General features: G+C 35.2%; 2 protein-coding genes and 1 long non-coding RNA gene across 4 annotated transcripts; 2 read left to right on the plus strand and 1 right to left on the minus strand.

Annotated features, from left to right (window-relative positions):
* Positions 1–4,572: 4,572 nt before the first annotated feature.
* Positions 4,573–86,031, minus strand: RUS4 (root UVB sensitive protein (Protein of unknown function, DUF647)). Of its 2 annotated transcripts, none has more exons than XM_089787754.1 (10): positions 85,107–85,920; positions 83,877–84,023; positions 83,648–83,794; positions 46,316–46,378; positions 46,121–46,197; positions 32,395–32,500; positions 32,126–32,228; positions 31,784–31,932; positions 31,613–31,678; positions 4,573–4,804 (listed from the first exon to the last, which is right to left on the minus strand). In XM_089787754.1, exons 1-10 carry the CDS (start codon positions 85,575–85,577, stop codon positions 4,751–4,753), a joined length of 1,383 nt encoding a protein of 460 aa, XP_089643880.1. In that variant the 5' UTR covers positions 85,578–85,920; the 3' UTR covers positions 4,573–4,750. The 2 variants fall into 2 exon arrangements, with proteins under 2 accessions (XP_089643880.1, XP_089643878.1); XM_089787752.1 differs by lacking the exon at positions 4,573–4,804 and adding an exon at positions 9,836–10,942 and having other exon boundaries at positions 85,107–86,031.
* LOC149552232 (uncharacterized) lies at positions 36,560–37,000 on the plus strand. The gene is made up of 2 exons (XR_016353354.1): positions 36,560–36,736; positions 36,909–37,000. It is a non-coding gene; the product is annotated as an uncharacterized LOC149552232 (long non-coding RNA).
* On the plus strand, positions 37,792–39,205 carry LOC149552233 (uncharacterized). Its single transcript, XM_089789536.1, has 3 exons — positions 37,792–38,062; positions 38,188–38,375; positions 38,482–39,205. The coding sequence occupies exons 1-3, from the start codon at positions 37,893–37,895 to the stop codon at positions 39,096–39,098; spliced, it is 975 nt and encodes a 324-aa protein (XP_089645662.1). The 5' UTR covers positions 37,792–37,892; the 3' UTR covers positions 39,099–39,205.
* Positions 86,032–144,179: the final 58,148 nt, after the last annotated feature.

A 144,179-nucleotide genomic window follows, 5' to 3' on the forward strand; every position in this document is an offset into this window, starting at 1 on the left:
GAGATTACATGGATTCATGAGAAATATGATTTCACCATCTCTTCAGACATAGCCTTTCTTGGATCTGGAGTAGAGGCAAAGATGGAACCTAGATCTAATGAATATTCTTTAGTATCTGAAACATTTTGAATCCACCACAGTTATCAAAGTTGAGACAAGAGGTCTCTCCCGGTGAGAGGAAGCAAACTGTAAGTGGATTTTATAATTTCTCTGTTTGATTTAGGACTTAATCTTATGAGAGTAGGTCCAAAGTTGTCTTGAATCTAGCACTTTCAATCATATGTGGATATGTCAGATGATAAGAATCTCTTGGAGCAAGAGATGCTTCTACGAGAGAGGAGTATCTATAGGAACTACTTTAATTGACTATCGAGGATTACATTTGTTCAAAGAGAGAAGATCATGTCGAGATGACCTCTCTAATGACAAGGAAATTGTTGCAATCAAGAAGGACCATAAAGTAGATATACAATACATGGTTGTGAAATTCTTGGTGCTTTGCTTGTAACTAGCAAGATAGCAAGAAAAGAATCACACTATAGTCTTCTAGCCCAACTCTTGACTAGCTCTATGATGTGCCAACATAAGAGGATGGATCAAAAGACATAAGAAATTGCATTCAAGGGAAAGAATACTTGAGATACTTCAAGTTATGGAGTTGAATTGAAGATAGACATTAGATTCAGAAGGAGTTTGATGATCTATTAGAAGGTTGATGTCACATTCAAAAAAGGTCTAAGGCAACCATGGACAAGAAAGTCAAGAGGTTGATGCATCTACCGGGAGCTTCAGATAGAAGCCACATTATCATGAATGTTTGGTGTCACCAAGCTTGAGGATAAATCCAAAGCTTATTACATTCACTCATGTTACTAAGAATCAAACGAGTACATTTGCGTACGAGAAACTACTCCTACGAATAATGTTGTGATCAAAACAAAGAGTTGCTAGAAAATCGGCCAAGGGGATCTTTGATCATAGTGATTCAAAGGGAGTAGACCATGGAAATGGTTTCTATACAAGGTACATTATCACAATAGTATAAACAGTTGATAGTCTCACCAAGTCTCATACCATGTGAAGTTTGTGCATTTGGAGACTATCTTGGAGTTGGAGTAATGAAGAATGAAGCCCTTGCTAAGGAGTCTTAGCATCGATGATTTCATGTAAACTTTGGATGTGTGTGTGGGTGATGACACAACAACACCACGTGAAAGAATCTGTGGTAACTCTATGTAAAATATTTTATTGTCATGTGTGTGACTCCATGACTTTATGGTCCTCCTATGTACATTACTGAAAGGTGACAATCTTTTTGATAATGTACACTTTTATTCAACATTTTAAGGTAACGATTTTACAATGTCTACTATCACAACGAGTATCATGTTGGCTTGATATTGATGGAAATGTCTTGATAGTTAATATCCCATGGACTTATTGATAGATATCATGCTGACTTGATATAGTTTGTATCAATATGTTCTTTATGAGATAATCACGGTGGATATTATGTGACATAATATCTATGGATATGCCATGATGAGTTATGGTAGACATGATGCAACATGATGTCAGTGCACATACCATAACCAGGATATATGAATATCATGCTAACTTGATGTTCAATATACTCTTTGATATCATGAGTTGGGTGATATCTAAATATGTCATACTTAGTATCTCTTGAGCATTTTGATGGATATCATGAGGCGTGATACCTATTGCAGATCATTATGTTCTTTATGAGATAATCATGGTGAGATGCCATTATCTGTTATGATAGACATCATGAGACTTGATGTCAATGCACTTACCATAACTTAGTGTTAATGTTTTATAGTTTCGTCAGATAAATCTTAAAGGTTAAATTTAAATATCATAGACATTAAAGATTATATATTCTTATAATTTAAATTGATAAATTTCATATATATATATATATATATAACTAACTTGATTTATATCCTTATTATAATGTGTAAGCAATAATTTATTGCTATAGACATATTTCCTTTTGGTTAATGGTTAATCCAATTGGGAGTCACAAGCCCGATTGGACATATCTCTATATAGAGTCACGTCCCATAGGGTCGTGACTCTCCTTTTAATAGCTCTTTTTCATACTTATAAACAGTGCGATTATTTGTCATTAAAAAAAACACAGCAAGAAAAAAAATGTGAATACAATTACGACAGAGAAGACTTATATTTGTGCACGCGGTAGGTACTAATATTTTGTAGACATCATTACACTCGGTCTACATTAAAGTGCATGATATCAAGTACAGATCAATGTATGTAGCGAATTAGAGATACGATAGAATTCATTACATGCACTTTGTAAACACTAGTCATTCCAGTGTTGTCAACTCCACCTTATTTCATTTTATTAAAGTGTCCACCACCTATTGTGTGATATCATTCAGAAGCATTATTCATATGCAAGTATTAGTATATGCTAAGAAATTAGAATATACAAAGAGAATATTATAAGTAAATTAAATATATAATTCATTATAAAATTACTTATATCAAATACATCTGAAACAATCCTCATTCATCAACACTTAGATATACATATAAGAATAATATCACGTGACTTGATGTTCTTAATTATATTATATTTTTGATGTCACAAGATAGGTAATATCACTCTTCCAAATAAGGTGAACTTATTGAAATATATATTTCGTCTTCCCTAGCTAAGAGGGGGTATTGATACATAGTAGCTTTGATAGGATATAATAATGTCATGTGACTTGATGTTCTCTATATTCCTTAATACCATGATACATAGTAGCTTTGGTAGGATATAATAATGTCATGTGACTTGATGTTCTCTATATTCCTTAATACCATGAGTTAGTTGATATTTAAATTGAGTAATACTTAGTTATCTTCCCTAGCTAAGAGGGAGTGTTGATACATAGTAGCTTCGGTCAAATATAAGGATGATTGCTTGTATTGATTATATATGTGTATGTATGTCAGTTCATTATACATAGTTCTTGTGCTCAATAAGAATGATCATTTCATATACCCTAGAGAAAAAGAAATAATTCTTGTATTAAATCAAAACTCTATATATCATAGTAAGTATACTAAAATTTAAATTTGTAGATTATATTATTCTCCTTGTACAGATCGAGTAATGATATGATATACATGCGTAGAATTGACCAAGCTATGATCGAGCATTCTAATATTGGATCATAATTTGGATCGAGCAAATGATCCATTCATTTTCTATATATATCATCGATTTGCAATAGTAAAATTGGTTAAGTACTAGCTAATTTGGGTTATGTCTAAGTTTGTTTGTTTAAATGAAGAGCCATGCCATGAACAAACATGGCTCTTAGAGAATAATTATACCAATATCAAATGGCCAAGAGAGAGAGATATAGAAATCAATTAATATTCTCTACTTGGAAGTTCAGAAATTCTGTTACATAATGACAAATCTATCTAAATTTAACATTTCCCAACAAGGTAACATGGAGAGATCTTCTATGTGATAACCAGAATAAATACTTAGGTAGTAAAAATTAATAAAAGATAAGATTATTTTTCCCAATTCTCTTTATTTTCCTAATCTCAAATTTCTAACTGTCTCTTCTAATAAATAAATAAATTTATTTATTTATTTTTTGCTCACGTGTAATTAAATACATTTTTTTTAATTGATTCCCCTCTTCCAAGTTTAACTAACACTATCCCTCAATCTGACTACCTACACAAATCAATTAACCGATCAATCATCTTTTCTGACTATTCATTCTATTTTCCTGTCAACTATTCAATTGTCTTCTATTCAATTAATCCACTTTATTGGTTAATCTAATTAGTCATCTACCTAATCTAATCAATCAACTATCAAGTCAATTCCAATTTATTTCTTATTAATTTAGTTAACAAAGAAATCTATTCAGTCACAGTACATTGTCCAAACTATTTACTTGTCTAATCAATCACATGAATAACTCACCAATCAATCTAAGTATATCAATCAAATGCAGTCCATCTCATCAATCATGCATTCATATTGAAGTCTTGATTTCTATAAATGAGATGCATTTTTCATCATTCTACAACCACAATTTTTGAATTCTTATGCTATCAAAATTGAGTGAGCACGATTGCTAAGAGCCCAAAAATCTACAATATTTAGGAGAAGAACAAGGGAGGAGTAATGATGGTTTGAATGTTTGTTTGATTTGACTCATTATTGTATCCACATATTTCCATTATTTCTATATTCTCTTTGAATATTTTGGATTATTTATTTGCCATAAATTGGAAATAAATATATTGCACACACCAAGATGCTTATAGATTATTAGTTTGTATTACATATGTCAAAATTATGAAGTTAGAATTATCAAAAACTTTAAATCATTATGATGGAAAGTATGATGGCCATCTATATTTAGTCTATGTTTTTCTAACACCACCTTCAAACTTTGTTGGTTTGTCTTGCTAACTTGGCCACAAAAAAAATGTAAAAAATGAAGTCAAATGCTATTCATAGAGTCTTATGTTTGGTTGTGTTAGGATTAGAGGGTGTAATGGCTACAAACACAATTATAAATGGTTATTTTACAAAGAGGGGCATTTCTCTTTTATTTTTCATTGTTCTAGTGCTAGAAAAGAATAATGGTTGGTGTTATTTTAAACATCCTAATGCACCCCAAAGATGACTGAAAGTTCCCACTTCATCCTTGAATTAAGCCCTTATTTTGAAAATTTATCCAAAGCTTTGGTAAATTTTGGAGACCTTTAGAAACATCTTTAGTGATTTCTGGAAAAAAAATTCAATATAATTTATTATTAATGAGATTACTTAAATTTATGAAAAAAATAAAAAATTATAATTAGTCATGATGGTTAAAGTACTTGGTGATGACATAAAATCACTTCATTGGACGACAATGCAAAACATAACCTACAAACACTCAATTTAACCAACAATGGATTAATGAATTGGTCTCCCTCCACCACATTTTTTAGGCTCTTAATATATTAAACTTTGCACAATTATCTAATATTCTACCATTAACTAGTGAGTTGAGAACTTACGCAATCAAACAAGAAAAAGCTTACAAACATATTTTTTGAAACATAAAAGTTGATTTATGATTACAACTTCTTAATGGTTTGATAATGCAAGGTAACTTTATGAGAAAGATTCTAAGGTACACATTCTCCCATTGGTCAATGATGCCAAGCTTTTCATTATTCAAGAGATTGAGATGTGTATCAAGAAGTTAGGTGTTCGAAAAGGAAAAGACATGGTCAATCTTTAGGTGAAGTATCTAACAGGGAGTATGAAAACTCTTGCACTTTGCATTACAAAAAGATTTAGCATCATTCAACAACAATTGGTTTCCTTTAGATTGTACAACTAGTATTATGATTCCTCTTATCAAGAGTGGAGATGTCAATAATCCCTCCAATTATAGGATCATTGAGCCAATGGCTACGAGGCAACATATATGCACCCCAATCCCATGTTTTTACTCTTGATTGCATTATATTCCTTCTATGAAAAGGTGCATTTACATGGCATCGTAGACAGTGCCAATCATTGAGATAATCCTTTGTTTGCAAAGTTCCTTGGAAGTATGCTAGACAATAGAATTAGCAAGTGGGTATAAGAAAGAGATAAACATGCTAAAAGAAAATTAGGTTTTAGACCTAAGCATTCCATGGTTATTCACAACATTCCATGGTTATTCACAATATAACTTTGAGACAAATCACTAAAAAATGTTGGAAGAAAAAGGAGGAAGCATTTTTTGTTTTGTAGATTTCAAAAAGCTTCCATCATAATCCCTGTAGAAAATCTTTGGAATAGGTTGAAGGAGCTTGAGGTCCCTATACATCTTAGAGTAGTTATTCTTAGGTTGTATGAGGAGGTTAAAGTCAAAATCAGAACTTCAAATTACATCATTGAAGATTTTAAGAATGGTTTTGGGGATCAAACAAGGGTACCATTGTTCCTTACCCTTTTAAGTTTTTATATAGACAAGCTTAAAGAGTGGTTAAACTTACAAAATGATGATGGTCCATTTAGGTGAGTTTTTCATAAGTCTTCCTTTATACGTGGATGAGCTTACTATGATCTCGATATTTGCTCTTGGCTTAAAAGAACACTTTCTTTTCCTTGAGCATTTTTATAAGAATGGCGGGGAGACAAGTCAATATTAGCAAGATGAAAGGGATTCTCTAATATAAGATAACATGACCAACATTGATTTTACTTTGAAGGGAGTACACTTGAAGAGGCAATAAATTACAATTACCAAATACCTTGGACTTGATTTCAATATTAAAAATAAAAATAAAAATTGATGGAGGGTTTAGACTTGCGAGGCAACCGAGCGAGGCACGAAGCCTATACTTCTATAGTTTGAGTTGAAAGGGGTGATAAAGAAGGCAAAACTTTGAGAGGTTGGAAAGCATTTTATGTCTTCTAGGATAAATGTAGAGAGATGGATCTATGGGATAGAAAAACTATCCACTCTTTTTGGTCTCTTAATATTTTTGGTTGTTCTCCATGGTTATGAATTGTGGGCCGATAGTACTTTTAATTTACAATAGATAGTACTTTTAATTTACAGTAGAACAAAATTGAGAAAAATAAAAAACACTTACATACAAACAAGTTCAAAATTAAAAGTTTAGTCCCTCTTGAACTCATGTTGAGTGAGGTCTGGTTTGCTCCTATTGAAGCAATTACAATGGCACAATTGATAAGATATCTAAAAATAACTTAGCAAATAGAAGCAAACATATGGCCTAAGGTTATCTTCAAAGACATTTTGTGCAAAAGAAAGAAGACTTGGATGCAAGCAACAAATGGTATAGTAAATGAGGTATTTGTTAAAATGTAATCTACAAATGGTTAAAAAGTGTAATGGTTTTATTATAAATGAGTTCCATAAACAATCTTTAAAAAGTATAAAGGAGAAATATAAAATATTATATTGAAGAGTTCAATCCCACTCCTAATCATTACCCAAAAAAATGTAAATAAGAACCAATATATCTTACAAAACCAAAAAGATTATTGCTAAAGACTATTTCTAATCAACTTCATTGTGATATTAGATGTTGAAAAATACTAAAGGAAATCATTTTAGAGTTGATGTCTTTGAAGAACAATTAAACAAATAGCTCTTGAATTGATTTATTCATTAAATACCTAAGGATACTAATCAACACATCTCACAAGAAAAAATTAGAAATACAGACATTGTGATTTAGATAGTCTGTCTCATAGACCACCTTTAACCTATGTACATTAAAAATAATTTATTTTCCCCAAGGTTGTTGGGAGATGGGGAGACTTGGAGGTCTCCATTTCTAATACTGGTACCCATACGCCAATTTTTCAAAAATAGGAGACGGGGGTACTTGGAGACCACAATTTTGTTTTAATAGTTTAAAGAGTCTAATACTAAATTTAAAATACTAATACTGAAAAACTAAAAAAGTAAAGTAAATAATAATAGTAATGTCACATTAAAATAGAGTCAAATATTTCAAAACTCACATAATCACATTATTGTTTTCCAAATATTGCATATGATCATCATCATATCAGATTGACAATCATTGAGATTATCATTACATATTCAAATTCAAATTCGAAAAAGTATAATTTGATGCTAAATTGCCAATATGTAAACAAAAATGAACAAACTTAGTACAATAAACAAAAACCGGAATCTTTTTAGTACTAATATGTTGATGGTACTATCATCTACTTCACAAGGTTGTGATCATCTGTCTCAAGGTCTTCAGCTATCATGCTCTCCAAAAAATTATTTAAATTGTCATTGGTCTTAATTTTTGCATTAAAAGCATTAGAATAAAGGCTAAAATACATAAATAATTCAATATTATATTTAACATTTATTGTTTATAAGGAGACTCGGGTAGACTTCACTTTTTAGATTAGCAGATGGGAGACTTCACGAAACTTCGTCATAAAGTTGCAACCTTTTTTAAGGTCTCCCGAGACGCGAGAAGTCTATGAGCGTCTCCATCTCCGACACATCTTTTAGGAGGGAGACGTAACCATGATTTTCCCCATTGCTGATGTTAAGTACCGACAAATATGATCATCGGACCTCCATAAGCTTGATCCTATTTGAAAACGGATCACAGCCAACGAGGTTGAGCCTTCGTATTGCGAAAATGATTAGATTTCTAGACTGAGGTTATGGACGACTATAATGGTGCTCTTGTCGAGCAAATAGTTATATGCAAGGGCATCGACCCCTGCTTATCGCTAGTTATGGCCGTCTTAGAGGCTCTTTCAATTTCATATTCTCCTATTTGGTATTAACTTTTCAATATGACAATATGTACTGCAAGACTGGAAAATTGATAAGGCGAACTTTAGAGTGACCAACATTTGAATCTAAATTGCTCTTTTTATCCCTATAGGTATGTTGATATTTTTAATTTGCCATGTTGTACCCATTTTAAACCTGGGTAATTTACCTTCGTTTGTACTTCCTTTTTGCCACGCTGTTGCACTGTAAGTATGATGCGACTGTGATTTATGAAATGACAATATTTGCACGCGATTTTATTCTCTCGTGTAGTTGGTAGTCCCCTATCATTCGCAGACGAGAGCCATTGCTTTGCTCTTTGGGCTTCAAACCCCTGAATACCTTGTGACCGTACTAACAGGGGCATTTATAGGAATTAAAGAATAAAGTTATCATTATGAAATCCGGTCGTAATTGTCTGATCGGGTCCGAATATTTGAATTCTTCTAGAAATATCACCCTTCCTTTTTAAAATTCCAGATTTCCAAAAAAAAATTCTTCCAATGAAATCAAATACTTCAAACCGAATAACTATGCATTCATGCTGACGAGGATTGTCTTCGTATCTTTAAAATACAGCATATACAGATTTTTCTCTTCCTATTTCTGTTGTTTTCTATCACTAGCAAACGCAGATTTGTCTTAATCCTTCAAGTTGCAGCACCCATCCAAGCATACTGGAAACAGCGGATTCCCAAGTCTCGCAAATAGTACGATCAGCAGAATCGATCATGTTGTGAAATAAGATCTCTGATAATCTTGCTTGCAATCTATGAAAGAAGTTGGTTAAGGAGCTAGAAGATGGCTAGCATTTTCACAAATCGGCAAAAACTATCGCAGTAGAAAATAATCGGTTGCTAAGCATTTAGAACACTTTGGGATTCAAATGCCATTCCTTACTCGTCTAACATATATACAGTGCTTCCACCTTGATCTCTTGTATAATTATAATTCAATCTTCCTATATAAATATATGCCTCAGTGGTGGCTTCCTATAACTCGATCTGATATTTTAAATGGTGAGAGAGGTTGTGCTATTTCATTTAACTATTTAAAAAAAATTATCTTTTTATATTTATTTGTCTGGACGCAAAATATAACAGTTTGCATGCCAGGGATTGAAACAATTTTTCGTGTATTCTTTCCAAAACAACAAAATAAGAGAGCAGTGTCATTTGCCTCAAATAAATTTGAGCATTTCCCTAACACATTAGGCTTCACTTTTCTTAGAAAATGCTGCCGACTCTTATATAGCAAGCTTCACCACAATATTGTAAGCAAGGATATTAACTAGCAGTCTCTATTTTAAATACCATAACATAATCAAAAGCTTCTTTTGTGTCTGAATTGGCACATGTTAGTTCCTTGCAGTTGACACTTGAAAGCAAGATATGCACGAGATAAAGATAATGCGTAAGAAATTCAAATTGACCACTTTAAGGAGATCAATATATTTAGAATAAATTGATAAAGATATCAACAATGAATTCTCCCAAGATTAGTTATAATGATATTTCGTATTTGTCTCCAGAGTTGTATAATGAAGAGGTTACAATCGTTTAATATTCTTGATTGGTAAATTGAATATGGGAAACAAAACTGACAAAAGAATACTAATAGGCATTTTTTTGCCTTTTCATTTGAAGTTTATATTCTAGAATGATATTGAGAAAGTTAATTAGCTTTCTCTATTGGAAAATAATAATTGACAATGAAGCTGATTCTGGAACAAAACCACAATAAATGTCTTCAACAGTGATTGAACCAAGTTCATGTTGATGCCACTGCTTAAAAACCAAGTATTGGGTAATTGTGTTAACCAATATTTTCCTGCAAAAGCTCATTATAGCTTTGATGCATTGAAAGAAAATAATAGCTGACAAAGAACACGATCCTGTCAAAACAGTGAAATAAACCCAGCAAATTGGGTCTTTGACAGTGATTGAACCAATTTTTTGTTGATGCCACAGCTGGAAAACCAAGTTTCTGGTAGTAGTCTTGCCCACTATCTTTGCTACAAAGTTTAGCCCAACTTATGTTCAATTTTCAAGAGAATACTTGTGCACACCAGTAAATCTCCAGAGATAAATATTTCTGTTACACGTGGTTCTTAAAAGCAGTACATGTCATGTTATGCTGATAATAGACTCAGATGATGAGTTTTGCAGTTTTACTTCAACAAAAGCTGACTTCTGATTGACACAAATTCAGAGTTCGTAATGTTCTAGGACTGCTTTGCAAAGATGAAAGATGTGTATAAATTCAGCAAGCCTCCAAATCCAAAAACGTGATGTTTGCATAATGGCATCTGCAGAAAACCTACAATACTTTTGTCATTTATGGAAGTTCTCTCCTGGAATGCTGTAAGTGACCTGTTCACTTGGGGACAAAAATACATGCTTAACAACCCATCCGGTCTTAGCCATCTTGTCCAATAAAGGAGATATTTCAACTGTTGCAAATCTTCTACTCTCCTCAAGCAAATTTTGCCAATTTCTATATAGGCTAGTCTCTGGTTTTAAAGTGGCATGGCCATTACAGTACACTGACAAGCTGTTCAATTTTGAGGTCAGTGCGGCCCGCATGTAGCATACCTACAAATCAAACATTGTGATAAGTCATATCAAACGTATGCTTCAGTTTTGGTGTTCAAGATTAAAATATTAAAAAAGAGAGCTGTATAAGAAAAACCCGAAATCCATTAAGGGAGAGCAAAAACTTAAATAGAAAGGAATCAGTTCGTTAAACAGTTTCTAACACTTGAGAGCCGTGACCACACCAAATGATAGCAAAGATAAGCTATTAATGAAATATGATTAATTTAAGGAGAAATGACATTATATCTTGCAAAACCTTGTAGACAATAATATTCATGATGGCAGAAGTATGTTAATGGGAATTCTCAGACCAATCTACACTAGAAAATGAAGAGCACCAAAAGAGCTTAGGCAACTAAACTATAAGGCAAGGATAATCGGAATGGGTAAATCTTAGAAATGCTAACAAATACAAAACCATAAAATACAAAAGAATCCAATCTTAAGAATGGAAAGTCTCATGCTACGTGGAACCAGAATTTCCAATCACCATGAAGTAGCCAATACAGTCTGATGATTTTTTTTCAATAGAACGACCAGGGCTAAGAGGTACTATCTAAGAAAATCCAGGAGGAAGCAAGGTACCCTCCCAAGGCCTCTCCAAAATGACCATAACTGGTAATCCTTCACTCAGAGCGATTAGTGTATCTGCCCATGAAGTGTGGAATGTAAATAGTAAAATATACCATTAATAATACCCTGGAGTGAGAACAAAAGGTTTAAAGGTAGCCTATGGGTTGCTTGTAAAGGATGTCTCACAAATATAGCACTATCTTCCCTATGACAATGAGAGATAGCAACCTCTTAATACTTCACAATGCTGAAACAAACTAAAATAAAAGTAAAAATCCAGTGGCCAAAGGAGTTACCTGAAGAACCTGACATTTGAAAGTAACAATTACTTGAATATAGAGGTCCAAACACCTAGAACTGGGGTAAAACAAATGGCACCTTCAGAATCCTCCCAAGTCTCTGTACAAGCAACTCTATCTCCTCCGATTAATAAACTAGAAATCTGAAGACAAAATACTTCTCCAAATCCACCTCTCAGATCATGAGACCCTGTCACCTCATGAAGTATGGTTATTTGCTTCAACCATTAATTTAACATACTCTGACCATGGGGATTAGACCATGCAACCCAAGATGTTTAAGGTTGCCAAAAAGAAATGCTGGCATCAAATCCATCTCTTCAGAAGTTGTGAACAAGAGGCACAAATAATGTGAGCTCACTTTCCCTACATCCTCTTTGAACATTGAAATTCCCCTTTATGAAAAGGAAAAAGGGGGCACATCCAAAAGTAGCTGAAAGGACATAGCTGCTTGAACAAAATACAAAAAGTAATGCAGGAGCATCCTAGGGATAGTGCAATCTTGTATTAATCAAAAAGAACTAGGTCCTTTCAAGCATTGGTGAGCAGAACAAAGTGAGTCCTTACCTGGAAATGGAGTCATTCAATGGAAGGTGAAGAGTCAACATATGGAAGTGAAGAGTTGTCAAATAAGGAGAGACTGTCGTATCAAAGTGAAGAGTTATCAGATAGAAATGACTAATCATCATCTAAAAGTAAAGACACAAGAATGCAAAGTCTCGGGAATGTTAGAAAACCAAACCTTAAGTTGTATTATTTTTATTTTTCAATATGGAGAAAAGAAGGCTTCTTTGTTCTTTGAGAAGGGAAATCTTGGAGAAAGAGAGATGGTAGGGGTGAGGGGGGAGGGGCGGCGGTGAGGGGAGGAGAGGCAGGGAAAGTAAACAGCTTGTAGCCAGCGTCACCGTTGTCAGGTGATAAGTTGCTTCTTGTAGCAATTTTGTTATTCAAAAATAATATATCAGCTGGGAGGTTTTCAATTCGCAGAAGCAACGCTTTCCTATCACATATGTAGCTTTGCTGTAGATGAAAAAGAAACCCGGATCTATTGAACACATTATCTTTTGATTAGGGTCCACCAAGGGAACCTAGTGCATGGCTGCAAAGACATACTGTCATCAATTTCACCCCCTATTCTTGTCTGCATCAGATGGTATTAGAACTAGAATATATTTTTGTTAGAATTGAGCCAGCCTATATATAATTATTATTAGAGAGGATTGCAGCTGTAGGTTTTGAAAAAAATTCTAGCTTTCCTTCTTTATTATAGGGTCCAGTTTGCAATTTCTTCAAAGCCAGTCAATCATATCAATAAATAGGATGAAGATGGAGCAAGCCTTATTATTGAGCAAAAAAACTATTGTTAAAAAAGGGCAAATCTTCCCAATCCAATAAAGAAAGTGAATTCTTTCTCCTTTGAACCTAAAATACCTTTTTAGATTTTCCTCTTGCTCTTCCCTCACCACTACAAATTGTAATAGGAGAGAAGAGCCTTTCTCCCAGGGTGCCTGCTAGCCTTTGATGAAGAAAGGTATTAGTAGGGGGCTTCACTAATGTGCATCTCATCGCTTCACTTGTTTGCTTGTAGGAGTGAGGTTTATCCTGCCTTCACTTGTGGCTGGAATGGTAAGGCATTGTTTCTGGGCTCACTTGTTTGTAAGATGGATTGGGGAGCTAAGTGGATAAGAGTCTTAAGACATCTATAATAAATGGATTTGTTTATGATTGTTATTACACAACTCCTCAGCAGTTGGGCTAGGGAACATCCAACAAGTATGAAAAGTAGTTAGTTTGAACTTGTTTACACAGCCAACCAGATGGTTTGTAGAAGCTCAGCCTTGTGTACAAATAAAAGAAAGCAACAGATCCTAAACACTTCAAAGAGAAGGTACCCAGAGACAATGGTAGCTCGTGAAATAAATTCCTTGACTCACTGAATGCATTCTTCCCATTGCTTGACTATCCTTACCCTGGGTTGGGCAACTTCAGTAGTCACTACTTTGGAATAGTGATTCAAAAACAGATTAAAACATAATCAAAGGTTGGTCTGTTAATATTATGGTCAAAGAGTTGGTTTGAGTTACCTACACATGGAGACAATTTTTTTATCAATTTCAGTGGTCAAGGAGATTGTATTCGGGTCAGTTGAAGATTTAGGGATGATTTGAAACATCCTGAGAAAGAAGACGAACAGTAGCAGATCTCAAGGGAACAGAGTAACATTGACTGGCACTGCACATGGGCCATGTACTAGGCAATTACTATCCATCTAGCGTGCTTTTATGTAAAATTCAAAAGTTTTTTGTTATTCTTATTTTTATCCTCTGATAGTGAAGCTTTATAAAGTCTTTCTCCAGTTATGGCAATTGTGAACTTTAATTACATCACAGATTTACCTAGAATCATGGATGAAGAGGGAATTGGATTCTGGTTTTGTTTCTTGTTGTAGAAGATGAGAGGAAAACACCATAGAGCTGCAGTCTTCAGTATCACAACAGGAGACAACCAACCACAGGAGGATGAAAGAATGAGATACAAGAGAAATTATTGCCTACTTAATTCATTATTTTACATAGTGTACAACAGCTTGTTTATGAAGGTAACAATGTGAGAGCAAGTAGGTAGCTTTCCAAACAAAAAAACTGAAAACTGCCTTGTTTATCAAATATTAATTATGATGGCCTAAGTAAACTTAAGCAAGTATATATGTAAAAGCTTATTTACTCGACCATCCCCCTTAAGCGCAATAAGGGAGAAGAATTATTATGCAAGATGAGAAAAATACATTATGGGTTCCGAGTGCACAAAAAAAATTTGTGCCCATGTACACCACAAAAAAATTTTGTGCCCATGTACAATGTAAATGCAAAGAAATTTCTCACAAGCAGAGAAAAGGAGAAAGGAGAAAACTCTCCAGAAGAGAAATAAACAAGATGCATAAATAGAGGACTCAATCGCACCCCCAAGGACAACAGCTTGTTTATGAAGGTAACAATGTGAGAGCAAGTAAGTAGCTTTCCAGAGAAAAATACTGAAAACTGCCTTGATTATCAAATATTAATTATGATGGCCTAAGTAAACTTAAGCGAGTAAATATGTAAAAGCTTATTTACTCGACCATCCCCCTTAAGTGCAGCTAAGGGAGAAGAATTATATTGAAAGATGAGCAAAATACATTATGGGTTCCGAGCACACAAACATTTTAGGTGCCCATGTACAATGTAAATGCAAAGAAATCTCTCACAAGAAGAGAAAAGGAGAAAGGAGAAAACTCTCCAAAAGAGAAATTAAAAATATGCATAAGTAGAGGACTCAATCGCACCCCCAAGGACTACATATATCAAGTGTATACAATCAAATATTCCCTCAGTAGGAAGAAAGAAAGGAGACAACAAAGTGCCCCCAAAAATGCGAGAGCAAGTAGCTTTCGGGACAGAAAACTAAAAACTACCTTGATTATCAAATATTAATTATGATGGCCTACGTAAACTTAAGCAAGTAAATATGTAAAAGTTTATTACTCTACCATCCCCCTTAAGTGCAACTTAGGGAGAAGAATTATTATGCAAGATGAGCAAGATACAATATGAGTCCAGAGTACACAAACATTTTAGGTACCCATGTACAATGTAAATGCAAAGAATCTCTCACAAGGAGAGAACAGAAAAAAACCAAGTGGGAGAAAACTCTCTAGTAGAGAGAAATAAACAAGATGCATATATAGAGGACTCAATCGCACCCCCAACAACTACAATCAAATATTCCCTCGGTAGGAAGAAAGAAAGGAGTCAACATAGCACCCCACCAATAATGAATAATGTTCTCCAAAAATCGTAAGTGTTTGAAGATGATGTCTAATTGTTAATGTTGACATTATTATTTTTTAATTAAAACTTTGATTTAGTGGTGTAATTTGGCATTTTGTTATGCCATGTACTAAACATTAATATATATGGTGGTCTATTTTGCTATGTTGCTTTAATATTAGCAAAACGTCTGGACACAACTGTGTTTTCTTCGCCCGTGGCTTGCTTCTTCCCACGCTCCTTCCACTTGAGGCTCCTACCTTGCTCTTTCTTACTCATCCTTGTGCTCGAGGCTCTTGTCTTACTCTTCCTACACTTACACCTCGGCTTCTCCTATTGTTACAGGTTTGTGATTTTTTGTTAGTATTCCTGATTTTTATTTGGTTTGGCTTGTAGCTTGTTTACGAGTGGCGTGAGTTTATCTTGGTTGTTTCTGTTGGTATCTTTGATGGCTATCATTGCTACCTTTGCCTGAGATTGCCTTTTGGGGACGTTTTTGTGATTTTCTAGCTTTGTTTCTACATTGTGTCTATTTTGACTCTGCAATCTTTCTTCAAGCTCTTTGGGGTCCCTGCCATATCGTGGTTGTTGTTTGCAGGGCCTCTTTCGCTTTTGTATCTGGTATTTTTCTTGCATGTCTTTGTTGTCAGACTGGTACTGCACGCAATTTTCTCTAATGTCTGATGTGATGCCTGAATGTGAGGGTGACACCCGACCAAGCTTTGTTGGCTTAGACATTTCTGGTATTTCCAAGCGACCACCACTTGCTCTCCAAATATACCAACGAAAGCCTTTGTCGAAAAATTCATTGTTGCAGGACTTGCTCAACAGATGAGAATGTTATTCAATCTCAAAGAACAAAATGCATGATATTCAAGTTGAGAATGCTAAGCTTAAAATGAGAATTACACAGATTTCAGCTTCTATTTCTTTTGCTATCACAAAGTTCTCAAGACACAAATAGCAACTGGACTTGCATGTCGAACAAGTTTTTGAAATAAAACAATTGAAAGAAATGCAATAGGAATTAAACCAATAAACTTCTTTGAAGTTTGAGACCGAATCCCAACCGAAATCCTAGGCAACTATTTGCAATGGGAAGGGCCCTTCTACTTCTCCTCTGGTCTACGTAGAGGCCATTGTCCAGTCTAAGCTTATGGAAGAAAGGACAAGGAGAGCTCGGGAACTCAAGGTTCGCAGTCTCTCACTGGCTGCCACTTCAAACCCACTTGATATGACATATACTTTCCTTAAGGACCAGCTTGAGTTCCTCAATATCTCTCTTGATAGGGTATGGATTGGTTTTCTTCACCCTATTCTCAGGCTTCTGTTGTCTCTTTTGTAGACTTTGTGTGCTCAAAGCTAGGAGAAAGCTCTTTCCTCTCCCCTTGAAGATATACCTTAACAAAGACCTCGCAAAATCACAGGTTGTTGAGTTAAGAAAAGCAATGGGGTCTTTTGACAAATGATAGATGGGACAGGAAATGGGTCATTATCAAGAACCTTTGTTATTCAAGATTCTCTTCCTCTTGGTTGGGAAGCGAGATCAACCGCTAAGACCAAATGACGGTTTCAGCAATAGTGGGCAGTATAGAGCCCCATAACTGTTCTTTTCTTATCCACTACTAGAATGGCAATGATTCATTATGGTCCTTGCCTAGTCTTCTTGAGGATGCTCTTGGCTCAATCAACATTCTTGTCACAGAGACTAATGAAAGCCCCTCCCATCCTCGTCTAGGTGTTTTCGGTTTTCAGGTTGTTTTCTTTTAGAGATGAGGTTGGGAGTTTTAATGAGGTTGCTTGTTTGGTCAAAGACCGTCTATTTAGCACAACCTCCTTAGTTTACTCTAATTTCTCTACCAAATTCATGTAGATCCACGCCATTTGGACAACGTCTCACAATTGGGACATCTTCATTAGGTTTGCTACTTTTCGTCGGCCTCCTTGATCGATAGTTCACAACTTAGAGAGTGGGGACCCTTTGAAGATCTTTATGAGCACATCACCAAGTTTTTCACCATGGGTGACATCATCATTCTAGAGGATTTTAATGCATAGACTAGAGAGTACTAGACTCCCCTCCATGATTGTGGGTTTGATTTTGTTTATTTTATGGAGATGGATCCGGAGATTGCTGGTTTGCAATGGCTCTCTACAGATTGTCAAAGTCCGTTCACCGTATATGGCTACCATCTTCTTCAGTAATGTGTCTTTTGATTTGGTGATCCTAAACAGGCTTCCTTATTTCCCTGGCTCTCACCATTTCACGTTCTGGCCCCACTAATGTGGCGCAAGTGTTGTTGACTATGTCCTCTCATGTGCCTCTTTCATCCCCTCCATCAGCCACTTCATCGTCTCTCGTCTCCCCATGGCCGACCACGCCCTCCTCAGCCTCACCCTTAAGGTCTCCACTCCCTCCTGCCCTCACACACTCCACTCCTTCCACCTCTTTGTTCTTCACCCCTTCCCCCACCCCGTGGTGGGCCATATGACCACCCCCTCCACCCACACCTCCTTTTTCCTTGTTGATAGTGACCGTGACCTCTTCCTCCTCTATCTTAGATGATTCCTTCCCCTGACTCTTTTACTGGGTTCAAGGATGTTGCCTCCATGTTTAGCTTGCTTGCTTCTTCGATGTGGGAGTTCACCCTCCTCTCCATCCCCTACCACACCTCTCCCCTATCTCGTAACTCTAAGCACAGTAGTACACATCCCTTGAATCAGTGGTTCGATGAGGGGTGCAATCCTTTCACTGCTTGATTCACTCGGCCTTCTCCACTTCTTCCCCCATGCTTACTCAGCTGAAGCTGAACTATCACTGCCTTCATTTCCATAAGAAGAGTTTAATAACTTTGCAGTGTAGTCCTCTTTATGCCTATCTTTTGAAGCTCTTCTTGCGTACCCCCTTCTCCACACTGGATCACAACACTCTGATCTCCCACACCTCCACCCTCTACTAGAGCCCCGACTAGTCCTCGCTTCACCACACAACTCCACCCAGTTGCCACCTATTCACCTTCTCCAACCTTAATGGGGCTATCAAATACATGAGTAGTAGCCGGACTGCGGATAAGGAAGGGTTTCGGGCAGAGCTCCTCAAGCTTGGTTTCACTATTTTGGGCTTGTTTCCCACAGTGTTCTTTAAGAGAGTTGTTTGTACTAGGTTCCCCGACTCTTCATCACAACACATTATCTATCTGATTCATAATATCAGGACAGTTTCAAACCCTAGCAACTACAAGACTATCATGATTGGGCATATTTTTGCCAAACTTTGTGCCACAATGTTAAATACTATTGTTTCCAAGGAGCTTGATCACCGACATTGTCGGGCAAGGCGACAGGCTGGTCTCCATACATATTTCAAAACCACGTACCATATTTTGACTTTACAGGCTATCATTGAGGAGGCCCGACACCGCTTGGTGAAGGTTTGTTGACTTTCGCAAAGCTTTTGATTTTGTTTCTTCAAACAACTCTCTTCCAAAGGCTTAGAGACATTGGGCTTTTGGAGACTCTACTAACTACTATCATGAGGCTTTATGAGAGTATGGTTAATAGGTTTAGGACTCAACAGGGGTTCTCAAAACCAACACAGATTACCATTAGGTTGCCCTCTCTCCCCCACTCTTTTCAGCATTTAGATTGATGAGCTCGAATCCTTTCTTCAAGACATTTCTCTTCTTGAAGATGGTTGCTAATTAAACCAAGTCCTAATATCCATTTTGCTTTTTGCAGATGATGTGGTTCTTTCAGTCTCTTCTAGGAAGGGGCTCCGACAGATTATTGACGGTTTGGCCTCCAATGATGCTAGACAGTTATCTGAGAACCTAGACCTAGGTGATGGTCTTCAATTGTTTGAAGACCTCTGATCTCCACTTTTATTTTTAGGGTTGTAAGGTTGAGATTACTTCATTCTATACTTATTTGGGGGTCAAGTTCTCTGGGTCCCATTTCGCCTTGAGACCTTCCATTCAACCCCTAGTCAATAAGGGACTTGGATCCCTTGCTATGCTTGGGCGACAATGTTTCAGACAACACTATGACCAAGATGTCCCTTTAGGACTCCTTGGTCAGACTGACTGTCCTCTATGATTTTACTACTTGGGGGCCCTTTCTCTTGGAATCCGATTAGGCTTCGGTTGAGTCTAGATCTATCTTCTTTGGCATATCCTCAAATGTCATCAATCCACTCCCCATAGTATCATTTTGGTCGAGTCCAACGCTCATCCCTTAAGCCTTGGGACCATCTTTGATTTGGTTTTTTTTGTTCATCGATTAGAGGGCTTCGCTAACTCCTACGAGGGCTGCCACAAATATTCTTACTTGGCTATTGCTCTTCCGAGGCAGTTGTTGGGTTCAATCTTGCTAGCAAAGCCTGTAGTCAATTTGCTCACGCTTTTTCTCTTCTTGGTTTGATTGGGATCTCGATTGACCACCTTCCCCCTTTTTAGTTCTCCTTGGATGCCCCAACTCACCTCCTTCCTTCTCAAGAGGATTTGAACGAGCTCATCAAGGATGATATCTATAGACAAAACATTATCACAACCTAGACTAACCCTCTTGTGGGTCTTCGACCGAGGATGGCATTTTACACTGAGCACAACATGGATTTTGAGGACGAGATCATTGTTTGCCTTGGTACCTCACTCACCATTAGAATTGTGCCCTTCGCATCTCTTTGGGACCTTTTAGGGTAGGCTCGCGCCGACTTTGTATTTAAACAAACCATCATATTATCAGGGATAAACCATGCCTGTTCAAAGGGTGCACGAGCATATCCTCTTTCTTTAAATACATTAAACAACGGCCTTGCACTCTATCTGCAGAAAGAAATGTGGCTTCACATTCACATTCTCGAGTCTCATTGCCCTTTGAGACAGAATTTTGACTAGCTCATCATCTCCTTCACTCCTGTGTCTCCCCCCCGAGGGACCAAGAGGTTGCTTGTTCTTCCCTCTACTTCTTCAAGCCACATCAAATCAGTGAGACCTTGCAGTGAGCACACTTGTCAACTCCATCCTACCTATAGTGGTTCCTCGAGACAGCACATGACCATTACTCGCCCTTACCTCAAGCCTTATCCTTCGATTTGGGGGTACTTCTTGCATGTGAGAAGTACTTAGGTTCTTCTTGTCTCTTTCTTTTTCTTTTTGCTCTTTGCTTCTTTCTATTTTCTTTCTTGTTTCCACGAACACCATTTGGTACTCTCGCTACTAACTACTGCCCTGTTATACTCTCTTCAATCCCATAGATCCATTTTTTGTCTCCTATTGGACATTAATAAATTTATCTCATCTTATCTACTATAACAGCTACTATATTCCTACATGGTGGGGAGCATGGGTCTGTTTTGAATCAGGAGTTCCTAGTGCTAGAAACACTAGAGACAAAGCCACAAACCAAAATGAGAAAAAAGAAAAAAAAACTAGAGAGCTCATTTCTTTTATTTATAAAAAATGCAAAGAGAAATTTAAAAAACAAAGCAAATCTACAATACCCTACCTCTTTTGTTCAAATCCTCCTCTTCAATGTCTTTGAGTAGTTCTCCACACTTGCAACCACATAGGAATAGCTCACGAAAAAGCTTAGAGCATGCAACTATCACCTTTCAACACTCCTTGTGCAATGCCAACAAAACAAGAAAGTTTAGCAATGAAGGCAAGAAGTTTTCTTTTTCATTCACATATGCACAAATAACATTAAAAACATCCTTTCTAGCCTATTAGTGGTCTCTTTAAGGGTTGGAGGGTCTAATAGACCAAATTAGGCCAAAAGCACACTTTTCAGAACTCAAAAAAAATGTTTTGAGCCCAAAGTCAGCCCGAGTTTTGTCGCTAGGCAACAAATTTGTTACAAAATCAACAAAATTTTGCTTGGGTCTATTCGACATGGATTGGAGCAAATTTGGGGATCTGTAGCTGAATTTGAGGACAGAATTAGGAGTGAAAAGAACCCAAATTCCAAGGTTGCAGAAACAAAATTGGATACATAGATTAAAAGATTTATCAAGCAATTATTTTTAAAAATAAAAATAGAAAGGGGATTGGATGACGATCTAAGGCGAATTGACCCTTGGGAAAATATATGACCACCTATGAAGAATGGTTAAAAGATAGTCACCTAGATAACCATATGACCCTTGAGGCTAAATTGAGGCATAAAAGCCATAGAGCCAACATCAAGGGCATTGAAGATGCAATAAACCCCGATTGCAATTTATGTAGGTTGTATAAACAAACTGTATTGGTGCGAAAATGTGTGGGGCCTTTTTAGGGTGATAGTGGAAAATATGGTACAAAAACATGCACCAAATCACCAACAAGCAAAAAATGCAATCATTTAACCAAGTACGTGTTGCCAAGTGAAGTCAACACAAGTTGTCCTGAACCAAACACTAATGAAGCCTATATGTGAGTGAACCAACTTCATGTGCAGAGAAAGACCAGACAAGTCATGAATCGAAGCTTACTATATAATAAGAGTGTTGCACAAAGCCTCAAATTAACTGTGAACAGTCAAATGTGGGCCAAAAGTTTGCAAACTACCTCCACCGAAAGAGAGATGCTGCCATGAACTAAGGAATATAATGTCCACAGCAAACACAAAATGCGGTTTCGCCCTCTGATAGCCACCCAAAAAGTGAACCTGATCACTGCCAGGATGTATGAGTATATATTGTTGCCCATCTGCAAGAACCATTAATCATTGCCAAAAATGGAAAACACGGATTTGGAATAGAGGGCCGAAAAGAATGGTTGATAATGTTAGACGCGATTAGAATAAGTATGCTTGCCATACATGGGAAATTGCAGTTTGCAAAAGGAATAGTAATCAAAACTTATCACTTGCAACAAAATCTTAGCATTGAGTCTGCTGCCAAAATAGGGTGCCACACCAAGGATATCTCTCCTTTGATGCAGACCTCCCTATTACTGGCAAAGAAATACAAAGTCTAGATGGCACTATATATTACAATTTGCCACAACCTTAGAACAAACTCCAAGCCTGATCAAACAAGGATAGTACTATGCCCTATGACCAATAAGTGGGCCAAACTAGGGTCAAGGACTAAGTCGACCCTGCCCTAGGTCAGGGTCGAGATTGTCCTTGACCCACCAGGTCGTCCTTGACCCAAAAATCAAAGCTCTCAGTTTCATAGAGCAAGTTCTTAGAAATAGGCTGGAAATAGAGAGAGAGAAGCAGAATAGAGGGAAAACTACCAGATCCATGCAAAGACCTATTCAAGGTGCTTGACATGACCCCAAACCAATTACTCAGAGTGCTAAACACTCTTAACATGGAAGTGCTTCCATTTTAAGACGATACATTTAGCCCCCACTTTAGCAAGAGTATGGACTCGATGCAAACTCTTGGTAAAGGAAGAGAAGAAAGAAGAGATCCAAGTGGATTCATAACAAGATAAAATAACAATTAGCTAAGGACATAAGCCCCTAAGCTAAGGATTCTAACTCAAGATACACGCACGAGGGTGTGAAAACCAAGAAAAAAAAAAAAACAAAACAACTTAAAAGAAAGGGTTAGTATTAAACAAACCCCAATCAACTAGCACAAGAAACCTTGCTAAGAAATATTTCTCATACTAATATCATATTTGGAAAGCTATCATAAAAACATAAGTGATTACATAAGAAAGACAAGAGCAACAATATAAATAACATAGCTTCATGATTCAGTCCTACTAGCATGAAAGCGAAAAAGAAAGAAAAAGAAGTGATTACCTTGCCCAATAAGATGCCCACCTTACCATGAATCACTAAAACAGAGAGAGAGCCAAACAGGTGGCCAAGCCTGATAATTCACCCATAAACTGTGCTTGCAATTGTAAATGTGTCTTCTGACGGCTTCTGGAATATCCATAGATCCACCTTCTTGTATCACTATGAATATGAAATGCATGTCTTCTCAGGATTTAGCAACTTATGTGCGTTACCTTCGAAAGATTTAGCATATTGAAAAATTGAAAAATGTGTATCTCTTCAGGATTTAGCAACTTATGTATGTTACCTTCAAAGGATTTAGCAACTTTTGTGCATTACCTCCAGAGGATTTAGCATATATATAAAAAAAATGAAAAATGTCTCTTCAGGATTTAGCAACTTTTGTGCGTTACCTTCCAAGATTTATCATATCAAATAAAAACTATAGTACAAGGGAGACCCTATCTATGCCCCCCTCCTTATCGTGGGTGTCTACCAGACATGATAAGGAAGAAGAACAGGATACCTACTTCACAATGTAAGGAGATATCCTGTTAACAACAATGTACACCATATTCTTAGCAAGGGATATTGACCCCTGCATTCAAGAGCATAGATAATCATGAAAAGGACATGTCACTTATGGAAAAAGGATCCTCAAATAAAGAGATCTTATCAACAAGACCCCCACCATAGAGGGGTGTTTTTAGATAAAATATCAGCTTTCAAATCAAATGGGAACAAAGATTCAATCATCAAGCCCCCTCCAAGGAAGAGGAAAAGGAATCTTTGGAATGACGAAAACAACTCTAACACCAAAGCAAGGGTAAGAGTTTATAAAGAATAGAATTTGCAATATAAAGAAGAGGTGATGACCTAGGACAACAACCTCTTATAAAAAGATTATCCATAGTCAAAACATCAGTCTGTACGAAGAAATAATATTGCAATATAAATAAGTAACACTAAGCTAAGGAAAGCCAAAACATCAGTTTATACGAAGAAATAATATTGCAATATGAATAAGTACCACTAAGCTAAGGAAAGCAGTTCCCTAGGCAAAGAGAAAGAAGGAAGAACCTTGCCCCTCGTAGAGGAAGACAAGGGATACCTTTGCAAAAACAAATGTCTTAGAAAAGATATCTTGAATAGAGCATAATATAAAATCATAGAAAAAACTAGTTGGAAAGAATACCAATTAAGCCCAATAAAAGACCTGATGGATCCTAGGAAACTAGATGAAAATACACCTCTTGCCCCCCAGTCTAGAAACAAGAGGAGAAGAGATCTATATTATATCAACAGGAGGAGAATCCCCTATATAAAAATTATGAAGGAATTGTAAAACTGCACGAGAGTGAGATATAATTCCTAAAGCAACTCGTTCACGAAAATACAATTGAAAATGTCTACAATCAGCAAGTAAGTGCATATTATGATATTGAAAAGGACATTTGTGCTTGGATAAGGCATCTTTCGGTATAAGTTTAAAGATTTCATTTTTGGAATTCATTAATTCAACATATACCTGTTTAGCCACCTCTTGACGAATATCAGAGTTATTGATGAATATCAGAGTTATCCAAGGTAGGTGTAGGGAGAAGTTTATGAAGAGGAGGGCAATGATTAACATCACCTTCCTTAACTTGAGATTTTGAACAACCAACACAATGCAAATCCGGTTTAGAGGGTATATGAACAGGATACTTAATACCATGCTCATTAACTCCAAGACCTAAACCTTTTATAACCTTGTTTAGTGATCATCATATATCTTGTAGTGTACATATCATGTAAATCTTCTACAAGAGATAATTTTTTATCATGCTCATGAGAAAAGGTTGTATAAGATGGAATAATAGATTTGGAAGAAGTCTCTTTACCCTTTAATATTATCATGAATCAAAGGAGAAGATAAATCAAAGAAGGCTTGCACATCTGTATCCTGAACTATAGCTTGAATACCATCATAAGAAGAACGAGGATTAACAGATGGAGAATTGGGCATTAGATTAGGAATAATAGAATTCAAATTAGGAAGATTAGGAGATGATGTATCATCTACCAAATCTTTGACATAATCCAAAAGAACAATAAGTCTACCACATGAATCTTTAATGAAAGTTTTAAATGTAGAAAGACTAGTATCAATTAAATTCACAAAAGCAAAAGCAAGAAGAAAATGAAAGATCATGAACATAATAAAATGAATGATACTCTCATAAGCATCATAATTATGGTAAAGAGATGCTAAGAGTTAGGTAATAAGGAACATAACAACACACCAAAGCATCTTCATAATCTTCATAGTAAACGAAATGGAAGAAATGTTTTTGTATTTAATGGAATATATAGTTTTCTTGTATTTTTGAATTTAAAATGCAATAGCATAAACTAAATCTGATCTTAATGCAAGAAAAGACCTAACAAATATGAAATGAAATATAACACCGTGAAACACAATAGGGCATCTAATTCCACAAAAGATAGGGGTAAGCGTGTTGGGTTCACCAAAATGAATAGAAAGAAAATAAGGTTTCCTTTCTTAAACCTAATTTCCAAAAGGAATGATCCAAATTGATTAAACACAAGAAAGTGACCAATGCAGAAATGGATCATGTGATGGAGAATAGGGAGAAAGGAGGTTTAATGGTCTTTCTATTATGAGGAGTATGTGCTTAAATCTTGAAATAGATAAAAGACAAATACTAACCTTGAATCTAGAAAGTGTTGTTTTTTTATGTTTGTATACAATTTCGGGGAATTCTACAACTGTTTTAGAATTGAAATGTCGAGAGGGAGAAAACCTAGAAATCTTGTGTCTTTTTGAAGGGAGGTCAACCTTGACCCTAATAGCAGGGCACAATTGTATCCTGAAAAGTCAACCTTGACCTGCATAGCTCTGACAAAAAATTTGTTCGCGGATCTCACAAATTCGACGAAAAGGGTATCTGAATCTGCTCTTCACTTCATTATTCCACACTTATATCTGCAAGAAAAATGGTTTTGTTTTTTCGATGATGAGTTTGCCTTGGTCAAACCAATGAATTGAAATAGAGAATGCTAGCAAGTAGTAGAAGTAAATCTAACAATGAAGCTATAATAATAGATATGCAATTGTATTTGAAATGTAAACAAGTATATGATATGAAAGCTTGAACATAACATTAACAAATGTAAATCAAAACCTCCATGAGTATATGCTTAGAATCCACCTTGATAAAAGAATGAATAGAACTTGAAGATGAACAGAGGATCTTGAAGGAAGATCACACCATCATGATGGCTAGATCTAGGGTTTAAATGATGAATATTGAATGCTTCAATCCTTGATCTTCAATGGAGAACTTAAATGCTTAATGATAGAATGTTTGAATGCTTGATAATGGATCGTAGATGCTCTTCATTAAAAGTAGATACTGGCTTTGCTCCTAGATCGTGGACGTCAAAATGAGGGAAGCAAGCTTCCTTATATAGAGATCTAGGGCACTAACTCATAGAGAAGGCTGACATGGGAGCATTAAATTCCATTTAAACTTAACCCCTAAGAATAGACCTAAATTAGATGTAATTTAAAGGTCTACCATTCTGAAACCTGAAATAGCCAACCTAGAAGCAAGAAAAGAAACTTTTTGAAGCCCAAGATCCCAAAACTCCCAAAAATTGAAAATGAGACCTGGGGTTAGGGACAAGGTTGACCTTGCCCTAGCTCAGGGTCGAGGTCGACCTTGACCCAAAAGTCAAAGTCCTCAATTTCACAGAGCAGGTTTTCAGAAATAAGCTGGAGAGAGAGAGAGAGAGAGAGAGAGAGAGGTCGACCTTGACCCAAAAGTCAAAGTCCTCAATTTCACAGAGCAGGTTTTCAGAAATAAGCTGGAGAGAGAGAGAGAGAGAGAGAGAGAGAGAGAGAGAAGCAAAACAGGGGGAAAACTACCAAATCCATGCAAAGACCCATTCAAGGTGCTTGACATGACCCCAAACCACTTACTCGAAGGGATAAACACTCTTAACATGGAAGTGCTTTCATTTAAGACGATACAATAGCTAGAATCATGGATGAAGAGTGAATTGGATTGTTGTTTTTCTCTTGTCATAGAAGATGAGCGGAAAACACCATGAAGCTGCAGTCTTCAACATCACAATAGGAGACAACCAACCATAAGAGGTTAAAGATGAGATGCAAGAGAAATGATTGATTGCTTATTTAATAATTTTCATAGTGTATAATAGCATATTATGAAGGCAAGAATGCCGGAGGGGGTAGGTAACTTCCCAATCAGAAAACCAAAAACTATCCAGATTATCAAAGGTTGATTATGATGGCCTAAGTAAACTAAGGCAAGTAAATAGATAAAAGCTTATTTACTCTAACACTTGTTCAAACATTATTTATATTGGCATTGACTTTTGGGAGGTTGTCCGGCAAAGTGTTGCAAGGCTACCATTATTTATTAACAAACATTTTGTTTGTCTTAGAAAACCTCAAAATACTCGATTATCTTATTGGGAAGGGGATTTGAAGTTGTGTTTGCCTGGTATTCAGTAACAATCCTTGTTACTCAGTTTGCAATCAAGAGGGATGCCAAGTCTTGGGGATTAGAACGTACTATGCAAGTGCTGACTAGTAAGGTCTAACCCTTTTAGTTAAAATGGTAAGACAAATTATAAATGTACAATAAATCATTAGCGTAGCTTGAGAATAAGCCTAGAATGACTATGTCAATTGGGCTTTGTTTAGAGAGAACTAGTAATGATTTTACAGTCTAAATATTAGCCTTTCAGTCGAGGGATTTAATTGACTACTCAGATGCCTTTTACTTTCATGAGTTGAAATTTATTGTCATTCAATTGTGTTGGTCAACAAAAATTTGGATATGTTGGTTGCATTATTGTTCAAAGTTTCAAACTACATTATGATATCGTGTGGTTGACTCTACTATTATTGCCTAGTAGGTTGTGTTTAGTCAAATTATAATAGTATTGGTTGATTAAAAAGGAGGAAACTGACTGTGTAGTAGTCATAAAAATACTTATCTTGCAAACTAGGTCTTTTTGTCCAAGATATATGCGCAAATTTAGACCGTTTAGCTCCCTGTCCCAAAGCTCGGTGGTGTTGATTCCCAAAACTGCAAATTGGAAATCCAAGAGCTTGCCACTTCTCCAATAGGACTTCTCAATCAATTCCACACTTCAGGCTCCGCTACACCTAGGCAGGTAAACCTTCACCTTAAACGCTGTGTGTCTAGTTCAAGGCTTTTCTATAGCGAATTTAAGCTTTGGAGTTCTTCGACTAGCAAGGTCCTCGAACTCGATTAAAATGAAAACTGGATGTTGAGTACTTGATAATTGAATGTTTTGTATAAAGTTTGTTGATAATGAATTTGATGTTTATAGAAGGAATATATAAATTTTCTTACTTCAATAATATAAAGACCAGTGCCTCTGCTCATCCGGGCAAAAGAGTCAACTTCAGTGAATTTCCACTATACAACTTTATAATGTTTTACACACTTTACTACTAACAATTAAATAATCAAGATGCGACAAATCAAATATATATGCAATCTTAAATTAGTCCAAATTGAACTTTAACTCATCTAATAGGGAGACAAACTAGACACAGATGCGGAAATGATTTAATATTTCACAATATCTGCGATGATCAAATTTAAAATGCTAAATGACCATGTCTACTTATCCGATATTTAAATTGTATACAAAATTCCAAAAGATAATTACAAAAGACGATTCGCCTGCAGTTTAAATCTCCACGCCTTTAATAATAAACATAGAACATTTTATTTTATTATAAAAATAAAATAATTGAATTTACATTATAAAGTCATATCAAGCTCCTTATCCCTCCATACAAAATAATATAAATACTTCTTCAAAATATAAAATGTTCGGATATATGAATCTTTTTGAATAAAAGAACTCCTAATTATATCCTACTCATTTGAGGATATGACTTTTCAAAGTCAAAGAGTCATAATATTAGAATTACATAATCGCACCTTTTGAAGAGAAATTTTTAGTGCCTTTGATAGTTTGAATGATTTTAATTATCATAATCCTTCCCTTAATAAATTAATAATAATCCCGCGAGTTTTAAATCACAAAACGTTGGATGCAAATGGCTTCAATTGTATTTTCTCTTCCACCGCATAAAATTTCCCAATGGTCCAGTGCAAAATATTTTCATTACTTTGTATATGTGGTGAGTATCATTGCCTATGTATTTCAACTTTCACAGCTTTGGATGTGGTGGCTTCATTTTGGACTTCGACTTCCATCCTACGTATAATTTGAAATATTCACAGGCGGCCAATAACCATTAACGGCAATGAAAATCTCAAACTTTATAACTCGCAATGGAAGTATTTGGGTTGCCACTGTGATCTGTATTTTCGACGTGAACATCTTCATCGTACTGGAAATCTTCTCGCAATATGTATCTATTTTAAGAGGTGTAACTTCATGAATATACAAAGCAATGCAAATCCGGCCCTAAATAACGCTCCAATGATAATTTCAAAACATAATGCTTCATTTCAATTAATGGACTTCACCCAATATGTGCATTGGTTTTGATCCTGAAAACCCTTATACGGCATATCTCTTGTTATTCTGGTGTTAATTGCTGAAGGCTCACAGTGGTATGGGCTCGTTTCATTTCTAGCAGATGTACATAACCTTCCAGGTCTACTCCCTTTACTGGTGCCTCATCCATGCTTAATGTCTGGTTTTTGTTATAATTTGAATCAAGAGGGTGCTCAGACCTAAAGCCACCACCCATCATATTTTGTTCTTCACAGACTACATCCTGTATGCTGCTACCAAGGCATGATACTGCATGTTTATGTCATGACCTTTTCTGATTATTGGGCTTCTTGTTGGAAATCAGAAGTAATATTCTGTGAGACTTAAGCAGAGAGAATGATTATGTTTCAGAACATTTATAGGTACGAATAGCTATATATCTCAAATCTGCCAAAAAATGAAGAGCTGAGACATTTCTTCTAAAGAACATACAGCTGTAATTCAAGAGTTTGCTAATCTGGAATCTGGATATGAACCTTTTGCAAGCCCAGCATGTATTTGTGATAAAGAACAATATAGACATCTAGGTTGGAACAGAACAGATTTGTGAAAAAGGAATTTCATCAGTCCAATTCATTATGGCTGGAAATTTTATCTCATCCTTATATACTAATAAGTGCCGCTTCATTCCTTGAAACTCACTCTAGGATTCTTCACACTCATTACAAGAAGAAACTCCATCAATCTTATTGACAACAATGAAAACTTCATCAAGACTCTAAAAAAAAATTAACAAATGGAGGCCAAATTTTAGAGCTCCATCAGGTGGAACAATGACTATTTTATATCATTCTTGTTTCATCAGGTGGCGGGCATGACAGAAAACAATATTTCCTACATTGTTAGAGCTAATTTGCAATGCTAAGCACAAGAAAATTGAAGAATGGTAGCCTAATAAATCAAATGATGAAAAATAAGAGTCTATTGTCATATATTCCCTTCATTAAACTAAATATTTAGTTTTTATATGGTGAAATCGCATGTAGTTTTCAAACAATTTCTCAAACTTTGGCTGTCCTGTATTTTCAAAATAATGTTACCATGCCATTCATAGTTGGTGTTTCAACTCGGGATGGGCTAATGGAAAAAAAAGTCAGTAGTAATAAGGATTATGTTAGGTGACTATATTAACAGCTCTAATTATAAAATTTAGAGCCTGCAGAGTGAGAGAAAAATCATAACCCTATATTTTCAAAATAATGCTACCGCGCCTTTCATAGTTGGCATTTAAGCTCAGAATGGGTTAATGGAAAAATTTATTAATAACTAATCGGAACAATTATGTTAGGAGATTATAATACAGTATTTTTAAGCATGTCCCTTATGTTGGCTGTTACATATGCAGGCTGTTTTGTATAAGATGGACATGGAAAATTTGATGCCGGTGAATATCACTGTTCTACAATAGTTGAATACATGCAACTCTAAGGCACATCAGCACCATTCCAATTCCAATTAAGCTACAATGGACAAAGCGCACATAACCTTCAATTTCAGGAGGCACTAACCCTAACTACTGTGTATTATTCTAATTAGCTATTAGTGACAACTATTCCTAAACACCACTACATGAAACTAAGATATATGGTCAATTGCTAAATGCACTTAGTCTTCTTTCCATGAAATTTAGAAGCATTCGGACAGAAGCTGATTCCTATTCCATACCTGGAGCACACCCATAACAATATCCACTGCAGCTGCCTTTTTATGCAGACAAAGCAGCAACCGCAACTGCAATATGCGTAAACCAAAATTGGAAAAATCTCACATGTGAAATAAAAACAGAATATACCATCATTTACATGAAAATAACAGCAAGGTTCTGTAAACAATAACCTGTGGCCTCCCTGGGAAACCATGTCTAGGCTCCATGGAGATAAAGTAGCTTTCTTCATTCTTCATGGATAGCAGAGCAGATCTCATAATCTCAGCCCTTTGTTCTTTATCACTTATGAATCCAATTCTAAGTGGCAAAATCCTGCTGCCTGAATCCAATCTTAGAAGTCATCTGTAAGCTCAATAACCACATATACTCATTCCTACTTCAGTATAAAACAACTTCAAGCCAATATCTGATATAAAATGTAAAAAATAAGGATGTCTTTGCATTTCAACATTATACCATCTAGGCAGAAAATAAATGATGGATAATATATGTTAAATAGAGTCTAGACTAACCCGGGGGATGAAAAAATCGTATCCCTTCAACATTGCTTACTTCTCCAGTAGATGGTACTGTCCTCGAGTGAATCCAATTATCCACAATTATCTCAATCCTGGCCTGCATTGAAGTCCAATTTTTATAACAGTTAACAATGCTAGGTGCACTTATATGTACCATCCCTAAAAAAATTAATGACATAAGATACTTCCTAAAGTCAATACTGCACAAGCACGATAAATGTAAATTAAAGATACCATTTCCAAAGCATAGTTAATAACCTTACTTTATTTAATGTTGGAAGATGGACATATTTGAGCCCTTGGTAGATTGCAAATAGATCTATTGCAGTAAAAAATGGATATATAATGAAGGGAAGGGCAGCTTCTATTCTGCAAGTACACAGAAAGTCACAGGGAATGAAACATCAGTCAAGTATAATAAAATACCTAGCTTATGCCTTCTCAGTAAAATTAAATAGCATTCAGCAACCTGTGCCTTTACAAGTGCACAGCAGAATACAAAAACATGGAGACAAGGATGAATACCAGATGTTAGAAAATCTTTAAATACATTTCAAATAGAGAGAGCAAAATTCCAAGCAACAAAGAATGAAACAATAATACCAATTCTCCTTTTTTTAGATGACCACACAATAATACATTCTGATTCTTTTCAAACATAAGGTTAGAAGAAATAATAACAAGACTCAAACTTGTGAAGAAAACAGTCAAAATTTATGCATATTTATTTATTTCAAAGGCAGAGATTAATATTATGACAATAAACGAGAACTCCTGAATGAAATGGCAAATGTCCATGACTTGATCAACTTGTGCTCAAGACAAAACTTCTTAACAGAAGAAAAAAATTATTGCTGCAACTACGTTGTAATGTCCCCTAGTTGGGGTTAGTCTTGGTTATTACCAAATTAACATAGATTTGATATTTATGTCCCAAGCTAAGGGATAAGCCATTTGAAGTTAAAAGAACTTTTCATTTATTTGATCAGATTAAGGTTATCTGTATATTCGTCATATCCAACCTTATTACTGTTCCAGCTTAAGACGGTAGGAGTAGGTGTTATTGAAGTTGCCTAGATACCAAATGCAATGGATTCCCTCAAAGTTTACAGGTCCACGTCCGTATCCAATCTTGGGTCTTGCCCTCAAGGCTTTCTAGAATGCTGACCCCTACCCTATCTTGGGAAAGATATCCATTGCTTGGACTTATGCAATCCCCTCCTTGGTAACATCACAAACTTCACTTCTTAGCCAAATAGTAACAGGTCTTGAGTATATATGTATTTATATATACGAGCATATATATATATTCCATATTACAATATTATGTAAATCATTATTTAGCTGTTAGATACATAATAGTATAAAAGTAAAATTATGTAGCCCATCGATAGGTAATTATATAATTTCCTGTCACACAATGCTTACCAGCATTGTAAATATTTACTGCCTTATTGGCCCTCTGATGTAAACAGTATAAATGTAATATTTTGATCTCTACTCTGGCATGAATGAATACGACTACGTATTTATCCTGCTCTGCTTCTACTCTTCTTAGAAGAATATCAACATGCCTTATCTGCAACATAGTGTAGATTTAAGATGCATATATAAATCATATGCCCATTGTCTATGTATTTCCATTCCCAGTCTGGTTGTCTACGGTTCAATCCTTCTTACTCTATTATAACCTTCCATACCAGTGGCTTTTCCCATGTAAGTGCTGAATGGGATGGAGTTATTCTTACATTCCTAGGCACGTAAATGTTGCTGATATATATGTTGACTGCTGTGTGTTTTTAAAACTCATTTCAATGTCATTGAAAACTTCGCTATTTTCATTGTCTGAGTTTCTTGTTTTCTCGCTGATGATCTGCATATCCTTTCCTGCCGTAGGTATGCTTCCGTGTTTGTTGTGATCATTGGTTGCATCTTGTGTCTTTCGGCAATGATCCAATACTCCCCCGACTCGCTAATCATTGTCCTCACTTATATATGCCACGCCATTCTATTTCTGAGAAGACTTGTCCATTCATAGCTGGGGTTAATATGTGAGGCAATTGGTTAATAGTAGTCGTGTGTTAGTTACTTAGTCAAAAACTTAGTTGTTCTATATGGTATTTATTCTTTGACTCTCTCAACTATTTCACTTAGTCAAACTTGATCCTTCATTTTTATTTGTATTTTATTTATATTTATTATTAATGAGTTAATAAAAATAGTGATCATCCGTTATATATATTTACTTTATTCATAGTATCAAATTTTACTAACATTTTATATATTATATATTGGATTATTCATAGTTTGTTAACTCTGCGAGTACTCTCAGAGTTGTCGAGTACTCTCAATTTTTTGGCTGGGCGATTACTCTCAAGTTTAACTATCGCATTTTTTTAGATGTAAAAAATGTAGATAGAAATGTCAGTGCAAGTAAAAAGGTTGTTAAGATGCATTTTTCACATGATGTTAGTGCATTAAAAATATGCATTTCCTCTATTGAGATGTAAATTCTAATTTAATACATTTTATAATTGAATTTTATAAAAAATATATGTTTCTTCAAGATATTTTAATTTTTAGTACTTTCTACGTTGTTGAGTTTTTGTCGAGCAGAAAATTTTGGACTTGCCGAGTACTCTCCCAGTCTAAGTCTATGAACTAAGGGTTAATTTATAAAATTATTTTTCTTATTATTATTATTTCATTATATTATATATATTATTAAATTATATTGTTAAGGGGGACGTCACATATGTCAAGAATAAGTATGGATTCATTTATTAAAGTTCAAGGAGAAAACTGTGTTAATTTTCATAACATTTTGGATCGCACTATGTGACCCTTCATCAAGATAGTGGTTTTGTCTCTTTTTCTTGATGAAGGATCATGGAAGGCAACGTAGAATACTCTGAAATCTAAATGTATCAAAGCATTCTCTAAGAGGTCTTGTAAGTTTATCTCATGTAACATGGAAAGCTATTGTTCATTAATTAAGAAAATATTAATCAGAATGATGCACACAAGGATGATGGCATTCAAAGGGACATATTGAATAGAAACAAGATCATATGCCATGATATTGTTGGAATGTGAGGTTGATGGTTATCATTTTGGTTGTCATTGATGTCCACATGGTTGTCATTAGTGTCAACCATAGATGTGAGTATCGCCGATTAATCGGCGATACGAGATAAAATCGCGATTTTTTGGGGCCGGCGATTTAGTCGCCCCAAAAATCGCGATTTTTTTTTGCAGATTTTTTCCAAAAAATCACAGATTAATCGCCTAAAAAATCGCCTAAAAATCGCGATTTTTTGCAAAAAAATCGCCCGCGCCCGGCAGTCACATAAAGTGACGAAAAAACACGTTTTTTTCATTATGTTTTTACATTGCTTAGGGTGTTTTGGAGAGGAGAGGATAGAGAAGGAGTTCTTGGCAAGAAATAGGCAGAATCAAGTGCATTTGGAGGCCTTTTGATTCGATTTCTTCGTTACTAGGTAAGTGATTTGAATCTTTGTTTTTTGTTTTTGCAAAAGATTGTATTTTTTTCTTGCATGTAAATGGATAAAAATGCATTCCTAACTAGTTAAGAATGCATTTGATGAATGTAAGCAAGATTAAATGTATTCATTTGCATTTTTTTCCATTCTAGATCGAATTTATGCTAAAAATTTGCCCTTTTAAAAAAAATTTGAAACCCTAGCAGCTAGTTTGTTTGAATGTTATTTGGATTTCAATTTATTGGTGCTGTTATTGGAATGTTGCTTGAATTCTTTGTTTAACTGTTAACTTTGATCTTGTTATAATTTATTTATAGTTTTTTTTTTAAATTTATATGTGTAGGCAGCCCGCAGCAGTTTTAAATGGCAGACAAATGGCCATTGACTCCATGCCCCTCAGGCTACATTGGCACCAAGCCAAAGAATGCGAGAGATCAAGCATGGAAATATGCCTATGAAGCACCCGATGAACCAACCAAAGTGATTTGCATTCGATGTGAAAAAGTAATATCTGGGGGCATTTACCGGTTCAAATATCACATCGCAGGGATCTCAAAACATGATACGAATCCTTGTGAGAATACAACAGAAGAAATAAAAAGGTTTGCAAATGCCTTGCTCGTAGCTGGAGAGCAAAAAAAATTGCAAAGAGAGCGGAATAAATTGCATGTCAGGGCAGCCATAGCAGAGACCTAGGGCAGTTTCGTTGATGTTCAGGAGGAGGAGGCAGCCATTGAGAGCATGGCTGGCTCTTATCGTGGACCGCGTGTCCACAAACAGGGTGTTTTTTCTTTCACGAGTTCCACTCCCACTCCCACTCCTACACCTCCTAGCACTTCCGCACCATCAGGATCAGCAGGTGCTTCTGGGATAGGGAGCTATTTTGTGCCGAGGCACACACCTGGTGCACAACCTTCATTAGAGGCCACTAGATGGATAAGGAGGTCCATGACCAGTTGGACAATGCACTAGCAGATTTCTGGGTTTTCAACAACCTTCCTATTAGTGTTGTTGACAGTCCCTATTGGGAGGCTTTGGCCACAGGGTTGACAGTTGCAGGAAAGGGGTACAAGTCCCCTTCTCGTTTTGTGTTGGGTGGCAGGTAAGTGAATAATTTTATTACACTCGATTTCCTTTTAATTTTTAATTTTTAACTTTTTACTTAGTTCTAAATTTTAATTAATTTATCTAGAAATTAGAATGTTGATTACTAAAGTCTAAATCAATTTTAAATTACTAAGAATCTAAGACATAACTAAATTTTGTTTTTGTAGGCTTATTGGAAATGCTGTTGAGAGGGCCAAAGCATTTGTTGAGGAATAGAAACAAGAATGGACAAAATTTGGTTGCACCATTCTTTCTGACGAGTGGACGGATGGGAAGAGCAGGACCATAATTAATTTTATGGCCTGCTGTAATGATAATGTGGTGTTCCTGAAATCAATCGATGCCTCCAACAAGGTAAAAAATGCTCAGACATTAGCATTGATGTTGGAGAACATGGTCTTAGAGATTGGCATTGAAAATGTGGTGCAAATCATCACAGACAATGCTGCTGCATATGTATCAGCAGGTAAACCGTAATTTTATGTTGCATGTGCATTGTGAATTTCACAACAAGAATTTTTAATAGTTTGATATATTTGAAAAGTTGGAAACTAATTAGTATTTGCTTTTACAATTGGCAGGAAAACTCCTACAGAAGAGGCACCCCACTCTCTCTTGGACCCCGTGTGCAGCACATGTCCTTGACCTTCTTTTGGAGGACATGGGCAAACTTGAGTGGGTCACTCCAATTGTGGAGGATGCAAGGCGGGTGACAAAATACATATACAATCACCCATGGGTCCTTAGCCTGATGAGAGAGCACACTGATGGCAAAGAAATTGTCAGGCCTGTCGTCACAAGGTTAGCAACGATTTTTTTGACATTGCAAAGCATTCTCAATAATTTGGCTTCTTTGAAGCAAATGTTTGTTTCCAAAAAATGGCTTGCTTCCACATTTTCAAAGAAGAGTGAAGGAGAGAATGTTGTGCGGATTGTGTTTGATAAATATTTTGAAGATAAGGCTGATGAAATAGTAAAGGTAACTACAAAACTTTAAGTTTTAGTTTACACATTACAACTTTATAACATACTAAGTTTGTAACTCAAGTAAATAATAATTTTGTAACTTGTCAACTAATTTCAAATTTATATTGCAGGTGTCTGAGCCTTTAGTTGGAGTTTTGCGTTTGGTTGATGGAGACCAAACGCCAATGGGTGAACTATATGAGGCCATGGACAAGGCCAAAGAATCTGTCAAAAATTATTACAAGGGGGAAAGCATCAAATATGAACCCATTTGGCAGATCATTGATAGAAGGTGGAATAATCAGCTTCACCAACCCATTCATGCAGCAGGATATTTCCTCAACCCACGTTTTAGGTATACTGTAAGCTCATTCTTACTCAAATTTAAGTTAACGAAGACTTGAGTTCATTTTGCTTTCGTAGGGTGTTGGGTGTGTACTAAAATTGGAAGACTTATTTGTTTTTGGTTTTTGGTTTTAGGGCTGATGGTACATATGCAGATCCTGATGGAGAGGTCATCAGAGGCCTAAGTGAGTGCGTCGAAAAGATGGTAACCAGCGAGGAAACAAGAGATAAAATTATCGCTGAGCAGGAGATCTTCACTTCAACAGGAGGCAAGGTGTTCTCCACTTCTCTCTGCAAGAGAGCAAGGCTTACACAAACCCCAGGTAATACATTTGCAAACTTCTGAATCTCAAATGCTAAATTAATATTTATGTTTCATTTTTTGTTGTCTATTAGTATTTTCTAACTTGTACAATTTTTGTGATGCAGTGGCTTGGTGGACCACTTGGGGTGCAAGCACTCCAAATCTTGCAAAATTTGCTCTCAGAATCCTATCACAGCCTTGTAGCGCATCACATTGTGAGCGCAACTGGAGTTTGTTTGAGGCCATCCACACAAAAAAGAGAAACAGGTTGTCCCAAAAGAGGATGAATGACATGGTCTATGTGCAATATAATCTTAAATTGCGCATGAAAAAGGCGCAACAAGATCCTCTTGGGCCAATCGATTTGGATGAAATAGATCCTTATTATGATTGGACGGCACAGGAGCAGGCTCCCTTATTTACACAGGAGGACATCTCCAATTTGGAGAGGGAGGCCGCGGAGGAGGCTGCAGAGGAGGAAGGGGGTGGAATTGGATATGACATCGATTTGGATGACATCGAGGAGGGCAATGATGAGGATGATGACATTGAGCTTACTGCAGAGGACCTTGACATCTTGCGCGCAGCGAATGTGGAGATACCGACATCTAGTTCTATAGCTACACCATCTCCTGCATTAGCACAGACACAGACATGGGCACAAACCCTGCGGGGTTCTAGTTCTAGAGCTTTACCCTCTCCCGCACTCGCTAGTAAAGTGACTGGGAAGAGGAAGATGTAGTCCTGTATTTGACATTTGTACTTATTTGTAGTCATGTTGATGTGCTTATTTGAACTCTTTACATTTGACACTTTATTTATGAGAATACTTCTCATGTGTTGTGAACTTGTTAGTTGTTAGTAATTTACAACTTGTCACTACTTACTTGTTAGTAATTTACCGATTAATAACTCTTTTTGCATTGATATATATCTAAACATGATTGTTTCTTATGTATTGTTAGTAATTAAGTCATTAGATGCAAAAAAACATTGAATTCTGTAAAAAAATCGCATTTTTTTATTAAAATTTAGTGGTTTTTTAGTTCCCGATTTTTTCCCGATTTTTCCCGATTAAACTTTTTCAGGCCTAGGCAATTAATCTCCTCAGGCGATTTTTACATCAATGGTGTCAACATCCTTATCTCGACCTCCTAGTGTTTCGGTGGTGCATCGGTGGTTGTAAATCGACCGGTTTTTAGCCATTTTCGTGTATCAATTGGTTATGCATTAATTATCTTTCCCATTGATAGTTTGTGCTTCATGTGTTGTTCATGATCGTTGGGTAAGCATTAATGGTGATCCTATTTCATGTCTTGATGGTTGCTTGGATTGTCTTGGTGGTTGCATGGGGCTTATAATTTAGGTGGATCCTTTGTAAAGCGTGTTGATGATTTCGGTCCCAGCAGTTTTGCCTAACGTGTCCATCATATCCATTGGCACCAAATATTGTGGTAGTGTATTAGTTTTCTTGAGGATTGTTGTATTGCTCGAGGTGGTGTGTCCCATTTTAAATATGTTTTGGTCAATAACTTTATGGCGGGAGTTTAAATATATTCATTTCAAGTCAGAGTGCAATTCAAGTGCGTATTTGTGATCCTTTTGTGTAATGAAATTGCAAACAACTGATCGGGGAGGTGCAATCAGTTCTTAATTGAAACCGCAGAGACCTAACACTATATTTCAGTTTCACTATTCATTCTATTAGCAATGAGCCTTTGAATTGGCAGTGAGCCTTTCTATATTCAGGGTGCACCTACTCATGCTATTAGCCTATCGGCAATACCCCTTGTTTTGGCAGTTAGCCTTATACTAAATCACCTAATTAGTGCCACCTTAGTTGGTGTTGTTATCATTTCATGAGAATTATCTTTTGCATAATTTTTCCCGAGTTGGATTTTCCATGTAAAAATATAATATTCATTGTGTCGGTGTACTTATGCTTCACTACTCATCTTTTGATGGTGTATTATGGTTCTTTAACCGAAAGATCTTAAGTAGCAATAGATGTATGTTAACCATTTACCGACAATGTGAAAAGTTTTTATGAGTGTCGAATAACTTATTCATCCTCCCCTTCTTAGTTGTTCGGTCTGTTCAACAATTAGTATCAAAGCTTGGTTTCTTGGTGTGGTGCTTAACTGCTTGAGGTAGATCAAATGGCTCTCAAATTTTAATATCCATATGTTTGACGGATCATATTAATATTCATGGAAAGATAAATGAAAAGTTACCTAGTATCAATTGAAATTTACAAGACTTGGAAGCATGTTGAGACAAAGTATATGTTCTCTACAAATGGCTTACAAATAGCAGATGAGATCGAAGCATGCATGAAATGAGAAGGCAAGGTATGTTATTACTAGTGCTTTATCTAAATCAGAACTTTCTAAGGTTATTTCTTTGAAGACTTCTTATGAAGTTTGGGAAAAGTTGAAAGAGATCTGTGAAGGAAATGGAAAAGTAAAACTATCTAGAAAGTTGACTGCTAAGAGACACTATGGGAATCTTGGGATGGAAGAAGGTGAAGGTATCATAAGTTACTTTCAAAGAATTGAGAATGCAGTTAATGAAATCAAGGATCAAGGCTACAATATAACTGATGAAGACTTTATGGAGAGGGCCTTGATGACATTACCTGACAGTTACACTAATAAGGTTTTAGGCATTGAAGAAGTGTATGAAGCGCAGATATTTACATAAGAGCAGTCGTTTGGTACTTTGGTGGTGTTTAGCTAAGAAAGTTTGGCACCTCCAAGAACAAATCTGAAACAACTTACAAAGAAGCAAAGGTTGAAGAAGAATTTGATGACGATGAAGATGAAAAACTTATTATTTGAATGAAAATGCTAGTATTTCGGATGATGAGTCAAATGGTGAAGATTGTCTATTTTATATTGACAACGATAAGGAATATGTTAGATCTAAGAATGATATTTCTGATATTTGTGCTAAAGTTGATGATATTAGAGGGAATAAGAATGAATCGTTGATTAATAGTGGTTATTCTCATCAAATGACTAGAGATAAAAGAAAATTTGTTACACTTGAAAAATATGACGGTGGTCCTATTAGATTTGATGATGATAAGGAAGCTTATATTGTTGGCAAAGGTTTGATTACTTTTGATGGAAAGAACAACATTGACAATATTTACTTTGCAAGGGGTTTGTGTTAGAGTAATACGATATTTTCTTATTAACTCAATTCTACTTAAGGTAAACTTTAGGCATATAATAATTAATTCTTTTAATAATTATTATCATGCAACCTAGGTTAGGTTCCAATTCAGGTTTTGATCTTCTTTTATAAGGATTGATCTTTCTTTGTATATTCATTCATTACAATTACGATCTCTTTTTTGCACATCAAGAATGTTTCATCTTTTGTGAATTCCAACCTCCATTGCTTTGCTTCTCTCTTTTTGTGGCAAGTGTTTGCATGCAATGATTCTTGAGAGTTGGGGGTTGAGCTTTCATCAACTTCAACATGGTATCAAAGCTCTAGACCTTCATGCCCATGTTATCTTTATGAGAGATTTGGAAGCAGTTTTCAAATCTGTGTTTTTTAGAGGATTTAGTATTAGATCTAGGGATGACCTTTATTTCGGGTCACTTCGAGCCCAAATGGACATCACCATTGAGCTCAGAGCACCCACAATTATTTTATCCCAAGGCCATATAGCCTTGGGCTCAAAAAACGAGGTCACGGTTTTCTTTTTGATATTATTTGTCAAAACAATACTATCACATTTTATTTTTTATCAACGCCTCAGTTGTGAAAGTCAACAGATGAGATTTTTTTTTAAAATAATCTTTGTGCATACATTTTTTTCAAAAGCAAAGGGGAGCCGATTTTTTTTGGAAATGTGGGCTTCGCCCTCTACACAGTCTATCTCGGGCCCTGCCCAATTTTTTAGCCTTCACATGTGTGTTTGGGCCCTACGCTCCTACACATGCCCCCATGGGCCCTTTTTTCCGCGCCATGCACCTTCAGTTTTTTAAGGCTTACAGGGCTTGTAGCGCACACATGGGATACCGCTAGCATCTACGTGCCTTTGTCCTATCTGACAGCAGTCTCCTTTCTGCCATGCAAGTCCTGGCTTCCAATGTCCTTTATACCTATGCATTGACTCCGTCAATGCCTTGAATATTGGCGTCATTCACACGCTCAAGTCATTCAATCATCTATTCAACTTGGAGTTTTCTTTGTGCAACCTCGAACTCTAAAGTCTGAATTTTCCTTTTAGGTGGTTGTGATAGGTGTTTGCTCGAGTTAGCTGGATCGCGCCACTACGCACAAAGTCAGGGCACTTTGTTCACAACAATTTTCTTTTAAAACGCATGCCCCCAAAAAATTCCTGCTCCATTTAAGGGGAGCACATGCAAAGGACCACATGTATCCCTACCTTGATACTCGCTCCCAAGCACTCTGGTTTCAGTGCACGTTCCTTGCATAGGTCTGCAAATGAAGCTTTGCATCCCCTCACCATTCAAGGTTAGCAGTCCCCCTTTTTTGTGTGAACAACACCTACAACTGCCATCGTCACGCTCATGCACAACATTTATGCAGTGTTTTTTGGTGACCCTTGTTTATTGGCAATGCCAACACCTTATATTGGACAAGTGTGCTTTTTTTCCTGGCTCGTGCTGCATTTTTTTTGGCATGGTTTGGTGTGCTCACATGGATGTGCTCGATGGAGGATTTGAATGGGTAGTGTAATGTGGCCACAATGAAAGTGGCATGGGATCCACATCTTTAAAATTATTGTAGGCAATTTGGTGTTTTGTGAGTGGATTTTTGGACCCATTTCCAGTGGTTTACCATGATCAATGGTTTCCAGGACCATGCACAGCGGTTTAGTCTCCGCTTTTGACCGGCCTTTTTTTACTATTTCTAAATAGTGGTTTTTTGCCAAGATGGTTTCATGACTCCATGGGCTTGCAAACATTGGGGTATCCTTTAACCGTTTAACCATTTGTTTGGCAATGGTTTAAGACATTTTTCAGGCCATGTTTCCCAAAATTTGGGCAATTTTTTAGAGATTGAACAACGGTCATTGAAGGAGGGCATGCGCTTTTTTTGAGAATGGCCATGTTTGTCATTTCATCGCAGGCCTTGTATGCTTCTTGGCCCTGACTTGGACTTCTACATGCATTGATTTCAATGCCCACATCTATTTTTTTCAGGGCCCTCATGCGCTTGGAGTGGCACTTTTTCATGGGATTTTGACATGCATTTTTATCCAGCACCGACCCCTTTATGGTCTTCTTTTCTGGCAACTAGATTTTTTTTTCTGGCATGGGTGTTTTTTTTGGCATATTTTGCCATGACGTTGAAATGACCACTAAATTTATGCCCACCATTTGCTGACATCAGCACTGCATCATTAACTAGCTTGCCCTTCTGGCACTCTTGAACCTACTTTTGCATTTTTGCTCATATCTCAAGCATACAGACTTTGTTTTCTGCAAACGAGATATCACCGAAAAGCTGGTTCCAAGCCTGTCACAGTGGTGCAAGTTATTTTCAGTTTTGATGCCTTTTTGATAGCTTTTTTCGCTATCAAAATCAAGAGGTCCATTTTGCACTCTAGAAGACATCTTGAGCATCCGATCTCGAGAGTTCTCTATATTGTTGGAAAGGTCTTTCAGAGCTCTTTCCAGTTATGCTGGTTGTTTTTCCAGATTCTGCTCCAAGCACATTCTATTCAATCTTTTGCATTTTTGCATTCTAGTAGATATTTTGGTTGTTTCAGGTCTAAGGATCAACTTCGTTGCTTTAGATGGTTCGTCAAGGGTTGTACTATCTCTTGTATCAGCCTTATGTCTCTTTTGGTCTTTGTAGACATCATACATTCTTGCAAACGCACTGAGATAAAGTTTCATATTTTTTCTGTATTTTCGTTTCAATTGTTTTGTTTTGTTTTGTCTCTTGATACGAGCAGTGTCATCTGGGGGAACTCATACAGATTATTCTTGAGATTCACCATATCTTGTGTCTTATTGTACATGCACTACTTTAATTAAATGTCATTGGGGGTTGACGTTTTGCCTTTGTTTGTCATCTACCTTTGTCTAGTAAGTGTCCCTTCTGTGACATTAGCCTCATGACGTGTCTAAGATTGACCACCTCAGTATACACATATATTTATCCATGCATCTTAATTGTGGTTCCTCGACATGCAGTTCTTTTGGCTCACTTTTCCAGTTGCCTATCACCTCACCCTTGTCTGTGTTAGGGGATTTCTTCTATTGGCTCTTATGCTTCCTTGGTTCGATGGAATAAGCTATGTATTCAATATTTGTTCCTATGCAGAGGTTGGGTACCTATGCACTTCAGTGAGATGGATCATTTACCATATAGACACTCTTCTTTTCATTCCTACTTTAGATGCAGCCTTCCATGTTCGATTGAACAGCTCTTCAAGCTTTGGTGTTTCATGCCATCTGTATCTTCCAATTCAGTTGTTTGCCTTTGTGTGCCTCCTAATTCAAGTAGTGTATTCTGAGAGCACTCATGCAAATTATAGTCTTCTCTACCTGGTCAGGTTCTATTGCAGTGGGGGTTCTTCAGATCAGCAGTTACTTTTCAACAGAGTTTGCAGCTTCTACATGCTTCAGTGGTGTTCTTCATGATCATCCTTTTGTTCCTATCTTCTGGGACATTCTCTAGTTTGGAGGCTTCTTCAGTCCTTCACTAGTTCATTTCAGCATTATTTCCATCTATTATTGGAGTAGGGTTTTTCCCAGGTGGTTTTATTTATTTTTCCTCTTTACAAAGATTTGGTTGTGCTTGGTTACCTCATCAAGCCTTGTTGCCTGGACCCAAATTTACTTTCAGTAGTAGTTTCTAGGTTTTTAGCTACTCCTTAAGTTTATCTTAAGGGGGCGTGTTGGGGTAATAAGATATTTTCTTATTAACTCTATTCTACTTAAGCTAAAGTTCGGGCATATAATAATTAATTCTATGATTAATTATTATCTCCTTTTATAAGGATTGATCTCTCTTTGTATATTCATCCATTACAATTGTGATCTCTTTTTTGCACATCAAGAATGTTTCATCTTCTGTGGGTCTATGAATTCCAACTTCCATAGCTTTGCTTCTCTCTTTTTGTGACAGGTGTTTGCATACAGTGATTCTTGGGAGTTGTGGCGTTGAGTATTCATCAATGCCAACAGTTTGTATTGTAATCTGTTGAGCATTGGATAGATGTGTGAGAATGGTTATGATGTCATTTCAAAAATGAAGGTTGTGAGATCAGGAAGAAATCTAGTGAGTTGATTGCAATCAATAAGAGGAAAGGCAAGAACAAGTATGTATATGAGTTGTATGAATGTTTAAGCAATATCACGATGTCTCAAGAACTCAAACCAAAATATTTCAGTCAAAACTCTAATAGATTGCATGAGAAGTGCTGGCAAAATAACTATCCTCTAAGCATTTGGAAAAGTGAAGAACTAATTACATAGATTTTGTCATGAGTTCTTACAAATCCAAACACCATACATGTCAATCCTTGCAAAAACCATTTTTTGGCTGTTAAAATACATTCTGAAGAAAGAAATGTAACAACTGAAATCAATTATGTGCTGCATGTTTTGAATATCCGAAAATGAGAGAAAATTGGGTAAACAGTGAGAATGAGCCTACAAGATAACTCACTATAGTACATAAACAATAAACAAGATAGCAGTGTGCTGAAAGTACAAAGCTTTTTGAAAGAAAAGTTTCTCATGAATGAAAGAGATAGAGAACCACCTTGGACTGTTCTTGCACAACAAATTCAAGCACGCTGCAAGTGCAAGTCCAATATTGTCAAAACATACTGTTTGTATCTGTTCACCAATTTGTAAACATGTAAACAACGATTGACAGATAGATACACCAGTCAGAATATAATGGTGAATCAAAGATAGGATAAAAAGACTGTACAGTTCCAGCTTATTAACTTACCTGAGACTTGGCTGAGACATCACCCAGATTATCAGCAACAGCAAAACTTCGATGAATTGCTGACTGCAAATTTAAAAAAACTTAGAAAATTTGAAGCTCCACTAAAACAAGAAAAAATAACTCTTAAATGTACATGTTAATCAGTCAGATATTCCATAGCATACTGCAAATTTAAGATACAAAATAATAGAATATATTGTCTAACGGGTTGTAATGTTAGGGCAAAATGGACGCATTTCTGGGATATTGACCCAGGTTCAAATCCCCAACCATTATATGCGTGTGTATGTCTGTGTACACATACATATCCATATTCGTTCAGATCTGATCATTTATGCTTTTTGGAATCTATGTTGTAGCGTTTTTCACAACCCATTCCATCCCTCACCTATCTATAGGTCTGATTCAATCTGGAATTTGCCTTGAGTCTACACTAGGCCAATATCTCAGCAAGTCTGGCTAAACCCTCGGGCTACTTCAATAAAACTGACCAAAAAAATAATATTTTGTAAAACAAAAAGTGAGGGTCTGCTTTAGTCTCATTCAGCTTTTGTCCCTTTTCCCACATTGAAGATGTTTAATATTAAAATTCAAAACTAGCACCATATATATTAATGAAAAATAAAAAAATAAAGATAAACAAAACAAAATTCAAATAGAAGTATATTTAAATACTTGGCAGGAAATTACTATTACAAAGTAATTGGTAAAATACTTGGTATTAACAGAAACCGAGAGGTCTATATGTACAAAAGAATGGAACGATGTTTCCTTAGGAAACGATCATAAAGAATAGAAACTTTCTATTCTAGCTAAGAGAAAATTAACAATTATCTATAGCTAACTAAATATTAGAAACATTCTAATATTTACAATAGATTACCATTAACTAATAATAGACGTTTATCTATTATCATAATACCCTCCCTTAATGGTTAATCTATCCATAACACCAAGCCGTCCTCTGAACTTGACAAACTTATCAGAACCAAGATATTACGAAGTAAATGGAAAATATTTGCTTATTATTAACAGCGATCAAGAAATCAATTTATACAAGAGAGTGAACGATGTTTCCTTAAGAAACAATCGTAAAGAATAGAAACATTCTATTCTAGAAACAAAAAACTAGATATTAGAAACATTCTAATATTTACAAAAGATTGTAATAGATAACCATTACAGACTAAATAGTGATAATAGAGACTATCTATTATCATTATACCCTCTCTTAATGGTTAATCTATCCAGAGCACAAAGCTATCAAAAAGCATAAAAGGCAGATTATGTCTGCTAAAGGTGCTCCACACTCTTAGTTGTGGGCTGCAAACCAAATTGCTTAGATAGGGCAGCTAAGCACTTCCGACATTCAACCTTCATGTGACCAAACTTATGGCAATAGTTGCATTGAATGTTCTTCTAAGAGCCTTATGAATCTTGAGCAAAGGATGTCTGTTGAGAAGACTGTTGATGGTACGTTGGATAATGCTCCAAAACTTTGCAAATAAGCATAATGCTACAAAACAAACCGCAAAAGGCCATGATTTTTAGGAGAAAATTGAAAGAACCGAAAACAATTTTTGGGGTGAAAAATCAATCAAAACCTAACATGATTTTTGAGGTGAAAAATCAATCAAAACCTAGCATGGTTTTTGAAGTGAAAAATCAATCAAAACCCAACATGATTTTTGAGGTGAAAAATCAATCAAAACCTGACATGGTTTTTGAGGTGAAAAATCAATCAAAACCCAAACATGGTTTTTTAGGTGAAAAATCAATCAAAACCCAACATAATTTTTGTGGTGAAAAATCAATCAAAACCCAAAATGATTTTTGAGGTGATAAATCAATCAAAACCTTGTTGGAAGTCTTAATTGGGAAGCTAAGATACTAAGAGAGGGGGAGCTGAATCAGGATCTATCACACTTCATTCCTCTTAACAATTCTTTAGTGCATTCACCACATTTATCATCTCATATCTAATGCATGCATAACACAGCTTGTAAAATCAAACTATAGTAACATATAGATCTAATCTATCAATCACATGCATGAAATGTAAGCACATAACACAAAGATTTGGTTACCCAGAAAACCCTCCAAGGCAAAGGTAAAATTAAGGTGGGGATGACAACCATAAATCTTCACTACTGCAGTAATAAAGTTGACCTATTAAGGTTACAATGTTCGACCATATCCGATGATCAACCCTGTGAGGGGTCTGCCTTGTTAAAGGTTGTTAAGATTGTTAGGTCTTACCCTGTGAGAGGATTTTACACTTCAACAAAGTAAGGACTCAGTTAAAAGATTTACAAAGATCTGTTAAGAGCACCCTATTAAGAGATTATCCCTGACACAATCTGTTAAACTAATTCAGTACCTGATCCTTGGTCTACTCTAATAAGCTAGTTTTGGATCTCCTATCTTCAATTTGATCTAATCTCTGATTTGATATAGCTTTACTATCCTTCACTGCTTTGACAAGGTCGCTCCTCTGTTCTGTAATAAAAAAACTCTTTTGCCTTCTCTGCAATGTTTGCACATTCATACTTGAATCGCACGAATAGTTTGTTTGCTCCTCATCACAATCACCACACATCATCCTTAAAATAGGTTTAGATATGCTCTATTTAAAGATTTCATTAAGAGTTTTCTAGATGCTTCCTTATTTTGCCCCTTCATCTGATTGGTTGATCACTGCACATAGGGATTTGTGATCCATGTCATAAAACACGTAATAACCTCTGTAACAACCTCTACAAGTATTAAATATCTTGTCCATGTTGGCTTGAAACAGTTTACCTCAGAGTTTGTATCATTCCTGACTTGAATGTAGTTCTACGTTGCTCGGCACTTATTGTGTCTGATACTTAGCATTCATTGTACATGCTACTGACGCTCAATCTCTACCATGCTCGACAGCTTTTGTGTAACTCGACATCAATATGCTCAAACTACTCAGTAAACATTAGATTCGGCTTATACTGAATATACTCGGAGACCAAAGACTTGCTCAGCTCCTTTAGAGCTCGGTATGTACATGTTTATTTACAAATCTTTATATGACTCGGCCTATATCGAGTAGCTTGGTCGCAGTGATAGAGAGTTAGAGATACCAACAAACCCAACATGATTTTTGAGGTAAAAAATCAATCAAAACTTAACATGTTTTTTGAGATGAAAAATCAATCAAAACCCAACATAATTTTTGAGGTAAAAAATCAATCAAAACCTAACAATACAAAGTTTCATTTTTAAAGAAAAATGTTAAAACCTAACAGATAATATTTTAGGAAAAAATTACAAACCCACAAAGGAATCCCACACAACTTTGTGAATTACAGAATCAAAAAATTTTAAGGAAAAATTTATAGAAACCCCTTTAGAAAATTAGCGAAAAAAATATGAAAGCCCGTCAAAAAAAAAAAAAAAATTTGAGGGAAAAAATTATGCAAACCCACCAGAATTTTCAAGGGAGGCAAAAGACGAGACTTTGCATGATAAAGAAGCATATGCAAACAACATGCAAGTACATGTAACCCTCAAAAATTAGAGTCCCAAAAAATTTGAAGGATGACCCAGAAGAGCTCGAAAAACCCAAAAAGAATATGTTGTCAGTTTCTGGATCGGCTAGTTCAAAAATTGAGGCACCCAAAAAAAACAGATGACAACCCAGTTGAGATCTCAAAAAACCCACTAGAATAAGAAGTCGGCAGATTCAGATCTCTCAAAATGGAAACCCTAGTCGAATTATAGAGAGAATTGGAAGCAAATATGCATATAAATAATTTTAAAAGTAAAAGGCAGATAATTTCAACAAAGAAATTATAATTATTTTCGAAAAAATTTGGAGTATTGGCTCTAATACCATATTATGAAGTAATTGGAAAATATTTGCTTGTTATATGCAAGAGACTAAACAATGTTTCCTGAACAATCGTAAAGAATAGAAACATTTTATTCTAGAAACAAAAAACTAAATATTAAAAACAATCTAATATTTACAGAAGATTACAACAGATAACCATTAGATACTAAACAGAAATAATAGAAACTATCTATTATCATAATAAAAGAGGCTTGGTGAGAATGTCCACAGTCTGATCTGTGGTAGGACCATACTACAAATCTATTGTCCCGTCTTCAACTAGTTGTCATATGTAGTGACAATGAACATTCACATGCTTGGTTCATTCATGGAAGACCGGATTTCGTGCTAACTTGATAACACCTTCATTATCAACAAACAAAGTGGCCAGTCCTATTAGTGACATTTGCATATCCCCAAGCATCTAACGAAGCCAAACAACTTCACATCCTACCTGAATAATCCCTTTGTAGAGGAGAGAGAAACTACCTATTGCTTCTTACTGGTCCATGTGACGGCATCGGATCCCAAACTGAGCACATATCCAGAAGTTGACTTTTTATCTTCAACAAAGCCTACCCAATCTGAACCTGTGAACCCATTGAGTCTAGGATTAGAACTTCGAGAGTAAAGAAGTTCATACTCTGAAGTGCTCTCCCATAACGAAGCATACACTTTGCTACTATCCAATGATCAGCCTTAGGAGCTGTCATAAAGTGTGAGATGTAGTTGACTACAAAGCGGATGGCAGGCCTAGTAGCAGAGAGGTAGATGAGGTTGTCTACTAGTTGTTTGTATGTAGTATCATCAACGGAAGGAGAATCATACTTTGTGGATAACTTGAGACCTTTCTCCATGGTTGTAGATGCAGGCTTGCAATCCTGCATACGGAATTTGTCTAACAGAGCCCTAGCATATTTGGACTAAGAGATGAATATACTAGAAGACTATTGCCAAACCTCAACACTAGGCAATAATGCATGAGCCCAAGGTCAGTCATATCAAAAGATTGGCATTAATTTTGTTTGCTTCCTTGAATCAAAGATGTCGAACTACCAGTGATGATCAAATCATCTACATAAATAACCAGAAAGATGATGTCACTGTCAATAGTCTTCATGTACAAATTTGAGTGTGAAGAACTCCTCTAGAAACCTTGACCACTGAGGTACTTATCAATTTTCATGTACCATGCCTGAGGGGCCTGCTCCAAGCCATAGAGAGCTTTCACCAATCTAAGAACCTAATGGTCTTTACCAACAATCTTGAAACCAACAGGTTGCATCATGTAGACCTCTTCGTGGAGATCACCATTCAGAAAAGCACTCTTGACGTCTACCTGATGGACTTTCCAACCAAACTATGTTGTTGTGGCTAGGACCAATTTGATTGTGCTTGTCTTTGCAGTAGAAGCAAAGGTCTCCTTATACTCAATGCCCTAGCACTAAGAAAAGCCCTTCGCAACTAAACGATTTTTGTACTTATCCAAAGTACCATTAGATCTGTATTTGATTTTGTAAACCCATTTGCAACGAATGGGTTTCTTCCCTAGTGGAAGATCAAAAAGGACCCAGGTGTTATTCTTCAACAGGCTATGTTGTTTAGATGTCATGGCCTATTCCCACTTTGGAATGCCTTTAGCCTTGGAATATGTTTGAGGTTCAAACACTATGAATGTTGGCCATGAAAGCAAAGTTAACAGGTTCTGTAGGTTTGCTCTTTTTTCGAGCAGTTCTCCCATTAATGAGCTCATCATCACGAAGATCAGCAAGTGTTTTAGCCCACAACTTAGGCCGAAGAGGAGAACGACCAACATTAGTATCAGAAGATGCTTGGTGATCAGGTTCTTCATCAAAAGAATCTGGATCAAACTCAAGTGAAGCATCTACAAATTGAGGTGATCTTGCAGGAGAAGTTGAAGGTGTTTGTACAGGGATCACTGGTATAACTGGAGCTACAGGAACCACTAGAGCCCTCCCATTAGGTGGATCTAATGGAAGCCTAACTCCCAAATCATAAGCCTTCATAGGCTGGTCTACTGGATTTGAAACAAGAGAAATAGGCATGAATGGTCCTCACTGCTCATCAAAGACTACATCACGACTGTACATGAGACGAGATGTCTCAGTGTCAATCAAACGGTAGGCTTTGTGAAAACTAATATATCCAGCAAGCATGAGTTTTTGAGTCTTGGCATCCAACTTGGTGCGTGACACATCAGGGATCCAAACAAAAGCAAGGGATCCAAAAACCTTCAAGTGATTGATTCTGGGCTTGCGACCTCACCAAGCCTCTTCAGGAGTCTTACCTTTGACCGCCACTATGGGTGACCAAATTTGCAGTGTTAATTGCTTCTACCCAGAATTTCTTCAAAACATTTGTGTTCGAGCATGGATCGACCATCTCGATGATTCTTTTGTTTTGACGTTCAACTACACTACTTTGTTGTGGTGTGTGGTTAACTAGCGTTGGATGCCATGAGGATCCAAGAAGCTAGAGAATTCATTAGAACAAAATTCCCCCTCGTTGTTTGACCTAAGAATAATAATAGATTTGTCAGACTCTTTTTCAACTAAAGGTTTAAACTTCTAATACAGGAAATGCATCTAATTTCTTTTTAAGAAAATAAACCCACATTTTTCTACTGAAATCATCAACAAACAACAAAAAATACCTGGACCCAAGAACAAGAGTGGCCATAGGGCCGCAGATATAGGCATAAACAAGCTGAAGTACATGATAAGCTCATCGTGAATCGCCACTGGTGAAAGATGTGAGATGTTGCTTCCTAGCCTGGCATGCATCGCAAACTCCAAGTTGTCGAGTCTAAATCTCTGGCAAACCAAGGACAAGCTCTTCCTAAGCAAGCTGAGAGAGATAATAAAAATTTAAGTGCCCATATCGCTGATGCAAAAGTGTGCTAATAGAAGACTGTCAAGCAGCCATAGCTAAGTCTCGAGAATCACCAAAATCAATAAGTTGGAAAAGACCATGATTCACAAGATCTACTGCAAAAACAGACTGAGTTGCCCTATCAGTAATGGTACACTAATGTGAACTGAAGGTAACATCCAAGTGTGGAGAATGACGCAACAAATGACTAAGAATAGATTTAGTTTCATCCCTGGAACGTAGTAAACACCAAAGAAAATGTGATTCCTCCCAGCATACTGAATCTGAAAGTGATTTGTTGGTCTTTTAGCCATGAAGGTGTAAGAGGCAGATTTCGGCTGCCTAGTGTGCTCTGCATTGTTCACTTTGGGTTGCGAACTTGATTGCTTAGATTGGGCAACTAAGCGTTTCCGACATTCAACCTTTATGTGACCAAACTTGTGGCAATAGTTGCATTGAGTGTTCTTTCGTGAGTTGTCTGAAGCTCGAGCAAAAGACTTCTACTAAGACGACAGTTGAGACTTGCCTTTATCCTTCTGAAAGGATTTAGCAGCAAATGTTTGCTCTATGGAGGTGGAGTTGGAACTCCTACCGAAATGTTGTTTCCACCAATCTTGCTGAAGCAGAAGCATGCAGAGATTGGTGAACTTCATATCAACACCAAAAGACGTGATGTTAAAGAGTCTCAATAAAATGCTCGAACTTTGGTAAACTCCAGAAAGTGATAACAACAATGTCCTCTTCCTCCATCTTGCTACCGATGGCAAGCGACTAATCACGGATTTCCTGAATCCTATTTAGGTGAGCCTGGAGCGAGGTTCGCTCATCCATGATAATAGAAAACAAAGTGCTCTTCAAGAAAAAAGCTTTGCTTTAGTCAGAAGTCTCAAAAAGACCTTTGAGATGTGCCCATATCTCATCAACTATGCCGGATGGAATCTGAGAGAGTTGATCATCAGCCACAGATAGTTTGAGAAGCATCACTGCCTCTTGGTTATTCAAATCCCATGAATCCTGATTAGTACCAAGGGCAGTCAGACGTTGTGTAACACCCAAAACAATCTGATTGGTATTCCAATATTCAAAAATTGCTATGATTCGCTACTTCCAAGTGCCATAATTTTGACCATTGAATTTTGAATCGCTTTCGAGCAAAATATTAGTCAATGATGCCATAACATGTTTTTCAATGAAAAAGCATGAAAATCTATGAAGGCACGTTCTTCGAGGCAAAAAATAATGGAAAACACAATAAATTTGAAATGACCCAGAAGAGAGATCGAATACCTAGCAAGAATATGTTGTCAGTTTTTGGATCCATAGGATCAAAAATCGAGGCACTCAAAAGAATCGGAGGACAACCCAATTGAGCCCTTGAAAAAGCCATCAATCTGGAATCAAAAAAATTCGAGGTAAAAAACTAGGGTTTCGAGCAAAAAAGGTCAACGGCCTTGGAGGTTGAATATGCAGAAAAAATGGCGGCTTTGAACAAAAATGGTTGATTTTAGTTGCAAAATAGGGGTGTTTTTGCTAAGACAGTAGAGGCAATGAAAGCTTGTCACAAAAAAATAGTGATTTCACCCTAAAAATGCAAGTATGTTGGTCGTGATTTACAGGACACGTTTTGCGAACACTCGATTTGCAATCGACAATCCCTATTGTGAGACGTGATTTGGAGCAAAAACAAACATGTTTCAGACACGATTTAGAGATGTGTTTGTTGAGAAACAATATCAAACACAAGCCAGATGATTTGCAGTTGGATGCCACACGATTTCCAGTCAAATTTTACAAAGAAAATGCATTATTCCTATACACTAATTTGTACAACAAAAATGTGATTCTTAGCATTTGAATTTCTCAAGGCAAAAACCCTAGGTGGGTTGTAGAGAAAGAGACTGATATAATTTCGAGAAATTTGAACAAATAATTTCAAAAGAAATTATAAATTTGTTGAAATTTTTATAAGTATTGGCTCTGATACCATATTACGAAGTAATTGGTAAAATACTTGCTTGTTATTAACAAAGACCGAGAGGTCTATGTATACTAAAGAATGGAACAATGTTTCCTTAGGAAACAATTGCAAAGAATAGAAACTTTCTATTCTAGCTAAGAGAAAACTAACAATTACCTACAGCTAACTAAATATTAGAAACATTCTAATATTTATAATAGATTACCATTAACTAATAATAGACGTTTATCTATTATTGTAATAATTACAGCCCAAGGGCCCGACTTAAAAGGGATATATCAATAAGCTCCATCATTTATTTCAATCCATCCAGTTTTCATTTGCGCAATTCTACGTTGTGAGATTAAATTTGAAATTATGGAGGAAACACTGGATGTATGCTTTAAGAATTAAGGATGAAAATCTTTTCTCTTGCTTGGCAATTCCATTCCAGGATCACAAGGTGGGCTAATTTAATAAACTTGTGCATGTTTCAGATAGGCTGTTGATAGTTGCGGGTAGATCTGGTCTGAATTTCATAATTGGTACTTTGCAGCCTTCATTGTCATCCACAGCACCAAGTGTCAGGTCAAATATGAGCATCCAACTTTTTCTTGTTGTGGAAGATTGAATATTGTTTGTTAGCAAAAACTTTCTAAACCTAATTCTATCTTTGTCCACCGCCACTTATTCTGGGAGACCCTCAGCAATTATGATCGAATGTCACAGCTAGGACATTACCCATATCTCTCTATCGCAAGTTTGGTGAGCAATATTGCGTGAATAGCGAAAGGGATCATGGCCCTTTCAGTAGAGTTGTTGACATACTGAAGACATTCTTGAGTCTTGACCTATCACAGTCCACCATCCCTCCCAAGTTGGTCATGCCTAGTATACCAGCAAGTAAGGACCATGACTTTCCTGAATCCTAGGAAGGAGGTCATTACACTTGACATAATTAAACTAAAATGAGACTTTATTGATTTCAATTCACACAATAGATATGAGAGGAGTATTCATTATTAAGTGTAGCAATAGTTCCATTTTTCCATAGTTTGTTGCAGGCATAATCTGCATAGAAGCTTATGGTATTTGTTAGTAACCACTGTTAAACTGTTCCCTGTTGTCAATGTAATTTCTTCCATATCCAGAATTATACGTCAACGGGTCTATGAAGTTTATTTCCAAATTTGTTTGTATTCAAATTCAAAAATCTTTAATTCCTCAATCATTTTATGTAGGGAACATCACATTTCTTGAATACAACATTTTTCCCTCCAAACTGCCATTGTTGATTTTCAAGGTCTCTACATTTTCCTTTGAAGTTGAAGGTTATAGGAAAAAAAGTCCTGCAGCTTCAGAAGAGAAAGAACTACATAGGGGAGATTTATCTATCAAAGTGTTGGTTAACAGTTTGTCTTACTTGGATTTTGGTTTATACCATAACTCTTAATGTGCTCAATGTAGTGGAAAAATAAGCTGAAACCAGCAGAATGGGTCAATGTAGGTGTTCTGTCAAGAACCCCTGAATTGAAGGTACAACTCCCTTATGCAAAGATTTGCAATGAATAATGTTTTTTAGTGGATCAACTAGTTTAGGGGTGTGCTCTCAACCAGAGAGCAGAAGAGGATGAAACCAGATTTCCCAATACTTCAAGCATCCCAGGCGGATTTCTGATGATAACTCACAACCTCCACAACCATGAATGTATATGAGTCACTTTGAAGTATCTTCCAACTCCTGCCATGCAATCTAATCTATCTACTGAATGCAGGATGCAACTATGCAAGCTTAACTATTGATGCACAGTGCATAAGAAGAGAAAATGTGATCAACTAAGCAACCCATAGATTGCCCAAATTGTTGAGATTCCACAACAACAGATTGCTTCCAGCTCAATATCTTACATCGACCATATCCCCAACCTCTCACATAGCAATGAAAATGCACATGAAACTAATTTGCATAGAACAAAGCAAATGAAATAATACTGTGAATGAGAGTAAGACTACATAAAACCATTGTAAGGAAAGCAATAACACAAAGTTCATTATCAATCCCACAACTTTCATTAACAGCACAATTCACTCCAAAGCTCTACACAAAAATAAACTATACTAACATGAATAGAAAAATTTAAATGTAGACGCAGAGTCACAATAGTCAAAGCTATAGGGGTTTGTCCACACCAAAATTTGTCAATCTTATTCACTTCTTCGAAAGTTACATTTATAGGCCCTTACATTATGGCCAGTTACATTTCATGATTACAATACAGAGCATCTTTGAGAAGGTGTATCTAAAACTAGGATTGACTAGTCAGTCATCCATTACATAAGCTAACGAGAGAATGCCAGCTTTGGCTACGAGATTAGATGAGAGAGAAAAGGGGGGGGGAACACTTGTCACATCTTGCAGTAGCTTCATTCTGGAAGGAATGTAACGCCTTCGACAGAGCATCAATTCTTCTTTGGAGTTACATCTTTAGCTCTATGGGCCTTCACAGCATCAATTACATTCTTTAACTCCTTAATACTTGGGATAAGGATGTTGTCAGCTCTGACAACCCAATAGTCATGCATTTCTGTCAATTCTTCAACTCTAGAGACCTTTGATTGGAGCTTCTCTGCTGCACACTTGAGGACACAATCCACTGTTGTGAGCTTTGGAATCCTCACCACTTGGAAGCTTGTTGGATTAGTAGTTTCTTCAATGAATGCCAGAAACTTAGTCTTCATTCCTCAATGTCTACCAGCTGGTTATTATTAGTGACATATGATTCAATATGTAGAACCTTCAGATATTCAAATATTTTGTCCATAACTTTCTTTACTAAATCATAGGCACCCTTTAGTTCTTTTTCTGGCTTACTAAGTTTTCAAGTTTATACTCTACCAATTGCTTCCAATGGAGCAATAATTATTGGCCCAACTTGAGGATCCCATGTGTCACAGCACCATTAGTCTTCATATCAATGACCTCTTGTAATACGGCCGATTGCTCTGTTAAGCTTGTTGATTCCTTTTTCATCGAGGTTTGGTGACTTAGCATTGCCTCTCTCAATTTATCTGTGTCTAACAATAGATTTCCAAGGTTCACTATGAGGGGGACCTTGGGTCTTCAATTCTTTAATCCAGGCATGGCCAAGTTGACCAAATTGCCTCTCTTGTTGTAGCTTAGTCGATAGATTCTTGTTCTACTTTGCAATTGGGTCAAAAATACTAACAAATCTATCTCCAAGTGCTACTCTAATGTAATCCATTAATTCTTTGTTTAAGGCTTTCAGTACCTCTTTCTCTATCCTTAACTCCTCTAACTTGTCTTCAATCTTCACATTTGTTGATTTCCAGATGTTGACCATAGAATCATGTACTGGAATACCCATGTCAACAGTTCTGATTTGGAAATCATTTGGAGTTGACTCATGAAACATTCCCACCTTCTGAGGTTCTACAATCTCCACAAGCATGTGTCCAATAGTTGCATCTGATAATGTTGCTAGGGTCTTCTACTTCTTTGCCTTCTTCGACACTGGTTGGGGTTGAGTTGCTTGTGCAATTAGATCTTTAGATGGAGCGCTTTCCTCACATCTCCTCTTCTTTCTATCAATAGTCTCTTCCAACCAAGACTCAGTTGAAAGGACATTGAGTGTTGATTGTAGGGTCGATGGATCGAAGAGCTTCCTTGCAATTGGGGTTGTCACCTTGCTCTTGCTAGAAAATGGAAGGGTAGTTGTCTTAGTAATAGATAAGGCTAGTGTTTTACCTTGTTCAAATGCCCCTTGCTCTTGACCATCTAGAGGATAGTTGTCATCATCAAGATTGATGACTAGCACCGAAGAGGAAACCTTGACTATTGATTTCTCCTTCTTCTCTTCTTTATTTTTTTTTGCATCTTCATCTCCAACTTTTCTAGTATTTGGCAGAGATACTCCTCCACAAGTCAGAGGGGCTTGAATGTTCTTCCCAGGAGGTTGGTCTCCTCCACCAACAGATTATGCTGGTCCAATTGATGTTGATGTTGTTGCAGTAGTGGAAGTGGCTGCTAATGGGGATTGAGCTGCTCCAAATGCTACTCCACTGATTGAACTTGTGGCTTCAGTTCTCTTTTTCCTTGCTCTAGTCCATTCTACCCATTTGCTTGTCCTCTTAATGATACCACCCATCAAGACTTCCATTGTATCAATCACAAGACCATCAAGAACAATTGACACTATGGGAGTGTCCTTGATCTTATCATAGGTAGTAGGCCTCATGTAGGAACCATCATCTGTGATATCACTAACATCAATATTATCATTATATAATTTAATCTCATCAATTGCCAACCTAGACTAATACCTCTCTCTAGTCTGGTATTCATTATGACATCTGTCCAATAGTCTTTAATATCTAGGACATGCCTATAAGCACAACCAAGGTTAAGATGGTCTTTCACAAAGCTAATAGGATCATATTGGGGCCTTATAGCTTCATAATCTATTAGTTTAATTATGTTCTCAAAGGCCTTCACTAAATTTTGGGCATCAGACCTAGAGGCACCAGAATAGGATCCTACCACAATTGGAAAAGAAATGTCGGCTATCTTCTTCACATTAGAGCATAAGGTGTTAACCTCTACTATCTGTCTACATAATGCAACAAGAACAATCTTATCTTCTAGATACCTAGGGAGTCTCTTCGGGAATCCATCGAATGCACCAATCCTAATGTAGGAGAAAGATGGAAATTGAATAAAACAACATTTGAACTGGCTTACAGTAGATATAGCTTTGAAAACCTTTGCACAAAGCACCCTTGCAATTCCCGGCATAGCCCATGGTAAAGGCATCATTCACCTTAACATATTCCTCAAAGCTATTCTCCAATTGTAGATATGGATAGAATTCATACACCTTGGTATTCTCATCGAAATTTTCAATAAAAGGCAAACCAGGCCATAGATGATGTGTGGCTAAGGCATATATCAAATAGGAAGACGTAAAGAATTGTTCGAATGCCCTTTCCGAATTTAGCCATGAGGCAAGCTCATCACAGATTATCTAAGCCCAATCAATTTGTAATTCATCAACACAAATGGCTTGAACCAAGCAGAAGTGGTGCTCTATGAAATCTAGGACCTCCTCTTTTCCTTTTAATCTCAGCATAAAGCCAAGATATCCACAATTTCCCTCTTCAGATTAGTTCCAAAGAGAGTCCTCGGTATTTTGCTGTTCTTACTTCAAGGAGTCTGAAACCATGTAGTTTGTATATCTCCTCTCCTTTGAGTTTTCTTCTCATTAAACATTGATGCAGAGGAGCCAAAATCAATATCACAATACTCCTCCTTTAGTGGAATTCTGAAGGCAGACTGCAACAATTCTCTATTCACTGAAAGGAGAATAGATTGATCATGCAACAAAATCTGCTCCGTCTCCTTATTATACCTTTCGATGCATTCCTTCACTACTTGTGGAGCTTACACAGCCATGGGAAACCCGATAGCTTCAACTAATCCACTCTCCTTTAGCTTCTGTGTGATTGGATGGATGGGCTGAGTGTTCAATCTTCTACATAAATCGCCAAGATCAAAGAACTTGAGCGATGTATCAGTGTAATTCTTAAGTTCACTTTCTAGTCCAACCAAACAATAATACCCAGCTGATCTGACTGCCATTTGCTTATATTTCACGCAGAAACATCAAAGACTTAACAAGTTTGCAAAAAATAGCCCTTACGAAATGAGGAAATTCGTTTGGCTGAAATCCGATCATATAGACTCGGGAATTCAAACGTTGGTGCCACACGAATGAAATCACTCATATCCAATGGCATAACGATTGGATTTGTATTTAATTAGGTAGATCAACAACCCTGAAAGTGACATTAAGCCTACCCACAAATCCAAACAAATGAACTTACTTTAATCTCCTAGTGTAGCGAGATTATTTCGTTTCCCAACCCCCTTTATACTTAAGCTTTTTGAAAGATACTTCTTTTACTACGGTATCTGGATCAATAACATGCATTAAACTCATTGAGCATAGGAAAGGAGGCATTACCTTATCTCTCTGCAAGCCTAGCTTTACTATGGATTTCCTTCGATTCAAGAGCGCATCATGTAGGCTTCCCTTGTAGTACCTAGGAGACTTCATTTGTATCTTTTCCGCACAAGGCTTTTCCTCCACTTTATCACAATAACTTGGAGAAGCCACGATACAACGTTTCCACTTTACATATTTGAGTGAAACATTTCCTTTGTATCGAGCTCGAACTTGGACTACTACTCCATCACATGGCATTATATTAGCTTGATTAAGATCCATATCAGAAGGTTGGAAATGGGAAGAAATTATTAAGATATTATCTCCTTAGTTAAATACTTTCTATAATGGTCAACTACTTGTCTGTAGCTTGTCTTTTAGTCTAGATAGGAATGTTTCCTGTCCTGTTTCTAATTTCGTCTTCAGTCTACGTTGTTTCTTTTAGAAACAATGTCCTTGTAATTCTTTATAAGGAACACATTTGTTCCTCTGTTAATCAATCAATCATCCGGAAATCCGTTAATCTGCCAATTCTTGAATCTTGTAACATGGTATCAGATAATACTTAAATTTCTTCGGAAAAATTTATAGTTTCTTCTTGAAATTATTTGTTTAAATTTTTTCAAAAATTTTTCAGTTTATTTCTCTAAAAACCCGCATAGGGTTTTCTATCTAGAGAAATCTGAATCAGATCACAATCTCAAGCTAGGGTTTCTGAGATTGAGTTTCGAGCAGCACACGTTTATGTGTTTCAAACTTATCTGCAAATCGTGATTTCTTCCTCCAAAGCCGTGGCTTCTCCCTGTGAATGGTCGGCCTGAGTCTGCAATTGAAAGGCGTCATCCAAAACCCGTGAAAAACCCGTGTTTTTTTAGACGGCTCGTGTTTTTCTAAGATCGCAGGCAACGTTTTTAAGGGAGAAAACTCAATTTGTTTTGCAAACATCTCCTTGCCTCTGCTCTCAAACAAAAACGCCTCTATTCTAATCAAAATCAGAGTTTTTTGGACTGAAAACGCCATATTTTTCCTTTTTGACCTCCATGGCCGCTGACTGGATTTTCTACTTGAAACCCTAACTTTTGGGGTAGGAAATTTTTTTTGATTGCAAATTCACGGTGGGTTTTTCGAGAGCTCAACTGGGTTGTCATTCGTTTTTTTCTAGGTACCTTGTTTTTCATGCCTCAATTTTTCGAGCTAGCAAATCTAGAAAGCGACAACATATTCCTTTTGGGTTTTTCGAGCTCTCTTTTGGGTCACTCTCTGATTCTTCTGGGTCTTCTGTATTTTTGCCTCGAAGAACGTGCTTTCACAAATTTTCATGTTTTTCATTGAAAAACGTGTCATAGCATCTTTGACAAATATTTTGCTCGAGCATAACTCCAAATTCAATGGTCGCAATTATGGAACCTGGAAGTAGCGCATAATCAAAATCTTTGAATATCGGAACACCGATCAACTTGTTCTGGGTGTTACAAAGCATCCGACTTCTCCGGGTCCTAATCAAGGCGAAGCACCATTTTTCGCCTTCTAAATCTATTTTTGTTTTCTTGGGTTTGTTGATTTTCTCCTTTGCGTGAGATTCTGGGTTTTACCGTTTTTTCCACAAAAACAACGTTTGGCAATTGCAATCTATTTTGAGTCATAACATTCTTCTGGCAAAGCTTCTTGGTTTCAGCATTCTGTAGATCCAGGGAGGGTCTCGGTTATCCCAGAATGTTCTGACATCCGTATGTTGACCGTTAAGGTAGGGTATTAAGATATTATCTCCTTAGTTAAATACTTTCTATAATGGTCAACTACTTGTCTATAGTCTGTCTTTCAGTCTAGATAGGAATGTTTCCTATCTTGTCTTCAGTCCAAATAGGAATGTTTCCTATCCTGTCTTCAATTTTGTTTCTAATTCCGTCTTCAATCTACGTTGTTTCTTTTAGAAACAACATCCTTGTATTTCTTTATAAGGAACACATTTGTTCCTCTGTTAATTAATCAATCATCCGAAAATCTGTTAATCTGCCAATTCTTGAATCTTGTAACAAAAATATGGAATCTGTTTAGCACGTTCTGCTGGTCCCATATACTGCTGTGGTCTTGTGGACATCATTAAAATTGTATTCATTCATCCTCCCCAAGAAAGAAAGAGAGCATTGTTTACTATAAAAGAGGCCCCATTGGAAAAGGCTTATAAAAATGAGACACGAAATCTAGTAGATAAGAGCATTGCTATTTGCATTTCTATCGAAAAGCTTCCTTTGAACCTTGTTAGATCATCATATTGACAAGATAGAATGGCAGCATTTTCCGATTCACCTATTGATTGCATTAGTATTGGGTGTGAAAGGGTGCCCACCACCTTACGAGCCAAGGGAAAGTTTTTCATACAAGTATCGCTGCGAGCAACCGAGGATACGTGACCAAAAACTATTGTATCTATCCTTTCTGCTTGATGGAAAGACTGCAGAAACAGACCATCAATAATGTCATTATAGAAACCCCTACAAGAACAATGATTCTGAAAGCAATTGATTATGAAAGGCAAGTGAAGGATGCAACCATCATTGCTAATATCCTCATACAAGCCATTGATGGTGGGCCCTAAAAAATTGACCAGGTCATAAAAAATAATGCAAAAATTGTATAGCTGTTGGTTTGATGGGCAAATATTTTTGGACACCATATGTTGTCCAATCCCAAAACTTAATATTGCAAAAGACTAGCACAAAGATTGAGTGGATCAAAGAAACCTAAAAGGAGGCCGAGGATATTCAAATATTTGTGACAATTCATCATACGTCCCAAGCTATCATTCGGAACACTTCCAGCTTGCAGTTATTGACGCTTTTTTTTCTATTTCTTTTAAATTTCTTGATAATGGCATCTACTTTTTAATTTTTTTATTTGTTGAGTTTTACAGTAGGTTAGGTTGTCATGACTCAATTTTCCTCACACGGAATTTTCTTGAGACAACTTATGAAAATGTGAGCAGCGTTGAACACCAAGCTATAAAACATTGTACATGGGGGCAATCACATATACTGAGAGGCCAAGAAGCCTACGAAGTCAAAGAAATGATCATAAATGATATGCAGTTGGCTTGTGGAATATGCTTTAAGCTTATCTGAATATGATTGGGGATGAAAATACACATCAACCATATTTCAGTGAAAGTTTTTATGGCATGGCCTACATGATTGGACAATGAATGTCATTAAAGAAACCAACAAGCATGACTGGATGGAGACATTTTTACAATGGTGTGCAAAAATATCATTGATGATTGTGCCCTGATATGTCCCCTTTTGAGGACATAACGAAATTACAAGCCAACTTCATAGTAATAAAAATGACTTGTTAGTAAGCTGTATGCAAATAATTTAAAAAGGGTCATTTTAATATTATGAAGGTAAAAAAGTGGCAAAACAGGAAAAGGACAAAAGACGAGCAGGAGAAACTGAAGAGTCACTGCATTTGGCTTTAAGAGAAGGCTAGATTCATTTTGGGGATGCTTGGATACTGGTTTGGATTTCATCTTTCTTCTCTTGAAGAATTGGAATCTCGGCTTCGGCCAACTCTGAGGACCGAAACTCTCTAGCAGGAAGATAGTGGATGAAAACTCTTTGTCTGAGGGATACTTGTGCTTGAACTCTTTTCTCTTATTCTCCAATCCAACTATTATTTTTTGTAGAGCTGAGTGTTATTCTACTGAAGAATTTGATTGTCATAATTCATTTGAAAAAAATCATATTCCTGCTGGTTATTTCTACATACTGCTGAAATTTGAAATGCGACAACATATTTGGTTTCATTAATTTGGAATTTTATGATACTTTTGCTCATTAACACTGAAAGCTATTTCATGAATTAGTTGTTTATATCAGTGAAGTGAAAATCTTCAAAACATTGCAATTTATCCCAAGTCGGGGTTGCTCACAAGTTTTTCCCCAAAAAATACCAAAAATCAGTCAACACAGTCAACGATTTTTAGGCCCAAAATATCACGTTTAATTGGAATAAAATTGCATTTTAATCATAACAAAATCTCAATGAATCGTTTAAAGATGTGTGAAAATTTGCTTCCAGGAAAACCTAAACAGCACTAAATGAAAGTCTTATTTTTCTATTTAATGACATTGTGCAACCTCTGATGACACATTGTAGTTGTCGTGGGAGTCTATTGAAGACAAGGATAAAATCATTTGTTTGTTGTTTACGTGAGAGTCCATTTGCCAAACCAGTTGCTTTCAGCTTCTTGTTTGCATTTGTGGTCAGAGCAAAGTCCATCAACTCCAGACTCCAATTAAATTTTTGCCCGGTTGGGAATTAATATTTCTCAATAAATTTTTTATTTTTGTTATAGAGTAATTCTATAGTATATATTAGCTTTAAAAGTGGCAGATGTTAGCTGTAAAATTTTGTATTTTTTTTTGTTATTATATTTTATTATTTTCCTTTATTATGTAAATCCTCATCTGTTATGCAGTAAACACTTATACAGTGAGTTACTAGTTTTGCAAACATCAAGCAGAGTAAGTCATGATCATTATAATTTTACACATCAACGTCAGAAATATGTCAATATATTGTACATTTTGTAACTATGGTTAACGAATAGAGGATAATATCAGTTACATTAAATCCTTTTGCCTATAAGAGTTACAGAAATGCATTACGCCTCTAGAAAATAATTGCAGGATAAGAGAGGATTGTTAATTAGCCAGCTTAAGCTCTCATACTTCTCTTGTAAAGGGCCTGAGTTAACGCCCATAACATTTCAAGAAATCTACAAATCCATATTTTAATTTTGTCAAAACTAGAAGTGTTTAATATCCAACTCTGTGTTTGACCTTTTCTTCAAACTTTTTAAGGATGTCCTTTTAGTAAGACCTCAGGAAATGCAATTAGTAAACTTCAGAAATTTGAATTTTCTACTTATAATTTTGTAGATGTGAAAGTCTCTTCTCATGTTTCTTTTAGACCTTGTGTTCCTAGATAAAATTGACTAGTTTATCACTAAGAAGTGCTATTGTTTTTCAATTTAATTAATAGGCCTAGCACGCCATTGCATACTTTCATAATTTTGGAACTTTGTACTTAGTTTATAGGTTGACTTTGTACGAAGTCACAAACTATATTGTAATTGACATTTGACAATTGTCTCCATCTAGTTATCTTTTATGCTCTCGTGGTATTTTTTGTTCGATGAAATCAGTGATATCTATATAAAAATTTTAATGATGAAATCTACTATGTACAATCTACTAGTTAAACTCTATATTTTATTTACTGTCAATGTATCTATGATGTGGAAATGCCCCTTAATTTATATTTGTTTAAAATTACTGTTTTGCTTTAAGTTTTTACCTTTTTTTGCAAATCCATTTTTTTCCAGATTTTTTCCCAATATCTTCAAAGAATCCTACTCTTTGGGTTTGCCGATTTTTTCCCAAAACAATTCTCACTTCTATGGTTTATATTTCTGAGAAAATTGGTGCGGGGAACATGAAAAATAATATCCACTGAGATATTATTGTGGTGTGAGTTGAAGTGTACAAGCTAGAGAAAGCTATTGAGAATGACAAACTAGATCTACATATGGTTATGGAACAAGTCAAGAAACTCAAGGAGCAACTCACTCACTCTCTGAAAAGAAGAAAAGAGTTAGCTATGCAGATGAATGACAATCTATACATAGAAGAAAGAATAGAAGACCTCTGCAGAGAAAGAAGTTCAGAAGAAGCAGATGTAGCTATAGAAGATCTACTAGGAATGAATACCATTCTACAAGAAGAAGTAAGGAAATTGAAAAGAGATCAAGAAAGTCACTCAGTCAAGCTATGCGAAGTCATGGAACAAAAGAACAAAGCAGTGAATGACAAAGAAACGACAGATGAAGATAAAAGATTACTTGCATCAAGATTAGAAGAAAAGACCAATAAAATCCAACAGCTATCACAACATCAGGCAGACATGGGAAATCAGATGGACAATGCAAATCATGAAATCACCAATCCATTGACAGAAAATGACAAACTCAAGAATGATCTAAGAGCTGAAAGGGAACTCAATTAATTCCCGCCAGCCTAAGAGGGTTTTATAAGCAACAGAGAAGTGAAGTTTGATTGTTCGGAATCAAAGGATAAATTTGCAGATGAGTTATTGCAGGTCTGAATTATATTGACTGGTTTGGGAAGATAAAGTATTATTTTCTTAAGTCGATTCATTGAGCAAAGAATTGGTTTTGCCATAATCTATTCTGAAGCTAGGATTTTAATTGATGCCAAATTTATTGATTGCTGAAGAAGTATTTATGGAGATTGCCTAAATTGATAGTAGAGGCCCTTAATATATTTGTCGAGCTTTCATATTCTTGCACTGAACCTATATAAATTGTTTAATATTCATTGGTTAAATGTTTGATATTAAACTAGACAATAATATGAGATTTACTATTTGAAGAAAAAAAATGCAGAGCCTTCTATTGGTCATACATACGCTAGCGACTTCTCCTTATTTTTTATCGAAGCAGATTAATGTCCAACAATTTACTATTTCAATGGGCATCGATATAGCCAAGAAAATATGTTTTGAGCGACTTCAATTCAGACTCCAGTTGGAAATAAATGTTTGTTGAATTATTATTTGCACGAGAATTAAAATTTATGTCGGGCCCGATTCAAATGTTTGATATTTAGAGTAATTTTAATGTTGATGTGAGGGAGTACCTTGCCATAAGCATTATTCCCATGCTGGGGTGAATATATGCCAAGGAGGTTTTATAAACTATAGTTAGGAGTTGTATTAGTTGGCCAAGCCCTAATGTAGTTTGGGAATATGAGCTCGCTGTGAACTGTTATTGTTCTCCGCATAATATTTGAGCTGACAATAAACTTTAATGTGATAGTAAGTTTGCTTTGCTGACTATTCTAAATTCCGAGCATATATACAAAACAAAAGAGTTGACACTTTGATATTGACAGAGAAAGCACATTGTGGACATCATTAGACCTGCAAATGTTGTTTCTTCATAATTTATTCATGAAAGCTGAATCGACCAAGCTTCCTGCAAACATTTCATATCTCCGGTGTCAGGAGTTGGCAGTGGGAAGATGGAACTGGTATGAAAGTGCAAGAACTCTTTGCCTTCGCCATTGTTTTGTGAAAGTCTGTAATCTGCCTGGCTGTATCTCTTTCAGCCTCTGAATGACATATAAGTGAATCTTCTCTTTCCTTGTGTCATTCATTCAGCTTTTTTGGTCTGCATGTGGTTATTAGATTAAAAGCAAGTCTGAATGTGTATATCCTTAGTTTCATTCTGGTTCAATAGTGCATATATGGGCAGAGATTGGTCTGAACACTCTATTTTGGTGCATCACCTCTTTAGATTAGATTAGGTAGATTTGCTTTCATGCTCTCCTTCTCCCTTGTCCTCTCCAAGAGTAGTTAGGTGCATCCTGATAGTAAGAGGAAGCCGGCCTTCTCCGGAGACTCAACCTCACAGTTCAAGTCCCACAGCTTGGAGGTTGTTTCCATGTTTCACTAGGTTCTCCTCACGCATAGGCTTTGGACAAGGGTGCAAACCTAAGTGACAACAGGAACCAATAACAACAAGTGTTTCAACTGCACGAGAGTTATTAACATGAATTACCGTTAAGGCTAGAAATGGCACTTGTCAGAAACTTATGCAAATGGTGGATTGGGGTATGAAAGAATGGCAGTCTCCTTGTTCAGCATTTGTTACATCTGTAGATCCGCTCAAAATTTTGTGTTCATGCAATTTTTGAAGATACCAAGTCTGAAACATTCCATGATAGAAGGAACAAACAGAGGAAGTATAGCACAATAAAGACATAAACCAGCCAAATAAAAAAAGAAAAATACCATAAGCTTTATCTTCGGGCATCACTCTGTAATGGATGGTTACAAGAAAAAGCAGTGTTCGAAGAAGATTCTTGTCAGTACACAGTGGAAGTCTAAAAAGGTATTTTGGACAGAATCGTCAAATCTCAGATCGGAAGGGAAGGACTCTATCATTTTACAAATTACTTGTATGCTGGTTGTGTGTGAGTTACGGCGTAAGTCTACCAAAATCTAACTCTAGGGTATCACTGTATCGTGTTGGTCTGAAAACAATAAGGGTATTCAAGTATGCAATGTATAAGCAGAAGCAATAGGCAACAAAAACAAGAGGAAAGCTAGAGCCTGGTAGATCAGTACAACAAAAGATTAAATTTTAATTACAGAGAAAAAAAGAACGCTCAGCACGTGAACAGGAAAGAAAAGAAACAAAAGGTCTTCAGTGGAGGTAAATTAAAGAGAACAAGAAAATTTGCAACACAAAAACTCAGGAGAAACAGGCTAAATGAGAAAAAAGGAACCAATGAAGTGCAGCAGCACTGATTCAAGAAGAGACATTTGCTTAGAGACAGTAGTTTGATGGTTCTGTTTGACGAGGAGCTTTGAAAGAATGTGACCAATTACTACTTTTAGCTTGTCTGTCAGACTTGACAATTTGAAGAGGAAGCACTTTTAAGTCACAAAATCAACTCAAAAGAAGTCCGACATAACTCCTTTTCAGACCAGCTGTAGAAGATTCCGTGTACATTCTAATACATGATCCGAGGACTCCAACTGGCTTGAGCAGGGATGTAAATATATGTCCGTAGGGGAGTATGTCCAAATCAATATACCTGCATTAATCTCCATCATGAAACGTCCTTTGAGACTACAACATCAAATGGAACCATAAAGGAGATCAGCAAACAAAAGTCGGACTCATTAGCTACTGCTACTGTTAATTGAAAATCCAAGTCCAAGACAGAATCCAGTGAGTACAAGTTTTTGCAGATTTGGAAAAAACTAATCCCTGTAATCAAGATGTCTTCAGATTCAGTCCACTATTTAGAAGGCGAAATTCTGATTTGCAAAACCAACTGAGATTTGTAATCTTTTTATGATGATGCCTAATGCTGAGCATTTTGGTTAAAACTGTTTGACATTATGACTAATTACTAAATCTTTGAGAAGTTCATCAAATAGATGATGGCCATTCTGAGGTCATGCCAGTCTAGTGAAACTACTATAACAGATTTTGGTAAGAGAAATTAAAATAATGGAAAATCTGAAAAGCAATGTTTTCTCAAGGGAATTTAATGACACTTTTAATGGTGAACAAATAAGAGATTTGCAAAAAGAAACAAAAATAGGGAATGGGCTGTATATCTTTAGATTGCAATTGGAGTTCATGAAATCTCAGGATGGTCTTCTTTCCAAATTGGAAGAACTAGATTCATGTTTATCCAAAATGGATCAGTATGATAGGAGGCTTTTGAATTGGGCTTTGCAGCCCTTAATGGTTTCCTTAGTCCAGCACAGGTTGATGGAAAATCCTTGTGAAGCTGTGAGACTAATAGTTGCTTATTGTCTGAGTGAAATCATCAGAATAACACTTCTTGTTGCACCTTATAATGATAGCATCTTGAAGAAAGTTCTACAACTAATTGTGGACAGCTTATGTGGATTTCATGACATCAAGAACCCTACCTTTGGTAAGCGGACTAAGACCTTGGAACTTACAGAAAAGGCCAAATTTTATTATCATCATGTTAGATCTCAGTCATGAAAGAATGATTCTACAAATGTTTCAATGTTTCTTAAGGGAATTTAGGAACCATCCTCCAGACAATGTGAGGGCTTGTATGCAAGCTATCATGTCATTAACTTCAAAAGAGGATGATGGCATAGTAAGCAGTTACAATCAGATTTGTCGGCAATTTGGAAATGGAAGCATTATCACCTATGGCTTATGAGCTCTCAAGGGAATTGATTGAGTATAAGATTGAAAGGTTCAAGGAGCACATGACTAAAAATGAGCTAATATCAGTTGGTATCAGGTCGTAGAATCTCTAAAAATGAGCACAAACCAAATGAGAAGAGAGTAGATTTGTTTCACATGCCAGCATACTTGGGCACTCGATCACAAAAATGGGGACAAGAAGGAAGAACAGGTAGCCAAAGAAATTAAGACCAGCATTGAAGAAGATAAGAATCCAACAGTTTGGCTTTAACAAAGTAACACCAAAGCTTGCAACGAGATGGATTCAATTGTGGTTAACAGTAAGGGATACCGTACATATAAGCCTCTTGTTTGGTGATATGCAAGTTGTTGTTGATGAAACACTTTGATAAGGATGCTTTATTTCATGATGAGAACATGTTGGCTTTTCAAGATATTCTCGAGGAAGAAAATAAATCTTCCCATTATGACGAATCATTTTAAAATGATAGCATAATAGCAGATGAGGCCATGTGTTTTGAGATGGAGAAAAATTCTGAAAAAAGGGCAGCGGATAACAATATTTCTTCCAACCAAGGGCCCATCCAAACTTATATACACGAGCTAGACCATGATGATGACACTAGAGGGGCTGATTTGAATGACCAATCAGAAAGTTTATTTCTAGATGAGGAATTTGGAGCATGCAATTTGGAAGATAAATTAAAAGTCTTATGTGATATTGTGGTTGCAGCCTTAGTGCATTTTAATAATGCTCATTAAAACATTGAAAAAACTTTGGAACTTCAAATTGAGGAAAAGGAAAAGCGGATATTGAGTGGATCTAATATTGCACGCCTTCACACAACTAGAAAGGTATTGGAAAAGATGAAATCAGATTAATTGCTCAAAGATAGGGATATTCCAATCATGTTTGAATATGATAAAGAGGAGGTAGATGAGTTATTTTCAACTAAGCATAGCTCATTACTCATTATACAAAGCTGACAATCAAATTTCTATGGAAGCCACTCACAAGGACGATGGACTTACTTCTAAAACCAAGAAGGCCGTACAAATCATTGAAGGGATCATTACCCTTGGTAAAAATGAAAGTGAACTTACTATTTCCACCTCCCCCTATTCAAATGAGATACATTATGCCAAAGAAGATCACAAGGACCAGCAAGAAGTTAGACTCAACAATTCTGAATTTTACAACAGCAGTTGCATGCCTTAAGAATATCATGAGGTAAAATAATTTCCACATGAGGATGAGGATAAACCTAGTGATACTAGTTCTGAATTTTTTTGTAATAATATGTATTTATGTAAGAATTCAATTTTATTTTCTTTATATGATGAAATAGTTTTATCAGCATATCTGAATCCTAAACTCATACCCATCCTTGTACAAGACAAGCAACTTAGTTTTAATTTTTGGGAGAACCAATTTTGTCCATTGTATAATAGATTTTGAAATCCATTTTCCAATAGGTTTCCATAAAAAAAGGCAATTTTGTCGGATTTCAAAATGATGATACCAATAGTAAAGCATGCAAGCATCACTGGCACCCAAAGGCATGCAAGCACCACCTAGGTGATAGGTTGAGGAACACTCTTTCTATGTGCGTAGATTAGGTTGAGGAGCACTCATGTTACATGTGTAGTAGCATTGAATCAATAGGTCAAGGTACCCTCTCCCAACAAGAGGAGAGTTGAAAGGGAAAGAGTCTGTCATTCACCCTCTTCCAACAAAATAACAATAAATAATCACAATGATGATATGATGAGACAAATCATTCGACCAAGAAGGGCTCATGCAACTCTTTATCACTCCAACAATAATAAAAATGTAGACCCTACCAATCCAACAGTCTGCAGGTTATCTGAACAGCATTAGTAGAGCTACAGATAGGAAATAAAATTAGATTGTGAAGATCAGCATGCAACTGATGATAATGAAGAAGCTAAGGTTGGTACACCATAATGAACCCTAAATGTGGATGTAGCATAAGTTCGATTGACATAATCCTTTCACCCCAGCCCCAATTCATCCCTACATGATAATTAGCAGCTTCATCAATCTTTACCCAACAGATTGCATAATCGCCCTGGCTATTATTTTTTAACAGAAATGGATATAATATATTACAATACTAAAACAACTTGTCTGGAATGACATCAACTGGACCTACACTAAACATCTCAATGTTTTTCCATACAAAAATCCTTAGTGCATCTTATTTAAGGAAATAAGTTATAACAATCGTCTTGTTTCTACTCATATTTGCAATGGTCAGTTCAATATTCATTCCAAACTTGAGAAAATGTAGGTCAATTTTTAAGTGTTCTTTATTTCTTTCCCATTGAAAGCATGCTGACCATGTGACTTAAATATTTGACTTTGAACTATCAAGGAATGAAAGTAGAACATGGTTATCATATCATCCAAAAACCTTCAAAGGAAATTGGATGTAGGTTTGACTCACAATAGATTTTTATTGATGGAGTATGCATGACTCCACACAAACATGATATTTACATGGTTGTGGATTAATTAACCAATTTATCTTATTTTCTTCCCACAAAGAATACATATAAGGCATAGCGTGGTTGTATGGGGACAAGATAGTCAGGCTATGTGGAATTGCTCTATAGATTAATTTTTTGCAAGGCTTTCACATCGCTGTTGGGGAAGACTTTTCAAACAGCTCTGTAATAATCTAAATTTTTACATTGCCCAACATCCCAATCCAAATGGTTGGACAAAGAGAGTAAACCAAGTGCTTAAGACATCCTGAGGATTAGCAAGCACAATGGAAGACTTGTATTCCCTTGGAAGACTTTCCTTATAATAACAATTACTAGGTTTCTACTGAGATGTCACCTCATAGGACGTTGTATGGTAGACCATGCATAACTCCCTTGAATTGATACAGGCTTGTGTATCAAGCTATGACTGATCCACATACACATCCTTAAAGGGAAGTGCAATTTTTTAACCAGGAAACAGCTCAAAGAAACATAAGATCATCAAAATATTCTAAGTTACCGACTTGGATGCAGATTCCAGAAGCGGATATGGGATGCGAGGAAAATAAAAATTTGTGGATGCAGATGCAGGAGGAAGCCTATATATATATATATGCAAAAAAATGCAAGAAATATACAAAAACAAATCATTTGAATCTCAAAATCACATCTGCAACCTGAATTGGCCAAAATATTTTTTAGCTTGAATTAGTTGCCCTTTCCTTAAGAACTACACTATATAAAGCATCCTTGTCTTCATGTCTACTATTTAAGAAGATGGCCTTCAATTCAAATACATGACACTTTTGCCATGGTCTATGATATGTCATCCTGATAAATTGTATCATCAACCTTGTATTTAATATATTTTTCTTGTTGGGGTCTTGTGGTAGATTGCATGTAGATTCCAAGCCATCTTATGCCCTTGTATTTCAATTCATTGCCAAACAAGTGGATAATATCCTTTGCTTCAGTCTTTGTGATTTTTATATTTTTTGCGTGCATAAGAAAATATATTTCTTTGATGGTTACTACTGTATCATTTACGTGGGGATATTAGCCACATTTTTACTTCTTATTTAAGCCCTATGATTCTACTTTCTTATAAACTTTTTGTAGTCGAATGCATAGAAATTGAGTTGAACACATTTTTATTATTTGTTTCACTTGTATTCATAAGAAAGGATGGAAATATCAGTTCAGGACGTATTGTATCCCAAAAGATGTGGTCCCACACATTTTACCACCAGCTTATTTTCATAATTAATTGGTTCAGGACATACTGTACCCCAGAAGATGTGGTCCAACGCATTTTATCCCCAGCTTATTTTCATAATTACCGTGCACAAGCATCAAAAGGATCTTCTAATTCTAGTGCATACAAATCTTTGTCAAGATATGATGATTATTGGTTAACAAGTGAGATGTCATCACAAAAACAAAGCAAAGCCAAGTGAAACAGACCAATTACTATTAGGATTAGGTCCCATTCAGAAATCTTTTTGAAGGTTGTCTAGATTTGTGCCTTCATTAGTACTCACAAGCAATTCAATTGGTTTGGATTCCACTGGATGCGTCCAGACTCCTTGCAAGTGCTGGCTACCGGCACCTGCAGGGAATCCGAACATATCCAGAATCCCCACATATCCGCTTTCGAGTCCATATTACGATAATAGATAATCGTTTATTATTTGTTAATGGTAATCTATTTGTAATCTAGTGTAAGTATTAGAATGCTCCTAATATTTAGTTAGGTTTAGTTAGCTGTAGTTTTTTTAGCTTTCTTTCAGCTAGAATAGAATGTTTATATTCTTTACAATCATTTCCTAAGGAAACATCGTTCCATTCTTTTGTATATAATGACCTCTCGGTCTCTATTAATAACAAGAAAGTATTTTACCAATTACTTCATAATATGGTATCAAAGCCAATACTTCAACAAAAAATCGACAAATTTATAATTTCTTACGAAATTGTTTGTTCATATTTTTTGAAATTATTTCAGTCTCTTTCTCTATAAGCCACCTAGGGTTTCTGCCTTGAGACATTTGAATGCTAGTCTGCGACTCCCAATTTTTCTTTCAAGCAAGCAATCTGAGGTTATGGTATGAAATTGTGGCATGCAATCGTAGGTTTCAGGCTTTGTTTTCACGTCATCCATTAAAACGCATCCTCAGACATTTGCGTATGTTGTTGCCGACTTCTTCTAAGAAATTGCGGCACTCATGAACAAGTTTCTACTACAGTCGCATTTTTGGGGCAGCGTTCAAAAACTACGGCACAAAGGGTCATTTTCGTGGCCTTTTTTTCTACAGACGGCTCTTAGACCTCAGGCCTGCATTTTTTTCCGTTGGTGGAGTTAAATCTCCACATCTTCAGCAAGATTCAATGCCACCTCAGCCTCTAGTCGAGCCCTGCAACAAAAATCGACAAGTTCTATCCCAATCTGCCATTAATCTCTACAACTCCGACCTCCACAGATGTCGACTAGGATTTTCTTCGAAGCCCTAGTTTTTTGACATCAAAATTTTTTTTACTATATATTCTTGATGGGTTTTTCGAGAGCTCAATTGGGTTATCGTCAAATTTTTCTGGGTGCCTTGAATTTTGTGCCTCGATTTTCAAGCCAACGGATCCAAAAATCGACAACATATTCCTTCAGGGTTTTTCAAGCTCTCTTTTGGGCCACTCCAAATTTTCAGGGTCTTCCATTTTTTGCCTCGAAGAATGTGCCTTTGCTGATTTTCAAAGGTCGAAATTATGGCACTTGGAAGCAGTGGAGCATAGCAATTTTTGAATATCGGATACCGATCAAATTGTTATGGGTGTTACGAAGTGTCTGACTGCTCCTGGTACTAATCAGGATACTTGGGATCTGAATAATCAAGAGGCATTGATGCTTCTCAAATTATACGTGGCTGATGATCAGCTCTCTCAGATTCTATCTGACAAGACAACTGTCAAGATATGGACATGTCTAAAGGTCTTCATGAGACTTTTGACAAAACCAGAGCTTTCTTTTTGAAGAACACTCTGTTTTCTATTATCATGGATGAGAAAACCTCACTCCAGGCTCACCTGAATAGGATTGAGGAAATTCGTGATAAGTTGTTTATCATTGGTCACAAGATGGAGGAAGAGGATATTTTGGTTATCACTCTCCAAAGTTTGCCAAAGTCCTATGAGCATTTTATCAAGACTTTCAACATCATGTCTTCTGGTTTTAATCTGAAGTTCACTAATCTCTGCATACTTCTGCTTCAGCAAGATTGGTGGAAACAACAGTTCGGTAGCAGTTTCAGCTCCACCTCTACAGAGCAAGCCTTTGCTGCTAAATTCTTTCGAAAGGATAAAGGCAATTTTCAGCAGTCGTCTCAACAGAAGTCTTTTGCTCCAGCATTAGATGGATCCCGAAAGAAGAAAATTCAATGCAACTATTGCCACAAGTTTGGGCACATGAAGGTTGAATATCGGAAACGCTTAGCATCTCAATCCAAGCAATCAAGTTCGCAACCCAAAGCAAATAGTGTAGAGCACACTAAGCAGACAAAATCTTCTTTTTATGCCTTCATGGCTAAAACACCTTTAGATCCTTTGAAGTCATCTACTTGGTACATTAATTTAGGTGCCTCTCATCACTTCACCCACCACAAAGACCGGTTCACTGAATACCAACCTTATTCAGAATATTATTTTTGGTGGCGGAGAAGAGTACACTGTTGTCAGCAAAGGCAATATTCAGATACAGTCTGCTAGGAGGAATCTCATTTTCCTCGATGTGTATTATGTTCTAGGGATGGAACTAAATCTACTCTCAGTCAGTCAACTACTGCGACATTCTCCACAGTTAGATGTCACCTTCAGTTCACATCAATGTACCATCGTTGTACCATCGCTGATAGGGCGACTCAGTCTATTGTTGCAGTGGGTTTTGAGGATCATGGTCTTTTCCGACTTATTGATTCTGGTGATTCTCGGGACTTAGCTATGGCTACTCGGCAATCTTCTATTAGCACACTTTGGCATTAGTGATATGCGCACTTAAATGTGCATTATCTCTCACAGCTTGCTCAAGATGAGTTAGTTCTTGGATTGCTAGAGATTCAAACTCAGCAGCTTGGAGTTTGTAATGCACGCCAGGCTAGGAAGCAACATCATACACCTTTCACCAGTAGTGATTCATGGCAAGCTTCTCAAGTACTTCGGCTTGTTCATCTCGATATTTGCAGCCCTATGGCCACTCCTTTTATTCTTGGGTCCAGGTATTTTCTATTGTTTGTTGATGATTTCAGTAGAAAAATGTGGGTGTATTTCCTTAAAAAGAAATTAGATGCATTTCTTATATTTCAGAAGTTTAAACCTTTAGTTGCAAAATAGTCTCAAAAATCTATTTTTACTCTTCGATCAAACAATGAGGGGGAATTTTTTACTAATGATTTCTCTAGCTTCTTGGATACTCATGGCATCAAACGCTAGCTAACCACACCCCAAACCACAACAGAACAGTGTAGTTGAACATTGGAACAGGATAATCATCAAGATGACTCGATCCATACTCGAACACAGACATGTTCCGAAGAAGTTTTGGGAAAAAGCAGTCAACACTGCAATTTATCTTTTGAACAGATCACCCAATGGCAGTCAAAGCTAAAACTTCGAAAGAGGCTTGGTCAGAGCGCAAGCCCAAAATCAGTCACCTGAAGGTTTTTGGCTCCCTTGCTTTTGTTTGGATCCCTGATGCATCATGCACTAAGTTGGATGCCAAAAGTCAAAAACTCATTCTTGTTGGATACAGTAGTCTTCACAAAGCCTACCGCCTGTTTGATGTTGAGACATCTCATCATATCTATAGCCATGATGTAGTCTTTGATGAGCAGCGAGGACCTTTCATGCCTCTATTTCTCTTGTTCCTGATCCAGCAAAACAACCTATTAAGGCTCACGATTTGGGAGTTAGGCTTCCATTAGGTCCACCTGATGGGAGAGCTCTAGTAGCTCCTGCAACTCCAATTATACTAGTGATCCCTATACAAACACCTCCAACTTCTCTTGTAGGATCACCTCAATTTGTAGATACTTCACCTGAGTTTGATCCAGATTCTTCTGATTAAGAACCTGATCACCAAGCATCTCTTGATATTAATGTTGGTCATTCTCCTCTCCGGCCTAAGTGGTGGGCTAAGACACTTGTTGGTCTTCGTGATGATGAGCTCATTGATGGGAGAAATACTTGGAAAAAGAGAAAACCTATAGGTTTTGTTAACTTTGCTCCGATGGCCAACATTCACAGTATGTCCAAACATCGTCCGAGGCTGAAGGAATTCCAGAATGGGAATAGGCCATGACATTTGAACACCAGAGCTTGTTGAAGAATAACACCTAGGTCCTTTATGATCTTCTACGAGGGATAAGACCCATTGTCTGCAAATGGGTTTACAAAATCAAATACAAATCGGATGGTACTTTGGATAAGTACAAGAATCGTTTAGTTGCGAAGGGCTTTTCTGAACATCAAGGCATTGATTATATGGAAACCTTTGCTCATACTATAAAGATGAGCACCATCAAATTAGTCCTAGCCATGGCAGCTCAATTTCATTGGAAGGTCCATCAGATGGATGTCAAGAGCGCTTTCATGAATGGTGATCTCCATGAAGAGGTCTACATGACGCAGCCTCCTAGTTTCAAGGTTGCTGGTCAAGACCATTAGATTTTCAAATTGGTAAAAACTCTCTATGAATTGAAGCAGGCCTATTGAGCATGGTACATAAAAATTGATAAGTAACTCAGTGATCAAGGCTTCTAGAGGAGTTCTTTAGACTCAAATTTGTACATCAAGACTACTGACAGTGACATCATCCTCCTAGTCATTTATGCATATGATTTGATCATCATTGGTGGTTCAGCATCGTTGACTCAGGGAATCAAACAGAATTTATGCCAGTCTTTCGATATGACTGACCTTGGGCTCATGCATTATTGCCTAGCTGTTGAGGTTTGGCAATAGTCTTCTGGTATATTCATTTCTCAGTCCAAATATGCCAGGGCTCTATTAGACAAATTTTGTATGCAGGATTGCAAGCCTGCAACTACACCCATGGCGAAAGGTCTCAAGATATCTGCAAAGTTTGATTCTCCTTCTATTGATGATCCTACATACAGGCAACTAGTAGGCAGCCTCATCTACCTCTCTACTACTAGGCCTGACATCTGCTTCGCAGTCAACTACATCTCACGCTTTATGACAGCTCCTAAGGCTAATCATTGGATGGCAGCAAAGTGTGTGCTTCGTTATGTGAAGGGCACTTCAGAGTATGGACTTCTTTCCTCTCAAAGTTCTAATCCTAGACTCAATGGGTTCACAGATTTAGATTGGGCAAGCTCTGTTGACAATATAAAATCAACTTTTGGATATGTGTTCAGTTTGGGATCCTGTGTCCTCACATGGACCAATAAGAAGCAACAAACAGTTTCTCTGTCCTCTACAGAGGCCGAGTATAGAGTAACTGTTAAGGCAAGATGTGAAGTTGTTTGGCTTCATCGGATGCTTAGGGATATGTAGATGTCACCAATAGGATCGATTACTCTGTTTGTTGATAACGAAGTCGTTATCAAGTCAGCACGAAGTCCAATCTTCCATGAACAAACCAAGCATGTGGATGTTCACTATCACTACATACAACAGCTGGATGAAGACGGGACAATAGATTTGCAGTATGTTCCTACCACAGATCAAACTGCAGACATTCTCACCAAGCCTCTCGATCCTAATAAGTTTGTCAAATTCAGAGGACAGCTTGGTGTTGAAGATAGATTAACCATCAAGGGAGGGTATAACGATAATAGAAAATCGTCAATTATTAGTTAATGGTAATCTATTTGTAATCTAGTGTAAATATTAGAATGTTTCTAATATTTAATTAGCTTTAGTTAGCTGTAGCTTTTTTAGTTTTCTTTCAGCTAGAATAGAATGTTTCTATTCTTTACGATCGTTTCCTAATGAAACATCGTTCCATTCTTTTGTATATAATGACCTCTCGGTCTCTATTAATAACAAGCAGGTATTTTACCAATTACTTCGTAATAGTCCAGCTGATCTAGGGACAAATCAGTAACTTAGGAAATATTTATACCAAGTCTTGTAGTTTGTAAATATTTATGCCAAGTCTTGTAGTTCATAGAAGTCTTCTAATTGGAGACAAATTAGTCTTAAATTAACAGTTTGCAAGAATATAAGATCAAATTAACTGCTCATTTCAGTGGATTTTGAAACTTTGTAAAAAGTAAGCTTGGTTTTGTACAGATTTGTTTTGCCGTCCAAACTACATAAGATTCATTATATGTAATACATCTACACCTCAGAGAAACATAAGATCATCAAAATATTTATGCCAATTCTTGTAGTTTGTAGAAGTTTTCTAATTGGAGACAAATTAGTATTATATTAACAGCTTGCAAGAATATAGGATCAAATTAACTGCTATTTCAGTGGATTTTGAAACTTTGAGGAGAGTAAGCTTGGTTGTGTACAGATTCTCTTTGCCCTCCAACCTACATAAGATTCATTACATGTAATATGTCTGGTTTTAAGGAGGAACATCTGCAATCTGTCTCATACTTTATTGGTCTTCTTCATAAAGTGGGATTCATTTGGGGTAATGTAGGTCTTGGAGTGCCCAATTGCTTCAACTTTGATGATATGTAATTGATTTTTAGGTTCAGCATTGTCTGGAAGGACACACAAAAGGAAGTAGCATTTGTATCTTGGCCACTTCAGGACAAATTTAAGGGAGAAATATGTAGTACCCTACTTGGAGGCATCCGTTTTGGTACATCTGACTGACTTATAATTAGATTATACTCGTTTTAAACATCCTCAAACATTAGTGTATATGCGTATCTTGAATAAAGTAGATTGTATCTCAATGTTTCATATGGACAGAAATCCAAATATATTACATACAATTTTGTTATATTTTGCCCATGTTTTTTATATAAAAATGAAATTATAATGTTTTAGCAATAATTAATAAATGTAAATTATGATGTAATATGCAAAGACCCAAGAGATAGTTTCACATTGTCAGATCATAAGTTCAGCAAAAGAAACAAAATTGTCAAGAAACGGTATCAAAACAATGTCTTTTCTGCTTCATTCGCAAATGAGTTTCAAGTGTCAATCATACCTTACTGTGGCTGTAGAAATACACCCTCACAGGTCATCATAGGAATCCAGTTGAAAGCTATTGAAGCTATGTGAAAGAAATCAGTTTGTTCTTTTAATGAGCTGGATGCAATATAATAACTTATTTGATGATTTGTGTCCTTGAGGACCTCAAATACCTTAGTTACTGGTTTGAGTTTGAAGAACCGGTTCACTGGTACGGAAATATTTTGGAAAGGAATTTGGATTTATTTTGGTTCATTCATACAAAAACATGTAAAAATTACAAATATATATATATATATATATATATATATATGAAGCCTAGAAGAATAAGTTTAACTTAGAATGTCACATAGTATCATACAATCATATGATTTAATCATTTAAACAACAAAAACACCACAGGCATAAACTTTAAACTTGTAATTATACCATCATATTAGTGTCAGAAGCCACAAACGAGTGTTAGAAGCCAACATAAGCCATTTACATTCACTTTTTAGGGTTTAGGAACTCAAAAAATTATAAAATATGTCCAAAAAATGACTTAAATGCCGTCTGCGGGACCTAGTTCGACGTGGTTCGCTGCAAATTTGATCTGTCCGTGACCAATTTGCCCAGGTTTGTTTTCACTTGGGTCCAGTTCAAACCATGTTGCCAAGAATTGAACCCTGGTCGAATTTTTGGCAAATTGGACCCAAACCAGGTATTGGTTTGAATCCAGACCTGGTCTTGAGGCCATACCGGCAAACCAGGATAACTAAGTCAAATACTAATAAACTTCTGTTTTCAGTAGAAATGGTGGCCAAAGAAGACAGCGCTTTAATCTTCTCATGATTTTTCCTACAATTTGTTCTCCAGGGTAATCTTTGCGTTTTTCCTAGTTTTCTTGTGTTTGCAACAGATTGCCACTGACAAAGTGCCTAACTCATCTCGAGTTGATTACCATATTGTTTTATCTAGAGTGTTTTCTTGTGTTAGCTTTCAGTTTCTTGTATTGTTTCAGATTTTGTTTTGTTCATTAGATATTACAACCATCTCTAATCAGTTTCAGCACATAAACAACTCAGTTCTTGCACAATCTTGATTGTTTCCTAAGCAGACGGAGAAAAAATGGCAAGGTCAAGTGCAATAATATAAAAAATTAGTTTTGTGCAGGAATATCTAAATCGAGTATGAAGCACCGCTTGTTTCCTATGATATGATATACTAGATCTTAGTATATTAAATATGCTTTTATAAAAGCATCTTAAACTGTAAGTTGTATCACACATTTCAAAGTTATTGCTGGATGAGAAAATTAGACACTTGCAATGCAAGTCTTCGCATCTGTAGTCATATATACACTAAACACAAGCTTTGCAGCTCCATCTTCACATAGACTTTAGATTCGCAATTTCAAATCAGGCTTTAATACATATAATAGGGCAAATGGTGATAACTGAAAGTTTTAAATAAGTCTTGATTAGTTTTCTACACTTCAAAAACTATTTGTAGGGGCAAACAGATCTTACTGGTTCAGTCCAGTATTCAGTTTATGCTGGATGAATCTTCAGACATGTAGAAACTTTAAAACACGAGTAAAAAGTAAAGAAACTTCAGATGTTTGTTTACTGAACTCAAGCTATCTAAATAGATCTTTTTCCTCTTAATGCAGAGCAGATTGTTCAACAAATAATTTGATCTATCACCTTGCTTGGTAGCTATGGAATGTTTGGTGAAAATAAATAGATGGCGTTTCTTTTCTATTCTACATTTTTCCCTTTGTGAAAAATTAACTATTGCTTGTATAGGACTGTCATGAAAAGAATCTGAGAGTAGCTTAGACAATGAAAACACAAAGAACAAATGAACAAAATATGTAAGCTATAATTTGTACAAGAAATGACATGTCTTTACAATCTTTTAAGCCTTTCTTCATTATATTAAATATGCAATATGCATAGGCATAGGCATTCATATTCTTGGTCAATATTTAGTGCAAGGTTTTTTGACTAGAAAATTAGATTGGTGTTTTCATTTATAACAAAGGTCCAACCAGAACACAGTGAACAGAAGTATATAACACCATCCAGTAAAGTTAATCTCAAGATGTACTCTAAATAAAGATCAAGACTCTTACGCTGGTGGCAATGCAAGCTGCCAGGCTTATGGACTTGCCAATGTTGGCGACTGTTGCAAGCAGTAAAAAGTGCTGAGGAAAAATTAGAGTCAGCAACTCTACACCAACACTGATGCTGAACAAAACAGATGTAGAAAACCTCACTCTCTGCAAAAGTAGCCAATTTTAGCTGGAAGCCAAAATTCGGACTCCACAAGGTTGCAGCCTAATTAAAGTCATCATGACAAACCTTTAGATCAGCATCAAATGCAGAGCCCAGGCTTGCTGAATAGATAAATTTGCTCAGCCGCCCAAGCCCATCTTTGAGCACCCAATTCAAGGCTGCTGCTGAAGGAAGAGACCGTTTTGCTCCTATTCCAATGGCCAGCAGCATTGCCTGCAGGTTCCTCCATGTCTTAGCTCAGTCAGTTTGAAAAATGATATGTTCAGATTTCAATAAAGCAACACGATTTGTCCTAGAGCAACTCATTAGTTAATCTAAATTCATGTAATTTCTTATTTACATCTCAGAAAAAACCTTTTTTACCCTAAGCACCACAAGCAAATACAGCAAAGTAAAAGACAAAAAGAGGACTCATTTCTTCTCCATTCCGCTATTAAAAAAGCACGTCCCAGCATTGTCTAGAAACACTGAGTTGTAGTAATACTCGAGTGTCTTCTGTAACTTAATTTTTATCCCCATAGGGCCATATGCACCCAATCGATAAGAATGATGCGTACATCTCTTCCACAAACCTTAAACAACAAGCATCACTACTGCAAACAACAAAGGAAATGCAGTAGGGCACTTAACCGCTTTAACCTTTTCACTGAAAACAACAGCACTTCTCAAAGGGCATTGAGTCATACTCTAATGATAATGTTTTTATTGAAAATGATAATATTACAAATTCGTCCAGACTATAATATGCTTCCATGAAAGAATCAGGGGTCAAAATTCCATTTAATGCATTGTAACCTTTATTTATGCTAATATTACAAATCGGTCCAAAATATAATATGCTTCCATTAAAGAATCAGGGGTCAAGATTCCATTTAATACATTGTAACCTTCATTTGCCTCAGTCAAAAAACAAACTTTGTACATTAACATCCACAGATGGCACAACGTAAAACCAACAAGCAAGAGAAGAAGTCTCAAAGCAACTGCTGTGCGAAACAATCTAACAAGGCAATACCCCGAAACAGGTTGTAAAGCTGTATATAAAATTGAATCTAAATTTAAATCTGAATCTATAAAAAAAAGCATAGCAGCTGTTCCAGAACGAAGAAGGAAGAGTTTACTTACATCCACAAGACTAAAATTGTTTATGGGGCCTCAAAGCCTAAACGATTTTGTGTTATGTGTTACCAGAATACTTCAAGAATCATACAATAACAGAATGCCTAAATACAAAAATAATTTCGTCATCATCTAATGCGGACAACAAAGATAAAAGGAAGCAGCAGAAATTCGTACCTGAGTGGCTTGAACTTGAATGGCTGAGCTGAATATGCGATGAACAAACTGCCATTTCAGAAAACCCATGTAATTTGATGTAACCTGCTCTGGAACAAAAAGGGATATCAGTATTAACCTCACCCTTCTCACGCAATCCTTGAGGAACTGCTTAAAGCTTTGGGCCTCCAGTATTTTTAATTGTTTCTCCAGGAGAAGGCACTGGCCGTCCCAAGCATACCGTAAAGAGACCCCTTTCCTGTGCACTAGAATGGGCACATACTCCAACTCCTTAATCTTCATCTCCTTTTGCTGCTTATGCTCTGCCTTAAGACCTTCTGGAAAAGCATCCCGTGTACATGCCTGCGCATATAGTTTAATGGGTTTCTTAGAATTTCCAGGCAGTTTCCATCCGCGTCTTGGCTTTCCAGAAAATCCCTGCTTAAGTCCATGTGAATTAGTCTGAAACAGAGAGTTTTGATAGCTGTTCATTGATTAAACGACGAGTAACTCGAGAATTGGATTTTGAACAGAGGCACAAGTCTGTCTCAATGGTGGAGGGCATTGGATATCTGGCAAAAAAATTTACATCATTTTCAAACTTTCGTGCCGTGGTATTATTAAATGTGTACACTCTTCTTCAATACCAGTCGTCTCTGTTTGCAAATTGGACACGGAATGCCGATGATGTAATTATCATTTTAGATAAAGCTGGATGATTGTTGTCAAGGATAGACATGAATTGCACTCGGAAGCATCAGGAGTCGGTCAATAGTTATCCTCTAAAATTAACAAGTTTCTGATTGCTATTTGAAATTTAAGAACTCCAAGGGACAATGCCGTTATGAGAGATTTCTGGTAGAAATGCATTCCTCCCACACACAGGCGGTCGATAGACCCCGGCTATGCGGCGGCCCTCCCACGCCATTCCAAACCATAATTTGATGGCCGTATGATTGTATTCAAATATTTTTTAATAGATTATCATATTTTATTTTTAAATAAACAATAGGAGAATCTACATAAATGGTCAATATTGTGTATGATTTTCAAGCATAAAAGGTAAGAGGTATCAAATAACTTGAAAAGTAATCAAATATTCTTTTAAAAAATATTTATTTTATTTTTAAATAAACAATAAATGAAAGCATAGGATCTATATAAAGGGCAAATATTTTTTAATATGATTTTCACATACAAAATGTAAAAGATATAATCATTCTCAAAAGTATAGAATAAAGAAAAATGAGGTATATTGTTGTTTTATTGCTTTCAAGAAGACTTTTGGCATGGTGTATAACGTATGATCTATAGAGAATGAAGGATTGAAGTCTTTTAGATTATTCACTAACCATACCCACCCTCTCATCTATCGGTTGCCTCTATTTGGGTCGTGGACGGACATCTTCCAAGTCACTTTCATCACTGTCACTCTCTTCAATGAAGGAGGAAGAAGGAGTTGAAGAAGTAAAGCTTGGACAACTTTCTTCAAAGTGTACCCTCCTCTCATAGAAAATTTCATGTGTTTATGGATCCATTAATTTGTAGGCTTTATGAGAATCCTATTATGTTAGTGTAAATAATTAATTATTATTACGCTTTACTTAAGTTTACTTAGGATAATGCATTTTATATTAGTTGTATTCTAGACACTTAGGAATATGCATAGACATATGAGTTGTCATGTTAACAACACACGAGTTAGCAACTTATTTGAGCTCATGGTGTCTACAACATCTCTTTATGGGATACACCTATGTAAACTTATCCTCACATCATCGCACAAACTCTTGTGCTCAATGGAGGGTAATCCACTCTTGGTGGACATGTGCTTATTTGTGATGTTTATCTCTTTGCTGACTCCTAGTCATTCTAGTTGTCTTTATATGCAAGGCACTTCTAGTGTGTATTCATCTGATATCCATTATCATTTTGATCGTTATTGAGATTCTCATTTGATCATCATTAGTCTCTCTTGTGCTATCTATTGAGCTTCTTGATCTTGGTGTTGAATTATTGCCTTAGGCAAATTCTTACATGGTGTTCTCCTAGAAAAATGAGTAAATAATTTTTCATTTCTATTCAAGCTCTATGATACTTGTGTTATACGATATTAAGAGTTTACAATATGTTTCTTGTACTTTTATGTTGTTTTATTAAGACATGTTAAAGCTTTGGATATAAATTATTCTTCAAACCTTTTTAAACCTTTTTTTGATAATTTTGATTTTCCATGTGATATATTAATGTTAAATTGTGCATGTTGTTGAATAAATATTATTTTGAAGTAGTTATGGACATGCAAATGTTTTTGTGCACACTAATATCTTGATGCGGTTGAGGATGAAGCTTAGGAATTGGAGGACCTCCTACCAACTACTTGGTTGTCAATGAGGTCAAGTAGGACAACATATTGAAGGGGTCAAAGAAGTGAAGACCTTTAACTCTTGTGGAAGTAATAACTCCTCCTCCAATGTTCATTTATGATAGTTGAATAAATTTAGGAGGATTTGTTGTGCTCAATCTTCTCTCAAGTGGAATTGAGTTGATTTGGTCATGGTCATGCACAACCTCCTCTCTTCTTCATGTTTCTAATAAAGTTGATCCTCCTAGCTTGTTGGGAGTAGAACCGGACAATTAGTTAAGAATAGTTAAGATTTTCTTCTATAAACAAGTGCCACATAGTGGCTAAGTACTTGCCTATAGTTATGTTACTATAAAGTTTTATATAATAGAAAAATTCATCTACATAAGGCGAATAGATATTATAATAACTTTGTAATGTGTTCCTTGACAATATAATTTAATCAATTTTTTTTTTTGCATACATATTTCAAAGATAAATGTTCATATCATAGGGTATTAATTGACATTTATCTTTAAATCAATTGTTTTATCCCAGTAATACACTTATCCATATTATATTACTTCCTTGATATGTAATATGTAATATTAGTATAATTTTTTAATTAATTAGTTTAATTCTAATATATTTCAACATATTTATAATGGTTCTAGATATATAAGAAAGATAAAATATTAATTATAATATAATAATAATGAATTTTAATTGTTATCTATATTGATTTTCAAAACTATTAATTAATTTAATTCTAATATATTTCAACATATTTATAATGGTTCTAAGATAAAATATTAATTATATTATAATAATGTTTAATTTTAATTGTTATCTATATTAATTTTCAAAACTATTGTAAAAATATTTGTGCAACAAGATCAAATTATTAATTATAGTGTTATAACGTATTGTTCCAATAATTATCTATATAAAAACTATTGTAAAAATCTATGTACAGAACAACTAAAGCTTAAAAATAGAATTTTAATGTACTTTTTAGAGACAAAATAAGGCCCTATAATATGGGCAAAGAAATGTGCTAAAATTAGGGATAGGAGGAACCTATTTAAATTATTATTTTTAAATCATATCTTACGAATTCACAAATCCACATATAAGAGTCCAAATCATTCATCTAATCAAAATCTCAAAAAATAATATCTACATATTTTAGAGTTAAAAAATTGACATGTAGTTTTAGAGAAACATAATACTTATAAAAAAAACACTAAATACAATGAATTTGAATTGGTAGAGGAGAGTACATTTAATAGCTAGTTAACATGAGTAATCCAAAAAGTGTCACAATAGTACTTAGCCTACCAACAAGTACTAATAAGACTCAGTTGTTCATCTTGATAGAGAGAACTTTTGGATATTGTAATCTTGTTACTTGTTTTTATTGAAATATAGTTTGATTGGTTGTTATGTTGTAAAATAGTTCATTATGAATAGTAAAAATATTGTTTCATTTTCTAATATCTGAATTCAATTATGGGTAACTCACTTAAGGGGGTTGACTCGAAGAAAATCTCATTCGTTTTGGTTCAGTAGGTAATTTGTTGTTTAGTAGCTTTATTCAACCCTTACAATTATTTGTTCATGTAACCACTAAAATTTGATTTTGTGTTTGTTCTTGTAGCAAGGTAGAACAAAATAATCCTTGATGTATTTGCTAAGGATTATATTGTTGCTTAGTTGTTTCATTAGGATTAGTTGTTTAAGCATGCTTGATGTTTATGTTATTTCCTTTTCTAGCAATTTACTTTCTAGCAATCATTTCTTGGTGCACATACAATGTTGCACCATTTCAAGTTCCATGTTTTGGGTTGATATCTAATGAACCTTATGATGGAAAGAAAAGGTTGCATAATTTAGATATTGAATCATGCTACCCCTATATCAGTGTGTCCAAAATTTTTAATTTTTGAATCTATATAATATCTCTTGAAGGCACATTGTTTCCATTTAGTTAATTGTCTTCAATTTTTGCTAACCTTTCAAAAATTGGAGTCATTTTAGTCCATTACATAAGAAAGTCACTGATTTTTTATCAAGATAATATCAAATATTTTGTTAGAATTATGTTAGTTTTATGGAATAATTGAGTTGGTGTGTTCTCCAACTCCATCGTGCAATTTGAATTTCTTAAAAGCCCCTCCAAGTCGATAGTTAAATCTAATTGATTGTATTCCACTTTCTACATGCTTTTGTAATATTCATTAAACCACAATACAAAGAAAGGTTAATCAATATTTTCAAAATATACAAAAATAGGAAAGTTAATTAATGTCTTCTTCAATAAGCAATCCCTATCTTTACACGTTTTTGAAAGAATCATCAACCTTCTTTAAAGAGTAACTATTGTACAGTAGAAATGTGTCACACTCTAAACCAATCTATCCAAGGGATTCCATCAGTTTGGAATGCTTGGATGCCAACTTAGAGCTCCCTATCCACAAAATGCAAGAGAGTATGATTTGAATATGAGGGCTCTCAGCTAAGCCTTAGGAATGTTCTTCTTGCTAGTAAACCATGCAATGGGAGGTTCTCTTAGAGACGAGATGCAAGAGTGCAAATGTCTACAAAGGATGCCTCAATAATGCAATGCAAATGTAGACTAAACTACTATGAATATGCAAAACTTAGCTATGTTAAGCAAGGACGAGAGTGTTACCACCAACCTAGTTAAGCTATGTGAGATTAATCATTGCAAAAGAGAAACTAAACTAACATGCAACATGATATTAAACTAGAATGTGATGGAATGAGAGAAATGAAGACAAGAAAATGTAAGTTCTCCACAAAGCTCCAAAGAAACCTATTAGAAAACCTACAACATAACAATATCCAAAAGGTGGATGGATCCTTTGAGGGGGGAAGCTCTCTCTCTTTTAAAGTTGTGTGAACGATAGATATCAAGGTCAAGATGGTGCAAGATCAACGGTGGAGTTCGAAAATAGGAGTGATCCATGTGCACAAGTAAGTCAACAAATAAAATAGAAGTTGACTTCCCATATAAGACAAAAGTCACAAAGCCTTTTCTTTTAATTTGTAATTTAGAAAAATGACTTTATGTGTGCACTTTAAGTGGGTTAGAAGAAAGGGGGCTTTTATTTAATTAAAAGGGGACATGTTCTTTTAATCAAATAATGAACTTAGGAGAGCATAGTCAAACTATAGGTTATAATCAAATTAATTGATTATTAGCAATTTGGTCTAGGTAAATGATTAATTAAATTAGTCGAAATGCTAAGAAAAGGGCTAATAGTCTAGATGACCATTTTTAGGTGATTACATTTGCCCCTCTTTGACTAATGTGTGATTGATTTGGGAACACATTATGTCAAAGAAAACAGAAGCCAAGTAGGCAACAATAGATAGAAATATATGATTTTGAAGAACGAAATGCAAAAGGAGATAGCAAATATTGAATGTACAACTTAATAGAAATAGTACTGAACACTAGGAAAAAGATGATGTTAGAATTCAAAAAGAATGCTAACACCTAGCAAAGTAGATAGATCGAGAGCAGATGAAAAGATCAAACATATGCTCCTAAGAAATAGATAGTTGTAGCAAGCGATGATAGAGTATTTTTGCCCCCTCGGGATCGAAATCAAAATGAGGTAAGGGAAATGTAGAAATGAATGAGGTATGAGCAAATTGAGAATAGTAGTGTCCAAGATGATAGATAAATGATTAGAACCAAAGAGTGACTATTAAGGAATGACAAAATGCCTCAGTTTGACTAGAGTTGACCATGAAGTATAAAGCATAAAATTTAGGTCAAATTGAGTAGAAAAGTGGTTTTAGACATGAAAAAGTGAATTGAAGTAGATATGAAGCATAGAAGTGATGAAGATATGAAAAATGAAGATGCCCTAGTGAAGATTCTAAGATTAGACCTCAAAAGGTCAGCTAACTACTCAGAAGAAGGTAGAATTTTAAAATGCAATTTTGACTATCAAGATGAACTTAGGTTTTGATTTTGATCCCGAAAATGGATCTAGGATGTCGAAATTAACCAGGAGTGCAATTTTCGCAGAATTCTAAGGAGTTTGAAAATTAGGTCAAAATGAGGTCAGAAGGCTATAAAAGGGGTCCAAGTGTCATTTTCAAATTCATTTTGTCTTTTTGTGAATTTGGAGAGCTTAGAGTGATTTGGAGAGAGAAAATGGTGTTAGTAGGCAATCTGACCCATCGACACCGTTTTGAGCACAGCTGATTGCACAATCGGCCAACCCACTATGAGGTGCTAGTAAATTTCAACTTTTTACCACTTTTTTGAGCTTATTTGACCTATTTTCACACATTTTAGAAGTGAAATACAGAATATCGTGTGATATTTTAAAAATTATCACACGAATACTTTAGAAAATATCGCACAATACTTTGCATTGAAAAAAGTATCGCACGGGTAGTCAAAACTATGTCACATGGAACATTACCCATTTGTCACATGAACTGGTGCAAAATGTCACATGAAAAAAATGTATCGCACAGGTATATTAAGAAATGTCACACAATATTTAATCAACATTTTATATCGCCTACATATAGCAGGAAATGTCACACAACGTGTTTGGAAGAAATTTTTACGTTAAATTTTGCGCATTGATCATTTTTTTAATGTGTTACTAATGTTTGCATGTCTTGTGTTGTAACTAGTATTTCCTACACTTTGTATCAGAGTCCCCAAAGTGGTGGGGTTGCGAGTTGTAGAGTATCTGACAGATGATGAGACTACCACCATAGCTAGCACAAGCTTGAGATGGGTTACACAAATGCCCCATATACAGGCGAATCACAAATTGTTGACTATGCTTGCTGAGTGGTAGCATAGTGAGCAAAACACCTTTCACTTGCTGACCAGAGAGGCCATAATCATGTTAGAGGATGTGTATCTCCTCCTTTGAGTACCTTACCATGGTGATCCAGTGAGTTATATGTTCGATTTCTTTGTTATGCTTGCAAGTTCTAATATTGATGTGAGCTATACTGATGCCAAGTTTGGTTATATGTCACAGGTGTACTATAATTAGACCCCAACAGAGGGGTGGGTAGTGATGTGATAGATGTTTCACGATGTCACCATCTTAGACCATCATTTGAATTGGGAGCAACTCATTGAGGAGTATGGGGATGATTACCCACTACCATATTTAGTATTGTCTCTAATTGCTTAGGCATTGGTGACGGATAGGAGCCAAAAGGGTTTCCCATTGGGACGGGGTCAACTGGTAGCAGATTTGATTGTGTGGCCTTGTAGGATGGTATAGGGGCCAACTATTCTTGCAAACATGTATCATGAGGTACATGAGATAGTGTACCATAAGGATCATTCTTGGGCATGCAGAGTGATGTTAGCATAGATCTGGGCATGGGAGCACATTGTTGTGATCCGACCATGGGTGTAGCCATGGAAGCAGAGCTAGGCCTATATTTTTGGATACACAAGATTTTTCCCAACTCATAGTGGGAATGTCATCTATTACCGGTAGATTTTTGATGAGTTGATACCTTTCACATGGCAGCCCTATCTAGAGTGTCATAAATGGTTTGATACCGAGGAGCTAGAGTATATGCGATATAGCAGACTATTAGTAGGTAGACACTCTGAGATCATGGAGAGATTTGTGATCAGCCAAGTATGGCATCAGTTTGTAGAGCTATAGGTGATCTCAGTAGAGACTACTACCTATGTTCGCTTCCACTCGGATGAGGCACAAGACTGGCTGCCCAAAGTGGGCACCAAAAATGTACACTAGAAATGTCTCACACTCTAAACCATTCTATCCAAGGGATTCCATGAGTTTGGAATGCTTGGATACTGGCTTAGAGCTCCCTATCCATGGAGTGTAAGAGAGTATGATTTGAATATGTGGGCTCTAAGCTGAGCCTTAGGAATGCTCTTCTTGCTAGTAAACGATGCAATGGGAGGTTCTCTTAGAGACGAGATGCAAGAGTGAAAATGTCTACAAAGAATGCCTCAATAATGCAATACAAATGTAGACTAAACTAGTATGAATATGCAAAATGCAACTATGTGAAGCATGGATGAGAGCGTTACCACCAACCAAGTTAGGCAATGTGAGATAAATCATTGCAAAAGAGAAACTAAATTAACATGCAACATGATATTAAACTAGAATGCGATGGAATGAGAGAATGAAGACAAAAAAATGGAAGTTCTTCACAAAGCTCCAAAGAAACCTATTAGAAAACCTACAACATAACAATGTTCAAAAGGTGGATGGATCCTTTGAGGGGGAAATCTCTCTCTCTTTTAAAGTCATACAAATGGTAGAGATCAAGGTCAAGATGATGAAAGATCAATGGTCGAGTTTGAAAATATGAGTGATCCATGTGCACAAGTAAGTCAACAAATAAATTAGAAGTTGACTTCCCATATAAGACAAAAGTCACAAAGCCTTTTCTTTTAATTTTTAATTTAGAAAAAGGACTTTATGTGTGCACTTTAAGTGGGTTAGAAGAAAGGGGGCTTTTATTTAATTAAAAGAGGACATGTTCTTATAATCAAATAATGAACTTAGGATAGCACAATCAAACTATAGGTTATAATCAAATTAATTGATTATTAGCAATTTGGTCTAGGTAAATGATTAATTAAATTAGCCAAAATGCTGAGAAAGGGGCTAATAGTCTAGATGACCATTTTTAGGTGATTACAACTACCTTGTGACAACTATGAAGAAAATGTAGATTAGCGGGAACAAAGCTTGAAGGATGTTGATTACAAAATGGATTGCTTGATAAGGCTTTGAATGAAACTCACAAAGTAAGTCTTCAAAAAGTGAAGAATATGAGTAAGGCACAAAATTGACTTTGTAAACTTGGCTTTTTTCATACAAAATTTGCATAGCACAAACATTGTAGAATCCATCCAAAATGTAATTGGTGAAAAGTATTTAAGTACGATCAAGTGTAAGTTGTCAGTTGCTCAAGTTATAGTAAGAAATTTCAAATGTGTAGATATCCTTCAAAACATAAGTAGAGGCTCTCAATTAGAAGTTGATGTATGGCACCATAACCAACTTATCTATAGATATAAATAAAGAAATACACAAATAAATGTTAGAGTAATTACATATTTTCTCATTAACTCTAGTCTACTTAAGTTAAACTTTAGGCATATAATAATTAATTCTTTTCTTAATTATTATGATGCAACCTAGGTTAGACCTTTTTAGGGCTTTGTTTTTCTTTTGTAAGGGCAATCTCTCTTTGTAATTATTTATTTGTTCTCTTTTGATTATAGAAATTTCTCTTTTTGCTCATCAATAATGTCTCATCTATAGATCTGGCAATTCCAGCCTCCATAGTTTTTTGCTTCTCTTTTATGATAGGTGTTTGCATATAGGTGATTCTTGGGAGTTATACAACTTCAACATTGTATCAGAGCTCCAGATCTTCGTGCCCATGTTTTATTTTTGAGAGATTTGGTATCAGTTTTTAGATTTGAGCTTTCAACATTTTTTATTGGATCTGGGGGGTCACTAATTTTTGAGGCATTTTGAGAAAAAGTGAACATCATCGTTGAGCTTAGAGCACTCAAAACCCCCCACTTTCGTATAAAATTTGTCCAGTTTGGACATTGTTGAAATCAGAGGCAAAATTTTTTTGCACCCATGTCGTTTTGACTTGGGCATGCAAATCGATATTGTGGTTTTCTTTTTATTAAAATAAATCACAATTTTTTTTAAAAAAATGTTATTTTGTTTTTGGTGAAAAGTATTTTGCATAAAGCGCATAGATTTTTAATTAAAACAATAAAAGGGCTTTGTTTTTTTTTTAAAGGAAGTTAAAGTTTTTTTAGTTCTTGCATCCCTGTGGGCCCTCTATCTGATCAACACCTACACATGCTAGAGTAGGCTTCTTGAGCCCCCCTTGAAAGGATTCTTGGTGATTGTTCCTTCATTAGTGCATATATAGTTTTTTGTGAGAAAATTTTCATAGAGCATCATGGGTTTCTATTCCTTGTGGTATTTTTGCTCCTCTCTCTACGTGTTCTAATTGGGCCCCACAATTTTGGCGGGTTTATCTTCTTTGATTGGAGGATTTTTCCACCATGCACAATGGTTGACTGCCTTAGATGACAGTTTCCAAGTTTACACGCATTTTGTTTTAGTGCAGTATTGAACCACCTTCATTAGCTCTACATGTGCCATGTGGCACCCCCATTGGCATCTCATGCTTTGGGGAGTTCCTTTTGGTAGAACTCTTGCAAAACATTAAATGAATTTGGGATTTCCTATGTCATCTTATTTCCCACATGGCTTTGATGTATTTGGGGCCCTAACTGCTCATCAATGTCAATTTTGGGAGGAGCACAGCCTGCATCAACAAGTACATATAGGCATAGGTCTTTGCATACTCTTTGGAATGGTTTTCTTTCCCACACATCGTGCTACATTTCACTTGCACTACACTGGTTGCTTGTTCATGTAATTGATGGTGGTGATACCATGAGTCTGAGAAGCATTTTGGTGAGAAATGATAGCTCTTTGTAGTAGTTATCTTATCCTTTACACAACCTAAACATTGTAGAGTGGCAAGTTTAGATGGATGGATGCTGCAAATTACAATCTTTTTGTCACTCTAGATTCAGTACCATCAAAATCTCAAGTAGTGACAACCAATGGGGTTGGATTCAGTAAAATCATCATTGGTGAAGGAGCTATCAGGATGATGAGAGAGAACGTAGGGTAATAGCTCGCAACCCATAATCAAAATCTCAGACTAAAGGTGCACCCAACCACCTCATTCAGTGTGCTAAGAGTTGGAGAATGTCGAGTTCAAGGTCTCCTCTTTGAAGACCCCTTCGAAAATACATGTGCACGCTTGTATGTGACTATGAGTCACTCCTTGCTCCATGCAATCCAAATGGCACAAGCTGTGGGGCCATTATATTTCTCTTGTGTTATTTTAATTCAATTGATGGTTTACGAGTTTGGATGCCCATATTTGTGGCATTTTTCCCAGACTTGGTTGTTTATGGTACTTTTTAGCGGGCCCACTTTGTACCCCATGCTACTCTACCATGTGTTTCACAGTTGACATGACCTACAGATGCCAATGGTTGTTCTCGACCTCTACACCCATCTTTCTCCATGTGCACCTGCAATTAACACAATAAAAGCATTTTTCACTTTTGGCAGACGTATTTAATGGAGGAGATCTTGTGGATATTGGTTGTATTTTTTTGTGATGTATAGCTTTGTCTACATTTTTCCCATGACCTTTCCATATGCTTTGAGGAGGTTTAGGAGTGGCCCAATAGCTGCACAAGAAACCCACCTTCCTTCTTCTTGAATGCAATTTTTGGAATAGTGGTGATTTGCCATGTTTTCCAGGACTACCAACATGCTTTCCTGGCCACTAGAATTTTTTTCCACCACTTGCCCTTTGTTCTAACACATGTTTTCAGTAGCTGGATTTTTTTATTTTTCAATAGGGGTAATTTCTGATTTTTTTTTTGCCTTGATGACCATTTTACTATCATATTTGGGCTTGTCCCTTGCTAACATCAGTTCCATGTTAGCACTGCATCATTAGCATTTTTTTCCTTCAAGTTCTATTTGGACCTACCTTCATGTGTTTTCTCATATCTTAGGCATATGGACTCTGTATTCCAAAATCAAGATATCGCCAAAAAGCTGGTTCTGAGCCCGTCACAATGGTATAAGTGATTTTCAATTTTGATGGCCTTTTCCTTTGTCAAAGTTAGGAGTTCCTTTTTGCACTTTAGGAGGTATATCTTGAGCATCTGATCTCCGATTTGGGAAATCTTTATATTTTTGGAAAGATCTTTTAGAGCTCTTTCTAGTGATGCTAGTTGTTTTTCCAAATTCTATTTCAGGCACATACTATTTAGTTTTTTTCATTTTTGCATTATGGTGGATATCTTGCTTGTTTTAGGCCCAGGGATTGATTTTGTTGCTTTAGATGATTTTTCGTAAGTTTTACTATATGTTATATCAGCCTTATGTCTCTTTTGGTCTATTTATACATCATTGTATGCATTCTTGCAACTAGACTAAGATAAAGTGCCATATTGCATCTATATTTTTATTTTAGTAGTTTTGCCTTGTTTTTCCTTCTAATTTGAGCAGTGTCATCTAAGGACACTCATACAGATTATTGTGTTCTTGGGATTCATTATATCTTGTGTCTTATTGTACATGCACTGCTCTGATTAAAGTGTCATGGGGGATTGATATTATGCCTTTTTTTACCATCTTCCTTTGTCCAGTGAGCTTCCCTTCTATGACATTAGCCTCATGACATGTCTAAGATTGATCACCTTGGTACAGACATATGTACTCTTTTGTGCATCTTGATCATGAATCCTTGACATGCAGTTCTTTTGGCCAACTTTTCCAGCTTTCTTTCATGTCACCCTTGTTTGCATTAGGCGGGGCTCTTCTATTATTTCTCACACTTCCTTGGTTCGATGGAGTGAGTTATGTATTATTTTTTCCTATGTACTAGGCGGATACAGTGGTTGGGTACCTATGCATTTCAATGAGATGGATAATTTACCATATAAACACTCTTCTTTTCATTCCTACTTTGGTTGTAGCCTTCCATGTTCAATTAATCAGCTCTTCAAACTTTTGGTGTTTCATGCCATCTATATCTTTGAGTTCACTTGTTTTCCTTTGTGTGCCTCCCAATTTGATGCAAATTACAGTCTTCTCTACCTAGTCAAGTTCTATTTCAGTGGAGGTTCTTCAAATCAGTAGTTACTTTTGACAAAGCTTTGAACCTTCTACATGCTTTAGTGATGTTCTTCATGATCATCTTTTGTTCCTATCCTCTAGGACATTCCCTATTTTGGAGGCTTCTTTAGTCCTTCACTAGTTTATTTCAGCAGTATTTACATTTCTTTTTGGAGTGGGCCTTTTCCCATGTGTTTTCTCTATTTCTCCTCTTTTCAGAGATTTGGTTGTGCTTGGGTACCTCGTCTGGCCTTGTTGCTAGGACCCAAATCTACTTTCAGCAATAGTTTCTAGGTTTTTAGCTACTCCTTAAGTTTATCTTAAGGGGGGTGTTAGAGTAATTAGATATTTTCTAATTAACTCTAGTCTACTTAAGCTAAACTTTAGAAATATAATAATTAATTTTTTATTAATTATTATGATGCAACCTAGGTTAGACCTTTTTAGGGTTTTGATCTCCTTTATAAGGATGATTTCTCTTTATAATTATTGATTCATTCACTTTTGATTATAGCAATTTCTCTTTTTTCTCATCAAGAATGTGTCATCTATATATTTGGAAATTCTAGCCTCCATAGTTTTTTCCTTCTCTATTTTGTGATTGGTGTTTGCATGCAAGTGATTCTTGAGAGCTGTGGGGTTGATCTTTCATCAAGGCTCAAAGTACTAAATAAAATTAGCACTATCACCAAAAAAATCATTAATATGAAGCTCATTATTTGTTGAATTGTTATCATAAATGTCATCATTATTTCCTTTATTATATTGCTCTTTTAATTTTCCCTTTTTCAAACCATGCATTCAAGAAAGCATTGTGGTTTATATTTTTATTCATAGAAATATTTGTTCGCACTTCTCTTCTTGTTAGACTTGGAAAACCAAAATGCTAACGCTCCTAATTGTAATTTTAGTCTAATAAGTCAAAACTATGTCACTATTCTATGCATATCATATCTCTATAAAACTATTGCAAACGTTGATCTAGTAGGTTAATATCTTCTACACCAACTTTTCCATATTCATCATGAATACTTCTACGCACAACATAGCAATTTATTCTAGAATTTACATGCTAGGGCTAAAGGGACACAGAATTGAGTATGGAAGAAATTGGACCATCTCAAAATGGAAGCACCCATATTTTAAGACCTTTTAGCACTCGTTTCATAGTGACATTTTGGACCATAGATGGATCTGTGCTCGATGTGCTCCCTCTCCTATTTGCTTGCACCTCTCCTAATTTTCTTTGCACTCCCTCTAAGCCTTTTTGGAGGCCCTTTACTTCCCTTCTTAGGGAATAGGTCTACCCTAGTTCGACCTCTTCCCAGTGATTATGAGACACAGTGTAAAATGTCTCGGGGTTCCAAGTATTAAATTCTCGCTCTTTGATTGGCATTTATTGTTTTACCACCCATAAACTAGTTTATAAGGAGGCTTGGAGGCTTCATTATGCATCCATGATCTAATCTTAAAATTACATGCTACACTTATTCTTTACATTAAGGGCCTGTTTGGTTGCTAGAATACAATCTAAATAGGAATAGAAAATTAGAGTTCATTTTTAATTCTCTATTTGGTGCATCGAATCAGAATTGAGAATAGGAATACGTATTCCCATTTTGTCCCAAAATGAGCATTTGTCCATTCTTCAAAATACTTGTAATTGGAATTGCTATTCCCATTCCCATTTTGAATTTTTCTTATTTGAATTTTTTTTATAGATCCGCTTCATTATAATAGAGCCACTACATTTCTCAGAGGCGCCAAAGCTAAAACGAATTTTCTCACTCTCTACCATGGAAGAGAAATCCAAGGCTCAAACTTGTTTGCTAGATCAATTGCCTGTGTTTGTTAGAGTAACAGGGCAAAACTTTAGCTGAAATTGCCATAATCGGCCATTACCGTAGGTAATGGTAGCTGTAACAAAGTTGAAACCCTAGAAACCTTAAAAACCCTAGGTAGTAATTATGGTTCTTTTCTGTCATCTATGCCTCATAAGGTCAGCGTGGACCTAAATCTTCCTCCAGAGGATGATGAAGAAGAAAATTGTCATCTTGAAGCTCATCAGTTTATATCTCATGCCGCATCTTCTTCCACTTGAGTTTTTCTAATAGAGGTTTTAGCTTTGGATTTTTTGATCATATTCTGTGAAATGCAGATTGCATATTTTTTCATTCATAAAATTTGATGGGTTCGAACCTTCAATCTTCAAATCAAGTTTGTGCAACCAAACAAGAGATAAATGGGATTGGATTGTAATTTCCTATTCTCATTCCCCATTTCCATTCCCATTCAAATTTTATCTTCTAATTCCCAATTCCTATGCCTACAACCAAACAGGCCCTTAAGGAGTTCAAGGTATTTAAGCAAACGAGTTTTCATCAAGCATCGAAGGATTCTTCATGAGCATTTCCTCTTCAAGGTCTAGCATATAGTTGGCCATCAAGGGAGGAGAACTACATTGAGGTATTCATCTTCTTCTTCATTGATGCACATTTACATCCATGGATCCATGATGTTCTTACAGTTCATCCATTGTAACTTGTGGAGATATCCTAAATTTACATATCTGATTCAACATCTACAACATGCAACAAGGGAAAATACTTATTGAAAAGGGTTTCTACAAGCAAGATGAATACTTAAGTTTATCTTATTTTAGTTACATACATTTATAATATCAATTAAAGGTTGGTTCCTCAAGCTAGGGCTTGACCAAGATAATCCCTCATCCACCCAACAACAAAAAACCTAATTTTATGTGTGGAGGAATAGGATAGTGAATTTGTGATTGCAGATATGGAAATAACTCTTTGAAAGTTTTTTCATGAATTTGGGTCGACCTTGTTATAGTGTCCTAAGAAGATGGTGAATCTATGGAAATCCTTCCAACTAACTCAACCTATTCTCTGGGCCTCAACCAATAAGTTGATTTCTAGGTTTTTCATTTTGTTAAAGGATCTACAGTCATATTTTCAGTTACAGGTTGAGATCAACACTTTTCAAAGAAAAATATAGTTTCCCTTACATAATTCAAGTTAAGTCTTATATCTTTCATTTCACTTCACAAGTTTAGCATAATTATGTATCTTAATTGGGTTGATTGTATACACTTGACATCTAGATTTACATTACTTAATCAGTTAGTTCAATTTTGCATACACTTTATCGCACATGACCTAAAGAGAGTATTTCCTTATATCACATTCATTTCCACAATTCAAATTCAATATTGGAATCCCTTCCTTCATTTGGTCATTGCTAATCTAATTTGGATTCAAGAAGGAATCATACTTAGGGATTCTCCCTTCCCCTACACACATATTTGAATGCTTTATTAAGTGAAGTGGAGGCCTACATCATATTAAAGTGCTTCCATTTTTCATTTAACATTTTGGTGAACCTGACTCGTCCCCCCTTCTTTTTGGAGTTAGATTTTTTATTCTAGGTGTTTACCTTCTTTTGGTAGACCCTTGTATTGCTTATTTGATCATAGAGTTAGATTTAGCTATTATTTGTGTGGTTAGATCTCTCTTTTTATGCTTCTTCTTACATTTGTGTGGTTAGATCTCATTAGAGTTTCATTTTGTGATCTTCCTTTTTTACGAGCTTAATTACACTAAGTCCAACCTATAGAGTTCTCATTAGGAGAATTTGTAGACTTATGGGCTCCTTTGATCATCTCAGGGCCTAAAAGGCCTTGAGTTTAATTAGTTTCATTGCATTTTCTAGTTGGCTTGTATTGTTTTCCTGTCCAAAAAATTATATATAAGGAGACTTGGAGGCTTCATTTTCATAAAATTACATAACTAAGTGATCAAATCTAAAGCCCTTTTTCTCAAGTCAAGATTTTTGCCTTTTGGATTTAAGGAGTTCAAGCATTTCAAGACATCAAGCATTCAAGAAAGGAGATTTCTATCTAGCATTGAAGAATCCTTTTATCGGAATTTCCTCTTTAAGATCTAGCTTATTGTTGGTCATCAACGAAGGAGATCTACAATTAAGCATTCATCATCTTATACACTGATGCACACTTTTATCTATGGCACCATCATGGGATTATGGTAGATTTGGTGAAAATTGTGAATATACCCTACATTCCTATACCTAATTTAAGACCTACAACATATTACATACAAAATTGTTATTGACGAGGATTTTAATCAAGGTGAATCCTAAAATTTATCTTATTTTTAGTCATTTACATTTACATTTCTCATTTATGGTTAATTCCTTAACCTAGGGATTAACCAAGCAAGCCCTCATCCAATCCAACCACAAAAACCCTTCTTTCTTATGTTCAGAAGCAATAGATTTGGAAAGAACTCTACAAGAGCTTTCTAGAGATTTTTTTTACAATGTCATGTGTCATGCCCAAAAATCAGGGCCAAAAACACAACAACAAATATTTTTTATAAAAATAACCACTGTGTTTAATATATGCTACATTGAAATTGTTATAGAAAGTTTGACAAAGGATAAAAGTGAGATTCGATAATTTTCAATAAGATGCAGAGTTGTCATTTCAACCATATTGTACGGATTTAGAACATCTAAATCAAGGTGCTATAGGAACACCGAGTTTGGTTTGACTAAACCTTAATTGAGTGATGACATCAAGTTTCATGGGTATTTAAGTTTCCTTAGTTTTTTAGTTGAATTTGGACTAAATTTATTTAGGTTTTAGTAGGTTAAGTCCATGTGATTCATCTTCTGACAACATCTCAAAATTTCACCCTTACAGGGTACATTCAGGTTTAAACCTTAATTGTTGACTAGGTCAATCCTACTTTCATAAGTTATATTAGGTGATCATATCATCTACTAATATTTTAATATATCAGTTCAATCTCCTAGGTGAACTAGTTCCATTATTACAATAAGTTGTCTAATACCTTAATATTTAATCCCCATTATTAAAATAAAATGTTTAACTAGTTAAGATAATTAAACTATGATTTATTAAATTATCCATGGCATTTATTTCATCCCTAAAACATATTCCTCGTCCCTATCAGGAAATCAATGTATGATTCTTTCAATACCCCTTCGATCCCATGACCTTCACAATTCAATTTAAATGAACTTTTGAGTAAAAGTATAAAAACATTAAAATGCAATATTTAAATTACTTCTTGAATAATATATTATAATTTCATATATAATTTTTATGCTTAATATCAAATCAATATTTAAACCTAAACACCTATCATAACTTATGAATTGCAACATTATCTCTATTGATATTTAATACTAACCTTTTGACTAATATTAATAATTATTTTACCCATTCCATTAAATTTATTATATCCTATCAAAGAGATAAATTTTAGTTTTCAAAAGCACCAATAAAATATTTAAATTTAATAAAGCTAACACTAACTTATAACTCCTAACCATCCCCCTAACACCTAACACTCTTGTATTAATATTATTCAATATTTAGAATGGAAAGAACATTTTCATTAACACTAATTTCTAATACAAAACTCAATATACAAAACTTATAAAATTATAAATTATAAATTAACATTATCTTCAAACTAACTTACCTTAACATTCTAACAATTTTGAATTTTCTAACCCTTAACACTTACTACTAACTAACTAACTAACTAATTTTAATGCTAACATATTAATTAAATCCTAACATCACATCCTACACATAAATTTATTAATACTACTAACCTTACTTCCTACTAATCCATAATAAACAACTAAATCTAACACCAACATACATTACTAACTAAACTTACTTTACACTAACCAAGTGTACTGACTACACACTTACCTAGTTGTTGGAAATATAAGGTAGGCTAGGTTATTGAGAGGGGAGGGGTGAATCAGGAACCAATAACACTTTATCTCATTTCACCAATTAATCCTTCATATAATAGTCAGATCTAATTGTATGCATGAAAGAATGAAAGCATTAAAACATTCATAACACTTTGACACAAGATATAGTGACCCAGAAACCTTCCAATGTGATTCATGTTCTGACAACATCTCAAATTTTTATCCTTACAGGGTACATTTAGGTTTAAACCCTAATTATTGACTAGGTCAACCCTACTTTGACTATTCTACATGTCATGTTATTAAGTTTATGAAATTTCATAAGTTATATTAGGTTATCATATCATCTATTAATCTTTTAATGTATCAGTTCAATCTCCTAGGTGAACCAATTCCATTATTATAATAAGTTTTCTAATACCTTAATATTTAATAATCATTATTAAAATAAAATATTAAAATAGTTAATATCATTAAATGATGATTTATTAAATTATCCATGGCATTTATTTCATCCCTAAAACATATTCCTCGCCCCTATCAAGAAATCAACCTATGATTCTTTCAATACCCCTTCGATCTTGTGACCTTCACAATTCGATTTAAATAAGCTTCTGAGTAAAAGTAGAAAAGCATTAAATTGAAATATTTAAATTAATTTTTGAATAATATATTATAATTTCATATGTAATTTTGATGCTTAATATCGAATCAATATTTAAACCTAAACACCTAGCATAACTTCTGAATTGCAACACTATCTCAATTGATATTTAATACTAATCTTTTAATATTCATAATTATTTTACCCATTCCATTAAATTTATTATATCTTATCAAAGAGGTAAAATTTAATTTTCAAAAGCCCCAATAAAATATTTAAATTTAATAAAGTTAGCACTAACTTATAACTCCTAACCATCCCCTAACACCTAACACTTTCATATTAATATCATTCAGTATTTAGAATGGAAACAACATTTTCATTAACACTAATTTATGATACAAAAATCAATATAGAAAACTTATAAAATAAAAATTATAAATTAACATTATCCTCAAACTAAATTACCTTAACATTCTAGCATCTTGCTTTTCTAACCCTTAACACTTCCTACTAACTAACTAACTAATTTTAATGCTAACATATTAATTAAATCCTAGCATCACATCCTACACATAAATTTATTAATATTACTAACCTTACTTACTACTAATCCATAATAATAAACTAAATCTAACACCAACACACATTACTAACTAAACTTACTTTACACTAACTGAGTGTACTAACTACACACTTACCTACTTGTTGGAAATATAAGGTAGGCTAGGTTACTAAAAGGGGACGGGTAAATCAGGAACCAATAAAAAATTATCTTATTTCACCAATTAATCCTTTATATAATAGTTTGATCTAATTACATGCATGAAAGAATGAAACCATTGAAACATTTATAACACTTTGACACAAGATATAGTGCCCCAGAAACCTTCCAATGTGATTCATGTTCTAACAACATCTCAAAATTTCACCCTTACAGGGTACATACAAGTTTAAACCCTAGTTGTTGACTAGATCAACCCTACTTTGACCATTCTACATGTCACATTATTAAGTTTATGAAATTTCATAACTTATATTAGGTTATCATATCATCTACTAATCTTTTAATGTAACAATTCAATCTCCTAGGTGAACTAGTTCCTTTATTACAATAAGTTGTCTAATACCTTAATATTTATTCCTCGTTATTAAAATACAATATTAAACTAGTTAAGATTATTAAATGATGATTTATTAAATTATCCATGGCATTTATTTCATCCCTAAAACATATTCCTCGTCCCTATCAGGAAATCAACCTATAATTCTTTCAATACCCCTTCGATCCTATGACCTTCATAATTCGATTTAAATGAACTTTTCAGTAAAAGTATAAAAATATTAAAATGCAATATTTAAATTTATTTTTAAATAATATATTATGATTTCATATGTAATTTTTATGCTTAATATTGAATCAATATTTAAACCCAAACATCTAGCATAACTTCTAAATTGCAACACTATCTCGATTGATATTTAATACTAACCTTTTGACTAATATTAATAATTATTTTACCCATTCAATTAAATTTATTACATCTTATCAAAGAGCTAAAATTTAGTTTTCAAAAGCCCCAAAGAAATATTTAAATTTAATAAAACTAACACTAACTTATAACTCCTAACCATCCCCCCAACACCTAAGATTCTTGTATTAATATTATTCAATAATTAGAATGGAAAGACCATTTTCATTAACACTAATTTCTAATACAAAACTCAATATACAAAACTTAAAATAAAAATTATAAATTAACATTATCTTCAAACTAACTTACCTTAACATTCAACAATCATGCTTATCTAACCCTTAACACTTCCTACTAACTAGCTAAATAATTTTAATGCTAACATATTAATTAAATCCTACACATAACTTTATTAATACTACTAACCTTACTACTAATCCACAATAATAAACTAAATATAACACCAACATATATTACTAACTAAACTTACTTTACACTAATGAAGTATACTAACTACACACTTACCTACTTGTTGGAAATATAAGATAGGCTAGGTTACTGAGAGGGGAGGGGTGAATCAAGAACCAATAAAACTTTATCTTATTTCACCAATTAATCCTTCATATAATAGTCTGATCTAATTGCATGCATGAAATAATGAAAATATTAAAATATTCATAACACTTTGACACAAGATATAGTGACCCGGAAACCTTCCAATTAGAAAGTAAAACTAGGGTGGGAATGATACCCACGAGCTTTAGTATTGCAATACAAAGTTAACCTATTAAGGCTTACAATTGACCACTTCTAGTGATCTACCTTGTTAGGAGCAATAAGGACTGTGAGGTCCACCTTGTTAAAGGATTTACAAACATACAATGAAGTATGCACTCGGGTAAGAGATTTAGCCAAAGACTATTAAGTCTGCCCTGTTAAAGGATTTGATAGATGCACCTATTAGGATGAACCAGTGGTTGATCTCTGATCTAAAACTCTGATTTGCTAGTTGAAATTCCTTGTATTGCAATGATCACGTAACTATGATAGATAAATCTTTGTTGTCCCCTATATAGCTTGTAGCATTCTTCAATTCACACTCCTACTCATCATATTATTCTTCAATAATATATTTGGATATCATACAATGCATTACATATATACCAATCCAAATCACAACTTACTGGAGTAGCTACAATACTAATTTCATCATAATTCACAAAGTTGGCCCAACTGTTATAACTCAAGTTCTAAAGACAAACTCAATGATGTTTTGATACATGGCAAATATTGTCAATGCTGGATAATCTTTAGCACATAGTTGAATTTAAAGCTCAGTTCATACTAATCACTTCCAAGTAGGTCAAATTCGATCAACAATGTGAGACTTGGTGAACACTAAGAAACTCGGTAGCTGTTGAATCACATGGTTGACACTGCATAGCTTAGTCAACACTAGATTCTTATTTTTAACATTGGGAGCTTGGTAGATACAGTAAAACTTGGTTAATATACCATAGCTCGGTTAGCAATACGATCTTCTTCACTTCCTCTAAATAGCTCAGTAGCCTCTGCTATACTCTGTTTGTACTATACATTGTCTTTGAAGCTTGGTAAACACTGTGTAGCTTGGAAAACACTACAAATTGACTTAGGTACTCAGTAGACACTATATTCTGACTACTTGGCTTGGGAACAACTAAATCACTTGGTTAACACTACAAAGTGAATGATAATCTTAGTAGCAATGTAACCATTTTGACTAAGTGTAGAGTCATTGATAGACAAATTGACCTTAATGTCAACAATCTCCCCCTTTGGCATTAGTGAAAAAAACACTTATCAAACAAAAAATCTGAACATCAAAACTATAAGTCAAGAACTTTCTTTATCATCATTCCGAGTCTTCAACTCGGTCAGACTTCTTAAAGTTATAGCTTGGTAACATAATCTATTTTTCTAATTTTCAAAATTTCTTTTGTAAAGATATTTTTTGCTTATCTGTACAAGTGTCTACATAATACTATACTAATCCCTCATACATATATCTCTCTTATATACATTCATTTGTAGTATAGTATACTTCTCCTCCTTTTATCAATATCTTATATCTTCTCCCTTTTATATTAAACATATTTACTTCTCCCCCTTTTTGACATAAATGCCAAAGGTGTATAATATCTATATGTTAATACCAAAATGTGACAAGAAATCAGAGTGTACCTTCAAAATTAGTACCATAGTCTTGTCCTAATTCTCCTATAGTACCTTACTTGCATGCAAGGCAATTTTAATTTCTACTGATAATTCTATCATGTGATCAACTATAGAGAAGTTATTATCATGGATGAGTGTCTTTGCATGTGCACTGTGTTTTTGCAATACATCCATGTTTGGAAGAATCATGCCCTAGATTTCTACAAGAGTGGTCTTGATCCTGGCTTCTTCCTTCAATAATTTTGCCTATAAATTTGTCAAATATCTGATCTTTGTGTAATGTGTAGAATTATGACTTGGGTCAAGTGACAACTAGTGTGCACTTGCCTCCATATATTCATCTATCTTGGACAACTTATCCTTGATCTCCTTTGCAAAGATAGATGTGTCATTTAATTTGACAAATAATGAAATAACATTACTAATAGATGTTTCTAGAGAACTAAGAATAGTGGATAACTCTACTTGATCTATTGCAATTCTCTATGAAACTTGTTCCAACACTCTATTCTAAATTTTCTTTTAGCTCTTTGTAGCACTTTATCCTATCCATTCAAGTCTTGATTATATTTGTGGAAAATTTTTGCTAACTGGTCTTGAATGGGTTGTTTGACATCAACCTCAATACTTAGAGCATCAATAAATATTCTCTTTATGTCTTCAAGAACTTGATTTTATTTCTTCTTTTCTTCTCTAAGCTTCTTTTACTTAGCTCTCCTCTTCAGTAGTTCACCCATGGTATCCATTTTATTAGGGGTGAGGGTAGAGACATCCCAATTTGAAATAACTATGTCATCCAGATAAATTTCTTCTACTTCTTCTTTACCCTTTTCTTTTAGAATGGTAGAAACAATTTGTTTACCCTTATATAAGACTTCAGTACTTAGTTGAGACTAGTTCTCAACTATCATTGTACTAGCTATGGATACATTTGGAATAGAAACAATTGTAGAAATTGATGGACTAGCAACTAATGTAGAAATGGCACTAACAACAGGAATACCTTGTTGTTTCTCGGTCAAACCTAATGATGGAGGACCTTGCTGCTTGAAAAATGAAGTGTTGGGCACTTCAGTTAATGTAACACTCAACTGAATTTATTTAGAGCTTGGTTGGGTTCTTGGTGTAGTAGTGGTAGCCACAACCAACTCGGTAGAAGCTTTCTCTAAGCTTGATTGCGCTAAGACTTTGCTCAAAGAGTGAGGAAATGAGGCCATGACTACTCCTACAATTTTCTCTGCATCAGTTTCCTTAATGCCTTGTATCTCTCGAAGGCTTCCTCTTCTTCCTCCTCATCATCCAAATTAACATCATCTAACTCATCATCTTTTATTTCTACATCTTCTTTCTCATCTTTATCATCCTTGTCATCAATATGTACGAAAAAGTCACTGGGTTGATGCAACTGATAGATGTTCTTCTATGTAGTTATAACTGCCTTCACCACATATTCAATGTCCTTAAACAATATCATGCATGTTTTTAATTTGAGAGTGAACTTTTTCTCATTTTATTTCAAGGATTCCTTTACCTCCTTCTTTACTAAGACTCAACATGAGTTTCTTCAAAGTTTTTTCAAAGATGTCCTTGGCATTCTTCTTTTCATTTTCCCATCTAGGCTTTATTGCCTTCATAAGTTCATTAGGAATTTGTTGTGTAAGCTCATCTAGTGAGTACTTCCATTTACCCAATTTGGTTGCAAGAGTATCCTTGATCTATCTTTTCTCTTCTTCATTCCTTGTCTCATATTTGAGAAACTTGAAACATGCCATGCTAGTTCCTTCTTCCATTTTCTTCAGTCTTTCTTGAAGTGTAGTTGCCAATCTTTTGAAGATAATCTGCTCAGCTTCTTCTTCACCTAACTTCAACTTATTCTTAGGTTTGGTTGCCCTTCTTGTAAATATAGCAAGGGAGGATTTGGTAGGTTTGGTTATAGTGACCTTCCCCTTCTTCTTGGGGGGCTCTTTCTTTTCAAATTTGGATTCCTCTACTTCATCCTCTTCATCATCATCTTCTATATCATCTCCTTTTCCTTCTATTAGCATGAAAGTAGAACTTGCTTGTTTTGTGTTTTTCATTAACTTTTCTATTCTCTTCCTTCCTTTGTTTATTGTTTGAGGTAGCTTGATTTCAAGCTTAAGTCTTGCCTTTACTTCATCATATATTTTGAAATAGGTGGCTTTAGGATCCATGGGCTCATTTAATAGAGCTTCTATAATAGCCTTGGTGTTGTCAATGTTAACCTCGTAGTCTAGAGGCTTAACCCATGCCACTCTAGGTCTGACTACTTGAATGTATACTATGTCATAGTCAACCATGAAACAAATATCTTGCTCATAGTCTTCCACAAGACTCCTGGGTATCCTAAACCTATTTTGCATCTTTTCTTTGAATGTTTGAAAATAATTATCCATGATGTTGTCAAAATTCTCACACATTTTTGTTATATATTCATTGATTTGATATAGAACTGGAACATCTTTTCTCCATACTACTGAACCTCTGGAAGGGAAAAAAATTTGATCAAAGAAGAATAAATATGTCAAAAGGGAACCAAATTTACATGGGTTATTCTCTGATACTCTGATGGTCTCCACATTTTTGTTGAATTGGTTCAACAACAACTCAGCAAGGTCAAAGGATAGATTATTCTTCACAACCTTGTATGCAAGATCAACATCTTGACATTATACATTGTTTAACTAACTAGAATTGTATATTTTGTGAGCTATCACATGTATGCTAAACTTCAGCTCCATGGTTGTTACACCATTCATCTTCATAACACTTCCATCCCACTCAGCAAGAGTTTGCTTAGACAATTCAACCCAACCTAGAGTTTTGGTCATCTTAGCTTTGTTTAGCATTGGAAGCCTAGTGATTCTATGAATCATTTTCCTAGTAATCTAAAAAATTTGATCCAACCATAATTGCCCATTATGAACATGGCTTACGATAAGTCTGATCAATTTGACTTGAAAATCCCTTGGCATATGTGAAATGTGTGTCAAACCCTTAGTTTCCAAATGTTCATGCTCAGGTTTCAATACCCCATCTACACACAATTCCTTGAATGCCTCATTCATTTGTACAGTTCCAAGTTCTTGAATAGAATAGTGGTAAAATGAATGGATTTCATGCACAAGTAATACCTTGGGCAAAATTTGAGACTGTGCACCAGTTGGGTCGAGCGCCTCTGTAATCGTTGGACTCAACTTGAAATTAGGTGCCTTATAGTCAACTCCACGAACTAACATTTTAGAACCTTTCTTTACTTTGCTACTTGAAGATGCCATCTTCAGTAGTGTTTCTGAAAACTCAAGAATTCTTCAACAATAAATACTTAAATCACTCGAGAGCTTTGAGTTCACTCTTCACAAATAGCTTTAGAAACTTGCAGTGAAATAATGCAATTGATTTATTCCATTTATTATATTTCCTCCTTTCAATCACTATTAATGCTTCATACTTCATACTCACTCAGTGACAAGTTTTCCTCCACTTGGGTTTAGTCTTTGATGCTCGGGAGACATCTACAACTCATTAGAGTCACCATCACTCAGTAGGAACTACCAACTTTGTGTCTGCAGCCTGAAACAATATGCAACCTGACCTTTCTCGGTAAGGTATTGTGACCCAACATTGCTCAATAAGGTCTCCTACTTCTTATCATGCTCGATGACCCCTATGCATCTTGAATGTTGATTGGATCATTCTACTTGCTAGTTGGAACTGATGTTAGATGAATTCTTCTGAATCACAGTTCCAATGATCTCCACAAGGAACTAAGTTGAAATGATTGTGCCACCCAATTCATTGACTTGGGTGTCATTCATTTCATGACTTTGGCTTGCATTCTCTGGAGATTTTGGTATCCATTGTTGCCTCATTTTTTTCATGATATTGTCAGCTTTGGCTTTTTTTTCATCCTCAATTCTACCTATGTTCATAAGGTTCTTGGAAAGATGTCCATGTTCTGTATAAATAAAACATCTTTTTGTACTATCTCTTTTCCTCAAGTGATTTTTCACAATGTTTGCTCCAATGTGCCCAAATTCACCATAGTAGTGACATCTACACCATGTATTGTAATCAATCCAAATATTGATTTCACAATTTTTTCTACTAGGTTCCACTTCTTGATTTTTCACTCTGAAGATTTGTGTCCTTGTTTCTTGCAATTGTGTCATTTACCTTCAAACTTTGGTTTCTCTTTACATTCACTTGCTCTATGACCATGTTTGTTACAGTTGTAACACTTTCCATTGAATTTTGCTTTTCCACTACTCCAACATTATGGCATATCTTATCACAATGATTGCAAGCAGGTCTTTTATTCTTTTGAGCTCCTTGCTATGATCATTCATCTTCTTCTATATATCCTAATCCAACTTTGCCTTTGTGTAAATACTGACTTTGTTCATTCAATAGATTTATGCTTTCCTAATATTTTGTCATTCTTTCATTAGTTTTCTTTTCAATGCTGAGATCATTATGTAGTCTTTCATTCTATGATCTTAGATTTATGAGTTCCTCATTTGCTCTAGTGAGTTGATCAATAAAGTTTATTTGTTGAAGGGATAGTTGTTAAATTTCATTATCCTTTTCTTCTATTACTTCTTTGGCTTTGTCTTTTTCTTCCATGACTTCACATAATTTGACTAATTGGATTTTGTGCTCTCTTTTCAGTTTTTTGACTTCTTCTTGAAGATTGGAATTCTTTTCTAATAGGTCTTTGATTACTGCATCATGTTCATTTGAATTTCTTTTTGGATATAGGATTTCAATTATACTTTCACTATAGAGAGTGCCATCCATTTGTACTGCAAGATCTTTCCTTCTTTTCAATGACTAAGAGAATTGCTCCTTTGCTTTCTTCAATTGTCCAATGGCCAATTCTAGATCCAACTTTTCATTCTCAATAGCCTTATCTAGCTTGTATACCTCCATTGCCTCTGATCTTATCTCAAGATGTTAAACCTCTAATGTGAGAACCAAAATGCTTCGATACCAATTATTGGAAATATAAGGTAGGCTAGGTTATTAAGAGGGGAGGGGTGAATCAAGAACCAATAAAACTTTATTTTATTTCAACAATTAATCCTTCATATAATATTATGATCTAATTGCATGCATGAAAGAATGAAAGCATTAAAATATACATAACACTTTGACACAAGATATGGTAACCCAGAAACCTTCCAATCAGAAAGTAAAACTAAGGTGGGGATGATACCCACAAGCTTTAGTACTATATGTAAATTTAACTTTTTAGGGCTTATAATTGACTACTTTTGGTGATCTACCCTATTAGGAGCAATGAGGACTGTGAGGTCCACCTTGTTGAAAGATTTACAAACATACAATGAAGTATGCACTCGGTTAAGAGATTTAGCAAAAGACTCTTAAGTCTACCCTGTTAAAGGATTTGACTAATGTACCTATTAGGATGAACTAGTGGCTAATCTTTGATCTACAACTCTGATTTGCTAGTTGAGATTCCTTGTATTGCAATGATCACCTGACTATGATAGATAAATCTCTATTGTCCCTTATATTACTTGTAGCCTTATTCAATTTATACTCCTACTCTCCATATTATTCTTCAATTATATATTTGGATATGATTACGGCATTACATATATACCAATCCAAACCACAACTTACTAAAGTTGGCTACAATACTAATTTCATCATAATTCACAAAGTCAACCCAGCTGTTGTAACTTAGGTTGTGAAGACAAACTCGGTGATGTTTTGATATACAACAAACACTTTGAATACTCAAAAATCTTTGGCACTCAATTGAACTTGAAGCTTAGTCCATACTAATCACTTCCAAGTAGCTCAAACTCAGTCAACACTGTGAGACTTGGTGAATACTAAGAAACTCGATAGCTGTTGAATCACACGGTTGACACTGCATAGTTCAGCCAACACTAGATTCTCATTATTAACGATGGGAGCTCGGTAGATATAGTAAAACTTGGTTAACACTACGATCTTCTTCACTTCCTCTAAATAGCTTGGTAGCCTCTACTATGCTCAATTTGTACTATACATTGTCTTTGAAGCATGGTAAACACTACATAGCTTGGCCAACACTGCAAACTGACTCAAGTGCTCAGTAGACACTGTATTCTGACTACTTGGCTCGGAACAACTAAATCACTTGGTTAATACTACAAATTGAATGATAAGCTCCATAGAAACTATAGATCTTGGTAACAATGTAACTATTTTGACTGAGTGTAGATTCACTAATAGACAAATTGACCTTAATGTCAACAATGCTAACCCTTAACTCTTAACTACTAACCTTACCCCCTACCTTTTACTTGGCAAATTTTGATTCACACTACCCTATGCTTCCTAACATGCTTTACCAAATGAGGACATTACCCAAGGGGACTATCCATGTCCTTTCCCAGTGGTACACTTGGAAGGGAATGCATAAGAAAAGGAAGGGTTGATTAGTGACATGTATTAATAGTAAGGGAGATGGGTGATATCTTGAAGATATATATTTCCAAAACAACATTTTTATTAGTGTTGACTTGCTTTATGAGCATACCTATGCCAACTTGGAGGTAAGGAGGAATGTGGTATGCATGACATGGGGTTTGGGGAGATTCCAATGCATGGGCACAAGTAAAGGAAGAAAAGAGGGTGGTTGCAGAAGGTAAGTTGGAGTATGAGTATGCTTTTCAATTTAATGCCATATTTGACTTCTCCCTTGTTTATTTACAGACCTGCATGGATCTCATAGGAGGAGGGTGTGAGGTGGAGGTGGGGCCTATGATGTCCCATCGCCCTCCAAATTGCTTTAAAAAATATTTAAACTATATATATATATACATATACATATGTATATGTATATACATATACATATGTATATGTATATACATATACATATGTATATGTATATGTATATACATATACATATGTATATGTATATACATATACATATGTATATATATGTATATGTATATACATATACATATGTATATGTATATACATATATATAGATACATATATATACATATACATATATATACATATACATACATATACATATATATATATACATATACATATATATATATATATGTGTATATATATGTATGTATATATATGTATACATATATATATACATATACATATATATATATATATGTATATATATGTATGTATATATATATGTATATGTATACATATATATGTACATATATATACATACATATATATACATATATATATATATATGTATATGTATATATATATGTATACATATATATACATACATATATATACACATATATATATATATGTATATGTATATATATATGTATATGTATGTATATGTATATATATGTATATATATATAGATATATATATGTATCTATATCTATATAGATATATATATGTATCTATATATATATATATATATCTACTTATAAGGATCATGCTAAACCCACTATGATTGCAAACCCATTTTCAAAAACTTAACCAAGTTTTGTGCCTTATGAACCATTAATTAGAAATCCCCTTAAGCTCATCAATTGATAAGTAGGAGATATTTTCCCCAACATGTCAAATTGTGATATTGCTATCAGGATTTAACCGTGTAGATTTTGAGTCAAGCTCATTGACTCATGTTTCATGAGTATTTATTTACATGAATCCATCTCTCACAAGAACAAATGGAACACTTAGCACTCGTTAGATCTAGGTGATGCTCATAGAGCTGAAGTTTTGGGACTTTCTAGAAGGCCACTCATCCTAGTACTACTCCAGCTTGAGCACACTGAACTATGGAGTTTCCTCCATTTTTAAATCCATTCTATTTGCAACCCCATTTGCAAAACATTCACCAACTATTGTTCCTTATGAACCATTAATTAGAAATCCCCTTAAGCTCATCAATCGATAAGCAGGGGATATTTTCCACAACAAATCAAATTGTGAGATTACTATTAGGATTTAACTATGTAGTTTTCGAGTCAAACTCATTAACCCATGTTTCATGAATATCGATTCACATGAATCCATCTATCATGAGAATAAATAAAACACTTAGCACTCATTGGATCTAGGTGATGCTCACAAAGGTGAAGTACCGAGACTTCTTGGGAGGTCACCCATCTATATTGGTACTTCACCTCTCAAGAAGTCCCAATGCTTCACCTCTATGAGCATCAACTAGATCCAATGAGTTCTAAGCATTCCATTTGTTCTCATAAAATATGGATTCACATGAATCACTACTCATGAAACATGAGTCAATGAGTTTGACACAAAAACTACACAGTTCAATCCTGATAACAATATCACAATTTGACTTGTTGTGGAAAATATCTCCTACTTATCAATTGATGAGCTTAAGCGGATTTATAATGAATGGTTCATAAGGCACAACATTTTGTGAAATTTTTTCAAATGGGGTTGCAAGAAGAGTGGGTTTAACTATGGAGGAAACTTTGTAGTTAAGTTTTCTTGAGCTAGAGTGGTACTGGGATGCGTGACCTCTTGGGATGTCTTGGTGCTTGACCTATGTAAGAATCACTTAGATCCAATGAGTAAGTGTTCCATTTATTCTCATGAGGGATGGATTCATATGAATCACTACTCATTGAACATGGGTCAATGAGTTTGACTCAAAAACTACATAGTTAAATTCTGATAGCATTATCACAATTTTACTTATTGTAGAAAATATCTCTTACTTATCAATCTTTGATGACTTTCAATATGTCTAAGATACACACATTCAACCTTGATCAATTGTCAATTAAGGTTCTACAAATGAGGTTCTTGTTAATGAGAACCAAAACCATAAGAGCATCATATTAGTTTTGAATCTCCTCAGAAGGTAGATCATCTTCAGTAAAAACAATTTGAGGAGGAGTCAACACAACATACATACACTCAAAGAAAGAAATAATATTGTCTTGATTAGGAGGTGGCATGGGAAGAGTGGATAAATCCTTTTTGTAAAGCTTCTTGATAAGTAGGATATGTTTAAAGAATTTTTCATAAGGAGACCTTAGTGGGAGTACTATGTAATTGTTCAACTAGATCATACTCCTTTCCTACGGAACTAGGCTAATAGGGTGTTTGGGGAAGCATCAATTGAGAAGGAGGTAAAGGAGTTGGAAAAAATCGAATAGTAGGCTAAGGATTATTTCATGTTCAATAAGTATGAGCAATTGAAGTGTAATTAGGTTTCCCTTAAGAATTATAAGAGGCTTATTTTCTTGAGGAGATCCCTTAAGAGTAACAACAGGTTATTAAGGAGGACATCCTTTAAGAGTGATATGAGGTTCAAATATTGCATTGGTTAAATATTAAAAATACTATCACACAAAGGAATCCACGATAAAAACCTATCATAACTTGGTTCATCTTACGAGATGTAGAGGAAGACATTGGAGGAACAAATTCAATTAAGATCTCATTATTTCATCCAACCCTTCCCTACTAAACATCTTTAGATGTTCATTGGCGAATGCATCATCAAAATATCATGAAAGAAATCATACATCTTGAAAGTAAACAAACTACTCAGAATGAAATTAAATGCAAATATTTTTGTGTTTTCTTTCTAAAAAGTGAGATGCAAAACCAAATAATGCAAGAATATTTTTGTATTTTTTATATTTATAAATGCAATGCATGTAAATAGACAGATCTAACTATCAAGATCAAATGAAGACCTTGAAGAATTCAATGCTAGATTATAGCATAAATTTTCAAATTATCCTTAAATAATGCGTTGGTCAACATTTTTTTTTCATTTCAGACGAAGGGATCAGGAGCATTGGCAAAATAGATTTTTTTATCTATTTTGGGTGACATAAGGGAAGAACTTTGCAAGGTGGAAATGTATTGCTATATCAAACAACTAAGGATGGAAGGTACATGAAATAGCATTTTTTGCAAGATTGTACATACTGACACAGGGTAACTGTGAATTAATGGTTTTCATTCTTTTGGAGATACACTTGAGATGAGAGTGTCGAGTGACGATGTTTTGTTGTTATGGAAGGAGAACATGAACCACACAGAGAAGTTGTAACAAGGGATTAGTGAATCATTTAAAACATAAAATAAGTTATTTTATGTACATCAAAGTTTGAGACATTAATGACAAAATGTTTGAAATGATGGATGAGCAAGATAAAGAAGTGGCCACTTGTGCAAAATTTCTGAAGTGATAAATGAAGAATTAAAAGGTGTAAAAAGGCAATAAGTTATTTAAAGAAAGAAGCCAATCTTTGCAAAATACCATTGTGAGTTGCAGAAGGATTTGGGGAATAAGCGGGTGGGTTGTGAAACTACATTGTTAAGTTTCAGAAAGATATAAGTTAAATTCTCTCTGTGAATTCCAATTCCTACTCAAATGACACATAAGAAAGAAGGTACCATGAATAAGGAAGCAACTGTTAAAAATGACAAAGGTGAAAATATAGAAAAAACCATACAGAAGAATATCTTAGAGTTATTTCTCGACTCTTTAGCTAGTAATACTATGTCTATTTTCTTTGATAAATCTACTGATTATAACGATGCAATTTTTCCAATTTATGGTAGATCCTCATTCATGTACTTTTATGCCAATAAGAATGAAAAGGACCTAGCAGTAATGCTATAACAAACAAATTTTCATAACAAAATAAAGAAGAATTATTATCTGGTTTCATATAGAATTGAAAGAATTTTCTTCAACCAACTTTCAAAACAAAACATTCTTAATCCTTTTAATGAGACAATAACTAATTTAACTACTAACAATTAATTGAGATAACCATTCAGTTGAAATAACTAGAAAAATGATTAACTGAAGTAATTGAAATAATGATTAAATAAAGTAACTAAAATAATGATTAACTAAAGTAACTGAAGTAACGATTGATTGATGTAACTAAAATAATAATTAGCTAAAGTAACTGAAATAATGATCTCCTTGCATGTAGTAAAGTAAATACATGTTCAATTACAAGAGGAATATAGATGCATGTCAGGAATGGAAAGAAGAAACATACAAGAAGTAACTAGTGGATCTTTAACTAGTTGTGCAATCCTCGACTTTTGGTAAGAGGAGAAGCATTGAGTTAGGCTTAACCTCCCAACCTCAAACCATGTTTATCTGCACACAATATTTTGAAAAGAAAGGCCCTCCCTACCCCAAGATTAGGTTTGGGGTACTACTAGTCCAGCCACCAGAGCATTTCTAGCATTTAGAATGTCCACACAATTATGGATGAACATGTTTGAATAACTAGCACTACCAACATCAAGTGATTTTATGAAGGCAGACATGCCTTTAACAACCTTGGCCAAGGTTTTTGGATAGGTTCAATTACCCAATCACCACCACTCGACTTGACAACATGAGAACAATAAGTATGAACATGCATGAGCTATTAAATGATTTTCTATTTAAAATAATATTAGAATTGTTGTATAATATTTGATTTTTGTTTCCATGTTATTGTAGATTTTTGTCTCACCTCTTCACCTCTTCCTTGCCTATACAGTTGGGTGAGTCCTAGTTGTTTGAATCTCAAAGCAACCAACTTTGTTTGTTGATCCTCAACTGATATAAGAATATTACATATTTTCAGCATATCACATTTTTGTGACCTAAGAAATATAATCTTAAGACTTGAAAAATAAATACCATTTGATTCTGACATTCAATAGTAAAATAAAGATGTGAAATCATTTCATTAATAATTGGTCTTGACTTATCATGAGAACTTTTGACTTAAGGAGGAACTATCTGATGATACCAAACAAGGATGTTATACGACATTTCAAGGAATTGTATCTTACTGTTGTAAATATAATGAGTGGTATCTGATAAAAATATATTATAAATCATGTGGATATGGTAAGTCAACCACATAACCTGGTAAGTTTAGAAAGTATTGGAGCCTTGGCTAGACACAATTAACTAGTTCCTTCATGGAAATAACTCCAAACACAAACCTCAGTGTGATTACCGATCATGTCTTTTAGCAAAAGTATTTAATGAAATGGGAATATCATGGCAAGGAAATATGTAGAGGGAAAGAATGTGAGGAAAAATCCAGAGAGATATCATGAGGAATGAGATTCAATGGTCTTGTTATATTCTTGGTTTCTCATGGCTTCCATTAATAAAAGGCTTTCCAAGATCGCCAGTCATAACTCATGATCATTTTAAAAGATTTACTTTCTTGATCCCTAGAGAATCAAATTCCAAATGTGCAATTCAGTTTCTAGTAAAGAATTTTAAAAATAAGGAAAATAATTTGAAGGTTATAACTCAAGGATAATTTCTAATATATTTATCTATTTTCACGTAGATGTATTTATAAAATGAAATCATATTATATGTTTTATCCAAGGTTGTATCTTATGTTATGTATATATAAATACATGTGCTATTTGGAAGATTATTTTATCTTCTTGTACATGTATTTAAATGTACATATTAGATAGAATCTTGCATAAAAATTATATTATGGTATCACCTTATTTCTATATCTATGTGCACGTACATAAATATGTGTTACAATGAAATGATGGAAATGTCAACCATAATCTGATAAAAGTATGTATTTTAATTAATTTAGAATCATTAATATTTTCAATGTTTATATAATAGCTCATGCATATCCAAATGATTGTACCTTGCTATACAAGTCACTAGGTCCTTACCAAGATATTTAGAGGTCATACCCATCGACCAAATAAGTGGACTAAGACAGTACCTGATTCTGTTAATCTCATTTAGCAATGCTTTCCCCCTTCATCTTCTCCTATAATCACCCATGCAATAGTTTTCATGATAATAACAAGTTCCATGATAAATCCATAATAATATTTAATGTAGATACTAGCAAGGATTTTAATTGTTAGCTATAATTCTAAAACCAAACAACTGCTAACTACTATCATCATATGACAAGTAATGGATAACGACCATCATCAATAAATAGTTAAATAATAATGAATACAATGGGCATATTTAACTACCCTTTTCACATGATTATGAAAGAGAATCCATTCAATTCAACCGCTATAATAAATTTAAATTACGTCAAAATTTGGGATGTAACAAATGCTTAGAAACTTGACATAGGAAAAATTATTATTCTATATATATGTTGACATAGAACTCACAAATATTTTGGTTGCATGTTATGAACCAGCTATAAGAACAGTGAGAAATCTAGATGGGATGCCCTTATTGGTTATAAATAGGTCTTGTATTGAGGAGTGTTTCAAATAAGTAACCAAGCCCTAACTGAAATAGATAGAAATTAGTTCAAGGTGGCTCATTAAAGGATAATGAAATTTAGGCTCATCAAAATTGCACACTTCATGAATAGTGGTCAAAATAACAGGTTAATGTTTGTTGAAAACATGGGTCCCTATTCCATTGACATTTTTTTGAGTTTTTTCAAAAAAAATTATTATGGGTGGGCTCAATTGTTTGGAGAGGATTCTAAAAAGAAAATTACCTTTGACTACATGTACATGTTCATAAGAATTCAAAACCCTCATTCTTATTTAGAGCTTGATTTTTATAGTGAGATTGAGATAGTCCTTCACACATAGTTGACTAGATGGAAAATTGCCAAATTATTCGAGACTTATTTTCTATCGTGCCATCTCCTATTATTTCAAAATGTTGAACAAGAAAATCCACTACCCATTAAGATGTGGTGCAAATCCTGCAAAAAACATGGCAGAGATGGAGATTTCAAGACATTTAGAGATGTGTTTGTTGTATGGATTACTAGTCTGCTTGAAGGCTCCATCACTAGAATACCCAAGCAGATCAAAGTCATGTTGAGGCCAAAGGATTACATACCTAATGAGAAATATGAATTCAACTTTGGGGACTGTAAATGAAAGCCTAATTTCACACTGATTAGGCTTTATGGATGTAGGCAATAACCACACATGCTACCTTAATTTGTGTCTGAGAGCGTGGGTTTCCATAAATTTATCTAGCAACTAGTGTGGACTGAAAAAAATCATTGCATAGCTAGAAGAAAGGGGGATCACATGCCCCACTTTATAAAATTTGATGGCTTCAAAATTGAATACTCAAATCTAAAGGAAGTACAAGAATATATTATTAATAGTTTCAGTTTTAAGAGTGCAAAGGTGAGACAATATGATCCTGAGGGGAATATTAAGTCTTTTATTGAAAGGTTTGATCATCAATTCAATTTTGAGGAAGATATTATAAGTAATTGTGATAATATTCTAGAGATTATGTAGAGGATAAAGAAGTGGGGTATTTTTCTTAACATTGAGAGGCAAAGGTTAAGTACATGACATCCTTATTTTTTTGATGAAATAGAGTTGTAGGCCATTAGGCTTGATAGATGTATTCAGAATTTTGATGAATTACAACAAGAGTATATGAATTATATGAAGGGAAAAGAGTTGAGTGACCCCAACCCTCACCTACTCAAAAGAAGTAAAAATTGCTAGCAAGAAGTTCATCTTCAGAGCCCAAGATTAGTGTGTCTGAAGAAAATGGCACCACACTGGTTACTTATGAGGACTCAGATGAGGAAGAGGGGTCAAAAGAGGTTACCCAAATATTGAAAAGTTTAAAGGAAGGTATTTAGTTAAAGAACCATGACCTCCACTAGTGTTCAAGGAAGACATACATGACTAGCACACCTTAAAAATGAAAAATGACACAAGAATTGACACTAAGGATGAAAGGGAAGAAATTTCTCAATCGTTCAATGAGCTTGAGGACTTTATTAAGACACATGAGTTTAAAGACTTTTGGATAAAATACAAAATGAAGGACTTTGATGAAAGGAAAAGGAAGAGGTTAGAGGGGGTCGATGAGTCTTAACATGCTACTATAATTCAACAAATGATTGATGAGTTATATCTTGGTGATATAAACTACACTAAGGAAGAAGCTAGAGAGAATTTGTACAAGATTGATATCCTCATTATGCCTCGACTAACATTTAAGGAGTTCTTCCTACTAGATCAGGTGAGAAAATAGAATGATGCTACTTTTGCGATTGAAATTGAAACTTTGGAGAAAATAAAAGGATCAGGATTTGATCCTAAAATAGAAACATTGGATACTTGGGTCACTTATAGAGGTGACAACTCCAAATTTATTGACATCTCTAAAGGGACATAGGGAATGATGGTGGTCCAAACTATAGACGATACTAACCCCTTAGTTTCTCCAGAGGAATTAATGCATAGAGAAATGTTCAACATGGATCAAATGAAACATATGAAGGAGATGATTGAGGAATTGTAGATAAGAGAAATGGATATGATACAATAATTAATAAGATGCATACAAAAACAAGGAGGTTGGAGAATCATCTTAATAGCGTGAAAGCCCTTCTAGCACTTAGAGCCATTGTAGTTCACTAACCTACAGTCCTTGTCATTGAGGTCAAGGAAGGACAAACTAAATAAGTCAAGGATGAGGACATCCATACAGAATGTACTTATAGGAACATTGAGGATATCCTAGCATTCAAAATCAAAAGTTAGAGTAAATCATTAATTTAATTTAATTTATTAAATTACCTTTACTCCCTACTTAATATATCACTTTATGCACATGCATGCCCATTTAATAATTTAATATTAATTATTAAATGTCATTTGCCTCTTAGGGTTTCCCTTTTAGGGTTTTGTGATCTTCTTTATTAGGATTGATCTATTGTATTGTCATTCATTCTTTCAATTTGACAATATATTCTTACATATTTTCATAGCCAAACCCTTGCTTTCTCTTGTCTTTTTCTTCTCTGTGGTAGGTTCTTGCATGCAATTGTTCTACTAGATATGTGGATTTGTTCTCATCAAATCCTTCATGGTATTAGAGCTAGATTTATTGTAGCTTGTTCTTATTTGGAGAAAAAGAGGAACGAGGGTTTGACAGAATAGATTAGGTAAATTTTCAAGTATTTATTGTAGAAATAGGGCATCTTTGAATTTTGAGGCACTTTGAGTCCAAATGGACCTCATAGTTGGATTTAGAGGATGTTGAAACCCCTATTTCCATATAAAACATGTCTATTTTGGAGTCTAGGCAATTCGAAGGAAATTATTTTTTGCCTACCAAGGTTGTATGATCCTTGGCATGTGAACCGAGGTCAAAATTTGGAAAAATTGCAAAAAATAATAATTAATTTTTAATTTTTAATTTTAGCATGGCCTGTTTTAAAAAATGTGTCACTGCTAAACAACCAATGCTCGACTTGCACGCCACCTCTCTGTCACGCACCACCACTTTGTAGCTCCACCGCCATTGTGACCTCTGCCTAGCTCTACGACCACCTGTGCCAGTGAACCTCGCCCAAGTGCCATCGCCAAGCTACTCAGCCCTTCCCCGTGCACTTGCGATCACGTGAGCACCTAGGGGGCTACAAATTTGGGGCTTAAGGGGTTTTTTGAAGTTTTTTTTGCCCTTTAAACCTATTTGAGGTTGTTTTGCAATATCAAGAGCATACAATATTGAAATTGGGAAAACAAGATATCATTAGAAAGATGATTTTGAGATGAATATAGTGGTGTAGGTTTTATTGGTGAATTTTTCTAATAAGGTACCTTTTTTATAGTCAAAGTCAAATGATTAATTTATACATTATGGGTGGCATAACCTCCCCATTCTAGCTCCATTTTTTTCTCTGAAAGAAGTGCCTGAAAGATCTTCTCGAGCACTTTCCAGATTCCCTATTATTTCATTACTATTTTTCAAAGGTACATGTGATTCTCAAACTAAATATTTATTGTTTTCTCATATACCCTTTCCTTCTAGCATGTGGGGTTCAATTTTTTGCATTGTGGGGGAGTGTCTTATATTGTTATTTATGTCATTTACATTAGTAAAGTAGAAATATTAAAAAAATAATAACTTATAAAAAAATGGTCGAGATCTCTTCTAGTCTAGTTCCTCTAAACCCACATAATTATCACACATGGACAACTTCTATGACATGACTTCTCCCTTCAAAGTGTTTTTGGTCTTGTTTAGATGAAGTACAACTAGTTTTACAGAGGCCTTTTTAGGTCATTCAACATAGGCATAAGATAGACGAGGCAATGGATTTTATTTCTTTGAATGTTTTAGACAACTTGCAGTTTCATCTTGATGGGTTAAATTCCCCTCGAGAAATGTGGGCCAAGTTCAAGGACTTGTCTAGTAACATCAATGAGTTCAGGGCACCTCAAATTAATGGAAAACTTTCATCACCTGTACCAGATGCTTTTCCCTCTATTGAGAACTTTATGATGAGGTTTAAACAATAAAGATCTTTGTTACATGGTTGTGGGAAAGTGAAGAGTGATAAGGAATTATGTCAAAGCTTCGAGGAAACTTTTAGATTTTTTTCTCTTTTATTTTCCATTCCACTATGGATGTTTTGGGTCCTAGATTTACCATGCCCACATTTGAGGCATTATGTGATTGGTTTACTAGATAGAAAGCCAAGCTTTCACGATTGGACTCTCTAATAGGACCAAAGAACCAAACATTGGTTCCTTAGACATCTACAAGGAAGCTAAAGCATAACCGAACCCCAAATAAGATTTAGTAGGCAATGAGAGTTCCTCCAAGCCTTCTCCTAGATCAGATGCTCAAAAATCCACTCCAAAGGGTAAACCTTCTAAGTTCGGTGAGTCTTCCTCCAAGACTAAGAAGTTTATAGGTGACTAGGTTGCAGTTTTTGTAGAAAGGAAGGACATCGAGTTTCTAGGTGTTGGAAACATCTTGAGGCTTGAGAGGAGGCCATGCAACAACATAGTGTTGCTTCTTTGAAGCCACCACCTCCTCCTTCAAGAAAAGGACATGCTCTTTCTACATGAGCATTATCTTCATTAGCTACTTGGATTATTGATTTAGGTGCTTCCCACCATATGACACACTCACCTAATTTGGTTACCTCACTTTCTTAGAGTGTTACTACATAGATTGCAGTTGGTGACCCCATGCAACTTTCAGTTTCAGCTTCAAGAACTATCTCTTTAGAAAGTGGTTCCCTACATGATGTTCTCTTAGTTCTAGCCATTTCTATGAACCTCCTATCTATCTTTCATACTTGTCATTCTGGCTTGAGTTCTCACCATATAATATGGTTATTCAAGATCTTCATGATCCTAACTTGGTTGTTTCTACTAGGAGTGTTGATTTACAGTCTCACTTATATCAATTTGATGACTTTGAGAGCTTTAATTTTATAGGTTTTTCTCTTATTTCTCATGTAGACATAGTGAGAAATCTATGGCATGAGTATTTTGACCATGACAACTATAGATATCTATAGAAGATGAGTACATAGGAGCTAATGATTGGGCTACCTCAGATATCTTGTGTTGACGGTGTTTGTCAAGGTTGTGCACTTGGTAAATATTATAGAGATTCATTTTTGGCATGTAGATCCACATGTGCCAAGGCACTATTGGAGTTGATATTCAGTGATCTTATGTCATTCCCCACTCCATATTTTTCAAGTGGTCAAATGTTTTTACCTTTGTAGATGACTTCTCTAGATGTACATGGGTGTACTTCTTGAAGCACAAGTATGATGTCTTTGATTCATTTCTAATCTTTAAGACATTTGTGGAGAAGTGATCTAGTCTTTCTATCAAGCTTATACACGCTGACAATGGAAATGAATACGTGAATCATTCTTTCATATATTTTTGCAATAAGCATGGTTTACAAAATCAGTTCATAATTCCCCATACCCCTTAGCAGAATAAGGTTGTAGAGAGAAAAGAACACGACATTATGGGAAATGGCCAATTGTATGATATAGTCTTGAGCTATGAGTTCTTCATTTTGGGTTGAGGCTATCAATTATGCCAATTGTATTCATAATTAGATTCCTCACAAGGAATTTTGAAATTTGAATCCTTAGGAGGCTTAGACCCATGTCAAGCCTGATGTTTCTACATTCTGCATTTTGGGTAATGAGGCTTGGGCATTTATTCTAGATGCTCAGAGGAAATCCATGGAGAGGAAGAGTCAACCAATCATCTTTGTTGGATACTGTGAGGATGTAAAGGTGTACAAGTTTTTTTTAAAGAGGTTTTGTTTTGACAAGATGTCTAGTTTGGTAAGTGTTATCATCAGATGGAGCTTCCATCACTAGTTTCTCCCTCACTATCTAGCACTTTATCTTCTCCTCTAAAATATTATGTATCCTCTAAGGAATATCTCAATATATTGATCCCACTTAACCACCTCCTCCATATGTTCAAAGAGTTCCCAAATGGGCTCATGATACTATTGATGCAGTTGGGCCTATGGTAGGATATCCTTGATATTGTCGTCGCACTTGTGCTCGAACATTTGGTAGTGGACTATTGAGTCATTTTAGATGATCCACATATTTTTTCATAGGTGATAAGAAAATTAGAGTGGGATAGGGCTATGAATGAGGAGTACTCTTTTTTGATGAAGAACCACACTTGGGGTCTTTGTCCTCTTCTAGAAGGAAGAAAATTGGTTTGGTGCTAGTGGGTGTACCATACCCAGTATGTTGCAAATGGTTCTATTGATAAGTAAAAGACATGTCTTCTTTCAAAGGGATTTTCACTGGTCAAGGGTAATGGTTACTCCAAGATAGTTTCTCCTATCACCAAGATGAATTCTACTCACCTTGTACTCTCTCTTATAGCTTCTTAGGGATGGACAATATTTTAGGATGTGAAGAATGCATTTTTGCATGGAAACTTACATAAGGATATTTGTATGGAGAAGCCTCATGGTTTTGTATATGACTCTTCTATGTATGTAGATTTCATAGGTCTTTATATGGTCTCGAGCAAGCTCATTGGGCTTGGTATGAGATGATGGATTACTTATTGCTTGCTGTACAGTTCACTCATTGTCATTCTGATCCTACAATGTACATTCAACGTGATGGGGCTGATTTATTGATACTTGTGCTATATGTTGATGATCTCATTATTATAGGTAGCTCATCATCTATGATTCAAAGTGTTCAATGAGCCTTGAGAGAGTAGTTTTGAGATGATAGACCTTGGAATTTTACATAATTTTTAAGGCCTACATGGTGTTTAATCTTTAGATGGGATAGCCATAATCTAGCAGAATTATGCTCTTGACATGCTTCAAAGATTCATCGTGCTTATTTGCAAGCCTACTCCCACACCTTTTCAGTCAGGCATTTTTTTATCAACCACTTGTGCTACTCCTATAATGGATCCCACTTTATACAAACATCTTGTGGGTAGTTTGTTGTACCTGACACACACACACACATCCTAATATATCCTTTGTGCTTGTATTTGTCTCTAGAATCTAACATTATCTACATGTGAGTCATTAGAAAGCTTCCACATTTATCTTGCAGTATATATGGGGTACTACATGTCATGGCATTCACTACACATCAAGGGATCCTAACATTGTTGGTTATACAAACTCAGATTGGGCTGGTGATATTGATGATTAGTGGTCTACTTATATAGTTTTTTGTGTCTTGGTTTTGGTCCTATCACATGATCTTGCAAGAAGTAGCATGCTCACACATTATCATCTATTGAGGTAGAATATAGGGTAGTTGTGCTAGCTAGTCAAGAGGTCTTATGGCTTTGATAGTTGATGACAGAGTTTGGATTTCTTCATGATAGTTCTACCTTTCTTTGGTGTGACAACAGAGTGCTATACACATTTCCTGCAACCCAATTGAAAATTAGAGGACCAAGCACACTAAGCTTCATATGCACTTCATTAGGTATTTGATTTAGGTTGGCTCTCTTAGCTTTGAGTACATTCCCATCGTTGAATAGGTTGCAGACATCTTCATTAAACCTTTTGCATCCCTTTGATATCTTCAGCTATGTTCTATTGTTGGGGTGAAGGAAGTTGTCCTTGGTTGGTCTTAGCAATGAGTGCTTCCTTCATTCTTTTCTATTTTTTTAGCTTCCTTTATCTCTTTTTGGAGCAGGGCTTTTCCCATGTGGTTTTCCCTATTTCTTCATTTTTCAAAGATTTGGTTGTGTTGGTTACCTCATTAGGCCATGTCACTAGAACCCATTTATGCTTTATACATTATAGTTTCCTTTCTCTTTCTACATTGTTTCTCATCTTAAGGGGGGGTGTTTTTGATAAGATAAACAGGTTTTAAGGGATCCTGAAACCCATAAGTTTTACAAATCAAGGCTAATAATAAGCAAAAGAAGCCCAGCCAAAATAGAGGTCCAACAGCTGAAAAAAATGCCCGAAGGCCCAACCCAAAACAAAGGCCCACAGAAAGACCAGAAAACAAACAAACTAAAATAGACAACAGAAAGCCTATCCAAAAGCCAAAAGCCAAGAAGACAAAAAGACAAAAGACAAGAAAACTAGTCTTTAGTTATCTTCTCCATTTCCTACATAGTCTGAGCTGCCTCAACTATCTTTTGTTGCTCCTTTGCCATTTGATCTTGGACCTTCTCCATGCCCTGATCCATACTGGTGAACGTACTAATTGTGGCCTTCTCATCATCCGACTTGGCCTTATCCCTATTCTGTCCTCCCTCCTCCACCAGCAAGCCCCTGTCCTTAAGTTTACCAACAAGGGATTGGATGTTGTCTTAAGGGGGGTGTTAGAGTAAAGGATTAATTCATTTTAATTTATTAAATTACCTTTAATCTCTACTTAATATTTCACTTTATGCACATGCAAAAATATCATTTACCTCTTAGATTTTCCCTTTTAGGGTTTTACAATATCCTTTATTAGGATTGATCCATTGTATTTTCATTCATTGCTTTAGTCTAATAATATATTCTTGCATATTTTTAGAGCCAAACCCTTGCCTTCTTTTGTCTTTTCCTTCTCTATGATAGGTTCTTTCATGCAAATGTTATGCTAGATTTGTGGATTTTTTCTCATCAAATCCTTCAAAAATGATTATAGGAAACTATAGTGAAGTGTACGAAGGTTTTCAATGCATAAATAACATGCTTAATTTCTACATAGATAATAAGTCTATATTGATGGAATTGGAAGGGTAGTGGAAGCCTTCCCAATATGAATTAAGTTGACTATATGGAATTACTAAGAGGGATTCAGATGCTCCTTGGCTAATCAAGGATATTGTTGATGCATTGAAAGCTATACCAAATAACCTTTTCCTATATTGTGCAGGAACAAGAAAAATGAATAAAAGGTAATGTTCATTTCTTCCGTTAAACATTATGTCATGCCTTCTTTGATGGGCAGTGATGGGAAGACCAAAATCCTGGAGGAATGGAAGATTAAAATTATGACATTGCCACAAAGGGATATGAATTGCTTCAAAGAAAAGGAAAGCTTCTAGATAAATGATTTCCACACTTTACTAGATAAGGTCATTTCTTTGGAGAGAAAGTTTTCTAGATTTAAAATTGATGTTCAAGTGACTACAAGAAAGATGTGACAAGACACACACAGTTCATTCCCAAGGTCTCCAGATTCATATGGTCCACTCATGCATAGATCTCCAAATGGACCAATTACTACATGATAGGACCTAAGCTAGTTCTAGTGGAGGCAACAACAAATAAAGAGGAAGGGGTTAATGTTGGAGATGAATATTATACAACCCTTGTTAAGTTAATTTTAGTTTATATGTATTAGCATTTAGTTAGTTTTGAATAATCATATAACAAATAGACTGAAGCTCTGTTGTACTCTTTTATTTTGTATAAGAAAAGGTACCAAGACCTTATTTGATATAATTTACAAGTTATAAGATACATACAATTTATTTATAATACAATTTCATATCCAGAATGTAGAAGTTAATAAGAAGACAACTTCACATATCCTGGAAATAACTCACAAGAAAAAACTTGTTACAAGGAATATCAAGCAAAGAAGAAAATATTACTCTCAAAACAAAAAAAAAATATTCATGAGTGAAAATGAGAAGTGTTCTCATGAATGAGAAATAAATTCTCAAGATATGTAATAAAAGAGAGATGATCTCTATATAAAAGAGATCATGTAATTGTTAATCTTAGGTTGGTTTTGACATATGAGTAACAACACACTTAAGTAATTTTCTTAGTTCATGCCAAACAATTAGTGTGTGTCAAGCGTAAGTTTTCAGATATATAGTATTTTTTGAGTAACTAGTAAGTGTCGAGTAACTCAAGTGCTAAGTAGATAGTATATGCTGAGTTATTCAGATACTGAGTTCTTAATGGATCCTGAGTCATTCAAAGGTTGAGTTACAACATTGCAAATATAGTGGATGTTGAGCATCAGACACTTCAAGTGCCGAGTAAACTATTCGGGACATAGTTGTTTGTAACGGCACAAACTTCTATGTAAACAAATTTTGAGCCAACTTAAGGATTGTTTTGCGATTCTAAGATGATAAGGATGAATCTGTATTGTAGATCCCTATGTAGTACATGCAACCAATCAGTTGAAGGGATGTTTTAAGTAGAAAAATGGGTGAATTACAATCGTTGATTCATACCTAACCCTAAGTCACCTAAGTGTTCATAAGGAGGACAAACCCTACAAGATGCAAGAGTGGAATACAAGAATAGAGAAGTTTGTATGCACAAACAGAGCATTTATGGTGGCTAAGTAGTTGTGAATTGAAATACATTGCAGATTCAGTTAGAGGAGAATAGAGGAAGGGAGTTAGAGGACATAAGTTATACATTCGATTAGAGAGGATCAAGTACACATTAGTAAAGAGGTGATCTATTATCAAGCAATAGAGTGCTAACTGTAAGATTATTTCTGAGGCATTCTAGTAGGTGAATCAGTTAAATCTCTTAATAGAGTAATCCTAACAAGTTGTTGTAAATCCTTTAGTAGGGTGCTTACTTCATTGTAAGTTTAAATTCCTTTAATCAAGCACACTTCTAATAGGGTGTCAAAATCCTTTAACAAGGTAAGATCTAACAATCTTGTAAGCCTTTAACAGGGCAAATCTTTCACAAGGTAGATCATAGTTTATGATCAAACATTGTAGCCTTCATCGGATACACTTTATTACTATAGTAGTAAAGATTTGTGGGTGTCATCCCCACCCTAGTTTTACCTTCTTATTGGAGGGTTTCTAGGTAACCAACTATCTTGTGTCATACATGTGTTGAGTGTTATTTTCTTTCATGCTATGGATGAATATGTTTAGCTAGCTATTTCAATTTACATGAAAATTGTGAGATGGATGTGTGGTGAATGATTTTATGGTTAAAGTTTTGAAGGACTGATTCAACCCTGCCACCCCCCACACGCCCCCCCCCCCCCCCCCCCCAAAAAAAAAAGAAGTTTACTTTCCCTATTATATTTCCAACAGTAATCTCTAAGGAGGATAAGGTCACAAGGGAGTCCTTGTCATCCACTCCTAAAGAGATAAGGGGACCATGCAATCCTATCATGGATTTCCTAAAGAGATAATGTCATTTAATAAGTGAAAATATTTATTAAATTCCTACTATGTATAAAGGTGAAATATTAAGAGAGGATAAAAGATAACTTTAGTGAAATAGTTAAAGTTGGGCCTTTTACTCTAACCCACCACCCCCCCCCCCCCTCCTCAAGATGAGAAACAATGTAGAAGAAAACTTGGGTCCTCACAACATGGCCTAATGAGGTGCCCAATTACAACCAAATCTCTATGAGCTGGAGAAATAGAGGAAACCTGATGGGAAAAACTATAATCTCAAAAGAGATTAAGAAACATGTTGAAAAGAATGAAAAAGGAAGGAAGACCTCACAAATACCCCCAAGGACAACTTCCTTCACCCCAAGAATGGTGTGCAACTCAAGGAAGCATAGTGATGCAAAAGATTTAGTGAAGATGCCAGCAACTAGCTCTTTTGTAGGAATGTACTCTAAGATGAGAACCCCATCCTGGATCAATTATCTGATGAAGTGCACATGGATCTCAATATGCTTAATATGTTGATGCTTCACTATGTTACATGAAATATGAATGAAACTCTGATTATCAAACCAAAGCATAGTGGGACTATCAGGAGGAAACCCAAACTTAGTCATCAATTATCGAAGCCACAAAATGTCCTAACTAGCTAACACTGTTGCATGGTACTCAGCCTTTGTAGATGATAGTGAAATAACATATTGCTTCTTGTAAGACCATGTGATAGGACTAGAGCCAAAATAGAAAATGAAGCCAAAAGTAGACTTCCTATCATTAGAATCAGTATCCCAATCTGAGTCAGTGAAGCCAACAATGTGTGTGGGTCCTATAGTGTAGTGAATGCCAAACTATGTAGTGCCCTACATGTACCTCAAAATACATTTGGCTACCTTCCAATGGCTCTCATGAGGATCATGGGAAAAATGAGAAACAGGGCCCACTACAAAGGAACAATCATGATGAGTGTCTGTCATGTACAACAAATTGCTAACCAACTTCTAGTATACAGTGGGATCCATTGAAGTAGAAGTGGTAGACAAGACAACACCTGACTAAAATGGTGTAGAGGAAAGCTTGCAATTAAGCATGTTGAATCATTGGAGAATATCAAGAGCATACTTCTATTGATAGATGAAAATACCATAGGAAGTATGAGTAACTTGTAGGCCTAATAAATAGTGTGAACCAATATCTATCATCTCTCATCTCAAACTACTCCATCAATTCTCTTTGAACACTCTGAATTATGGAGGGTGAGCTAACCGTAATGATGAGACCATCAACATAGAACATAAGTATCACAATATCAATCCCCTAACACTGAATGTATACTGTGTGATCAGAATGATAGTGTGTGAAGAGTGAAGTAAGAGAGAATGAGTCCATCTTTTCATACAAAGACATAGGGGCTTCTTTGAGCCCATATAATGAATTTTGAAGCCTACAAACTAAGGAAGAGTCATGCAAAAAACCCTAAGGTTTCTCCATATAGATCTCCTCATGAAGATCTCCATGTAAGAATGCACTTTTCACATCCATCTGCTAGACTGCCCATCCCTATAATGTTGCTAATGAAACTACAAAGTGAATGGAATTCATCTTGGCAACAAGGGAAAAGGTCTCAAGGTAATCAATACCCTCTACCTGCACGAATCTCTTCACTACAAGATGTGCCTTGTACTTATCAATAGATCCATCTGCAACATACTTGGTATGGTACACCCACTTGTGTCCAAACTAACTTTCTCCCTTTTAGAAGGGAACAAAGATCCCAAGTATTATTCTTCATCGAGACAAAATACTCCTCATTCATAGCCAAATCCCAATCAGAGTGTCCTACTGCCTATTAAAATTTTTGAGGATCTGCAGAAAAAGCATGACTCATAAGACTAGAACTAGACATCTAAGCTCGAGTATGATGTGTATCAAAAGGAACACATGATAAAGAACTAATTGCTTCAACTATGATATGTGCTCATTTGGGAAAATGTGGAGCAACTAGTGGTGGGGGAGGATTATCATCTACATCATCCTCAGAAGATGGTGAATCCTTAAGGGATGAAGAGGAAGGAGTAGGCAATGAGGAGGAATCCAATGAGGGAGAATTATGAATAGGAAAGTGCTCATCAAATTGGACATCTTGTCGAAATAAGACTTATTTGGAATCAAGATCAAATAGCCTATATGTCTTCACATCCTCATAGTAGCCAACAAATATGAGTGGTTCTCCATAGATTTCTTCTAAGCATCCGGAATAAAAGCCCATGCCTCACTACCAAAAACTTAGAATGTAGAAACATCAAGCTTGGCATTAGACCAAGCCTCTTTAGGAGTCATATGGTACAATGCATTGTGGGGCATCCATTTCTAAATATAGTTGGCACAATTGACTGCTTCAACCCAAAAAGAAGATTACATATCTTGTGAATGAATCATACAATTTTCCATCTCCTGTAGTATTTTGTTCTTTCTCTCAGCAACACCATTTTGTTGAGGGGTATTAGGAAACTCAAAATTGATATAGTAATCCATGCATAGTGCAAAAGTCTTTGAATGCCTACTTCACATACTCCCCCTCATTATTTGTGCATATTCATTTGATAGAAAAACTAGATTGTTTCTACATAAATGTCTTAAAGATTCAAAAGGAATCAAAGACATTAGATTTATACTTAAGAAAGTACACCCATGTACATCTAGAGAAGTGATCAATGAAGTTGAGTACATATAAAGCCCCTAAAAAAGGAGTAGGAAATGACATAAGATCATTGTGGACCAACTCAAAGGTTTTCTTAACATGTGTGGTTATTCTTGTAGGAAAGGAATCTCAATGATGCTTGCCAAGAACACATCCATGACAATCACTGTCAACATAGGAGATCTTTGGTAGCCTAGTAACAAGTGCTTGTGTACTCATCTACTATAAATATTTGTAGTTGACATGGCCCAAACGCTTGTGCCAAAGTTTTCTCACTGAGTCTGCATGAGCGATAAGAGAAGAACCCAGACTATATGAACTCAAAATCCATCAAAATAGTATAAGTGAGACTAAGGATCAACACTACCAGTAGCAACAACTAAATCAGAATCATGAAGGTCTCAAATAACTACATCATATGGTGAGAATTCAACTATCTTACCAGAGCCAGAATGGAAAATTTGATAAATTGAAAGGAGGTTCATCGAAATATTAAGGACAATATGTTTAGAATAGATTGAAAATAATAAAAGAAGGAGATTTTTGAGAACATACAAGTATGATAAATATGTTTCAATCATTTTTTTGTCACTGATGTCAAACTTGCTAATAAGTGAGACTAAGGATCAACACTACTAGTAGCAATAACTGAATCAGAATCATGAAGGTCTTAAATAACTACATCATATGGTGAGAACTCAACTATCTTACCAGAGCAAAATTTGATAAATTGAAAGGAGTTTCATTGAAATATTAAGGACAATATGTTGAGAATAGATTGAAAACAATAAAAGAAGGAGATTGTTGAGAATATACAAGTATGATAAATATGTTTCAATCATTGTTTTGTCACTGATATCAAACTTGCTACTTGTTGGTAAGACAACTACTTATATGATTTAAGTACTATCACTTATTTGATTGATGAAGAGGATTTGATCAATAGATGTAACAATAGCACCTAGAGGAAAGGTTGAGTTATGCTTATGTAAAGAAGTACAAGAATAAGTTTAAGACAATGATAACATGATGTATTGATAATCTACTTAAGGTTACAAAGGTTGGTTACACTAAAAAAGTTTAGAAGAACAAGTTACACAAAGTTTGTCTGCCAAGCTTGATTGAGTGGATAGTAGGTCCTGAGCAAAGATAGTGCAAGCCGAGTAGAAAATCAATTGGAGCCAAGTAAAAGTTTATTCTAGTGTATGACAAGTAGAACAGTGGATGCCAAGTAAAGTTTAGTTGATGCCAGGCACTAGTAAACTTTAGTTTGTGCCAAGTGATTTTATAGAGGATGTCGAGCAATGCAATACATGTCAAGCATCAAAAGCTAGATAATGCCAAGATGTTGCATTATTTAAAAGATTTTGAATTCGATTAGTTTGAGCCAACAAGTTTGTTTTCTTGGATTATGTGAACCAAGTGGAAGATAAGATTGATGAGATGGAGGCATAGAATTCAAGGTAAACCATTTTTAGGCTAATTCAAAGAGGATTCAAGGAGAAGTTTCTAGAAGAGATGTGGAATGTGGGGTAGATTCATTGTATCCTACCTAATCCATCCAAACCCTAAATTGGATGATGGAGAATAAGCAAAAAAAGATCTTAATTTCCTATTAATGAGAATGACTAGTTTGAAGAAAAGGTTATCATGTGCGAGAACCTAAGGGAGACAAGGAGTCAAGGGTTTTTGCTTCATCAAGTTGTCTACAAGAAGAGACTACATTGGCATGTTAAGAAAGAAGGCTTAAGGGTATGAATTCTTGAAGGGTGAACAAGCTATCAGAGTTCCAATGTATGTAAGGCCAAGCAAAATTGAGGACTAAATAGAGATCTATAATATGAAAATGAAGTTGTAAGTTGTTATTAGATCAAAGCCTTACTGTTACTCTCTAACAATTGCATCAGTTTAGGATAAATCCTTTGGATTGAGGTTGACCTAATAGTCATTTATAAATCCTTTAACCGGGTGACATTCCAAGTGAATTCTAAAGTCCTCTAACAAGGTTCACTCCTAACAGGGTGATTGAAATCATTTAAAAGGGTCACACTTAACAATGCGTATTGTAACCTTTTATCAAGTTTGGCCTTTCACAGAGCATCACTTTAGTAGAGTGAAAAAGAGTAGCATGTTACTGGTGGTTTTTCCCAAATTGGGTTTCCATGTAAGTCATTGTGTCAAAGTGTGTTGATGAATATGTTATGTTACATGTTTTACATTTCTGCAAGTTGATTTGACAGTAACCTACAAGTTTTAAGTAATTGCAAAGTCTTATGGTTGTATGCATGATGATAAATGTTTTATGGATTCACTAAGCTATGAAAATATTTATTTATACATCTAGACCTTGGATAACTGATTCACCCCCCTAGTTATTCTAAAGTATTCCAACAATTGATATCAAAGCCATCTGTTTAAGAGGACTAGTTTGAAGGTACTAAAAGCACAAAGATCAAGATCTCAAAAAGAGAAGTAACCAAGCTTAATAGAGATAACTTTCCTACATGGTAAAGTTTGATGAAGCTACACCTTGAAGGACTTGGAGATCATGCACAATCTACCATTACTATTGAGCATGTTGATCTTGTTGGCGCCCCAACTACTGAGGTCATGAAAAAGAAGAAAGAACATAACCAAGTAATGTTGGAGATTGACTCTACTTTAAACTATGCCAAAATTAATGATATTAAATGTCTTGATAGTGTAAAGAAAATGTGGGATGACTTAGCCACCATCTATGGAGGAGACATCAATGTTCTAAGAGCCAAAGCTAAAAGTCTCAATGGTAAGTTTGATGATATGAGAATGGAAGAAGGTGAAACTATTGCTCAATATGTTGCAAGGATAAAAGAGGTTGTTAATGCAATAAGAGGAGTTAATGGTAAATTAGATGATGATATTGTATTAAGCAAAGTTTTAAGGACACTATTGCCTATATATGTTATTAGAGTTTCTACAATTCAAGAATTGAGATGCATACCAAGGGATGATCTATCACTTGAAGGATTGGTAGGTAGACTCACTACTTTTGAGCTATCTAAATTTGATAATTACAAACCTGAAAGTATTGAATATGCTTTCAAAGCTAAAGTGTCATTGAAGGAAACTGATGAGAAGAAAAAGAAGAAAAATAAGAGGTATGTGTCTAGTGAAAATGATATAGATGAGGAGGATATATAATAGCTTGAAGCACTACTAGCAATAAGATTTCACAAAGGTAAAGGAAAGTTCAAAGGTAAATTACTTATCATTTGTTTCAATTGCAATGAGGTTGGTCATATTTCTGCTAAATGTTCAAAGAAGAAGAACTACCGAGGTGGTGACAAATAAAAGAGTAGGAGAGATGATGACAACAAGGACTATAAAGACAAAGGAAAAAAGTCTTGCTATATTGCTAAAGAGGAAGCAAAGGATGATTATGATGAACATAATGATGAAGTGGTATATGTTGCAATGAAGGAAAAATCTTATGAAGATGAGGCAACTGCACTTGTGACTTGTGTGAACAAGAATGACATATGGATCATTGACAATGGGTGTTCACATCACATGACTGGAGATAGAAGTAAGTTCATTACACTGAATTGTTATGATAGAAATAGTGTAAGATTTGGTAATGATGCACCATGTTTGATAAAAGGAAAAGGTTCTATCAAGCTCATAGAGAAGATTTTATGTGACAATGCTTACTATGTTGAAGGTCTTAACTATAATTTTTTGAGTGTGTCACAACTAAATAATTTGAGATATAAGGTTGAGATTGAAAACAAGATTGCTAAGATTTATGACACAAATGGAAAATTGATTGGAAAAGGTGATCAAACTAGGAGTAATCTATTCTATCTTGATATAGAGGATGCTACTTGTCTAGTTGTAAAATGATGTATGGTTATGGCACAAAAGGTTATGTCACGTCAATTTTGATAACCTAGTCAGTATCAGTCACATGAGAAAAGTTGTTTGCCTAAGTTGAAGAAGCCTGATAATATAATGTGTAAACAATGTCAGTTAGGCAAAATGACAAAGTCAAGTTTCAAGAGTAAAACTTATACCTCTAAAGGTTTACTAGACATTATTCATACTGGCTTGTGTGGACCAATTGATGTGCAAAGCTACAAAGGAGATAAGTACATTATGTTATTTTTTGATGACTACTCTAGAGCGATGATAGTTATGTTTTAGAAATAGAAATATGATGCTTTCCAAATGTTTAAGTGGTACTTAGCAAGAGTTGAGAAGGAAATAGGTAAAAGTTTGAAGTGTTTAAGATCTGACAAAGGAGGAGAATTTACATCAAATGAGTTTGAGATGTTCTATAATGATAGATGAATCAAAAGATAAATATTTGTCCCTACAACCCCTTCACAAAATGGAATTACTAAAAGGAGAAACATGTCTATAATGGACTATGCTAGAAAAATTGTTGCTTTGAAATACTGGAGAGAAGCTGTAAGTACAACTATTTATACCTTTTGAACTATGATATGGATGATCACCCAATGTAAAATACTTTAAGGTACTTGGAAGCAAATGTTACATTCTTAAAGATTTCAGGAATAGTAAATTTGATGCAAAAAGTGAAGAAGGTATATTCCTAGGCTATTCCACAAGAAGTAAATCATATAAGTGTTTGAATACTAACACTAACAAAGTTATGGAAAGTGAAAATATGAACTTTGATGAATATATAGAAGTACATGAGGCTAAAACTATGAAAGAACTAGAAGAATACAAATTATTTGTATACTCTTATGGAGGTATGCCTATTGAAGAAGATGCTACAAACCAACAACAAGTTTCAGTGGTTGTTGAGTCATAGACTATGAATGGCAAGTTGCATTCAAGAATCGAGCTACATTCAAATGCGAAGTTATAGAATGAAGTTGAAGCACATTTTGATTTTGATATTGGTATACATGAAAAAAGTGTTGAATTATCTGATAGAGATGCACATAATGATGCTAAAGTTGAAAGACAAAATGAAGAAACTAGAGTTAAACCAAGATTGTCTAAATATGTCAAAAGACATAATCCAACTACACAAATCATTGGAGACAAAGAAGCTAGACCAATGACAAGAAACAAATTAAGAAATGAAACATGTTTTCTGAGCATGAAGGAACCCAAATTAGTGAAAGATGCATTAGAAGATATAGACTAGAGTAAGGCCATGGAAGAAGAAATTGAACAAATTGAGAAAAATAAAACATGGACTCTAGTTCCTAGACTAGAAGACAAAAATGTGATTAGCACCAAGTGGGTATTCATAAACAAGCTAGATGAAAATGGTGAATACACAAGGAACAAAGCAAGATTAGTTTGCAAATGATATGCACAAGAAGAAAGGATTGACTATGGAGAGACATTTGCCCCTATTGCTAGGTTGGAAGGAGTAAGAACTTTACTTGCTTATTCTGCATACAAAGGTTTCAAAGCTTGTCAAATGGATGTTAAATCTGCATTTCTATATGGTATATTAGAGGAAGAAGTTTACAAAGAGTAGACAAAAAGATTTGTTGATGTTAACAATAAGAACATGGTATGGAGACTACACAAGGCTCTATATGGTTTGAAACAAGCACCAAGAGCATGGTAGTGGAGACTTCATAATTATCCTATGAAGATTGGATTTGAAAGGATTGATGATAAAAAAAATCTATACATGAAGACAGAGAAAAGAAAAGGTATTTTGATATCTAAATTTTTTGTTGATGAACATATTTGGAGGTCAAGATGCTTTATGTAAGGATTTTGCAAATCAAATGAAACAAGAATTTGAAATGTCTATGTTTGGAGAAATCAAATTCTTTGTAGGTTTGCAAGTATATCAGATGAAATATGGTATATACATCACTCAGTCAAAGTATGTCAAGGAAATACTAAAAAATTTTGGATTGGAGGATTCCAAACCAATAAGTACACCTATGGTGACAAGACACAAGTTGTTAGAGAATGGTGATTTAGTTGAGGTGAATCAAACATTGTACAGGTCTATGACTGGAAAATTATAATATGTAGTACACAACAAACCTTACATTGCATTATCTATAGGGATAGTTACAAGATTCTTTGTTAATCCTAGGGAGAATCATTTGACGACTATAAAGAGAATAATGATATATCTGAAAGGAATGGAGGAATTTGGTCTATACTACAAGAAAAATGAGAAATTTGAATTAAGAGCCTACATTGATGCTGATTGGGCTGGAAACATCAATGACATAAAGAGCACTAGTGGAGGAGCATTTTTCTTAGGCAAGAGACTGGTTACATGGACTAGCAAGAAACAAAATTGTACCTCACAATCTACTGCTGAAGTTGAATATGTTGCTACTACTATAAATTGTACAAACATTGTATGGATCAAATAGCTACTCAAAGGTATGAAAGAAGAGATCATAGAACCAATGATACTTTATTGTGATAATACAAGTGCCACCAATATATCAAAGAATCCTGTGATGCACACAAAAATAAAGCACATTGTAATAAAGTATCATTACTTGAGAGAGTTCATTCAAGATAAAGAGGTGAAGATGGAATATGTTAACACAAAAGAGAAAATTGCTAATATCTTCACAAAAGAATTACTAAGGATGCTCATGAGTATCTAAGAGGTAAACTAGGGGTGATTACCCTATCAAAAGCTATCTATCAAGAGGAGTGCCTTGCATCAAATAAGTTGATCTTCATATGATATACATTAATGCAGAGGATCTTACTTTAGGAGCTACCTAAAGTAATCGATGAAGTGAAAGTTCAAATTAGTCACAAGTAAGGTGACAAAGGAAGAAACTGAAGAAGCACTATATCTGTATGTTAAGATGACAAGTCTTTGGCATTGTTGTCAAAGAGGGAGAGATTTACTGATCAGAGGAAGAAATATAAAATGGTGATTTAAGGGAGAAATATAAAATAGTTCTTAGAGGGAGATAATTTTTGATCAAGGGAATGATAATTGGAGAGATTTATTAACATTAGAGGGAGATTAGAGACAGTTATTGATCAAGAGAACAAAGACAGAGAAATTCTAACATCTACCTAGTAAGAGGGAGATATAAGAAGAAACTCAAAGGGATTTATAAGAAAGAGTTTTGTAACCTATTCAAAAGATGGAAGTTGTTGATAGAGGGAGAGATTTCAATACAAGGAATTAGTTTCCTTTTGGTATTGTCTTACTATTTTAACCTAGTCAGTTTGGTTGAACAAGGTGTTTGCCATTTGGTTGATTAGTTTATTTTTCCATCAATGCCAAAGAGGCAAATTGTTGAGAATAGATTGAAAAAAATAAAAGAGGGAGATGTTTTTAGGGAGATTGTTGAGAACATAAAAGTATGATCAATATGTTTCAATCATTTTTTGTCACTGATGTCAAACTTGCTACTTGTTGATAAGACAACTGCTTATATGATTTAAGTACTATCACTTATTTGGTTGATGAAGAGGATTTGATCAAAAGATTTAATAATAGCACCTAGAGGAAAGGTTGAGTTATGCTTATGTAAAGAAGTACAAGAATAAGTTTCAGACGGTGATAACATGATGTATTGATAATCCACTTAAGATTACAAAGGTTGGTTACACTAAGAAAGTTTAGAAGAACAAGTTACATGAAGTTTATCTGCCAAGCTTGACCGTGTGGATAGTAGGTGCTGAGAAAAGGCAGTGCAAGTTGAGCAAAAAATTAGTTGGAGCCAAGTAAAAGTTTATTCTATTGTATGTCGAGCAGAACAATGGATGCTGAGTAAAGTTTAGTTGATGTCGAGCACCGGTAAACTTTAGTTTGTGCTGAGTGATTTTATAGAGGATGTCAAGCAATGCAGTACGTGCTGAGCATCAGAAGCTAGATAATGTCAAGCTGGTGCATTATTTAAAAGATCATGAATTCGATGAATTTGAGCTGACAAGTTTATTTTTCTTGGATTATGTGAACTAGTTAGAAGATAAGATTGATGACCTGGAGGCACATAATTTAATGTAAACCATTTTTGTGTGAATTCAAAGAGGATTCAAGGAGAAGTTTCTAGAAGAGATATGGAATATGATGTAGATTCATTGTATCCTACCTAATCCATCCAAACCCTAAATTGGAAGATGGAGAATGAGCAACAAAAGATTTTAATTTCCTATTTATGGGAATGACTAGTTAGAAGAAAAGGTTGTCATGTGCGAGAACCTAAGGGAGACAAAGAGTCAAGGGTTTTTGCTCCATCAAGTGGTCTAAGAGAAGAGACTGCATTGACATGTTAAGCAAGAAGACTTAAGCGTATGAATGCTTGAAGGGTGAATAAGCTATCAGAGTTGCAATGTATGAAGGCCAAGCATAATTGAGGAGTGAATAGAGATTTGTGATCTGCAAATGAAGTTGTAAGTTGTTATTAGATCAAAGCCTTAATATTACTCTCTAAAAATTGTATCAGTCTAGGGTAAATCCTTTGGATTAAGATTGACCTAATAGTCATTTGTAAATCCTTTAATTGGGTGACACTCCAAGTGAATGGTCTGAAGTTCTCTAAAAGGACTCGCTCCTAACAGGGTGATTGAAATCCTTTAACAGGGTCACACTTAATAGTGTGTATTGTAACCTTTAACAGGTTTGGCCTTTCACGAGGCATCACTTTAGAAGAGTGAAAAAGAGTAGCATGTTATTAGTGGTTTTTTGCAAATTAGGTTTCCATGTAAATCATTGTGTCAAAGTGTGTTGATGAATCTGTTATGTTACATGTTCTACATCTCTACAAGTTGATTTGACAATAACCTACAAGTTTCAAGTGATTACATAATCT

The sequence above is a fragment of the Cupressus sempervirens genome, chromosome 6 (assembly GCF_028749045.1).
Source record: "Cupressus sempervirens isolate cs-2001-9-10 chromosome 6, ASM2874904v1, whole genome shotgun sequence".
Taxonomy (NCBI): Eukaryota; Viridiplantae; Streptophyta; class Pinopsida; order Cupressales; family Cupressaceae; genus Cupressus; species Cupressus sempervirens.

What these genes read in the sequence shown, in the direction of transcription:
- LOC149552233 (XM_089789536.1), top strand. Translation starts at nt 37,893, where the DNA reads ATGGGTGAACTATATGAGGCCATGGACAAGGCCAAAGAATCTGTCAAA. An exon ending in TTCCTCAACCCACGTTTTAG is followed by an intron (nt 38,063 to 38,187) that starts GTATACTGTAAG and finishes TTTTGGTTTTAG; the next exon opens with GGCTGATGGTACATATGCAG. An exon ending in AAGGCTTACACAAACCCCAG is followed by an intron (nt 38,376 to 38,481) that starts GTAATACATTTG and finishes TTTGTGATGCAG; the next exon opens with TGGCTTGGTGGACCACTTGG.
- RUS4 (XM_089787752.1), bottom strand. Translation starts at nt 85,577, where the DNA reads ATGAACAGCTATCAAAACTCTCTGTTTCAGACTAATTCACATGGACTT. An exon ending in ATCTTCCAACATTAAATAAA is followed by an intron (nt 32,229 to 32,394) that starts GTAAGGTTATTA and finishes ACTTCAATGCAG; the next exon opens with GCCAGGATTGAGATAATTGT. An exon ending in GTTTCCCAGGGAGGCCACAG is followed by an intron (nt 31,679 to 31,783) that starts GTTATTGTTTAC and finishes CGCATATTGCAG; the next exon opens with TTGCGGTTGCTGCTTTGTCT.